Source organism: Portunus trituberculatus, chromosome 37, assembly GCF_017591435.1.
Source record: "Portunus trituberculatus isolate SZX2019 chromosome 37, ASM1759143v1, whole genome shotgun sequence".
NCBI lineage: Eukaryota > Metazoa > Arthropoda > Malacostraca > Decapoda > Portunidae > Portunus > Portunus trituberculatus.
Genome location: NC_059291.1, coordinates 21618211 through 21740106, shown reverse-complemented (window position 1 = coordinate 21740106; position 121896 = coordinate 21618211). Strand labels below are relative to the sequence as shown.

The window sequence follows — 121896 nt, the reverse complement described above, 5'->3', positions numbered from 1 at the left end:
GATACGTGCAAAGTGAAAACTAGTGCTACTGCCCCTATGGCAACAAAACTCCAACTGATCACTAATGCTACTTTGTACAAAGTCCTTAATGCTACTCTTAACATAACCCAGAGTGTGCTCAGTGCCAGGGTCCACTGTGTCATCTTGTAGGGCACACTGAGCAAGGTGGTCTGCTTTTTCATTTAACAGGATACCCGCATGAGAGGGTATCCAGATGAAATGGACCGTGGCACCGGCACCTTCTAGGGCGTGGATGAGATCAAGACACTTATTAACTAGATCACAGTCCATGGGGGAGGTGGATTGAAGGGCGTACAATGCAGCTTGACTGTCAATAAAGAAATATACATTCTTATGGAAAGACGCCACAATGTGGAGCGCCTCCAGTACAGCATACAGTTCTGCTCTAGTGGAAGACATGGGTGCAGGGAGCCGCCTGGAAACCTCAGTGTCAGTGCAGTGTAGAGACTGGCAGAGATGTAGTCACGGATGAGCAGCCCACATCCGGACCTGCTGCCATTGACTGACCCATCACAATAAACTTGAATAGCCTGAACGTGTGGGTACTTGGACAATTTAGTCATGAACATGTCTTGCAGCACATGAGGGACCCAGTCCCTCTTGGGCTGATGCAGTGAGTGAATATCAACACTGATACGGTGAGGGTTCCAGGCGGGTTGCAGCAGTGACATAACAATGTTAATACAAGCCTCGGCTACACCTACACTTGTCAGTACTCCCAAGATCTTCCTGAGGTATGGTGTTGTAGGAGTGCGAGGATCATGATACAGGGGGGTCAGTGATTCCTTTAGAGAGTCAGAGCCCATGCATAGCATCCGACTAATTGTCCAACAAGTAATTTCCTGTACCCTACACATAATACTCGGCAGATGCAGTTCAGCTCTGAGGACTTCAATCTGTGCAGTCCTGGAGCATCCCAAGATTATCCGCATGGCTTCATTCTGAACAAGCTCCAGGGGACGGAGTTGGGTGGCACTAAACTGTATTAAAACAGGGGCAGCATAATCAATAAGAGACCGTATGACAGATATATAGAACATTCTTAGGACTGGAATAATGCCCGCCCCCCGGCCCCTGTTGGCTAGCAGCCGAAGTGGTGCTAGCCGTGGCAGACAGAGGTCTCGACCATAGTGGACGGCTTGAAGAGACTTCCTAAAGCTCATCTGAACACCCAGGTACTTGTGTATGTGAGCTCTAGGGATGGGAATGTTATTTACAGTGGGCAGCCGAGAGACCTTCCCTTTAGCTTGAAATTTTGTTTTACATTCATTAATCCCTAGTTCCATTTGGACACACAACGCTGCCAGTTGTGACAAAGCAATCTGGAGAATCCTGGGTGTGGGGCATTGGAGGAGTATGTCATCAGCATAGATGAGGACCTGGGTGCCCTGCGGAAAGGAACAGCACGCAATTTTGTCCATTAAAACATTGAAAAGCATTGGACTAAGGACTCCACCCTGTGGTGTTCCAAGCTCAAAAACTTCCTCAGAGGAGACTGCACCTTGAAACCAAACCTGTGCTGTTCTATTGTACAAATAGTCCCTGATCCATCCTAATAATCTACCTTTGACACCTTTGAGGATGAGTTCCTCCATAATAACATCTTTGTTGTACCTGTCAAAGGCACCCTTGAGATCAATGAAAGCTCTGCAGGTAGCATCCTTATTTATAAGACACTCAATAAAACAATGACTTGTAGAGTGACCTTTTAGGAAGCCATGTACATTGCCAGAGAGTACATGGCCCACCTTGTATATAAGTCTGTTCAATATTACCCGTTCCATCATCTTACACAGACAGCTGGTGAGAGAAATAGGGTGAAAGGTGCCATCACCTTTGGGTATTGGGATGACGATGGCTGTTTTCCAAGAGCAGGGAAGCTTGCCTGCAGTGAAAGACATGTTAAATAAATCCAAGATAGGGTTGTCTACCTTTACCTCCAGGAGAGCATTGAGGATATCATAGGTGATGCCATCCTTGCCAGGAGCTGTTGACTTCCCCAACTTGACTGCCGAGAGGAGTTCGTCATGCGTGATAGGCACACAGGTGTCGTCCAGCAGAGGAACACTGTGGCAAAGCAACTCCATCCATCGTGGGCTTTGCTGATCAAGCGCCTCCTGGTGTTCCACAGGAAGGCCAGAGAAGGGTGAGGTTTCCTTCCACTGCAAGACGAGTTCTCGTGCCCTACCTGCAGGATCAGGGTCACACACCTGCCGTCTGGACTTGCCCCGGACGCTGTTGATATGGTGCCATACCTCCCGGAGGGACCGGGTCCTGCGCACCTTGTCCAGGAAGAACAATCAGTACTTCTTCCTTTCCTGCTGCCGCTGATCCGTGAGGTGTCGAGCCACGGTAATCATGGCATCCCGTGACTCTGTGTCTGCTGGGTTGAGCTGCCAACGTCTCTGGTAGGCACCGAGCGTCTGTTGGCAGTTCAGAATGAAAAGGATCGGTAGCGTAAGTCCAGCGGCGTGGAGCATGGGCCCTTGCTGGAACCCTTGGAGTCGCGATGAATCCCTCGATGGTGTGCAGGAGTCCGTCGTACAGTGCCTCTGCATCAGCAAAGGAGCCCTTCACGGCAGCGTACCACGCCACCACATGGACGACGAGGTCCGTCATCCTGGATGGTGTCACCGTCAAGCGCTTCCTGGGCACTGCCGGGGCGGACTGCACCGGGAGGGTCGTCTCCAGGGCGAAGTGGTGGCTCAGCAATGACATGACAAGATAAGTTTGGGCAGTATATATCGGCATATTGATGGTGTGTGAGAAGTATGAGAGACAGACATGAGATGATGCAAGTGATCTTGAGTGAATTAGGGCATAATAGGAATGAAGGAGTGGAGAAGACAGGAAGGGAATGGATGGTGTTACTGCTGGGACTGTGTAGACTGTAGAGAGACGAGTGAAAGGATGATGGAGGCTGTGAATGAGTAGCTGGAAAGAATGTGGCGAGCGAGGTGTAGGGACCATTAACGAAGAGAATGCTACTTTTTTTCTTGTTTTTGTGTGTTTTTTGTCCTCTCCTCTACAGGAGCAGCCGATCCAAAGGCCTGGCTCTGGAGCGATCCCGAACCAGGGTTGCCATTTGGTATTTTTCAATACCAAATTAGGGTAAATTTGGTATTGAAAAATCCATTTGGTATTAAAGCACCGTGACTGGTATTGGACATAGATTTGGTATTGAAAAGAAAGAAATTTGGTATTGAGCTAAAAAAAAAAAAACACACACACACACACACACAGTTCAACCTCCCCAGTAAACAGCTAGTAATTAATAGTTTAATCAATGTCTTTCATATCTAAGTTCAGGGTGAATTTTTACCTGTGCATCATCATTTTGTTTTCGTCACCCTGCAGACCCGAGACGCCAGGATTAGCATCATAAGTAGCGACCCACGACTATTTTTCACATCCTCCCAGGCCGTCCCTCCCTCTCATAACGTCCGGTTCTCACGCTTCTGTCTCGAGACGTGTACGTGTCTCTGTGTACTTGTAAGTGTATTTTTAAGTACTGATGACGAGGTCGCTGTGCGACTGATACAGGATAACCTAGATGGGCCCTGGTGGCCTTTTGTTATCCTATTATTTATGTTATGTTATGTTATGTTACAAGTCCAGCAGCGACAGACGCGTCTCCCCTGTCCCCTCCGGTCAGCGCCCTCAGCGGCCATTGCCAGTTGGTTCTTGGCTGTTAACTGGGTAGGTGTCAGCATGTCGAAGTGGAAAGGTTCTTATGAATCTGGTCGCACTTACCACGCCGAGTGGGAAAAAAGAATTTCCATGGGTAACAAAAGCAAAAGATGGCACTCAGCAGGCATGTATATAGCTGCCGAGGAGACAGACGGTGGCTTGGATGCTCTTCTTGACTAACCAAGTAAGTATATACTTTATTTCAACTAAAAGATTACGAAAACATGTTTTATCATTAGTTTGGTATTGAAAAAGTGAATCTGGTATTAAAAATGGAAGTATTTGGTATTAAGTCCCTGAGTAAATCTGGCAACCCTGTCCCGAACCACTTGTAGCATCAAGAGCAAGATCATGTAATTGCAGAACACTGGCGAAGAAGTGACACAAATTAAGTACTTGCTGCTCACGCAGTAAACTTCTACCTACGTCTGATCTAACTACCTTTGATGTGCTCACCTTATTGGAGGCAGTAAGCTCCAGCCATTAAAACATTGCCTCATTTGCAGCTCACTTTTAAAGACCCAGGAGGTTTTTCATCACTGGGATTTATCAAACCTCATAAGTTTGGATCTAGCGGCAGCCCAGGAAGTAGTTCTATCAGCTTAGTATTATAACGGTATGTGTGCACAATTTAACAGTTTCATAGTATCCCATTTGTAGTCATTACCTAACAATTGGAACAGCCTACCAGAGGCAGTAAAATATATGGTAAACCTACAGAGTTTCACCACCTTGCCTTCTCTGGACGAAACTATTTTTTTATGGTAGATTTCGGCTTGCTTTAATTAAAATACCACTTGTTTTTGGCGCAAATCAACCAATTTTTTTTTCAGCCCCGAAACATAATTTACATAAAAGAAACTTGTAAATTAATTAAAAACAAGCTGAAATCTACCAGAAAAAATTTGTTTCGTCCAGAAAAGAACCTAACCTAACGTAACCTAACTTAACCAAACCTAACCTAACCTAACCTAACCTAACCTAACCTAACTAAACCTAACCTCACTAAACCTAATCTAACCTAACCTAACCTAACCTAACTAAACCTAACCTCAGGGGCCGTCGTGATTGGTGGAAATAATTGTTTTTTTTTTTTTCATTGGCTGCCGCTTCAGTTTCAAAGAACAGAACCAATCAGCGTAAACAGTTAAGTGCATGCTCAGACAATGGTATGTCACGAAGCCCGCTGAGCTTGTGACCGCATGACACCATCAGTGTGCGGCAGGGTTTGATGTGGGAGGCTATTGTCACGGCTGATCACCAAAACACGCTTAAAATTTTAAAAATCTGTGTCGCCATTCAAAAAGATTGCACCTAGTATATATGGGGTTCAAATTACTCGTAATCAAGAGCTCTATCTCTTGAGGTGGGTAAAAAACATGTAGCTGATTGTGGTGAAACTCTGCAGTAATACCAAATTTATGACCATCAGTCTAGAGTTTGAAAGCAGTTACAGAAACCTGGAAGTCAGTATTATTGTACATTCTTACCCATGGAAAAGTGACAGTTCATATATGCCTTGGAAATTTATTGTAGTGCAGTTAGCAATTTTTAGTTTTATTCATCTTGAAGCAACACATTAAATCATCAGGTTAGGTTATGCTAAGTGAGGTTATGGTAACTTTAGATTGTAGAGTAAACTCTGCATTAGTCAGACCAATTGACAGGAAGGCTAAATTGAGTTACACTGAGGCATTTTTTTCACATTTTAAATGCTTGTTATCATGAACAGTTAAAATGGTCTATTTAGTACATTATGTACATAGGTATATGCTACATTCATGGCATGCCCACACACACACACACACACACACACACACACACACACACACACACACACAGTGGAAATTTATAAGATGGGAGATGGAGTAGAACTAGAAAAAGTAAAAAACGAAAAGGACTTGGGAGTGACGATGGAAGAAAACAATCAACCGGTAAGCCATATTGATAGAATTTTCAGAGAGACATATAATTTGCTAAGGAATATTGGATTAGCCTTTCACTACATGGGCAAAGAAATGATGAATAAATTGATAAGTACTATAATAAGACCCAGATTGGAATATGCAGGAATTGTGTGGACCCCCCATAAAAAGAAACACATAAGGAAGTTGGAGAGACTGCAAAAAATGGCTACAAGAATGGTTCCAGAATTTGAAGGGATGACATATGGGGAGAGACTTAAGGCTATGGATCTACCAACCCTAGAATAGAGAAGGGAGCGAGGGTATCTGATACAAGTTTATAAATTGATTAGCAGAATGGGTCAAGTGGATAATAAGAAACTGATCCTGAGAGAAGAATATGATATTCGAAGCACAAGATCGCATAGTAAAAAACTGAGGAAGGGATGATGTCTGAGAGATGTTTAGAAATATAGTTTCCTGCAAAAATGTGTTGAGACTTGGAACAGTTTGAGTGAGGAAGTGGTGTCAGCAAAGAGTGTGCATAGCTTTAAAGAAAAATTGGATAAGTGTAGATATGGAGACGGGGCCACACGAGCATAAAGCCCAGGCCCTGTAAAACTACAACTAGGTAAATACACACACACGGCACACCCACACACACACACACACACACACACACACACACGGTAGAGCCAGAGGACCGGGGTTCGATTCCCTGGCCGGGTGGAGATGTTTGGGTGTCTCCCCTTTCACGTGTAGCCCCTGTTCACCTAGCAGTGAGTAGGTACGGGATGTAAATCGAGGAGTTGTGACCTTGTTGTCCCGGTGTGTGGTGTGTGCCTGGTCTCAGGCCTATCCGAAGATCGGAAATAATGAGCTCTGAGCTCGTTCCGTAGGGTAACGTCTGGCTGTCTCGTCAGAGACTGTAGCAGATCAAACAGTAAACACACACACACACACACACACACACACACACACACACGGTACGGTATGGTACACAGAAGACGCGGTCGCTGAGCTCCGGAGAAATCATCCTTACTACTACTGTTGCCGTTGCCTAAGAGTAACTAAGGTGGGTAAGGAGCATGTAATGTTTGTCCCGTCTCCATATGTTAACTGTTGAGAAGCAAGTAATGTCCAGGGAAGGTGAATTTTAACTGTAATCTGCGTGGGAACCATCAGCTGGGAGTGTTTACATCTGCGCAACATGGCGGCCGCATATTCGGAAGAGAAATTAGACTTCACAGGCTTCCAAGGTACAATGGAAAAGAGCGTATATGTCAAGAAAATTCTGGAATTAGAAGGAAAAATTGAAAAACTATTTGAAAAGTATGGCGAACTGGAAAAGAGTCATAACAATGTGCTGAAAGAGTGCGCTGAAATGAAGACAGAAAATGCAGTACTGAAAGAGGAAGTTAAGTTAATTAAAGTGAATTGCAACAAATGTGGAGAATCTTTAGGAAAAGTGATGGAGAAGCAGGCTGAATGGAAAAAAAGTCAGGAAGTGGAAAGAAAGGAGGTAAATTACAAAGTTGCAAGTCTGGAAAAGGAAATCAAAGAGTCTGGGAGAAAACTTTGGGCCTTGCTGAAATTATAGATCAACAGATCATAGAAGAGAAGATTGCTGAGAAAGTTGTGAAGGTTATTAAGTCAAATGAGACATTGGTGAGGGAAACTGTAGACAAAAAGAGATGTGTGGTGATATTTGGTGTGGAGGAGGATAAGACACCGAGTAAAATGGAGAGAGAGAAAACATAAAAAGGTGATAAATAATATCATTAATGTGGTGCAGGAGGAGGAAAAGACCTAGTACAAGAAATAGAGGACTTCCATAGAATTGGAAAGTTCACAGGAGAAGGTATGAGGCCAATAAGAATCAAACTTAAGTCACAAAAGGATGTAGATGAATTGGTGGAGAAGTCATGGAGGCTAGCCCAGCAGGAAACAACAAGGAAGATTTGGTTGAGAAGAGATCTCGGTGAAAAGGAAAGAGAAATGTTAAATGAGTTGAGAAAGGAGGCTTTGAAAAAAATGAAGAGAGGACAGAAGAGGAGAAGAAAGAGTTTTTCTGGAGAATCTTGGATATGAGACTGAGGAAGTGGTTCATAACCCAGAAAAGTACAGTAAGAAAGGACTAAAGAAACTTACGTATGAGCGGAATGTAATGTATTCCAACATAAATGGAGTGATATCGGGATTTTAGAACTCAACGATTACTTGAGGGACAAGAACCCAGATATTGTGGGTCTTACTGAAACAAAACTGAGAGAGGAGAAGACCTGATGATGGTTGGAGAAGGAAATATAATGTTTGGAAAAGAAATAGAGTAGGTAAGATGGGAGGAGGAGTGATGTTGCTGGTTAAAAAGATATAAAGGTGGATCAAGTGAAAGAAGGTATGGGAAAGGCAGAAGTGCTAAAGATCAGAGCAGAAACTAATGAAGGAAAAAGAGGCACTACATAGTGGTGTACGTACCACCTAAGACAAATGCATGGTCAGTACAGGAATATGAAGAAATGATAAGTGATACAGGAACATGTCTGGAAGAAATGTTGGGTGGCTGTGAACGAACTATAATGATGGGAGATTTTAATTGTAAAGAGGTGTGTTGGGAGGACTGGTCAATGGAAGGATCAGAGACAACATGGGGAAATACACTATTGACACTGGCAATGGAAAATGTGTTAACTCAGTGGGTCAAAGAAGATACTAGGTTTGGAGGAGAGGGAGCATCGTCAAGACTGGACTTGGTCTTTAGTACAGAGCCAATGGTCATTGAGGAGATGAGGGTGGAGTGCCCTTTAGCAAAGAGTGATCATGCAGTTTTGGAGTTCAAGGTGATAGATGAAGAGAAATCTAGAAGAAATGAAGAATATAAAGTGGGAAGATGGAATTATGCCAAGACAGATTTTGGAAACCTAAAGAAATTCTTTCAAGAGACAAATTGGATGAAATTCAAGAGTGCTAAGGAGCAAATGAAAAGTGGAAGGAATTTATAAAAATATACAAAGAAGGTGAGAAAAATTTGTACCAATAAGACAACATAGAGAAGTTGGAAAGCAGGACTGGTTTAACGATAGATGTGAAAAGGCTAGAACAAGAAAAGAGGATGCATGGAAGAGGTGGAGAAGGAAAAGACGGATTAAGCAGTGGGAAAGTTACAAAAGAGCAAGAAATGAATATGTGTTGATTAGAAGAGAAGAAAGAAAGAAACAAGAAAAGGATATAATTGATAAATGTAAAGACCAACCAAGGCTTTTTACAGACATGTGAACAACAACATCAAAAATAGAGAAAGTATTGAAAGTTTAGAAGTAAATGGAGTATGCAGTGAGGATCCCAGGAAATGGCAGAGGCTATGAATGGATGCTTTCGGAAGGTATTCACAAAGGAGACTGCTTTTGACAAACCACTGGTAATGGAACAGAAAGGGATTATGAAGGAGTTTCAAGTAACTGTGGAGGAGATCAAGAATATGATGGGGAGTTTAGAAGTGAGAAAAGCTGTGGGACCTGATGGGGTATCAGGATGGATTTTAAGAGAATGCAGGAGCAACTGGCAGAAAAGTTTGTGAAGTAATTGATGCCTCATTAAGGGAAGGTGTAGTGCCCCAAGACTGGAAAAGAGCTAACATTGTCCCAATTTATAAATCAGGTAACAAGAGAGACCCATTGAACTATAGACCAGTGTCACTTACAAGTGTGGTAGCTAAGATGTGTGAGAGGGTGGTGAAGAATAGATGGACAGACTTCTTGGAGAAAATGACATACTTTGTGAGTGTCAATTTGGTTTTAGAAAGGGCGTTCATGCACGACAAACCTGATATGTTACTATTCGAGGGTGATAGATGTAATACAGGAAAGAGATGGTTGGGCTGATGGAATATATCTGGATTTAAAAAAGGCCTTTGATAAGGTACCACACCGGAGACTGATCTGGAAACTTGAAATGGTAGGAGGAGTGCATGGCAGTTTACTAAAATGGATGGAAGACTTTTGGTAGGAAGAGAAATGAGAACAATAATTAAGGACAGACCATCAGAATGGGGCTTGGTGGAGAGTGGAGTTCCACAGGGATCAGTGTTGGCACCAGTAATGTTTGCGGTCTACATAAATGACATGGTGGATGGGGTGTCCAGTTATGTGAGCCTATTTGCAGACGATGCAAAATTGTTAAGAAAAGTGAGATGTGACAAAGATTGCGAACTACTCCAGGAAGACTTGGACAGAATATGGAAATGGAGCTGTACATGGCAAATGGAGTTCAACACGACAAAATGCAAGAAATTAGAGTTTGGCAAGAGTGAAAGAAGAATCAGGAGTATGTACAAGATAGGAAATGAAGACATAAAACCAGTCATGAAGAAAAAGACCTTGGGGTGACAATTACCAATGACCTATCGCCAGAGAGACATATAAACAAAATAATTGGAGAAGTATTGAACTTATTGAGGAACATAAGAGTGGCGTCAGATATTTAGATGAAGAAATGATGAAGAAAATAATTACTGCAATGATAAGACCAAGGCTTGAATATGCAACAATACAGTGGGCTCCGAACTTAAAGAAACACATAAGGAAACTAGAGAAAGTACAGAGGGCTGCAACAAAAATGGTGCCTGACTTAAGAGATTTGACTTATGAAGACAGACTGAACAGAATGCAACTTCCGACCCTGGAAAACAGAAGAGAAAGGGGAGACCTGATAGCAATATACAGAGTGATGATTGGCATGGAAAAATGGATAGGGAAGATCTGTGTATGTGGAATGAAAGAATGTCGAGAGGGCATGGGAAAAAACTAAAATGGCCACTTATAGGAGAGATGTGAAAAATATAGCTTCCTCATAGAAGGGTGGAAGCATGGAATAGTTTAGACGTGGAAGTGGTCAACGCAAGGAATATTCATGATTTTAAGAAAAGCTGGACATTAGTAGATATGGAGACGGGACAGTACGAGCATAGCTCTTTTCCGTATGTTACAATTAGGTAAATACAATTAGGTAAATACACACACACACACACACACACACACACACACCGGGTGGAGATATTTGGGTGTGTCCTTTCACGTAGTGTTCACCTAGCAGTGAGTAGGTACGGGATGTAAATCGAGAAGTTGTGACCTTGTTGTCCCGGTGTGTGGTGTGTGCCTGGTCTCAGGCCTATCTGAAGATCGGAAATAATTAGCTCTGAGCTCTTTCCGTAGGGTATCGTCTGGCTGTCTCATCAGAGACTGCAGCAGATCAAACAGTGAATCAAACAGTGAATCACACACACCGCGTAGTGTAGTGGTTAGTACACTCAACTCACAATCAAGAGGGTCCGGGTTCGAGTCCTTGAGGCGGCGAGGGAAATGGGCAAGCCTCTTAATGTGTAGCCCCTGATCACCTAGCAGTAAGTAGGTATGGGATGTAATTTGAGAGGTTGTGGCCTCGCTTTCCCGGTGTGTGGAGTGTGTTGTGGTCTCAGTCCAACCCGAAGATCGGTCTATGAGCTCTGAGCTTGTTCCGTAATGGGGAAGACTGGCAGGGTGACCAGCAGGAAACCATGGTGAATTACACACACACACACACACACACACACACACACACACACACACACACACACACACACAGTCTATACATGACTTTAAGAGAAAATTAGACACTGAGATACAGAGACGGGACAACATGAGCATAGGCTTGTAAAATACAAGTAGGTAAATACACACACACACATGCACACACACACACACACACACACACACACACACACACACACACACACACACACACACACACACACACACACACACACACACACACACACACACACACACACACACACACACACACACACACACACACACACACACACACACACACACACTATAGACCTGTGTCTCTAACAAGTGTGGTTGGTAAGATTTGTGAGAGGGTGATAAAGAAATATTGGATACGGTTCCTGGAGGATCATAAGTTATTATCGAATCATCAATTTGGCTTTAGGAAAGGGAGGTCATGTGTAACAAATCTACTGAGCTTTTATTCAAGAGTGGTTGACAAAATACAAGAGAGAGAGGGATGGATGGACTGTGTATATTTGGATTTAAAGAAAGCTTTTGACAAGGTACCGCACATGAGACTGCTATGGAAATTAGAGATTTATGGAGGACTGAAGGGAAAAGTGTTAAAGTGGATGGAAAACTACTTGAGATGGAGGGAGATGAGAACGGTAATAAGGGATGCAAAGTCGGACTGGTTGGTGGTGGAGAGTGGAGTCCCACAAGGCTCAGTGCTGGCACCAATACTTTTCCTTGTATATATTAATGACATGCCAGAGGAGTAAACAGTTATATTAATTTGTTTATGGATGATGCGAAGTTGTGTAGGTGTGTGAAGAGTGAAGAAGATTGTGAAATTTTACAGGCAGATCTGGATAAGATTTGGGAGTGGAGCAAGAGGTGGAAAATGGAATTTAATCTGAGCAAAAGTCATGTGATTGAGATGGGGAAGAGTGGAAGATGGCCAAGAGGGTCATATAAGATGGGTGAAGAAGTAGTGTTGAAAAAGGTGGAAAAGGAAAAGGATTTGTGAGTGATAATACAAGACCATGGGCAGTTTGAGGCTCATATTGATAAGATGTTTGGAGAAATGTATAATTTGATAAGAAATATTGGATTAGCCTTCCATTATGTGGATAAAGATATGATGAAGAAATTAATTAGTACGGTAATTAGACCAAGATTGGAATATGCTGGAGTGGTTTGGTCCCCTTATAAAAAGAAGCATATAAGGAAGTTGGAGAGATTGCAGAGAATGGCAACAAAAATGGTTCCGGAATTGGCAGAAATGACCTATGAGGAGAGATTAAAAGAAATGAATTTGCTTACCTTGGAACAAAGAAGAGAAAGAGGAGATTTAATACAGGTTTATAAACTGTTGAACGGACTGGATGAAGTGGATAATGAGCAAATGATGTTGAGAGAGGAAAACTTAAATAGAACTACGAGATCGCATAGTAAAAAGATAGCCAAGGGAATATGCTTGAAGGATGTGAAGAAATATAGTTTCCCACAAAGATGTGTGGAGGTGTGGAATGGTTTGAGTGAGGAGGTGGTGTCAGCGAGGAGTGTGCATAGTTTTAAAGGAAAGTTGGATGTGTGTAGATATGGAGACGGGGCCACACGAGTATGATACCCAGGCCCTGTAAAATTACAACTAGGTGAATACAACTAGGTGAATACACACACACACACGCCATTGAAAAGATAGACAAGGAAGACCTGATGCAAGTGACAGAAGAGGACATGCAAAGAAGATAAGGAAGAGACAGTAGCTATGTAAAGGATAATGGAAAAAACAGTTTTCCACATAGAATGGTGGAAAAGTTGATTGCATTGAATGATGAAGTGGTTGCAGCACATAATGTACATAGCTTAAAAGAAAATTAGATACCTAAGTGGAGATATGGAGACAGGACACTATAAGCCCTGCTCGAACCCTGTACAGTACAACTAGGTAAATACACACACACACACGTGTCACACCCCTCTCATAGCCCTGTAATTTGTCTGCTTTTAATAACATTTTCAGCTTCCTTTACTGATGTGAAAGACGATACAGTCTTGCCCTGAGAAGCCATGGTATAATTACAAAGGCAACAGTAAGAGCTACAGAGCTGAGGAAGACTGCCACACACATCTTGGTCCCACCATGGTATTATCATGGTACATGTTCCCATCTCATGTCTTTAACAGCTCAGACAGCTCCTCAAATGACTCAGATGATATATTTTATCCAGTATATAAGCTGAATGGCTTAAGATTAATCAACAGGCAAATAAATGCCTAATGGTGTAGTTACTCAGGATAGAACACTGAAAAAAAAAGAAAGAAAAAAAAAGTGTTCAACCTATCTTATATCTAGTTTATTCAGGCCTGACTTAAGTCGTGTTTACTGTAGTTACGTTAGGGTGCTAGCTGCAAGATAATGGTCAAGATTTGGCTGAGTAGTGCAGCATCCTATTCTTTTTTGGTGGTAATAGTCAGAGTTTGGCTTTATAAAAAAAAAAAAAAAAAGGAAGTAGGGATGTGGGGGACTTTTTGATAAAAAAAGGTTAGCAGATTCATTCAAAACACACCAAAATCAAGAATAGATAGCTGAATAAGGAACTGGTAGATGTTTTCCCAAGGAGTTTAATATGGAAAGGCAAGGAGCAGAGAAGAGATGTTTTCTCCAGGGAGTGAGATGAAGTAGGTGTGAGGTCTCATGTGGATAGGGGAGAGAGAGAGAGAGAGAGAGAGAGTGTGAGGTCCCATGTAGAGTGAAGGGAGGAAGAGTGATAATAGATCCACATGTAGAACATGTGATGACTGATATGCAGTGTTATATTGTGCATTTTAGAACTGTAAGAATAAAAGCCATACTTGATATGATGCATATGAAAATCAGCCTTTACTTGTCAAGGTAAAGAGATAAGAAAAAGAAAAATTAAGAATAATGATTAACCTATGTCTGACCATACAGATGTTTTGTGCAGCAGTGAGACAGACCCAGTATCTGGTAGCTGCAAGAGCTGTGGGAGTTCGACACAGATCTGGTAATAACCGAAAAAACAAGATAATATGGGCCACTGGAGAGAGGAGTATTCCAAGTGACCAACCAGCTGCATGGTCCACTGGGGAGGTTAAGCATCCCCAGCATCTTGACTGTCCTCTTGGCAATAAAGATCTTTACCCAAAACCGATGCCAGATGGGGGTCTTCAGTATTTTGGCTTCCAGTATTATCCCAGGTAAAGTTAAGGATTAGTATTTAAGATGCTAATCTTGAAGAATATATTTACTTGAGAAAGATATTTTCATTCTAGAGTTTTACAGGTTAGGTTTGAAACGATGTTATTTATTGGGTTCATATACATATATATTGGATTGGAGAAATAGGACATGATATAGAATCCATGAGATTGTGATTGGAGGAGCCCAACTGAGATGACAGGGTAGCAGCATAAGCTGAAGGATTACCTCTAATCCTTCAGCTTATGTTGTTACCTTATCGTCTCCGTTGGGCTCCTCTAATCACAGTCTCATACCTGTATCTTGTCCTATTTCTCCAATCCCTCCTCAGGATCCCCCAAAGCAGAGGTGCCTCTGGTGTTTTGCATCTGTCAGTTGAGGGGACCTGAGGAGGTATTATGTGGATTTTGCCTGGAATGATTACTGTTTCCATGTCAGAGAACCATCTCTGTGTGCTGAATGCATAACAGAGGTGATAGTGTCTGGTATGGAGTGTACATTCCTTATTCTTTTTCTCAACCTAAACCTTCTAAACCTTGGTTTAACATAGCCTGTTCTCGTGCTATACATGATAAAGAGGTTGCCCACAAAAGATACTTAAGCCTTCTATCTCCTGAATCTCACGCACTTTATATTTCTGTCTGGAATCATGCCAAGTCTGTTCTTTAACTTGCCAAACACTCCTTCATAAATAGAAAATTTCAAAATCTTTCCAACTCTAGCTCCTCTCATGACTCTGGTATCTGGCCAAAAACATCTCCAACAACTTTACTTCCTCATCTTTCCCTCCTTTATTTCATCCTGGTGGCACCACTGCCATCTCATCTGTCTTCAAAGCTGAATTCTTCCCTCAAACCTTTGATAACAACTCCACCTTGTATGATTCTGGGCTTCTCCCTCCTTATCCTCCTCCCTCTGACTATTTCATGTCTTCAATCAAAATCCTTCATAATGATATTTTCCATGCCCTCACTGGCCTAAACCCTCAGAAAGCTTATGGACCTGATGGGGTCCCTACTATTGTTCTCCCCTCCTATTGTTTTCAGAAACTGTACTTCTGTGCTTGTACGTTGCCTGGTCAAACTCTTTCAACTATATATATATATATATATATATATATATATATATATATATATATATATATATATATATATATATATATATGAAACTCAAGTTTGTTTTTGTTGTTGATTAGGGCCACGAACGCGAAGGACTGCAGGTTGCCGAGAGGGGTGGACGCCTGAGGCCGCCAGGAGGGTGGGCAGGTCGAATGTTGTGATGCCCAGGGCGGACAGCTGGGAGCGTAGTGCAGTGCGGTGGGAGTAGAAGCGTGGGCGGTGGGGCAGGAAATGCAATAGGAAAGGGCAATAGGGATCAGCAGACAAGCACAGACAGTGCAAGTCAGCTGCGAGTGTCGTGTGGCCCAGGCGAAGGCTCCGGATTTGTTATTGTTGTGATGGGTGTGCGAGCCCTCAAGGTCGTCAACCTCCCCGTTGTCATGGTAACAGGCTTCCCATTTTCTTCCCTCCCTCACACAGCTGCTGCCTCCCTTCTCATGTCTTTTAATTATGTCCTCTTTTTCTTGTAGCATAATGGTTTTCCTTTTCTTAGCATCACTGCTGTCACTAAGAAGTTTTCTCTTTGGTGCCATTGAGCAAGATACTAAGAACTTGAGTCAGTAAACGCAGAAGTAGGATAACACTCTTGCCAGGGGCGATGGTGTGGTGGAACTGAGGCTGGGTGTTATTGTATTCAAGCGTGAGGCGGGCGGTGTGGCGGGCAACCACCAACAATAACAATAAATCCCGCACTTTACGATTTATAAATTTTCAATTTTTTTAATCTTATATCGCCTTATAGTGGACTGACGTAACTACGAGTTTGACGTAACTCGAGACCGACGTAACCCGGGACTTTACTGTATATATATATATATATATATATATATATATATATATATATATATATATATATATATATATATATATATATATATATATATATATATATATATATATATATATATATATATATATATATATATATATATATATATATATATATATATATATATATATATATATATATATATATATATATATATATATATATATATATATATATATATATATATATATATATATATATATATATATATATATATATATATTTATATATACAGAGGATCCTCGCAATTCAACGCGGTTAGGGCGTTTATTCAAATGGTGAAGCAATTTTTCCCATAAGATACTTAAGAATTAGGGGGGATAGGGACAAACCCTAGATCCCAAAAATCATCACCATAACCTCTAAAACCACTAACTTAGACTAATTCACTACTATTAAAGGCTTCATTTATATCTAACTTTTTTTTTATTAAACACATTAGGGTGCTGTACAGTACATCTTTGGAAATAAAAACACTTGCAGCAGTTTTGCGTTACTTGTCCCTCTTCTTCCAAATTGATGATACTGTTGATCTAGGGACACTCATTTGCGCTGCAACCACACTGTGAGCTATACCTGCCTCACACTTTCTTATAAGCTCAAGTTTATCTTTGAAAGGCAGGAAATTGTGCTTCTTAGGGCTGGGGCTGGAGGTGGCTTTGCACGGAATGGTCTAAGCAGCGTGGAGGCAGGAGGTGGAATTGTGGAGCGTGGCCTACATGGACAACACCTGGGGTGAGAAATGGAGAGGAAGTGACACACAGGCAGTGTTGTCAGATTTTCCTAATGAAAAGTAGCAGAAGCACACTTGAAAAGTAGCGGATTTCACCACAATGTAGTCCAATACAAAAAAAACTACTACCTATTACTTTACTATATTTTGTACTTATTACTATCTGCTCACATGTCTTTCCATGGGGTTAGAGGGAGGGCAGTGGAGTCCTCTTTCACCATGTACCATTTTTTTCATAAGTTTTCTCTGGCTTTTTTTTTTTTTTATGGATTATTTCCATTCTTACCTAAATTTAACCAAAATTTTTTCTTCTTAACAAAACTTAATTATTCTTATTCCCTTTAAGATTTTTCCTTTCACTTCCTGTGCATCACTTTTTTTAATGATTTGCATTATCTAGTAAGTCATCTTCTTGACGTACGGGGAGGCGAGAGAAGCGTGATGTCATCAGTTGCCTACTCACTACAAAAAAAAGAAAAAGCACCATAACTACACCATTCTCAATGTCACGGTTAATATTACTATTATTATTATTATTATTCATACTTTTATTAATGTTGTTAATATCATCATTCTTATTGTTAACATTTAGAAAAATTACAAATGTAGCCCAATAATGTCATCAAGCAGCCCAAACATATGAATTAAGTAGCCAAAAAAATTGCAGCTAACGAATTATGAATTTAAGTAACACATACCCTACAAAAGTAGCCCAATCCGCTACTTTTCCCACAATCTGTGCAACACAGGATAGAGTCAGTTAACACTTCCTCCTGGCGGGCTGGGGACAAATTTGTGGTGGCTGCGGATTTGACCAGGTGGATGGCGCGCGAGATATGAATGTCGAATTGGCGAGTCATTCGGTCGAACCTTGAGGATTGGCTATTAATTAACTGAGTTCGAATTGGCGATAGTTCAAACTGCGAACAGTCGAATCATGAGGATCCCCTGTATTTATATATACAGAAACTCCCCTACTTATGAACATTCTACTTGCGAACATTCCATACATATGAACAAATTTTTGAAATACTTAAGTCCAAAAAATTGTTTGAAAGATGCTAGCAAACTTCAAATTTACCGTGCGTGAATATAGTTCATGAGTCTGCCACGCCGTGGCGCTGCCACGCTCACTCAGCTGTGCGCATCACTCACCTGCCCTCCCGCCATAAACACGAAAACATCTGTTCACTGTGTCCTCGTGTACCGCCAATTTTTTGTGCCATAATTCACTTTACCTGTGCATCATTCCATCAAAAATGTTGGGTGTGAAGCGAAAAATAAACGGTGAAGCTAGTGGAAGTGCCAAGAAACATCAGGCTATAACTTTAGAGGTGAAAATGGACATCATAAAACGGCTTGAGAAAGCTGAGAAAATGTCTGGCATGAAAATTTAATATGAATTGGTCAACTGTAGGCACAATTATTAAACAAAACTTTAAAACAATGGGAAAAAAGACAATAGAGACCTGACTTTGGATATACGAACAAATGGAGTTATGAACAGCCTCTCGGTCCCCATTATGTTCGTAAGTTGGGGAGTTTCTGTATATATATACAGTGGTACTTTGACATACGAATTTAATTCATTGCGTGACGATCGTTGTATATCAAAAAAATTGTATATTAAATCAATTTTTCCTATAGAAATTAATGGAAATAGAATTTATTTGTTCTAGTGATAAGAATTCACCCGCCCCAAAAAATTAACATGCCTTAACCCCTTCGCGCCGTATGTTAAAAAAGCCCGCCTGTATGATATACGGTAGTGCCCAGCCAGCTGGAAACTCGTACAAGCTTGTCATACTTGTCGTCTTTGTGTATTATGCTGCTATTTTTTAGTCACTATATCACCTTCGAAGAGGAAAGTGGACGCTTCTCTCTTCGGAGAAAAAGAGAGAGAGAGAGAGAGTGACATTTGCTAACATTTTAGACACAAGTGGGACACATGTAGCTTATCTTCGAGAGGAAGAGGGGAGGAGGGAAGGAGAGGAAACGAAGGGAGGAGAGAGAGAGAGAGAGAGAGAGTGAGCTTGGGCGGTGATATGGGCCCTAATATGGGTACCACTATAAATAAAATTGCCTGCGCCACTAATGGGCGGAAGCTGAACAGCGCTTCCAATACACTCTTCAAGTGTGCCTACAGGTGCTATAGGCCTTACCTAAAAAAAAAATAATAAAAATAAAAATTCCTGCCTCCCCATTAGTTGCTGAGCGGCCTGGGTGGAGATACCTTGGTGTAAAATTCACTGTACAGTCTCTTTAATGTGATGTCGATACAGTCAATTCATGTGTTCACTACTAGCGGAATTTCACCCTTATTGCCGTAATACTTCTGACAGCACAGATGCGAGCCAAACACACTAGGAAGAAGATAGTGCTATACCACAGCTTGTTGAGACATGCCAGGGTGAAAATGCAGGCCTCCCATTGCCTGCCTGAGTAAATACGTCATTATTGAGTGAGCGCGAGAGGGTTTTTTTTGTCTATGGCCGCACGGCCGTGCGTACCCCTCCAAAGAATGGGAATTTTGATCATGTTGCGGATCAAATTTTGACTTGGACGTTGCAGATTCGGAAAGCTGAAGGCGAGACGAAGAAAATGGTATACAAACCTCAAAATCGGCCAGGGTGGTGCTTACGTCACTACTATTCTGAACGCCTCATATAATGTATATTTTATTTAGTTAGTATTTATTTATTGTTCATTTTCAACTTTTATTTCCACACCACTTACATGAGGTAAAAATCAGGATTGTAGTTTCCATTTTTTTAGTAGCCAGAGAGAAAGTTAGACATTGGCTGTGACACTTGACCTGATTCAACCAGGTTTGGAAACACGCTGACCACCACCACCACATCATGGCAACATTTGAATAAAAACTTCTGCCATATGTCACAGAATTTTTATAAATCATTGTTATAATCCTAAACATTGACACTCACTGTATTATATGGCTTTCTTTACTATATTCAGCACACTTAAAATACAGGCAACCCCCGCTTAACGAATGGGTTACGTTCTTAAAAAGCCATTCATTGTGCAAATTTTTGGTAAGCAAACCAATTATAACAAGTTTGACCGCTGACTTGAACATCCATTGAGAGTAAACAAAGCGAGATTGCATCATAGTACAGTGAAAGGTTTAATGTAAGTAAAAATTATGAAGTTAAACATTTAAGCAGTTTAACTTAAGACTAAGTCACTATAATGTACACTAATGTATGTATGTAAGTAACTTTATAATAATGATGATTTTAAATTTATGAAGGGAGGGAGAGTGGAGTGGAAAAGATGCTAGCTGTCAACCTGTGGTATGTAAACAAAGGACGCATCATTGTACCGCATACAAAACTTATGTACCACATTTCCACAAGGCTTTCCATTTTATCCATTGCAGAGTCACTAGTTCAGGTGGTTCTTTTAGCTTGCAAGGAAGATACGGTCTCATCAGCCTTCTTAATAGAGTCTGCTGACTTGAAAACAGTAGAGACACTAGATGGAGTCACGCCATGGTGGTGAGCAATGCTATTAGTTTTCTCGCCTCTCGTGTCTGTGAATAATATCCAGCTTCACTTCGAGAGTAAGAGACTTCCTTTTCTTCTTAGCAACGCTAGGTGACATTGCAGGGCTGGTTGCAGGGAGTTTTGGTGGCATTTTGAGTGTGAGATGACAAGCTGGTGCTGGACCCTGTTTTTGTTTTGACCTAAGAATGGGGAAGGGTATGGGGAGTGAGTGGTGTGCGTTTTGTCCATGAGAGCTGTATGTGTATTCAAAAGCCTGTCGGCTTGCATGATATGGCAGGGCTTTCAAACTTGGAAAAAATTACCTTGATAAAATTTCATTAAAGCGAGTTTGGCGTTCATTATATGAGCAGATTGTAGTAAAAGGAAACGTTCATTGTAGCGAAATTTTGTTGTGTGAATATTCGTTAAGCGGGGGTTGCCTGTATAACTTACAAAGAGCACATGAAGAGAAAATAAGAGAGAGAGACACATGTAAGAAGATTGATATGGCAGTATGGCTAGAGGTAAACGACGTGACCTACCCCACCCTGAACGGACCTCATAGATGGAACAGACTATAGGTAAATACACACTCTGCATAGAGTAGTGGTTAGCACATTCATCTTTCAACTGAGAAGGCCCAGGTTCAAGTCCCATGTTTGGCGAAGCAAGTGGGCCATCCATTTAATGTGTAGCCCTTGTTCGCTTAGCAGCAAGTAGATGTGGGATGTAACTCAAGGGATTGTGGCCTTGCTTTCCCAGTGTGTGGAGTGTGTTGTGGTCTCAGTCCAACCCGAAGTCTATGAGTTCTGAGCTTGCTCTATTATGGGAAGGCTAGCTGGGTGACCGGCAGGTGACTGTTTTGAATTACATTTCCCAAAAAATGTCTGAGAGAAATATCCATATCTGGGAAATGAAGGACCCATTTATATTATGCAGACTTTTTCATTATCTGAACTTGTATCTACATCATTTAGACCAGTAAAGGATATATATATATATATATATATATATATATATATATATATATATATATATATATATATATATATATATATATATACATATATATACGCCGCCACATGGCTGCAGTTAACTGCTACAGCTCACTAGAGTGTTATTCTAGCAAAATCGCCAACTTTGTTACGGTCAGTACAGTGGGGATTATAAAAACACTCCACAGAGTCCCCACTACTATAACTCACAGCCGCCGTAACCCTCAGGTTCTTTCAAGATTGCCAACAGTGCATAATTTCCCCCACTGAAGGGAATCTCCTCAGCAACTCCTTCTCCTCCTCCTGTACCCAACCAAGTAGAATTTATAAATGGTAGATGTTATGTGTAACAGGGCGAGGCCTTAATACCCCCTAGAGAAACCGCCCACAAGGACAATTCCACCCACTTCTCTATGAAGCATTAATGCCTCTCCACCCGCCTTGTCCACAGACTGTGATAACTCACAGACCGGAACAACACGCGCTGTGTATTATATTACTATACTATCCTACTACAACAGGTGCTTCCTAACACCTGTCAGACTGACATCCCTAGCCTACTACTACTGCGATATATGATGTGTACAGCACATCCGGTGGTGTACACACAAGCCCAAACACCACCTACGGGTGACACCAGCTATACATGGAGTCCAAATACTCGTCACAGACAAGTCTGGCGGACGACAACTACGCACCACTGGCCGACATGAAGCCTCTCAGCATTCAAAAGTGTGCGTGGCTACTACCACTACAATACAGTATACTACTGAAACTATACAAAAGATGGTGGGGGCACACAGCCGCCCACCAAACCCCACTGGTGACTACAACCACCAACAGCAAAAACAGGACGAAACAATAACACATCCCTCCGCGTCGCTCCACCCGAGTGGATGAACGCACGAGAAATGCAGCCAAACTTACTACACCTCTCCCAGAGCAACAAGCCCGTTGCTCTAACAGTCACGGTCTACCCAGTAGCAAGCCAGCTACTCAACAGGAGGGCACAACTCCCAGACCGATGACTAGCGAGTACTGGTAACGCACAGTCCAGCCACACGTGTCTCTTACTGTGCCGAGAACGTACGTGTTAATTCTGCTGAAGACTGGCTGGTACTATAAACAGTATACTACTGATACTACACCAACAATGGAGGGGGCACACAGCCGCCCACCAAACCACACTGGTGACCACGGCCACCAACAAAACGACAATCAGGACAAGACAGTAACGTGTCTCTTCGCGTCGCCACTCACAAGAGGGGATGAACGCAAAAACACAGGAAATGCAGCCAACCCTGCTTCACTTCCCTTGGAACAACAAGCCCGTTGCTCCACACCATCACGGCCTAACCAGCAGCAAACCAGCTACTCAAAAAGGAGGGCACAACTCCCAGACTGAGACTGGTGAGCACCCAGAACAGCCCAGCAACACGTGTCTCCACCCTGTGCCAGAAACCAAGAGCGCATGTGTCTACCTCCGCTGAAGACTGGCTGGTTACTGATGTGAAGCTCACAGGCACACAAAATGGTGGAGAGAGGGAAGCGGGTTGTCTGCTCAGCAGAACAGCCCGAGGGGCCCTCGCTGGGTAGCCATAGGCTACACAAATAATGAAATAATAAATTAAAGGGGATTAAGACGGTGCCCATCACAACATATATATATATATATATATATATATATATATATATATATATATATATATATATATATATATATACAGGTAACGCTCAATTTACACGATAGATGCGTTCCGAGAGGCATCGCGTATATTAAAATTTGCGGTAAACAAACATGTAATTCTCATAAGAAACAATAGATAATAGGGGGATGTGGGATGTGGTCCAAAAAAATTCATACATACTACTCTATTTATATGGCTAAATTAACATGTTTTCATTATTTACCATTCTAAATACTAGAAGTGTATTTAAAGTAAAGGGAAAACTAGAAATGATAAGAGAAAACAACAAAACAAAGAGTACGTAAACACAACACTCACTGCGTCACTGCCTTCATCACTCACACCACAGTCAGTCACCATCTTCCTCTGAGCTTTACCACTTTATCAAAAATCCACTTTTCAAAAATAACCCCAAAAATCCACTTTTCAAAAATAACCCCACATGCAGAAGATGAAGGATGTTTTGGGGCTATCTTGGTGAATTATTGGCAGGTTGAAGAGATTCTGTCAGTACTCAGTGCTGGGAGACTGCAAATGAAGCACGAGAAGAGCGGAGCTCCCACCTATCAGCCAGCTGCATAACTCTCTGGCGTGCAGATTGAAATTACATCTGGCGCTCAGATTGAAAATGCAGTTGGGCCAAATTGCGTATAAGTAAACCGATTGCACAAATTAAATTAATTATAATATTTTTTCGGTCGCATTATAACAAAAAGGCGTAAATCAAATGCGTAAATTGAGTTACCTATATATATATATATATATACAGGCAACCCCCGCTTAACGAAGGGGTTACATTCCTAAAAAACACTTCGTTAAGCGAAACTTCGTTAAGCGAACCGATTATAACAAGTTTAGCCCCTGATTTGAATTTTCATTAAGAGTAAGCAAAGCGAGAGTGCATCATAGTACAGTAAAAGGTTTAATGAAAGTAAGAATTATGAAGTTAAACATTTAGGTAGCTTAATTTAAGTCATTATAATGTACTCTAATGTATGTATGTACATAACTTTATAATGTTGATGATCTTAACTTTATGAAGGGAGGGAGAGTGAAACGAGAAAGACACTAACCGGCTACCTGTGGAATGTAAACAAAGTGCGCATCATGGTACCGCATATAAAACTTATCTACCACATTTCCACAAGGCTTTCCATTTTATCCATTGTAGAGTTACGAGTTCAGGTGGTTCTTTTAGCTTTCAAGGAAGATGTGGTCTCACCAGCCTTTTTAATAGAGTATGCTGACTTGAAAATAGTAGACAGTAGATGGAGTCAAGATGGTGGCAAGCAATGTTATTAATTTTCTGGCCTCTCTCGTGCCTGTGAATAATACCCAGCTTCACTTCGAGAATAAGACACTTCCTAGTCTTCTTAGGAACGTTAGGCCACATTGCAGGGCGTTTTGGTGGTAAGTTGAACTAGGGAAGATGAGCTACTGGTGACGCTGTTATATTTTGACTGGGGAGTGTGTGATCTTGATCTTGATCTTGATGCTACAGATGACGCAGAATTTCTTCTGAGTCAGGCCCTTGTATCGGCAGTGCCTGCGTTGTCCATGAGAGGCTTGATCTTGATCTTTATTCTACAGGTGTCTCAGGACTTCTCCTGAGGCAGGCCTTAGTACCAGCAGCTCCTGGTGTATTAAAAAGCCTGTCAGCTTGCATGATACAGTGGGGCTTTCAAATTTGGAAAAAATTACCTGGATAAAACTTCATTAAAGCGAGTTTGGTGTTCGTTAAACAAGCAGATTGTAGTAAAATGAAACCTTTGTTGTAGCGAAATTTTGTTGTGTGAACCTACATTAAATGGTGGTTGCCTGTACAGTGGAGACTCAATACTCGAATGTCTAAATAGTCAAACTTTTCAATAGTCGAATGCAAAAGTTTGACTTAATACTCGGAAAAATACCTATTAGTTGAACTTCCTTCCACGTGGCTGTAAACAAAGGGTCTCTCCCTTCCCACCGCCACATGCACCCCACCGGGCCACCGCAGCCAGTTTATCCTTCGCTGTCATAAAAATAACATTGTCTCTGCATTTTTTTTTTTTTTTTTTTTTTTTCCATTTAGAAGCTTACAATGGCACATAAGAGGCTTGTTAGTGGTGAGAATAAGCCTACAAGAAAGAATGTAGTGATAACCATTGAAAGGAAAAAGGAGATTATTGATAAATACGAGAAAGGAGGAAGAATAACTGATCTTGCAGCTGAGTACTGTATGGCTAAATCTACAGTAGCCACAATACTGAAGAAGACAACTCATTAAAAGAGCTGATGTGGCTATTGGTATGAAAAGGCAATTTAAGCGACCTGCGGCATTGGAAGAAATGGAAAAATTATTGATTGGATAAACCAAAGGCAGATGGCTGGTGATTCTTTGTTAGAGGCCATAATTTTTGCAAAGGCTAGGCTGCTGGATTGTGATCTTATTTCTGATACTACAGCTGACTCCAATGATGATTTTAAAGCAAGTAAAGGGTGGTTTGTGAATTTCAAGAAAAGAACTGGAATTCATTCTGTTTTGAGGCACGGTGAGCCCCCAAGTCAGGAGTAAACATATGCTATATGTCACTGTGTCACCAACTCCCACGATGGATGGTGGGAGCGACAGTGATTTCATGGTGTCCAATTCTGCCACCTCTCCCGCGCGCCTTACTTCTACACCTCGGGTCTCTCGCTATGTTGCGGTGAGACAACTTTTGAATGAGAGTGGTATCAGAAGGGCTTTGGAATTGACAGTTTCTACAATAATAGAGAGCGAAGATAGTAATGTTCTGGGCTCTGATACGGATATAGGAGGATTAACCACTGAGGGGAGGGCATTCCACCACCACTACTAGCAACTCCTATTGTATGTATTTTATATGTTTTTGCAAAAAATATACAAATTAGGTCACTTTTCAAACATTTTGATTGAGAGAGAGAGAGAGAGGGAGAGGATACAAGGGGTCCATTTTCTATCGCTCTAGCCAAGACCGCTGGACCCAATCGGACGCAAGGCCATGTACACTGATGATACCACCTCATTCAACCTGTGATATTTTGGTAACCATAGCATCTAGAGCAGTGGTTCCCAAACTGGGGCAAATTTTCCCCTGGGGGAAATTTGAAGCTACCAGGGGGGAAATAATTACACTACCTACTAACTAAAAAAATCTCAAAGTCAAATCAAAAGTCCTTTTATTTGTTAATAACCGCTCTCTCTATGGCTATGCTTAGTTATTACTAACTGCTCTCTCTCCACTTTACTCTGTAACTATAAGTTTATCAGTATATTTGTACATTTGAAAAATAAATTAGTAAATAGTCTCAGTGTGTTTTAACTGCTCTTTCTCTCATACACATGAAGGGGGAAATCTGGATGGTTGAACTGGGTGCAGGGGGAAATGACAGAAAAATGTTTCGGAACCACTGATCTAGAGACTTTTGGTTTTTTGCATTGCAAAGAGGAAGAGTTGCTAGTGAGCAGAACACCATTTGTTCTCACTCATTTATTGAATTTCCAAGTGTAATCAGTATGTGAATAAAGGCTATTTTGTATTTCTCGCCAAACCTTCTGAGGTAGCGTAAGCTAAAAATTCCAACATCCCAAGTTTTAAGGGTTAATTGTGATGAAACTGTCATGTTTTGGAAAAAAAAAAAAAAAATACCAAACATGATCTATATAACAAAGGAAGAGAAGTGTTTGCCAGGACACAAGCCCATGAAAGACAGGCTAGCCCTGCTTCTGTGCGCCAATGCTAGCAGCTAATGCAAAATTAAACTGCTGCCTTTTTCTAAACTTGGGTTTGGCAATGGCTGTAACGAATTACGTGATTTATAGGTATCAATAGTCAAACTTTTTAATACTCGAACGGCCATTTGGAACAAATTAAGTTCGAGTATTGAGTCTCCACTGTGTATATTCATATATATATATATATATATATATATATATATATATATATATATATATATATATATATATATACACATATATTATATACAGTGGCACCTCGACATACAAATTTAATTAGTTCCATGACGATCGTTGTATATAAAAAAAATTGTATATCAAATAAATTTTTCCCATAGAAATTAATGGAAATAGAATTAATTCATTCTTGTGATACGAATTTACCTCCCACAAAAAATTAACATGCTTTAAATACCAACCAAATATAGATTTAATATAAGATAAATGCACTGTTTATTGTATGCATAATATAAATGTCCTATATTGCCCAAAATAACAACTTAATCTGCAAAACTTGGGACACGTCGATAGACATTCATAATGTAAGACTCGGGGCACATCGATAGACGTTTAGGCTTTTTATGGCTATAATTTGGCTATTTTCTTCCCGTTTTCTTTGCTTGTGAGCTGGCAACACTCATCAGGAGTAAATATATGCACTACATCACTGTGTCACCAACGATGGATGGTGGGAGTGACAGTGATTTCACGGTGTCTGATTTCGCCACCTCTCCTGGGCGCCTTACTTCTATACCTTGGATCCCTCGCTGTGTTGCTGGGAGACAACTTTTGAATGAGAGTGGTATCAGAACAGGCAGCAGGAGAGAGAGAGAGAGAGAGAGAGAGAGAGATACAAGGGACCCATTTTCTATCACTAGCCAAGGCTGCAGAACTCGAATGGACACAAGGCCACGTAAACTGATGATACCGCCTTATTCAACCTTTGATATTTTGGTAACCATGACATCTAGAGACTTGTTTTTTTTTTTTGCCTAGCTAAGAGGAAGAGTTGCTTGTGGGCAGAACACCATTTGTACTCACTCATTTATTGAATTTCTGGGTGTAATCAGTATGTGAATACAGGCTATTTTGTATGTTTTTCGCCAAACTTTTACTTTTGGGATCCATGATCACGAGTTCTTGAGTTCACAAAACTTAAGAAAAAATACACACTGCCGAGGAGCATAGACACATACGTATATGCACAAAGGATGAACAACAATACACAACGCTGACTGAATGTTCGGGTGGATGTGGGTAGCCGAGCGATCGCTGCGCCACCTACCGATGGCTATTCGTATCTTAAAAATATCTTCATATTTCAAGGCATAAGTTGTATGAAATTTTTCATCATATATCAAAAAAATTGTATTTTGGGACGTTCATATCTCGAGGTATTACTGTACAGGGGATCCTCGCAATTAGGGTGGTTTTTCATCGGTCGAGTCAGTATTAATTCGAATCGTGAAGCAATTTTTCCTATAGGATACTTAAGAATTAGGGGGAATAGGGACCAACCTCCAGCCTAGACCCTCCAAAACATCACTATAACCTTTAAAAAACACTAACCTAGACTAAATCAGTACTTTATTTATATCTAACTTCTTTTTATTAAACACATTAGGGTGCTGTACAGTACATTTTTGTCAATAAAAACACTTGCATGATGCAGTGGTCTCGCAGTACTTGTCCCTGTTCTTCCATATTATTGATACTGTTGATATAGGGACACCCGTTTGCAGTGCAACGACGCTGTGAACTATACCTGCCTCACACTTTCTTATAAGCTCAAGCTTATTTTTGAAAGGCAGGAAATTGTGCTCTTAGGGCTGGGGAACGCTGGCTGGGGCGAGAGTGACACAGATTAAGCGACGCACAAGCCGCAAGGCTACCACTCTAAATTTTCATTTCTCCCTACCACTCACGCGCACTTCCTCCTACTTTCACTTACCACTCGTGCATATTTTCCCATATTTTTCACGTACGCCAATCCCAAAATTTCTTTTTGTACATGCATATATTATTGTGTGTAAATAAACTTATTTATACTTTCTGCAGTTTTATTCTTTTACTACAAAAGAAATAAATAAAACATTCTAGTATTGAAAAATTTACTTTTCTTCGGTATATTATGGTGTCAGACTGGACGATGTACGCGGGAATAAGCGATCGACTCTCCTCCTAATGGAGCGCCTCGCCACATTGCACCATACTCCCACATGTTGCATTATATATATATATATATATATATATATATATATATATATATATATATATATATATATATATATATATATATACGGTATATATATATATATATATATATATATATATATATATATATATATATATATATATATATATATATATACAGTAAGGTCCCGAGTTACGTCAGAGTTACGTTCCTGAAACATGACATTAGTCGATTTTGTACGTAACTCGAGTTTTTGTACTTTCAAAGCATATTATCGAGTTTTCAACCAATAATTTTTTATGGTTATTCAGGTAAGTAAAAGGTTATATTGTTATATTGGTATACTATTTACAACTATGTAGGAATATATTGATTAGGGCCGCGAACGCGAAGGACTGCAGGTTGCCGTTAGGGGCGGCCTGAGGCCGCCAGGAGGGTGGGCAGGTCGAATGTTGTGACGCCCAGGGCGGACAGCTGGGAGCTTTGTGGAGTGCGGTAGGAGTAGAAGCGTTATATAAAAGGTTATATTGTTATATTATTTACAAGTATGTAGGAATATGAAACAAGCTTGTTTTTGTTGTTGATTAGGGCCGCGAACGCGAAGGAATGCATGTTGCCAGAGGGGTGGACGCCTGAGGCTGCCAGGAGGGTGGGCAGGTCGAATGTTGTGACGCCCAGGGCGGACAGCTGGGAACGTAGTGCAGTGCGGTGGGAGTAGAAGCGTGGGCAGCGGGGCAGGAAATGCAATAGGAAAGGGCAATAGGGATCAGCAGACAAGCGCAGACGGTGCAAGTCAGCTGCGAGTGTCGTGTGGCCCAGGCGAAGGCTCCGGAGGAGTTATTGTTGTGATAGGTGCGTGAGCCCTCAAGGTCGTCAACCTCCCCGTTGTCATGGTAACGGGCTTCCCATTTTCTTCTTCACTCCCTTACACACAGCTGCTGCCGCCATTCTCATGTCTTTTAATTATGTCCACTTTTTCTTGTAGCGTAATGGTTTTCCTTTTCTTAGCATCACTGCCATCACTCAGGAGTTTTCTTTTTGGTGCCATTGAGCAAGATACTAAGATAGTCAGCAAACGCAGATGTAGGAACACTCTTGCCAGGGGCGACGGTGTGGTGGAACTGAGGCACGAGAGTGTTATTGTATTCAAGCATGAGGTGGGCGGTGTGGTGGATAACCACTAGTGACGCCTGGCCAACAATAACAATAAACCCGGCTTTACGATTTATAAATTTTCAATTTTTAAATCTTAAATTGCCTTATAGTGGACTGACGTAAGTGCGAGTTTGACGTAACTCGAGACCGACGTAACCGGGACCTTACTGTATATATATATATATATATATATATATATATATATATATATATATATATATATATATATATATATACACACACATATATATATATATATATATATATATATATATATATATATATATATATATATATATATATATTCCATATTTCATAAACTGTAATGGGTATCCAGACAAATATTTAGTGTTTGAAAAAAAAAATCCTCTACATATTGTGAATAAACTCTAGTTTCCCTTGCAAATTGCTATTTTCCACATAGGCATCCCCTACCCTCTATATTAGGCTAAAATCACCTACTGTAGGGGATTTTCCCTATGAGTGGCAGCCTTGGCAGCGAATTTGGGCTGGCAGCGGGTTTGATCGGGTGGGTGGCGCATGAGATATGAATGTCGAATTAGCGAGTCGGTCGGTCAAACCTTAAGGATTGGGTATTAATTAACTGAGTTCTAATTGGCGATGATTCAATCTGCAAACAGTCAAATCACGAGGACATATACCTTTTGTAATGAAAGCTTGTCTTCACTTTTGGTAGTGGTGAGGCAGAGGAGTTAGGATGTGAACGGAGGCAAGGTGGTGCTGACAGTATAAGTTGTCACCTGTGTCTTTTTCTCCTTCATCCTCAGTATTGTGCCATGCTCATTTTTGAGTTGAATATCTATATCTATAAACATGGCTGCCAGCTTGTGATAGTGTCATTATTACCATAATGTCACTTGCACTGTGTTCTAGAATAATTTTGCTTTAAGCTGTTCACTAATTTAGAAATATGAAAATGAAGTTGGATTTTTTTTAGATTCTCCAAGATTAACATCCCCTTAACAATAGTAGCTATCTTCTACTATATTTTATTATATCATGTTCTAATGTATTGTCTTTATTGCACAAGACAGATGGTCATTTATATAGTTATCTGATTTTAACTTTTTTTTATTTTTTTAAATTTATTAATTAATTTATTTTTTGTGGTTCAGGGTTCCTGGTGAAGAGGATGCCCCATGTGAACCCACTCCCCTGCACCTGGTGACTCGTGTGAAATGCCTCAAGAAAAAACCTTGGTGGGACAAGGAAATCATGCAGAAAATTGGGCTTCATAAGAAGGTATTCTCTCTCTCTCTCTCTCTCTCTCTCTCTCTCTCTCTCTCTCTCTCTCTCTCTCTCTCTCTCTCTCTCTCTCTCTCTCTCACATTGCTTAAGGGCATGCTGTGGTCGAGATTTAGTGAATTATGACAAAAAAAATTTTTTTTAATTCCTGCATATTATTGTAGGAAAAACATTCAGAATTAATATGGTATATGAATCATGGCCACATACGTACGGCAACACTCATTCTGAAGCGTTTAAAGAGACATGAGTGGCGTACGCCACGAGGTAGGCGTGATGTAATAAACACTCTCTAAGCATTGTAGTATATTGCCTGTTTTTCCTTGTCATTTTACCACTAATATTGGTCTTTGTGGTGAGGCTCCACCCCTCAAATTGCTTGCCTCCTTCCTGCCTTGCCATACACCACCGTGCTAGTGCAGCAAACAAAGACGAAGAGAGAGCTAGGCTATGTCACGCTCCTGCTTGCAGGCTTTTACTCTTTAAAAAATTTTTTTTTATTATTATTCCTTGCTGATCTTCTTACTGCAACATGGGGAATAAACAAAATAGGCTATAGCAGCTAAAGAAGATGTGAGGGATGAAGGAAAAGAAAAGAGAATAGGAGATAAATGAAAAGAAGAGGGAAGAGATGATGACTCAGTGGCAGGTGAAGCTGAGGCTCTTGGCACGGCCAGGAAGGAGATTTTGGAGGAAAGGGACAGGAAGAGGATCTCAATTTTGATACCATAAGCAAAGAATATGAAATAACATTCTTAGGACACGCACCAGTGAGCTAAATCTATTGGCAAAGGCACAAAGAACACATCATATAATACATTTACTAATTTTGGTAAATATATAGCATGAATGATAAACTTTTAAAACTTTAAAGAGCTGTATCTCAAAACATGATTTTTTGAGATATAAAAAACTGTATAAAATCAACCGTTATACATGCTGCCTTGAAACTTGGTGTACTTATTGACAGGGATTGGGGTAACATTTTGTCAGACTGGTTTTTCATGCTGTTTTGATGATGTCATGAAATGTGGTAAATTTAAAAAATGATATCTCATGACTTATGGAGAAATTGAAAAAAAGTGTTCTCTATGTTTCTTTAGGCATCTTTCAAGTACATCCATGCTGAAGCACATTTTAAAAGAACTGAATTAAAGCCTGTATGACAATTTGAATGCAACTCTATGCATGGCATCATGGTCATGCAACTCTATGCATGGCATCATGAAGTCATAACGTCATTACTCTATCATATTCATATTTGTACACATCAAAGACAACCAGTAGCTAATAATATTCTGAAAATTTCAAGTCATAAGTCCTGTAACTTTTTTTTTATTAATTTTTCAAATCTCTATTGCAGCATGCCCTTAAGAATAATTAGGAAGTTACAAGTTACATGGTTAGAGACTTTTCTAGAGATGTTTAAATTTGTTAGATTTACTTTCATGATAATTATGATAATGTGCCCTTTGCGCAGAGACTGGGGAATAATTATTAAGAGTAATACAGTAAAGCCTGCTTATGTCGGACCAATTAAGGGAATAGGAATCTGAGTTATCTGAAAATCGGAGTTACACAAGGTTTTTTTTGTTTATATATTGTATATCTGTTAACACTAACAGTTGAAATGGTCTGTTTAATGCATTATGTAAATATATACGGTGGAGACTCAATACTTGAACTTAATTTGTTCCAAATGGCTGTACAAGTATAAAACGTTTGATTATTGATACCTATAAATCAGGTAATTCGTTCTACTCTTAGCAAAACCTCAAGTATATATAAATTTCAATGTAATTTTTTTTTTTTTTTTTTTTTTTTTTGCAATTTTGATTTTTACATACTGTAAGTGAAGGCTGGTGATGGATAACTTAGAATAGGAGGAGAAGGGTGGGGAGGAGGAGGAGGGAGGTAACTGGAGGATGAATCAGCATCCATGAAAATGTCTGTAATTTTTCTGCTGGTGTGCTTTCCTGTGAATTCACTAACACTTGCATTCTCACCTGAATCCTTATTTTCATCACTAATAAGCCTCTTTGGTAACATCATAAAAGTTTCTAAATGAAAAATTACCAACAGAATGCAGAAAAATGTTATATTTCTCAAGACTGCAGCAGGACTAGGGATGTACACCAGCATCTGGTATATCAGTATTACGGTAATGCTGTAGTACTGGTATTACCAGTAATGTGGTATTAGAATGGTACAGTGGCGGCTGCAAGAAGGGAGATGACAGAGCTTTGTATAATACCAAATCTGCGACCGTTTGATTCCCAGATGTTTTCACCACTAATAATCCTTCGGTGTTAATGTAAGTTTATAAATGAAAAACTACAGATAGAATGCAGGAGAATGTTATTCTGATTACCGCGGCAGCACAAGTCACAACTAGCAGAGGGAGAAGGCGGAGCCTTTGTTTACAACCACATGTGTAGATGTTCGACTATCAGGTATTTTTTCGAGTATAAAATTAAACTTTTGTGTTCAAGTATTGAAAAGTTTGAGTACAGGCAAACCCCGCTAAACGAAGGTTCACACAACAAAATTTCGCTACAATGAAGGTTTAATTTTACTACCATCTGCTCGTTTAACGAACACCAAACTTGCTTTAACGAAGTTTTATCCAGGTAATTTTTTCCAAGTTTGAAAGCCCCGTCGTATCACACAAGCCGACAGGCTTTTGAATACACCAGCGCCTCTCGTGGACAACACATGCTCCACTCACTCCCCCTGTTCAAAACAATAACAGCATCAGCAGCAGCTCGTCTTCCCTCGCTCAACTTACCACCAAAATGCCCTGCAATGTCGCCTAGCATTGCTAAGAAGACCAGGAAGTCTCTTACTCTTGAAGTGAAGCTGGATATTATTCACAGACATGAGAGAGGCGAGAAAACTAATAGCATTGCTCACCACCATCTTGACTCCATCTACTGTCTCTACTATTTTCAAGTCAGCAGACTCTATTAAGAAGGCTGATGAGACCGTATCTTCCTTGCAAGCTAAAAGAACCACCTGAACTTGTGACTCTACAATGGATAAAATGGAAAGCCTTGTGGAAATGTGGTATATGAGTTTTGTATGTGATACAATGATGCGTCCTTTGTTTACATTCCACAGGTTGCCGTTTAGTGTCTTTCCCGTTTCACTCTCCCTTCCTTCATAAATTTAAGATCATCAACATTATAAAGCTACGTACATACATACATTAGTGTACATTATAATGACTTAAATTAAACTGCCTAAATGTTTAACTTTTTAATTTTTACTTTCATTAAACCTTTCACTGTACTATGATGCACTGTCGCTTTGTTTACTCTCAATGGAAGTTCAAGTCAGGGGTTAAACTTCTTATAATCGATTCGCTTAACAGGTTTTGCTTAACGAAGGGTTTTTTAGGAACGTAATCCCTTCGTTAAGCGGTTGTTGCCTGTATTTAGACGTTCGATTATTGAGTCTCCACTGTATTACATAAATGGTGCACACACACACACACACACACACACACACACCACATAGTGTAGTGGTTAGCATGCTCAGCTCACAACTGAGAGGATCTGGGTTCAAGTCCTGGGAAGCGGTGAGGAAAATTTGCAAGCCTCTTAAAGTGTGGCCCCTGTTCACCTAGCAGTAAATAGGTATGGGATGTAACTCAAGGGGTTGTGGCCTCACTTTCCCGGTGTATGGAGTGTGTTGTGGTCTCAGTCCTACCCGAAGATCGGTCTATGAGCTCTGAGCTCGCTCCGTAATGGGGAAGGCTGGCTGGATGACCAGCAGGCGACCGAGGTTAATTATACACACACACACACAGACACACACTGCTGCTAACTGTTATTATTTTGAACTAGGGGAGTGAGTGGTGCGCGTTTTCTCCACGAGAGGCGCTGGTGTATTCAAAAGCCTGTCGGCTTGCGTGTTACGGTGGGGCTTTCAAACTTGGAAAAAATTACCTGGATAAAATTTCTTTAAAGCAAGTTTGGTGTTCATTAAACGAGCAGATGGTAGTAAAACGAAACCTTCGTTGCAGTGAAATATCGTTGTGTGAACCTTCGTTAAGCAGGGGTTGCCTGTATAAACTTGGAGAAGAGAAGATTAAAAAGATGGAAAGCAAAAAGGACCTGGAAGTTCTCATAACAAAGGAAATGTCCCACAATAAACATATAAATAAAATTGTTGGTGAGACCTACAACTTACTGAGAAATATTAGAATTGCATTCTCATATATTGATGAAGATATAGTGAAAAAGTTATTGGTATCCTTGATCAGACCACGACTGGAGTATGCAGCAGTACTGTGGTCACCTAACACGAGGAAGAATATCAGGAAAATTGAAAGGCCACCAAATGGCCCCAACCTTGTTGGCTCTTTTTATATTTATTTATTTTTTATACTATGTAGGCTTTTCACAGGAATTTATGGGCTAAAGGGGATACTTTTTGGGTACCCCCTATCTCAAAGCCCACCCGCTAGGAAACCGTTGCCCCGAGTGAGGAAGCCCAACCTACACTTGGACCGTGGACAGGATTCGAACCCGTGCGCTTGGAGACCCCTCAGACCCCAAAGCACGCATGGTTCCACTGTACCACGGTGGCTTCTTACGTAGGAAAAGAAACTGGAGAGACTGGAATTACCAACACTGGAGCAGAGAAGAGCAAGAAGCGATCTGTTGACCATCTACAAAATAATTAATAATATGGAGCTTCCTGATAGGATCGACCTGCTGAAGAGGGACAGAAGGGACACAAGCGGACATGGATTAAAACTCAGAAAAGACAACTACAGAAGAGACTTAAAAAAAAACAGCTTCCCCCATGGAGTAATAAATATATGGAATGGACTGGACAGAAAGGTGATGTGTGCAAAGTCTATACATGCCTTTAAGAGAAAATTAGACACTGTGAGATACAGAGACAGGATAGCACGAGCATAGGCTCCGCTCTCATAAAATACAACTAGGTAAATACAACTAGATAAATACACAACACTCCCAGGACACCGTGCATATCTGAGCAGCTTGGAGAGAAAAGCTACAACAAGAGCTGGAGACTGGCCTAGACGTATGTACAGTGTGGGAGGGGGCCATAGGTTCTCCGGTCTCCATATCAAATAAGTTTTGGATCATATACGTATATGGAAAGAAGGACGAGAGAGAGATGGAACAGAGAAGTGTTGCCAGACATATGATGTAATAAAAACATACACTATCATGTGAAAACCAATGGTACATTGACACTCCTGTTCAACTAAGGAAACTAACTGAGGATATTATGGACAAGGATTTTTCTGGATTCAGGGATGAAAGAGGTATGAGGAGGTTGGCCAACATAGAAAGAGAGTTCAGGTACATGAAGGAAATGATGTCAAGTCTAATGGACAGACAGGACAGACTGACAATGGAAAACACAAAACTGAAATTGAAATTGGTAGAATGTGAGAAGGTCAGTGCAATCAGTCAGGGATTAAAAGAAGAGATACAAGAAATAAAGAAACAAAATGACGTAGTAAAAGACACATGTGAAGACTATGAAAACTCCTTAAGGAGCTTACAGGTTAAAGTGCAGGATGGGATTATGGACAGGGTAGAAGGTGGATTGGGTGAAAACAAGCTGAAGCAACTACGAAATGAATGAAAGCAGGAACAGGGAGAGGAAAAAGTTAAATGTTTGGAGGTTGTAAAGAAACAAATTCAGGAAAACCTGAAAGTTGCTGTAATTGAAGTAATTAAAGAGAAAGAAGACCTGTTGTGAAATACAGTGAATAAGACTAAAAAAGCTTCATGATATTTAGGATGAAGGAAAAGAAAAATCCAGATAAATTCACAAGAGAACATGGAGAGAGAATTGGCCAAATCTGTTATCAAACAAGTTCAAGACAGCACACATGAACTAGACCAGGAGGTAGAGGAAGTGATCAGGCTAGGAAGATACAGTGAAGGGGGTAGGAGACCAATAAAAGTGAGAATGAGATCCCAAGTGGTGGTAGAGGAAATTATGGTTAGGAAAGGGAAGCTGGCCGATGAAACTGAACACAAGGATATATGGATAAAAATAGATATGAACCTAGAGGAGAGGGAAAAGGAGAAAGTGCTAAGAAGTGAAGCTAAGGAAATAAAAACAAAAAAAGGACAGAGATTGAGAAGAAGAATTTTTACTGGAGGGTTTTGGATATGAGACTAAAGAAGTGGTACCTAAGGAAGAAAGAGGAGGTCGTTGAGGAGGCAAGAAATTGAGAGTGACTTTTTACTAATAAAGATGGATTGTTATCAAGCATGTTGAAGGTTGGGATTATTTGAAAGAGAAAAAGCTGGATGTAATGTGCATCTTTGAAACAAAACTAAGAGAGGAGATTCTTGTTAATTTTAAAGAGGAGGGATATGATAGTTGGAGGAGAGACAGGAAGGATAAAGGGGGAGGAGGAGTACTAATAATGGTTCATGATAATATATGTGTGGAGGATGTGCAATATGGAGAGGACAAAGTGGAAGTAATGGAAGTAACAATCAAAATAGAGGAATTGAAGAAGAGAAAAATTATAGTTACATATATGCCACCTAAGAATGATATATGGGGAACTGAAGAATATAAAGATATGCAAAGAGAGGTAATTAAGTGCCTAGATAACATGATGAGAAGAGATATAGAAGTACTTTTAGTTGGAGACTTTAACTGCAAAGAAGTGAACTGGAGAGAGATGGAAATAATGGCTAATGCTGGGCAGTGGAGCGAGGAAGTGTTACAGTTGACTATGGTTAATACAATGGACCAGTGGGTGGAGGAGTCAACAAGGTACAGGGGGGAAGAAGAACCATCGTTGCTTGACCTTGTTTTCACAAAGAAACCAGAACCCCCTCCAATCATACAATACCTTAGTCCAGTGGGAAGTAGTAGTCATGTGACATTAGAAATGCAAATTCAGGAGGAAGATGGGATAAGTTACAGAGATTGCTATAAAGGGGAGAGATTAAATTATGCAAGATTTGATTTAAATAAATTAAGGATCTATTTTGCTGATATTGTGTGGAGAAACATTATGCACAGAAAAACAGTACAAGGGAAATATGACATTCTTACAGAAATATAATGAAGCAGTTAAAAAATTTGTATCTGTTTATGGAGTTGAGAAAAAGTACATGCTTGGTACAATGCTAGATGCATACAAGGTAAAAAGGCAAAAGATAAAGTGTGGAAGAAACTCATAAAACAGAGAAATGACTACAACAGATGTCAGTACAAGGATGCCAGAAATGAATATATTAGAGTAAAGACAGAGGAAGAAAAAAACTTTGAGAAAGATGTGGTGAATAAAAGGAAAGACAAAGCCAAACTTTTCTACAAGTTTATAAATGGCAAAACAAAGAACAAGAAAACAATTGAAAAAATAACTAAAGAATGAAAGACATACCAAACAGAGAAGGAAATGTATGAAATAATGAATGAGAGCTTCAAAACGGTGTTCACTGCTGAAGAAGTTTTCACAGTACCTAATAGGACATTGCATTGCTAAGGATTACTGGAGATTGCAATGCACAAAGAGGATATTAGATGATTATTGGATAAGTTGGACATCAGAAAAGCAATGGGGCCAGATGGTGTATCAGGCTGGGTGTTAAAAGAGCAACTACTGGATCCAATTTAGGAAATAATTACAAGTTCAATAAATGAAGGGAAAGTTCCACTAGAATAGAAGAGAGCCAATGGAATTCTGATATTTTAAGGAGGAAAGGCAACTTAACCACCAAACTACAGACCAGTGTCACTTACAATTGTTATGGGAAAGTTGTGTGAAATAATTATCAAAGAAAAATGGGTTAAATTTCTGGAAGAGGAGCAAGTCATATCGAACAGATAATTTGGGTTCAGAACAGGGAGATCATGTATATCAAACTTATTAAGCTTCTACTCGAGAGTTATTGCAGGACTGGAAAACAGTAGTGACAGGATACCTGGATATTAAAAAGGCTTTTGAAAGTCCCTCATAGAAGACTACTTTGAAAAATAAGAGAACATAGGAGGACTGCGAGGAACTTTGCTAGAATGTACAAGAGATTATTTGAAGGATAGGGAAATAAGAACTGTGATCAGAGATACAAGTAACTAGCGGAGTGCCACAAGGGTCAGTGTTAGCCCCCATTAAGTTTCAGATTTATGTAAATGACATTCCCATTGGGGTGAACAGTAATATAAATTTATTTGCTGATGATGCAAGGCTACTAGAGTTATCAAAACCAGAGAGGACTGTCTTCTGTTGTAAGAAGATATAAACAAGATCTATGAATGGAGGAGGAAGTGGAAATTGGAGTTTAATGCCAAGAAAAGCCACATAATGGAACTAGGAAAGAGTAAAAGAAGACTGGTATGGAACTATTTGATGGGAAAGGAACAAATAATGAAGACTAAAGAGGAAAAAGATCTGGGAGTGATCATACAGGAAAATCTGAGCCCCGAAAAACACATAAGGAAGATATTTGGATTATTTTATAAAATGCTGACTGATATAAGAGTGGCATTTCAATACATGGACAAAGATATGATGAAAAAAAATCATCGCAAGCATGATACATCCAAGGCTGGAATATGCAGCAGTGGTATGATCTCCGAGTTTAAAAAGGACCACGATCGTTGCTTTGAGGGAAATGCCTCCTGTCCACGATTGTGGTCCCATATTTGACGAGTCACAGAATTAAACCACGCGCCTCCTGGCTGCTGCTAGTTGCCAGATGACATTCTCCCATCCTCCCTTGACTCATGGGATGTGCCATCAGTTGCGTGGTAAGAAAAATATAGTCACAATGGCAGTAGAGTATCAGATGCCCCTTTTTTTCACAATTATTATTATTTTACGATGTCGCTAGTGGCTATTTGTGCATTTATTTACAGAAATAACAAGAGTAATAATCAGATCTTGTTAGAGAGCATATATGCCAGATATTATTTGTTTATTGGTAGTATATTGCGTATTTCGTATATTACCATATATGGGCATGCGTATCCTCGCTCATGATAGTATGTACATCAAGAAAACACTCTGAAAACTTATTCTATATTATTTGTGCGGGCATAATGTATGCACAGGTGTGAAAAACAATTACCCTAGCACATTCTGGAGCAGTTCTGAGCAACTGCAGTTCAAATCAGGCAGAAAATTCTGTGTAATTTTGTGAAAACACCTGCACAAGTTGCGGCGGAAAATAACCACCTGCTATGATAGCAATACTCAACAGCGCACAACATACCACCAGAAAGCCAACTTCCTATCATTATTGCACCACTTTCCAGAGTGAGTAAAGACCTAAATATTTTACAGTAGATGCGTAACACTCTATTATGCATGAGAATATTGATTCTTTTCAATTTTGCAAACCTCGAGTTTTCGGTCGAATTTGCGTCACACAGACATGACCCAAAAACCTATTTGCGCCCTGAAAGCGTTGAAGGACCTAACATATGAAGAATGACTGAAGAAAAGGGGACTGCCAACCTTACAAGATAGAAGAGAATATGGGGACCTAATAACAATGTACAAGATAGTTAAGGGCATTGAAAAGATAGACAAAGAAGACCTGGTGCTGTTAGCAGAAGATGGAAGGACAAGAGGACATGAAGAAAAGATCAGGATGAGGCAGTGTGTGAAGGATAGTGGAAAATGCAGTTTTCCACACAGAACGGTGGAAAAGTGGAATGCATTGGATGAGGAAGTTGTTACAGCACATAAGTGCATAACTTTAAGGAAAAATTAGATAAATGGAGACATGGAGACAGGACATTATGAGCCCCACTCAATCCCTGTACAATACAACTATGTAAATATACACACACACATACATGTACAGGCAAACCCCGCTTAATGAAGGGGTTACGTTCCTAAAAAAACCTTCGTTAAGTGAATCTTCGTTAAGCGAACCAATTATAGCAAGTTTAACTCCTGACTTGAGCTTCCATTGAGAGTAAACAAAGCAAGAGTGCATCATAGTACAGTGAAAGGTTTAATGAAAGTAAAAATTATGAAGTTAAACATTTAAACAGTTTAGTTTAAGGAGTATGGCTCTCATGTCTGGGGGGGATCCACACACACAGCTTTACTAAACAAGGTGGAATCTAAAGCTTTTCGTCTTATCAACTCTTCTCCTCTAACTGACTGTCTTGATTCTTTAAGTCACCGCCGCAATGTTGCATCTTTATCTGTCTTCTACCGCTGTTTTCATGCTGTCTGCTCTTCTGAACTTGCTAACTGCATGCCTTCCCCCTCCTGCGGCCTCGCTGCACAAGACTCTCTACTTCTTCTCATCCCTATTCTGTCCATCTTCCTAATGCAAGAGTTAACCAGTATCTTCACTCCTTCATTCCCTACACTGGTAAACTCTGGAACTCTCTACCTGTGTCTGTATTTCCACCTGCCTATGACTTAAACTCTTTCAAAAGAGGAGTGTCAAGACACCTCTTACGTTAACTGGACCCTCCTTTTAGATTTTTTTTGTTTTTTCTCTTTCTACTTTCTTCTTAACAGGGCCTGGCAACCAGCGGGATTTTTTTTTTCCAACACTTTGTTTGCCCTTGGCCAGTGCCCTTGTAATGTAAAAAAAAAAAAAAAAAAAAAAGTTTAAGACTAAGTCATAATGTACACTAATGTATGTATGTAACTTTATAATCTTGATGATCTTAAATTTATGAAGGGAAGGAGAGTGGAGTGGGAAATACACTAGCTGGCAACCTGTGGAATGTAAACAAAGGGCACATCATTGTACCACATACAAAACTTATGTACCACATTTCCACAAGGCTTTCCATTTTATCCATTGCAGAGTTACGAGTTCAGGTGGTTCTTTTAGCTTGCAAGGAAGATATGATCTCACCAGCCTTCTTAATAGAGTCTGCTGACTTGAAAATGGTAGACAGTAGATGGAGTCAAGCCATGCTAGGAAGCAATGCTATTAATTTTCTCGCCTCTCTCATGTCTGTGAATAATATCCAGCTTCACTTCGAGAGTAAGAGACTTCCTGGTCTACTTAGCAATGCTAGGCGACATTGCAGGGCGTTTTGGTGGTATGTAGAGCGAGGCTGTTATTGTTTTGAATTAGGTGCACATTTTGTCCACGAGAGGCGCTGGTGTATTCAAAAGCCTGTCAACTTGCATGATATGGCGGTGCTTTCAAACTTGGAAAAAATTACTTGGATAAAATTTTGGTAAAGCAAGTTTGGTGTTCGTTAAATGAGCAGATGGTAGTAAAAGGAAATGTTCGTTGAAGCGAAATTTCGTTGTGAACCTTCGTTAAGCAGGGGTTGCCTGTACATACACAAACATGCAACATGGACACAACCTTGTCTCGAGAAGTCTGGATAGAATTACAAAGGCAATAATAAGGGTTATAGAGCAAATGAAATCTGAGGAAGATGCTGCCACATACTTCCTAAATTAATGTGTAAACAATGATCGTGTCACTGGCACTGTCACAGCACATGCACCCTTTCTATGTTTTGAATGGCTGGGGCATCTCTTCAAAAGACTTGGATGATGTAAAAGATATAAGTGATGTTTTAGCTAGAGACCTGTTCCAAAACAGGGTCACCTCCTTTTTTCACCCTCCTGCTGTCTGGGACTTGCCATATTTGATGACTCATAAGACACATGGGCTCCTAAGATGCACCCAGTTTTGGGAGACATTGAAATGATTTGAGATCTTATGTAGTTTGCCAAAGTGAGGTTTCTTCTATGGTATTTGATCACTTCCTCCTTCATAAAATGTACATATGTACATCTCACACTCATTTGCCCTATGCTAGTAAAATTGCAAATTTGGGTAATTGTATGGCCTCCTTTCTGTAGACCAATCATCTGAGCAATTGTCTCACTCATTAAATCCTTAGATGTAAATCCAGAGCCCTGTCATAGAACAGGACAGTGCAGAAAACCTCACTATACTACTGCTAGAGGCTGACTGAGAGTTGACTTTGTGTTTAGCCTTGAGTGGGATGGATTCGACGTCATCATAGAATGGTTGCAGATTTTTGTCCAATTTTACTTCACCTTCATAAACACCATTCTTTTTTGCCATAAATATGCTACCATATACCCACGTGGTTGCATATTTTTGTCCAGTACTGTATGTAAGGGAAGACAATAGATTATCTACAGTACTAATTCACTTTTATTAAAACAATAAGATGGTGATGAAATTATAAGTAATAAAGGGAAAGTATACATCACATTCATCAATTGTATTGAAGACCAAATGCAGAGTTTACTGTATATAACTATAGACTGCAGATAATCTACAGTACTAGTTCATTTTTATTGAAGTGATAAAAGCTGATGAAATTGTAAGTAATAAGGAGAAAGTATACATCAAATTTATCAGTTGTATTCAAGGTCGAATGCAGTAACCTATAGCCTTAAAAAATTGTGCTACAGTCGTCTGGCCATCTTGTTTAGCAATGTATTTATTAAAGAGCTGTTCTTGATGTTGTGTGGATTGTTTGACTAATATTTTGGGTGGTTGACCACATTCTTGTTTAAGGAGGACAAGGGATACTAAAGCATAGTCTTTCCTCAATGCTTCAATCAGAATCCACTATTTGTGGCCAACTAAGTTTGAGAAGGCGTGATTCCAGCTCTCACATGTTTGTGTGGTCCCCTCCTGTTACGGTTATGTTGTGCACATTCCAAGTTTATGGAGGAAAAAGAGGTGGACAGTGATAGGGTCACATTGATAGAACATTATTTTGTGATGGTTGTACATGACTAATACTTCCAGATATGTACCAATGCCAGCACTTGACTTCTCGCCAAACCTGGCTATATGATTTTTCAGTAGCAACAATTGGCAGATCCATACCAGATGAAGGCTTCAGGTTTCCTTTGATTGGCTAAACCCCATAAAAAACTAAACCTTTAGGCTCCACTCACTTGACCCTCCCCACCTAGTTATTGCCCTGTCCCTCCTTGTGACCTCAGAGCTTCATCACCTCATCTCTCTAACCACCACTGTCATGTGTGTGTGTGTATTTACCTAGTTGTAGTTTTACAGGGCCTGGGCTTTATACTCGTGTGGCCCCGTCTCCATATCTACACTTATCCAATCTTACTTTAAAAGTATGCACACTCGTTGCAGACACTACTTCTTCATTTTAACTGTTTCACGTCTCAATACATCTCTGCGGGAAACTATTTTTTTTAATATCTCTCAGACATTTTCCTTTTCTCAGCTTTTTACTATGCGATCTTGTGCTTCGGATGTCATATTCTTCTCTCAGGATCAGTTTCTCATTATCCACTTGGTCCATTCCGTTGATCAATTTATAAACTTGTATCAGGTCTCCTCTCTCCCTTCTTTGTTCCAGGGTTGGTAGATCCATAGCCTTTAGTCTCTCCTCATATGTCATCCCTTCAAATTCTGGAACCATTCTTGTAGCTATTTTTTGTAGCCTCCAATTTCCTTATGCATTTCTTTTTATGAGGGGTCCACACTACTCCTGCATATTCCAATCTGGGTCTTATTATAGTACTTATCAATTTCTTCATCATTTCTTTGTCCATGTAGTGAAATGCTACTCCAATATTCCTTAGCAAATTATATGTTTCTCTAAAAATTCTATCAATATGGCTTACTGGTTGATTGTTTTCTTCCATCGTCACTCCTAAGTCCTTTTCCTTTTTAACTTTCTCCAGTTCTACTCCATCTCCCATCTTATAGATTCCCACAGGTTGTCTTTCACTCTTTCCCATTTCCATGACATGGCTTTTGTTCACATTGAATTCCATTTCCCACTTTGTACTCCATTCCCAGATCTTATTTAGGTCTTCTTGCAGTATTTCACAATCCTGTTTTTGCTTTATAACTCTGCACAGTTTCGTATCATCTGCAAACAGATTTATGTAGCTGTTCACTCCTTCTGGCATGTTGTTAATATAAATGAGGAAAAGTATTGGTGCCAATACTGACCCCTGTGGCACTCCACTTTCTACTGCTCTCCATTTGGACTTCATATCTTTAACTACTGCCCTTATTTCTCTCCCCCTCAGATAATTTTCTATCCATCTCAATGTGCTTCCTTTTAAGCCACCCTTCTCCTCTAACTTCCTTAGTAATCTTGCATGTGACACTTTGTCAAACGCCTTTTTAAATCCAAATAAATACAGTCAACCCATCCTCTCTCTCTTGTACTCTATCAACTATTCTAGAATAGAAACTCAATAAATTAGTTACACACGACCGTCTTTTTCTAAAACCAAATTGGCTATTTGATATTAATTTGTTGTCTTCAAGGAATTTAATCCATTGTTTCTTTATTATTCTTTCACACATCTTGCATATTACACTAGTTAGTGATACCGGTCTGTAATTTAAAGGTTCTTCCTTCCTTCCGCTCTTATATATGGGAACCACCTCAGCTCTTTTCCATTCTACTGGTACTGTTCCATTTTCTATTGAGCATTTTATGATGTTGTATATAGGACTTGCTAGTTCTTCCCTACATTCTTTCAGTATTCTGCCTGAAACTTCATCTGGTCCCATTGCCTTCTCTTCATCCAGTTCCTTCATTAACTCTTTTATTTCAAGCTTGGTTACTTTAATCTCTTTCATATAGATTGTCTCTCTATTACTCTGTGGCTTTTCAAATTTGGATTCCTTAGGTAAGACCTCCTGGAATTTTTTATTTAATAGTTCTGCCATGCTTTTTGGGTCTTCCACCATCCCGTTCTCTCCTTTTAACCTTTCTATTGTTTCTTTTTGCCTAATTTTTCCATTTATGAATCTATAGAACAATTTTGGTTGCTCTTTACATTTTTCGACAATGTCTTTTTCGAAGTTCTTTTCCTCTTCCTTCCTCACCTTAACATATTCATTTCTGGCTGCCTTGAAGTTTTCCTTATTTGCTGGATTTCTATTTCTCCTCCACCTTTTCCATGCTCCATCTCTTTTCTCCTTTGCCCTAGAACACCTTGCATTAAACCAATCTTTCTTTCCTTCTTCTTTAGGTCTATATTTTGGGACATATTCCCTGACTCCTGTTTTGTATATTTCCAAATATAAGTTATACTTCTCTTGCATTGTCTCTGAGTTTTCCATCTCCTCCCAGTCTACGTTTTTAAAATAGTTCTTGAGATTCTCAATATCAGCCTTTCTGTAATTTAATCGGTATCCTTTGTATGAATCGTCTCTATCTTCCTTTCCCTCTTCTATATCCATTTCTAATATTACATGTCCACTCTTTCCCAATGGGCACTTATATCTTATATCATCATTCATTTGTATACCCCTTGTAAAAACTAGGTCCAATCTCGCCGGCTCGTCGTTTCCTCTGAATCTTGTGCATTCCTTTACTCTGTGTGTGTCTGTGTGTGTGTGTGTGTGTGTGTGTGTGTGTGTGTGTGTGTGTGTGTATTTACCTAATTGTATTTACCTAATTGTAACATACGGGAAAGGAGCTATGCTCGTACTGTCCCGTCTCCATATCTACTAATGTCCAGCTTTTTCTTAAAATCATGAATATTCCTTGCTGACCACTTCCACGTCTAAACTATTCCATGCTTCCACCCTTCTATGAGGGAAGCTATATTTTTTCACATCTCTCCTATAAGTGGCCATTTTTAGTTTTTTCCCATGCCCTCTCGACACTCTTTCATTCCACATACACAGATCTTCCCTATCCATTTTTCCATGCCAATCATCACTCTGTATATTGCTATCAGGTCTCCCTTTCTTCTGTTTTCCAGGGTCGGAAGTTGCATTCTGTTCAGTCTGTCTTCATAAGTCAAATCTCTTAAGTCAGGCACCATTTTTGTTGCAGCCCTCTGTACTTTCTCTAGTTTCCTTATGTGTTTCTTTAAGTTCGAGCCCACTGTATTGTTGCATATTCAAGCCTTGGTCTTATCATTGCAGTAATTATTTTCTTCATCATTTCTTCATCTAAATATACGAACGCCACTCTTATGTTCCTCAATAAGTTCAATACTTCTCCAATTATTTTGTTTATATGTCTCTCTGGCGATAGATCATTGGTAATTGTCACCCCAAGGTCTTTTTCTTCATGACTGGTTTTTATGTCTTCATTTCCTATCTTGTACATACTCCTGATTCTTCTTTCACTCTTGCCAAACTCTAATTTCTTGCATTTTGTCGTGTTGAACTCCATTTGCCATGTACAGCTCCATTTCCATATTCTGTCCAAGTCTTCCTGGAGTAGTTCGCAATCTTTGTCACATCTCACTTTTCTTAATAATTTTGCATTGTCTGCAAATAGGCTCACATAACTGGACACCCCATCCACCATGTCATTTATGTAGACCGCAAACATTACTGGTGCCAACACTGATCCCTGTGGGACTCCACTCTCCACCGAGCCCCATTCTGATGGTCTGTCCTTAATTATTGTTCTCATTTCTCTTCCTACCAAAAAGTCTTCCATCCATTTTAGTAAACTGCCATGCACTCCTCCTACCATTTCAACTTTCCAGATCAGTCTCCGGTGTGGTACCTTATCAAAGGCCTTTTTTAAATCCGTGTATGTATGTGTGTGTGTGTGTGTGTGTGTGTGTGTGTGTGTGTGTGTGTGTGTGTGTGTGTTTTACCTAGTTGTAGTTTTACAGGGCCTGGGCTTTATGCTCGTGTGGTCCCGTCTCCATATCTACACTTATCCAATTTTTCTTAAAAGTATGTACACTCTTTGCTGACACCACTTCCTCACTCAAACTGTTCCAAGTCTCAACACATCTTTACAGGAAACTAAATTTTTTAACATCTCTCAGAAATCGTCCCTTCCTTAGTTTCTTACTATGCGATCTTGTGCTTCTAAAGTCATATTCTTCTCTCAGGATCAGTTTCTCATTATCCACTTCATCCATTCCATTAATCAATTTATAAACTTGTATCAGATCCCCTCTCTTCTCTGCTCCAAGGTTGGTAGATCCATAGCCTTTAGTCTCTCCTCATATGTACTTATCAATTTCTTCATCATTTCTTTGTCCATGTAGTGAAATGCTACTCCAATATTCCTTAGCAAATTATATGTTTCTCTAAAAATTCTATCAATATGGCTTACTGGTGTGTGTGTGTGTGTGTGTGTGTGTGTGTGTGTGTGTATTTACCTAGTTGTAGTTTTACAGGGCCTGGGCTTTATGCTCGTATAGCTCCATCTCCATATCTACACTTATCCAATCTTACTTTAAAAGAATGCACACTCGTTGCAGACATATATGCGGGAAACTATATTTTTTTAACATCTCTCAGACATCTTCCCTTTCGCAGCTTTTTACTATGCGATCTTGTGCTTCAAATGTCTTATTCTTCTCTCAGGATCAGTTTCTCATTATCCACTTGGTCCATTCCATTGATTAATTTGTAAACTTGTATCAGATCCCCTCTCTCCCTTCTTTGTTCCAGGGTTGGTAGATCCATAGCCTTTAGTCTATCCTCATATGTCATCCCTTCAAATTGTGGAACCATTCTTGTAGCCATTTTTTGTAGTCTCCAACTTCCTTATGGGTTTCTTTTTATGAGGGGTCCACACTACTCCTGTATATTCCAATCTTGGTCTTATTATAGTACTTATCAATTTCTTCATCATTTCTTTGTCCATGTAGTGAAATGCTACTCAATATTCCTTAACAAATTATGTCTCTCTAAAAATTCTATCAATATGGCTCACCGGTTGATTGTTTTCTTCCATCGTCACTCCTAAATCCTTTTCCTTTTTTACTTTCTCCAGTTCTACTCCATCTCCCATCTTATAGATTCCCACGGGTCATCTTTCACTCTTTCCCATTTCCTTGACATGGCTTTTGTCCACATTGAATTCCATTTTCCACTTTTTACTCTATTCCTAGATCTTATTTAGGTCTTCTTGCAGTATTTCACAATCCTCCTTTTGCTTTATAACTCTGCACAGTTTTGTATCATCTGCAAACAGATTTATGTAGCTGTTCACTCCTTCTGGCATGTCGTTAATATAAATGAGGAAAAGTATTGGTGCCAATACTGATCCCTGCGGAACTCCGCTTTCCACTGCTCTCCACTTGGACTTCATATCTTTAACTACCGTCCTTATTTCTCTCCCCCTCAAATAATTTTCTATCCATCTCAATGTGCTTCTTTTTAAGCCACTCTTCTTCTCTAACTTCCATAGTAATCTTGCACGTGGCACTCTGTCAAATGCCTTTTTAAAATCCAAATAAATACAGTCTCTCTTGTACTCTATCAACTATTCTAGAATAGAAACTCAATAAATTAGCTACACACGACCGTCTTTTTCTAAAATCAAATTGGCTATTTGATATTAATTTGTTGTCTTCAAGGAACTCGATCCATTGTTTCTTTATTATTCTTTCACACATCTTATATATTACACTAGTTAGTGATACCAGTCTGTAATTTAAAGGTTCTTCCTTCCTTCTGCTCTTTTATATGGGAACCACCTCAGCTCTTTTCCATTCTACGAGTACTAGTACTGTTCCATTTTCTATTGAACATTTTATGATATTGTATATAGGACTTGCTAGTTCTTCCCTACATTCTTTCAGTATTCTGCCCGAGACTTCATCCGGTCCCATTGCCTTCTCTTCATCCAGTTCCTTCATTAACTCTTTTATTTCAATCTTGGTTACTTTAACGTCTTTCATATAAACTGTCTCTCTATTACCCTGTGGCCTTTCAAATTTGGATTCCTTAGTAAAGACCTGGAATTTATTATTTAATAGTTCTGCCATACTTTTTGGGTCTCCCACCATCCCGTTCTCTCCTTTTAACCTTTCTATTGTTTCTTTTTGCCTAATTTTTCCATTTGTGAATCTGTACAACAATTTCGGTTGCTCCTTACATTTTTCGACAATATCCTTTTCATAGTTCTTTTCCTCTTCCTTCCTCACCTTAATAAATTCATTTCTCACTGCCTTGAAGTTTTCTTTATTTACTGGATTTCTATTTTTCCTCCACCTTTTCCATGCTCCATCTCTTTTCTCCTTTACCCTAGCACACCTTGCATTAAACCAATCTTTCTCTCCTTCTTCTTTAGGTCTATATGTGTGTGTGTGTGTGTGTGTGTATTTACCTAGTTTTATTTACCTAGTTGTAGTATTACAGGGCCTGGGCTTTATGCTCGTGTGGTCCCGTCTCCATATCTACACTTATTCAATTTTTCTTTAATACTATGTACCCTCTTTGCTGACACCACTTCCTCACTCAAACTGTTCCAAGTTTCAACACATCTTTGCGGGAAACTGAATTTTTTAACATCTCTCAGACATTGTCCCTTCCTTAGTTTCTTACTATGCGATCTTGTGCTTCTAAAGTCATATTCTTCTCTCAGGATCAGTTTCTCATTATCCACTTCATCCATTCCGTTAATCAATTTATAAACTTGTATCAGATCCCCTCTCTCTCTTCTCTGCTTCAAGGTTGGTAGATCCATAGCCTTTAGTCTCTCCTCATATGTCATCCCTTTAAATTCTGGAACCATTCTTGTAGCCATTTTTTGTAGTCTCTCTAATTTTCTTTTGTGTTTTTTTTTATTGGGAGTCCACACAACTCCTGCATATTCCAATGTAGGTCTTATTTTAGTACTTATCAATTTCTTCATAATTTCTTTGTCCATATAGTGAAATGCTACTCCAATATTCCTTAGCAAATTATACGTCTCTCTGAAAATTCTATCAATATGGCTTACCGGTTGATTATTTTCTTCCATTGTCACTCCCAAGTCCTTTTCCTTTTTTACTTTTTCTAGTTCTACTCCATCTCCAATCTTATAGATTCCCACTGGTCGTCGTTCACTTTTTCTCATTTCCATGACATGGCTTTTGTCCACATTGAATTCCATCTCCCATTTTTTGCTCCATTTCGAGATCTTGTTTAAGTCTTCCTGTAGTATTTCACAATCCTCTTTTTGTTTAATGACTTTGCACAGTTTTGTATCGTCCGCAAACAGATTTATGTAGCTGTTCATTTCCTCTGGCATGTCATTTATATATACGAGAAAAAGTATTGGCGCCTGTGGCACTCCGCTGTCTACTGTTCTCCACTTGAACTTCATATCTTTAACTATCGTCCTTATTTCTCTCCCCCTTAAGTAATTCTTCATCCATCTCAATGTGCTTTCTTTTGAGCCACCCTTCTCCTCTAACTTCCATAGTAATGTTTCATGTGGCACTTTATCAAACGCCTTTTTTAGAGTGTGTGTGTGTGTGTGTGTTTTGCTATCTTTTGTTTTTGTTTTTGTTCTTTGTATTCTATTTTTCTTCATTCACATAGCAAATGTAGCACAGGAGTCTCTCTAATCTTCAACCTCCTCCTCCTCCTCCTCCTCCTCTTCCTCTTCCTCTTCCTCTTCCTCTTCCTCTTCCTCTTCCTCTTCCTCCTCCTCCTCCTCCTCCTCCTTTCCTCCTCCTCCTCCACATTATATATACAGTGGAGACTCAATACTTGTACATCTTAATAGTTGAACTTTTCATTACCCGAACGCAAAAGTTTGATTTAATACAGTGGAGACTCAATACTTGAATGTCTAAATACTCAAACTTTTCAATGAATACTTGAATGCAAAAGTTCAATTTAATACTTGAAGAAATATGTTAGTTGAACGTCCACATCCCCCTTCCCCCTTCGCCAGTTGTGACATGCTGCCGCGATCATCAGAATAACATTCTCCTGCATTCTGTCTGTAGTTTTTTTTATTTATAAACTTACATTAACACCAAAGGCTTATTAGTGGTGAAAATATCTGGTAATCAAACGGCCACAAATTTGGTAGCATACAAAACTATGTCATCTCCCTTCTCGCAGCCACCACTGTACCGTTTTGATGCTGTATTACTGGTAATACCGGTATTACTATGATAGTGGTATACTGGTATTACCGTAATACCAGTATACCGGATGGTGGTGCGCATCACTAGTCCTACCACAGTCTTGAGATAAACAACATTCTTCTGCGTTCTGTTGATAGTTTTTCATTTAGAAACTTACGATGACACCAGAGAGGCTTTTTAGTGATGAAAATAAGGAATCTAGTGAGAGTGCAAGTGTTTGTGAGCTACAGCACTCCATTAGTGGATTCGCAGGAATCACATCAGGAGAAAAATTACAAAAGACATTTTCATGCATGGTGACTCGTCCTCCAGTGACCTCCCTCCTCCTCCCCACCCATTCTTCCGTCCTCTTCTACGTTATCCATCACCAGCCTGCACTTACAGTATGTACAAATCAAAATTGTAAAAAAAAAATACATTGAAATTTTTATAAACTTGAGGTTTTGATAAGATTGGAACGAATGACCTGATTTATAGGTATCAACAGTCGAACTTTTTAATACTCGAACAGCCATTTGGAACGAATTAAGTTTGAGTATTGAGTCTCCACTGTACTTGAAAAAATACATGGTAGTCGAAAGTCCACACACATGGTTGTAAACAAAGGGTCCCTGACCTTTCCTTCGCCCCCCTCTACCAGTTGTGCTGTCCTGGTCGTCAGAATAACATTCTTATGCATTTTGTCTGTAGTTTTTCACTTATAAGCTTTTGTAAATACCAAAGGCTTCGTAGTGGAGAAAATATCTGGTAATCGAAAGATTGCACTCATGGTTGTAAACAAAGCTCTGTCCTCTCCCTAGCTGCAGTTGCCATTGTCCTGTTCTGATGCTGGTTTTACCGGCAATACCGGTGAAACAGTATACCATATACTGGTGCGCATCCAATTTTTTTTTTTATGCACATTATGTGCTGTAACAACTTCATTATTCAATGTATTTTTTTATCTTTTCCTTACCTCTAATCCTTCTGCTTATGCTGTTCTTCTTTTGTTGGTTCATGCATCATTGTGATGCCTATTTTGTCTGGGAGTAGGGACTCATTAACTTGTCTGATTGGTTATTGAGATATTGGAAGATACATGAAGTCAGGTCCCCTTTGCCACATGGAATTCCTTTATATTTTATTAGCATTGCAGGGCCTTGTTGTCTTATCAGCAGGATTCTGATTAGTTTTAATCCACTACCATTTAGAATTATGTGACTTTGGATTTCAGACAGTCTTATAGCAATGAAAGTGTTGAACCCATATATTTCTTTCTTAATTTGAGATTGTACGTTTGTAGAGTCAACATTGTGGAACACTGAGTTGAACTCCCAATCAATTTCCCTTTCAATAGTCTCTCACAATCTTACTGCTAGAACTGCACTGCATAATTCCAAACGAGGTATAGTGACTTAATGATTCTTTGTGGCGACTAAGCTGACAGCATTTCTATTTCCTTCCAATTCCCATCTAATATAAGTGCAGGTACCATATGCCAAAGAACTGCCATCAGAAAAAACAACAAGAGTGGGTCTTCCCACTGCATCATCAGGCTTCATGCATTGCTGAATTCTCAAATACTCAACATCAAATAGATCACAGAAAAACAATTTCCATTGCTTGACAATTTCTGGGGGAAGAGGATCATCCCACCCAATTGACTTCCTACCCTTACAATTATCTAGCATTGCTTTTCCACTTATCATTGATCTCATCATTATTTTTCTCCCAAGGGTACTGGCAATATGAAACCAATTGGGTCGTAAATAGAAGAAATCTGGCTCAGTACTATTCTGCGAGTTAATGTTGAGGGAAAGTTGATTTGAAACTCTTATCTCTTCATATCAGGCTAACTTCTTATTTTCCTTATTCTCGTAGAAAAATTTATTTAGATTTTGTAGGAAAATTAATCTCGCTGAGGGTCCCGCTTGAGTCAAGTACCTTTTCTTCATTCTGTTTTATAATATTTACATCCTTATGATCAATGTTACCACTAACAATTCAGTGCTTGATGTTGAATCCGTCTTGTTTTAGAACTTTCTCGGTTTTATTCATATCTTTTGTAGCCTCATCTTCATTGTTACTTGATAGGAGTATGTCATCAACACAGGAATTCCTGGATATTATTTCATTAACTCTAGGAAATTTGGTCTTGTGCATCTCTGCATTCTTCCTCATAGCTATGGTGGTGATGGCTCCTTTGCATCTATCACCATATATAACCAATGTGAGGACATAGTGATCTGGCTTCCTAATAGTATCCATGCCAAGCCACATGAATCTATGTTTGTGTTGTTTGAGCTCTTCTATCTTAGCCGCATGCTACATATGCTACACCCTCCTGTCTGAATCTGAATAATACTCCACATAGGTTATTGACCACATCTGGTCCTTTCGCCCACCAATCAGTGATGCACTGCCCCAGGTACAGGCAACCCCGCTTAATGAACGGGTTACATTCCTAAAAAAACGTTCGTTAAGCGAATTTTCGTTAAGCAAACCAATTATAACAAGTTTAACCCCTGACTTGAACTTCCATTGAGAGTAAACAATGCAAGAGTGCATCACAGTACAGTGAAAGGTTTAATGAAAGTAAAAATCATGAAGTTAAACATTTAGGCAGTTTAATTTAAGTCATTATAATGTACACTAATGTATGTATATAACTTTATAATGTTGATGATCTTAAATTTATGAAGGGAGGGAGAGTGGAGCAGAAAAAACACTAACCGGCAACTTGTGAAATGTAAACAAAGGGTGTATCATTGTACCGCATACAAAACTTATGTACCACATTTCCACAAGACTTTCCATTTTATCCATTGCAGAGTCACAAGTTCAGGTGGTTCTTTTAGCTTGCAAGGAAGATACGGTCTCACCAGCCTTCTTAATAGAGTCTGCTAACTTGAAAATAGTAGAGACAGTAGATGGAGTCAAGCCATGGTGGCAAGCAATGCTATTAGTTTTCTCACCTCTCTCATGTCTGTGAATAATATCCAGCCTGTCGGCTTGCGTGATATAGCGGGGCTTTCCAACTTTCCAACTTTCCAAAAAATTACCTGGATAAAATTTTGTTAAAGCGAGTTTGGTGTTTGTTAAACGAGCAGATGGTAGTAAAAGGAAACATTTGTTGTAGCGAAATTTTGTTGTGTGAACCTTCGTTAAGCGGGGGTTGCATGTATTTGGCTGATGAGTTAAATACTATTTGCAGCATTGTAGATGATGAACTTGGCTTAAGTACTTCATGATAAGGTATATAATGAATCAGATCATCATTCAATTGCATTTCCCCTACACTGATCTTCCTGGCAACATTTCTTTTCTTCATGTTGTCTATTTCATCCTGGTACTTTTGTGCATACTTAGTGCCCAATTTCTTAAGTCTGACTTCAAGGGATTTCATTCTGGCAATTGGTACTTTTACATTGTTTCTTAAATTTTGAGAGTTATTTATCCAAGGATAACTAGATACTCATTCCTTCTCTTTTGCATTATATCTTAATCCTTTCTCAATTACTACTAATTCTTTCTCCTCTTTCATAATGGGAAATCACATATCCATGACTGGCAAGAAGTCAAATGCTGGCATCTGTACAATGCATCAAAGTAATGAATTAGTTTGTGTAAACCTTAGAGTAAAATTTTTCAGTAGTTCCATTACCTCTTCAGTGTAAGCTAAGGGTAAAAATGCTACTCGTAGATCATCCTACATGCCAATGAAGTGTTTAATTTCTTTGTCATTTCTGTATAGTTGGACTAAACCAAGATCTTACATTTTCCTCCATGTGCTTTGGGTTAGATGATAGAAGCAACCCTATGCTCTGACATGGTGACCGAGGATTACTTTAACAGCATTCATAGCAGATGTCTTGAAGTCCGTGACAACAACAGTTGGATCAGGAGTGAATCCCAGTTCCTCACATCTGTTTACTGTTGCCTTAATAACTGTTTCATAACTTCGCTGTTTGTTTAGTAACAGGCCATAAATGGCTGAAACTGCCTTATTACCTAATGGCACACAAATAACATACAGCTGCATGAATATGTTGGGAGCTAAGGAAAAATTTCCATCCATGTTCCACCTATCCGATGAAGCCAAGTGTTGCAGAATATTATCAGTTGCAAATACAAGTACTTTTTTTTTTATTTTTTTATTTTTATTTTTTTTTTTTTCCCCTCATGTTGTGGCCTATAGCGCCTGTAGGTTTACTTGAAGAGCATGGGAAGCGCTGTTCAGCTTCCACTCATTAGTGGCGCAAGCAATTTTATTTACAGTGGTACCTATATAAGGGCCCATATCACCACCCAAGTGCATCTTTGATGTAGCCACTTAGAACCTGGGTGTCATGGTGACATAGGTAACTTTAAACCACTCAACAAATGGCAAAGTATCAAAGTGGTACGTGGTAGAATTCAAATCTGCGCGTGGATGTCTGCCCAATCCCACACTCACCACCTTATCCACTAGGCAACCATCTCCCACCATCATGTATCAGAAAGGGTTGTGGATGCTCACCAACTGTTGTTTACCATTTATCAGAAACGTGGAATTCTCTGAGGGATACCGGATCCTTTGGAAGTGAACCCTGCCTTTGATGCCAGATATTTCATTTCACTGGTTTTTTATTTCATAGATGTACTCTCACAGGCTCAGAAGCTTCTTGAATGACTGTGGCAAGTATACAAGCAGTGCTCTATCTTGATGCTTTTGGTTTTTCACTGATACGGCATTGCAGCTTTTCTGCTTCAGTAGTAGAAAGATCACCATCATGACTATGGGCCATAGTTACACTCACATCTTCCAAAGTCAAACTTGTTGTAATTGCACCCTTGCATGGTCTGTTTCTTCTCTGTGTATATTCCCATTGAATGCATGTCTTGTCATATCTTTCTTAGTGTACGTGTAGCCTTCATAGTAAATCTTGGCTCCTCCTCTACTCATTTTTGGTACTTCCATGTCATGTGGGAGCAGTGCTGCAGCTGTAAGAAATAGCCTGTAATGCAGTATCAAGAACTCAGGGTGGTGACAGTGAGATGTGAAACAAGATACTCTAAACTTAGTCATGAAACTAACAAACTAGTTTCAGTTCTGGAGCAGCAGCTCAACCATCTGAGGCATTAGTTTTTAACCTGGATTTTACCTAACTGCAGGGGTTTGGTGAGTCAGTCTCATGGGTTCGGCAAAGGGAAAGAGAAAAGGAATGTTTACAGGAGAAAATGTCCTGAGGGCAATATGTCCAGGTAGGAATTTATCCAGGGAGGGTATGTTTTCTGGGAGAATGTGTCCAGGGAGGGGATTATATGAGTGGGAAATTGTCCAGCGGGCAGGGGGAGGGGGGAATCTAGCTGGCACCCGAAGATGCTCACTGGTGCATTTACAATATAACGTGAAAAAAAAAAAAAAAAAAAAATCCTGAAAGTCTCCCACTTACCTAATATCAGGCATTTGGGTCTGAATTAAGCAGGTTATACTGTACTGTGGTATTATGTAATAATCCACATGACTTCAGCATTAACAATTGGACAAATTTATAGTCTCACTTACCTAATATCAGGCATTTGGGTCTGAATTAAGCAGGTTATACTGTACTGTGGTATTATGTAATAATCCACATGACTTCAGCATTAACAATTGGACAAATTTATAGTCTCACTGTTGCCACATTGGGTTTTAAGATTTAGTATTATTTACATATAATAAAAGCTGTATTTTCCTCACAATATACAGCTGTTGTGGGTATACATTCTTGACAAAATCAAGTATTGTCAGTGACAATAAGAATATTCTGGAATCTAACATGTTAGTTATGCAGACAAGATACTTTATTATGTCTTTTGTGGTATTCAAGGATGTATAGTGGGACTATATAGTTGTCCCATCATTAATGCAGAATTCATGTGGCATAATCACACAATTATACTTTGTGGTTCTTTTTTTTTTCTTCTTTTTTCTTGTCTAATGAAATCATATAATTGTTTCTATTTCTTTGTTTTTTTGCTTAAATTCAGATTCCTTGAAAGTAATAGACATCCCATAAAAGAAAAAATCCTGCCAAGATATATCAAAAAGCAGTGTTCTTGCCTAAAAAATTATGATTAGTAGTACAAACCGTTATCTAATCAGGTAATATAAGGATGATTTTATCTAAAGTCTTAATGCACTTCTCACCCACAGCGTAGTGATATTGCCATCCTGAAAAACACCCCAGAGGTCAATGCCATGCTTTGGAAAGTAAAGCACTTAGTGAAAGTGACTCCCATCAGGTTATCAGTGAACCAGCTGATAGATGTTGATCCTCATTGCTGCTTCCTGAAGGTGAGTTTTCCACTTCATGTTTATAGGGGCTCACTCTGCTTAGAGAGGTTTTTTAGAATTGTTCTGTGTAGCATTATTTGTGATACTGTTACTCTGGCACATCTCACAATTTTTTACATGTTCCCTGTGATTGGTAGCGCGGTGAGCTCTCCTGCACTGTGATACAAATAAATTGTTGTCACATCAGTGCTGGTCAAGCCAGCAAAGTGTGAAGAGCAGTGTTGTCTGGGAGAACAACTAATGAACTTTCAACCTCAAAATGTTTGCCCACCAGTGGGTCACATTGCATACCGTGAAAAAATTTATGGCTTCTCTGCAATGCGACCTGCTGGTGGGCATACTTTATTTGTTGATATTTAGTGCTTCTCTATATTGTACTATAAAATAAGATAATAAAGATAATATCAGGAAAATCATGGAATTATGAAAAGATCAATAAAGAAAATTATTGAAGCTTATCAAGGAAAGTCCACTTATGATATTTCAGTTTGAATTATTTATTATAGAAAAGTTTTTTGGTCTTCTGAAGGAAAAATGCAAGATAATATAGTTTTCTTATGTATTTGTATTAGAAAAAAGAAAAATAATTTTCAGTTAATTTTTGTAGGTTTTTTTTTTATTTATTGTTTTGTTTCTTTCCTTATATTTACCTATATATGCAATTCAAAACAGTCACCAATGGCAGCTTTTTTTTTCACAATTTCTCCAAATAATACCAGGAGAAATATAAAAAAATCAATAAAAAAAATTGAAGCTTGTCAAAGAAAGTCCAATTGTGATACCTGTTCCAGTGATTTACTATAGAAGGGTTTTATGTTCTTCTGAAGGAAAAAAATGCAAGATGATATATTTTTTAAGTGTATTAACCCTTAAAGTACAGGGAGTTGATTTACTTTCCACCTGTTACAGCGGCCAAAAATCACACGTCAAAAATGCTAAAAGGTTTTTTTTCCTTATAAAAGCATATTTCTTTGTGTTATTCTGAGTACAACAATGTAGTTTTCAACATGTTATGACCTCTGAGAGCAAAGTTATTGCATATCAAAAAATTCTCCCTGAACCTGTGTCAGAACCCGCTGCTAAGAAATACTCCCCCAAGCTCCGATAACACAGCACGCGTGCTCTCTCTCTCTCTCTCTCTCTCTCTCTCTCTCTCTCTCTCTCTCTCTCTCTCTCTCTCTCTCTCTCTCTCTCTCTCTCTCTCTCTCTCTCTCTCTCTCTCTCTCTCTCTCGGGCATTTGAATTTGATGTAAAAGTAGGAACTTTTGCACTTTCATGTCATGAAAATGCAAACTCAGATATATGAAATGATGTGCAAAACAGAAAAAGAAAAAGAAACCACATATTACAAGTATTGTGGATTTCTATAATAATTGGAATCTGGCAACTCTTATTAGCAATGGGATTCACATGACTTGGCCAACAAGCACAATCCTGTAGCGGCAACCATGGGTGACACACACCAGTGCATTGCTTGAGGGGAGTACGTGAGGAGGTTTATGAACGTCGCTGTGAGGGTTGGTCTCTGTCTCCCAGATCACTATCAGAATCACTACTGGAGTCTTCACTTTCTTCTGTCTCAATAAAAAAATCAGTCTTCATTTTCATCACTCTCCTCAATGTCACTACTGAGTAACACTGACATAACATCATTGCCAGATGTTGCCTCGAAATGGGAAAAGATGACCTATTGTGTGGGAACATGTCTCGAGGCACGAGGAGGCAAGTGAGAAAAGATGCCAGATACTTCCAGTTGCCCCAGGACCAGTAGTGAGGGGGAGAGATTCAAACGTTTAGTGCGGAAAAATCATGATTCCCAGAATGATCCCCTCCTTTCCGCACGCGATGCTACAATCGTCCTGAAACGATCACCATATGTTAAGGGTTAAAAAGAAAATATGGAAACAAGAACACTATTTTTTATATAATTTTTATAACACTAAAAATTAAATAAGCTTCATATTATTTATCAATCAGTGTTTATTATGCCCTCCTACACATTCTGTTTATTGCAATTTTACTCTATAATCCAATTTCTATTAATAGTAAGATTAAAATGTGCTATATGTGAAAACTGTTGTATGACCCACTGGTGGGTCACATTGCAACAGTGGGTAGTAACTGATGACCTACCGCTGGGTTGTATCGCAGGTAAAGTGTTAAATTCCTTGATAATAAATAGTCACTCACTGAACTCCAACTTAGTAAAATTTATGTATTTTGTAAAAACATCCATGCTCAATATATTTCATTCGTTTTTTTTCTGAAAACAAACGCACATGAACACACACACACACACACACACACACACACACACACACACACACACACACACACACACACACACACACACACACACACACACACACACACACACACACACACTCCGCGCTCCATGGGGAGCGGACGTACCTCCTGCTCAGAGTGGCATCTAATTAACACTCCACGCGCTAAGCAATGTGCTTGGAGTGAGAACTGTCATTGGTACTAAAGGGCGACCAGAGCGAGTGAACGAGTGTAAAGAGTGAACGTAGCCTGGTGGCGTGTACATAAGAGTGATCGGAGGTGTGGGAACCTCCGCACTCCAAACGACAGAGCGGGAACCACACCAAGGCCAGCCATAACAGCCGCCAACACATCCCACCACACACACGTATCTACCAGGCCTGGCCCCCAGCGCACACCACCACACACCCACATGCTCCCAGGAAGAGTGAAATAAAATGGATAGACCGGTAAGAAATAAGTTACCAAATTCAAAATATGCCGATGAGGCCCAGGGAGCAAAACCGAAAGTGGCCAGTCAAAACATGAGTCCATCTTCAACAGGAGCAACAATGCAAGGTAGATTGGTAATGTTGGAGAAGAGATTTGAGGAGTTGGTGAAGGAATTAAAAGTTCAGAGGAGTGAGGAGGAGCAGGATAGAGAATTCCGCAAGGCTTTGAAGGAAAGAGTTAAGAGACTGGAGGAAAATGAAAAACGATTGGTGGATGAGAATGCACACTTGAGAGTGGAGGTTGAAAAATACAAGAGACGGTTGGAGGAGAAAATGGAGAGAGTAGTAAAGGAGAAAGATGACTTTAAGGAAGTGATCAGTGAGCAGAATGAAAGGTTTGAAAGGAAGTGGGAACTGAAGAAAACACAATGGAATGAGTTGAGGGAAGCAGAGATGGTTGGATTACAAGAAATAATTAACCCGCTAAGACCGATGGCTGCAAAATTCACATCCTCCCATTACCGCAATTATCATAAAAAAATCAACTCTTATAAATTACTCTGGAAAAAAATTTGCTGTTAGTAGACATGACAATGCATCATCCTACAAGTTTTTATTGCTCTACTCACTATGGTTGTCTCAGAATAATAACCGATAGTTGGAGAAGATTGGTAGTGGCAACTCTCTGGCACGGGTCCAGCGTGGTGTTGATGAAGGCGGTATGATGTGGGGAAGCGTGGCTGGCTCGGGGAAGGTGCTTTTATGTGTATTCTTACATAATGTAAGGCACTGCTCATGTTTTTATGTGTTTTCACATGTTTTTCGTGTTTTCACTCATATTGGCTGATTATAGTTACGTATGTTTTTATCAGGCGTGGGTGACGATGTTGTCACAATAGCGGGTTCAGGATCTACCTCCAACCTGTGCACTTTGCGTCTTGTCCCGCCTTGTCTATCACTTTTATCACTAAACTTTAGCTTCCTCTTAGCACCAGGAGCCATAGTTGTAAATAATAGTTCCGTAAATAAGTAAATACGTAAATACGTAAATAATTATCACCGCGACACGACGCGCACGCACCTCACAGAAGTTTGCGGGAGACTAGCTGGGTAGAGCGGTGTGCTTCCTGGGAGCCGACAGTACTACCATAGGACTACGTCATGACCAAATATAGCAGCGCTACCAATGCTAGCGCGGTTTTTATTAGCGCTCAAAGTAGCTGCCCCATTTAAGGACTGTCGGAAGTGTGCAATGCAGCCCTATTTAAGGCCTGTCGGAGTTTTCGAGTTAAAGATCAGTTGAAGGAAGACAAAAAAGAAAGGTCCAAGGAACTGTTTAATGTTATGAAGAATAAGGAAACACTGATAAGAGAAATAGCAGAAAAGAAGATGAAAGAACAAAATATAACATATAAGCCTAAGAGAGTTATGGAAGAATTAAAAATGGTAAGAGATCTGTTCAAAAATCTAAATGATAAGGAAAAAAAAAGACCTAAAAGAAGTGGAAGAGATCCATAGACTGGGTCCGTATAAGGAGGGAGTAAGGAGACCGATTAAAGTAGTACTGAAGTCACAACAATCTGCGGAGAACATTTTATATAGAACATCAGAATTAAGAGAAGTAGAAGGTTGTAAAGAAGTGTACGTAAGAAAAAATAGAAATGAGGAAGAGAGGAGAAGATATAAGGAATTGTTGGAAGAGGCGAGAAGGAAAAATGATGAATGGTCTGAAGAGGAAAAAGAAAAGTTTTTTTGGAGAGTTATAGGAGAGAGAGTCAGAAAGTGGTATGTGGAGAGAAGGAATGCGGAGGAACCCCTAGAGGGAGCAGTGGGTGGACCGTAATGTATACTAATATAGATGGGATACTGTCAAGTAGATTGGAATTGCAAGACTATATGATGGAGAAGCCTGATATAGTGTATTTGACTGAGACAAAATTACATGAAAAAACAAAGGTAAATTTGGATAATAAATATAATATATGGAGAAAGGATAGAGAGGGTAAAGGTAGAGGAGTTATGATTATGATGAAGGAGATAAATGTGGATAAGGCTTGGTATGGGAAGAACAATGCAGAAGTGATAAGCATAAGGTTAAAAAGTGATGGAAAAGAATTAATAATCATGGTGACCTACTTACCTCCTAAAACAAATTCTTGGACATTAACCCCTTCAGTACCGGATGTATGTTTTGTGACACGTGCGTGTCACGGCTGAGTTCACGCGCCAGGAACCGAGCGTGCTCCCCGTGACACGCACATGCCACGGTTATAAGCTCTGTGTATTGAGGGCTCTCAAGGCCTAGGTTTCTGGGTTATTTCTACTCACGTGGTGGCAAGTGTCTGTGTTTTCAAACATAAGGCTGCAGCCATTCGTGGGACGGTTTGAAACGTCATAAACTTTGATCAATGAGTTATTGTCAGTGCTGTGACGTAATTTGTGAAGACCAATCATCATTTTATATTTTTTTATACATCATATTTTCTGACCTACGTATGGCAATACATGCTTGTCGAGTGCTGCAATGCGACATTCTCTATCTTCTGTTCAGTGCTGCCTGAAGTTTTGTTTGTGGTAGTCATGGATTTACTTCGCAATTATGGATATCTGTACAACTGACAGTGAAGATGAATATGATGGTGGGACAATAAGTGAATTTGAGGGGTCTGATGACTCAATGGAAGGTGATACTTTGTTTGATCCTGAAGCTATCAGTGATGTAGAGAGTGATGCTAGCAGCGGCGACGAAAGTATTGAGACGTTGTCCGCAAGCAGTGACCTGTCATGCAGCCCTCCTGCCTCACCCCCCACAGCTGCTGGTAGACAAACAGGTTTCACACTTCTTTCAGACCCATTCTCTGACACCAGACCTAACCCTCTACCTATATGTAACACTGATTTTCCTGATGTACATCCTAGTATTATTCTACATCATGAAGCCAGTGCTATGAGTGCTCTAGACTGTTTTCAGTTATTCATGGGGAAAGATGTGATTGCTGCTCTGTGTCTCTGGACCAACACACGTGCTGCATATTTTTTTAGAGGCAATCCCCACATCAGTCCTAAGAAATTTATGGGTAAAAAGTGGTCTAATGTCAGTGAGGAAGAGATGTATGTGTACATCTCATTGCAGCTACTCATGGGACTAACACATTTACCCAAGATATCTGACTATTGGAGTACATCAACACTGTGTCAGGGCCCACCTGTTTTCAGAGCTGTTATGAGTCGTAATAGATTCTCTCAGATTATTAGATTTTTGAGGTTTTCATACCCTGATGATGCTGTCCTCAGGATGCCTATGACAAGAATTCGTACTTATTTTGAGTTGTTACGTGCTAAGTGCATGGAATATTTTTCTGCAGGTGAAAATTTTGCAGTGGATGAGTCACTGATTTTGTTCAAAAGCAGACTGCACTTCAGACAGTTCATAAAAACAAAGCGTAAGCGCTTTGGTATGAAACGCTTTGCATTGTGTCCTAGTGCTAGTAATGCAAGAAGCTACACCAGGAATTTTTTATTATATACACCTGCAATGTATGAAGAGATGAGACAAGACCCACAGCTTGCTATCCTCAGCAAGTCTGAGCGTGTTCCTGTGCATCTAATGCACTCACTTCTGAATCAGGGAAGGCACGTTGTTTTAGACAACTGGTACTCTTCCCTTCATCTGACTGAATATTTGTTGACCAAGAAGACTCTGACTAGTGGGACCATTCAGACAAACAGAGGTGTGCCTGATATTATCTCACACCAGAATCTTCAGAAAAAGCAGTCTGTATTTGGACGAAAAGAGGATGTGCTGATCGTCAAATTTTGTGACAGAAGATTGGTCCACGTTATCACAACCAAGTATACAGCAGGGTACAAAGAACAATCATATCATGTCAAAGGTGGGGGGAGGGAGATGCTGCAGAAGCCCCTGCCTATTCATCATTACAATGACCAGATGGGTGCAGTTGATAATGTTGATCAGCTGTTGGAACCATATGATCCAACCAGAAAATCTTACACATGGTTCAAGAAGATTGGTGTACACATGATGTCTAGAATGGTACTCAAAGCTAGAGTAATATATCAAAACTTGCATAAGTGTAACACTGGGTGCAGTGAATTCATAAAGCTTGTTGTTCATGAGATGTTGCAAGAGTACAGTCTAGGGTATGCCAGCTTGTGTGTGGTACAGAAAGAACAACAGCGCCCCAAGAAAAAACCCAGAAGAACGGGAGTCCCAATGCTAGCAGCAGGTGCACAACCCCCACCACCAACAGCAGATGCACAACCCAGCACGTCAGGAGCTGCAGCCACACCAGTGGTTCATGGACTAATGACTATACCAAGCACAGCAAACACACAAAGGCCACGTAGACGGTGCAGGATTTGTACTACTGAAGGCAAGAACAAATGGGCAAGAAAATACTGCCCTGCCTGCAAAGATTTACCTGGATTATGTTCGTCTGAACATTACCAGATGTATCACAGCCAGCAGTAAACATAATCCCATTCCCCATTTTTTTCTTTTATTTTTACAAATTTTCTTTACCATCTCTTTTCTTACAAGTCTTTCTTCATTTATTTTTGTTCTTATATGTTTACGCAATACATACACTTCACACAATGCACACACATAGCACTGCACTTACACATAAAACTGTGACACTGGCGCTATACTTTGTGTGAGCATGTGTCGTGTCTGGCCTGACCTTACCTGGGTGCGTGCTACAAGTTGTCCACGCCTTCGGCCACAAAGGACCATCCAATTTTTGCTAGATGTCATCGTCACTTGCAAGGTAAATAAATACATAATTTTTCTGGGTATTCTGTGATTTTCAGGCTAATATATTTTATAGTTATCCAAGTATGAACATATGTACAACATACAACATATGTAAAATCAAGAGAAAAAGTATTTTACTTATTTTTTTTTTACCCAAATGACATGTTGTGGGGTTTCTCTGATAGAAAACATAAATATAAATAATATAGTGTGAACTGGGTGTTTGTGAGAAGAAGCTGAAGACTACCGCACGGATGATGCGGAGGAGCGTGGGCAGTCGGTTCGGTATCGAAACGTCTTGTTTACATATGGTTGACGGGTTGGTAACGAAGGGGTTAAGGGAATATGACAATATGATCAAGCATACTTTACAGAGTTTGGAAAGTGTATTAACTGGAAAAAGAAAGGTGATACTAGTAGGAGATTTTAATTGTAAGGAGGTGGATTGGGAAAATCTAGTAAGTGGTGTTGGAGAGGAAGCATGGGGAGAGAGATTCCTTAATCTAATGATAGAAAATATGATGGAACAGAGGGTGAAAGAAAATACCAGATATAGAGGAGATGATGAACCGGCAAGACTGGATTTGGTGTTAACACGAGAAGTGTACCTATGTGGGGATATACAATACAAATGTCCATTGGGGAAGAGTGATCATGTGGTTATGGAAATGTAGCTGGCAATAATGCAGCGAAGGAAAGATGAGACATACAGGAGTGGTAGATTGAATTATAGAAAGATGGACACAGAAAGTTTGAAAAATTATTTCAGAACATTAGATTGGGAGGACATAATACAAATCAAAGAAGTGCAAAAAAAATATGAGATTTTTATGAAATATTATAAAGGAGTTATGAAATTTGTACCAAAGTATAAACCGAGAGAGGAAGGAAGAAAGGATTGGTTTAATGCAACTTGTGTTAAGGCTAAAGAAAAGAGAGATGTGACTTGGAAAAGATGGAAAAAGAGCAGGAATATATTAAATAAGGAGAATTATAGAGTGGCGAGAAATGAGTATGTGAGGGTAAGGAGGAGGAAGAAAGAAAATTTGAAAAGATATTGTAGACAAGAGTAAGGAACATCCAAAATTGTTTTACAGGTTCATAAATGGTAAACTTTAAAAGAGAGAGTCCATTGAAAGGTTAAAAGGAGAGCAAGGGATAGTAGATGACCCTAAGAATATAGCGGAATTGCTAAATAATAGGTTTCAACAAGTATTTACTAAAGAAACAATGTTTGTAAAGCCTCAGAATGTAGAAGGAAATGTGCACATGGATGACATTAAGATACCTAGAAAGGAGTTATATAAAATGTTGGAGGAACTTAAAGATGATAAAGCGATGGGACCAGATGAAGTTTCAGGCAAATTATTGAAGGAATGTAGAGAAGAATTGATAGATCCATTATATGATATTATAAGGTGCTCATTAGAAACTGGGGAAGTACCGGTAGAATGGAAAAGAGCTGAAGTGGTGCCCATTTATAAGGGAGGCAGTAAGGAAGAGCCTCTTAACTATAGACCTGTGTCTTTAACAAGTGTGGTCGGTAAGATTTGTGAGAGGGTGATAAAGAAATATTGGATACGGTTCCTGGAGGATCATAAGTTGTTATCGGATCATCAATTTGGCTTTAGGAAAGGGAGGTCATGTGTAACAAATCTACTGAGCTTTTATTCAAGAGTGGTTGACAAAACACAAGAGAGAGATGGATGGATGGACTGTGTATATTTGGATTTAAAAAAGGCTTTTGACAAGGTACCGCACATGAGACTGCTATGGAAATTAAAGATTTATGGAGGACTGAAAAGAAAAGTGTTAAAGTGAATGAAAAACTACTTGAGATGGAGGGAGATGAGAACGGTAATAAGGGATGCAAAGTCGGACTGGTTGGTGGTGGAGAGTGGAGTCCCACAAGGTTCAGTGCTGGCACCAATACTTTTCCTTGACTATATTAATGATATGCCAGAGGGAGTAAACAGTTATATTAATTTTTTTGCGGATGATGCGAAGTTGTGTAGGTGTGTGAAAAGTGAAGAAGATTGTGAAATTTTACAGGCAGATCTGGATAGGATTTGGGAGTGGAGCAAGAGATGGGAGATGGAATTTAATCTTTGATGGAGATGGGGAAGAGTGGAAGACGGCCAAGAGGGTCATATAAGATGGGTGAAGGAGTAGTGTTTAAAAAGGTGAAAAAGGAAAAGGATTTGGGAGTGATGATACAAGACCATGGGCAGTTTGAGGCTCATATTGACAAGGTGTTTGGAGAAACATATAATTTGATAAGAAATATTGGATTAGCCTTTCATTATATGGATAAAGATATGATGAAAAAATTAATTAGTATGGTAATTAGACCAAAATTGGAATATGCTGGGATGGTTTGGTCTCCTTATAAAAAGAAGCATATAAGGAAGTTGGAGAGATTGCAGAGAATGGCAACAAAAATGGTTCCGGAATTGACAGAAATGACCTATGAGGAGAGATTAAAAGAAATGAATTTGCTTACCTTGGAACAAAGAAAAGAAAGAGGAGATTTAATACAGGTTTATAAACTGTTGAACGGTCTGGATGAAGTGGATAATGAGCAAATGATGTTGAGAGAGGAAAATTTAAATAGAACTACGAGATCGCATAGTAAAAAGATAGCCAAGGGAATATGCTTGAAGGATGTGAAGAAATATAGTTTCCCACAAAGATGTGTGGAAGTGTGGAATAGTTTGAGTGAGGAGGTGGTGTCAGCGAGGAGTGTGCATAGTTTTAAAGGAAAGGTGGATGTGTGTAGATATGGAGACAGGGCCACACGAGTATGATACCGTGGCCCTGTAAAATTACAACTAGGTGAATACAACTAGGTGAATACACACACACACACACGCACACACACACACACACACACACACACACACACACACACACACACACACACACACACACACACACACACACACACACACACACACACACACACACACACACACACACACACACAGTTAAAGGAAAGAGATGAAAATATGACAAGCAAAATGATAGGAGTCCTCAAGAAAAAAGAAAATTTAGTAAGAGAAATTATGAAAAAAGAAGAGTGTAATTATTTTTGGACTGAAAGAAAAAAATGTTAAATATAGACCAAGAAGGGAAAAAGACAAAATGAAATCAGTAAAAGACCCACTAAAACGTCTGAATGACGAGGATAGACAGAACTTAGAAGAGGAAGTAGAAGAAATCCATAGAATGGGACCATATCAAGAAGGAACAGTGAGACCAATTAAGATATTACTAATATCACAAGCAGCAGCAGAAGAAGTACTATATAGAAAAACGAAACTCAGAGAAACAGAAGGTTGCAAAGATATATATATATATAAAGAAAAATAGAAACGAGGAGGAAAGGAAGAGACACAATGAACTGGTGGCAGAAGCAAGAGAAAAAATAATGAAAGGTCAGAGGAGGAGAAGAAGGCATTTTTGGAGAATTATAGGAGACAGGATAAGGAAATGGTATATAAAAGAGAAAGAAGAGAAAGAATGGAGCAAGTTTAACTAAAATGATAAGAACAAAGATTAAAATGATGTATACAAACATAGATGGGATTTTATCTAGTAAATTAGAATTAAGAGATTACATAAAGAAAGAAGAACCAAATATTGTATGCCTGGTGGAAACAAAGTTAAATGAGGCAATAAAAATAGACATAGATAAAAGGTATAATATATGGAGGAGAGACAGAGTGGGTAAAGGAGGAGGAGGAGTCATGATGATGTTAAGGAAGGAGATAGTGGTAAATCAAGTGGAGTTTGGGGAAAGAAAATCATAAATACTGTATCTTAAGATGCATATTAACAAAAAGGAGTTAACAATCATTGGAACATATGTGCCACCAAAAACAAACTCATGGACCAACCAAGAATATAGAGACATGATAGATGACACAATAAGGAGTCTTACAAGAATCATTAAGGAAAGGAGAAAAGTGATATTGGTAGGAGATTTCAACTGTAAGGAGGTAGACTGGGAAAATTATGAAAGTGGTATGGGGGAAGATGCCTGGGGAGATAGATTCCTGAACCTAATGATAGATAATTTGATGGTCCAAAGAGTAAAGGAAAACACGAGATTCGGAGGAAACGATGAGCCGGCAAGATTAGACCTAGTTTTTACAAGGGATATACCAATTAACGATGATATAAGATACAAGTGCCCATTGGGAAAGAGTGACCATATAATATTAGAAATGGATATAGAAGAAGGAAAGGAAGATAGAGATGAATCATACTAAGGAGACCAATTAATTTGCTAAGGAATATTGGAGTAGCATTTCACTATATGGACAAGGAAATGATGAAGAAATTAATAAGTACTTAAATAAGACCTAGATTGGAATATGCAGGAGTTGTGTGGACTCCCTATAAAAAGAAACACATAAGAAAATTAGAGAGACTACAAAAAATGGCTACAAGAATGGTTCCAGAATTTAAAGGGATGGCATATGAGGAGAGACTAAAGGCAATGGATCTACCAACCTTGGAGCAGAGAAGAGAGAGAAGGGATCTGATACAAGTTTATAAATTGATTAACGGAATGGATGAAGTGGATAATGAGAAATTGATCCTGAGAGAAGAATATGACTTTAGAAGCACAAGATCGCATAGTAAGAAACTAAGGAAGGACGATGTCTGAGAGATGTTAAAAATTTAGTTTCCAAAAGATGTGTTGAGACTTGGAACAGTTTGAGTGAGGAAGTGGTGTCAGCAAAGAGTGTGCATAGTTTTAAAGAAAAATTGGGTAAGTGTAGATATGGAGACGGGACCACACGAGCATAAAGCCCAGGCCCTGTAAAACTACAACTAGGTAAATACACACACACACACACACGAGACGCAGCAGAGGAAGGACGCGATACCGTCGCTCCTGACAATCAGCTGATCTTCACTACCTTTGTTTGGGTTTACAGTGGCCTGGGTGATAAGTGTGGACTCATTTTTCCTTTCATGAATACAGTGTTAAATAATAATGAGTGAGAAAGAGATTCCATCTAAATGCAGGTATGTGACAAGGGAAAGAATGAAAGCTGATGATGACAATGTTGGTGAGGGAGGAGGAGAATTTGAAGGCTTTGACACGGCGCAAACTTCACTATTTGATAGAGTCTTAACTATCGAACGTAAATTAGATAAATTGATAAAGGAGAGTATGGGAATGAAAGAGAATGAAGAACAGGATAAAGAGCTCCAGAAATTGAAAGAAAGGATAAAAGAGTGGAAGAAAACGAAACTAGGCTAAGAACCGAAAATGAAGAATTAAAAGTCCAAATAGCGAACTATAAGAAATTGATGGAAGAAGGACTCAGTAAAGCCGAGAAAGAAAAAGAAAAGCTAAAAGATCTAGTTAACAAAGAAGAAGAAAGAGTACAAGACGTGATTAAAAAGAAGTACAAGCATGGAGAATCCAAGATAAGAAAGACAAGGAATCATTTCAAGAAGTATTTCAAGAACAGTTAAAAGAAAGAGATGAAAATATGACAAGCAAAATGATAGGAGTCCTCAAGAAAAAGAAAATTTAGTAAGAGAAATTGGAAAAAAGAAGAGTGTAATTATTTTTGGACTGAAAGAAAAAATGTTAAATATAGACCAAGAAGGGAAAAAGACGAAATGAAATCAGTAAAAGACCTACTAAAACATCTGAATGACGAGGATAGACAGAACTTAGAAGAGGAAGTAGAAGAAATCCATAGAATGGGACCATATCAAGAAGGAACAGTGAGACCAATTAAGATATTACTAAAATCACAAGCAGCAGCAGAAGAAGTACTATATAGAAAAACGAAACTCAGAGAAACAGAAGGTTGCAAAGATATATATATAAAGAAAAATAGAAACGAGGAGGAAAGGAAGAGACACAATGAACTGGTGGCAGAAGCAAGAGAAAAAATAATGAAAGGTCAGAGGAGGAGAAGAAGGCATTTTTGGAGAATTATAGGAGACAGGATAAGGAAATGGTATATAAAAGAGAAAGAAGAGAAAAGAATGGAGCAAGTTTAACTAAAATGATAAGAACAAGAGATTAAAAATGATGTATACAAACATAGATGGGATTTTATCTAGTAAATTAGAATTAAGAGATTACATAAAGAAAGAAGAACCAGATATTGTATGCCTGGTGGAAACAAAGTTAAATGAGGCAATAAAAATAGACATAGATAAAAGGTATAATATATGGAGGAGAGAGAGAGGGTAAAGGAGGAGGAGGAGTCATGATGATGTTAAGGAAGGAGATAGTGGTAAATCAAGTGGAGTTTGGGAAGGAAAATCAGAAATACTGTATGTTAAGATGCATATTAACAAAAGGAGTTAACAATCATTGGAACATATGTGCCACCAAAACAAACTCATGGACTAACCAAGAATATAGAGACATGATAGATGACACAATAAGGAGTCTTACAAGAATCATTAAGGAAAGGAGAAAAGTGATATTGATAGGAGATTTCAACTGTAAGGAGGTAGACTGGGAAAATTATGAAAGTGGTATGGGGAAGATGCCTGGGAGATAGATTCCTGAACCTAATGATAGATAATTTGATGGTCCAAAGAGTAAAGGAAAACACAAGATTCAGAGGAAACGATGAGCCGGCAAGATTAGACCTAGTTTTACAAGGGATATACCAATTAACGATGATATAAGATACAAGTGCCCATTGGGAAAGAGTGACCATGTAATATTAGAGATGGATATAGAAGAAGGAAAGGAAGATAGAGATGAATCATACAAAGGAGACCGATTAAATTACAGAAAGGCTGATATTGAGAATCTCAAGAACTATTTTAAAACGTAAACTGGGAGGAGATGGAAAACTCATTAACGGTTCAAGAGAAATATAACTTATTTTTGGAAATATACAAAACTGGGGTCAGGGAATATGTTCCAAATATAGACCTAAAGAAGAAGGAAAGAAAGATTGGTTTAATGCAAGATGTGCTAGGGCAAAGGAGAAACGAGATGGAGCATGGAAAAGGTGGAGAAGAAACAGAAATCCAGAAAATAAGGAAAACTTCAAAACAGCAAGAAATGAATATGCTAAGGTGAGAAAGGAAGAAGAAAAGAACTATGAAAAGGACATTGTCGAAAAATGTAAGGAACAACCAAAATTGTTCTACAGATTCATAAATGGAAAAATAAGACAAAAAGAAACAATAGAAAGGTTAAAAGGAGAGAACGGAATGGTGGAAGACCCAAAAGTATGGCAGAACTGTTAAATAGTAAATTTCATGAGGTCTTTACTAAGGAATCCAAATTTGAAAGACCACAGGGTAATAGAGAGACTGTCTATATGAAAGAGATTAAAGTAACCAAGCTTGAAATAAAAAGTTGATGACGGAATTGGATGAGGAAAAGGCAATGGGACCGGATGAAGTCTCAGGCAGAATACTGAAAGAATGTAGGGAAGAACTAGCAAGTCCAATATACAACATCATAAAATGCTCAATAGAAAATGGAACAGTGCCAGTGGAGTGGAAAAGAGCTGAGGTGGTTCCCATATATAAGAGTGGAAGGAAGGAAGAACCTTTAAATTACAGACCGGTATCACTAACTAGTGTAATATGCAAGATGTGTGAAAAGTAATAAAGAAGCAATGGATCGAGTTTCTTGAAGACAACAAAATATTATCAAATAGCCAATTTGGTTTTAGAAAAGGTCGGTCATGTGTGACAAATTTATTGAGTTTCTACTCTAGAATAGTTGATAAAGTACAAGAGAGAGAGGATGGATTGACTGTATTTATTTAGATCTAAAAAAGGCTTTTGATAAAGTGCCACATGAAAGATTACTATGGAAGTTAGAGGAGAAGGGTGGCTTAAAAGGAAGCACATTGAGATGGATGAAGAATTACTTAAGGGGGAGAGAAATAAGGACGATAGTTAAAGATATGAAGTCCAAGTGGAGAACAGTAGACAGCGGAGTGCCACAGGGGTCAGTATTGGCACCAATACTTTTTCTCGATATATAAATGACATGCCAGAGGGAGTGAACAGCTACATAAATCTGTTTGCGGATGATGCGAAACTGTGCAGAGTCATTAAACAAAAAGAGGATTGTGAAATACTACAGGAAGACTTAAACAAGATCTGGAAATGGAGCAAAAAATGGGAGATGGAATTCAATGTGGACAAAAGCCATGTCATGGAAATGGGAAAAGTGAAAGACGACCAGTGGGAATCTATAAGATGGGAGATGGAGTAGAACTAGAAAAAGTAAAAAAGGAAAAGGACTTGGGAGTGACAATGGAAGAAAATAATCAACCGGTTAGCCATATTGATAGAATTTTCAGAGAGACGATAATTTGCTAAGGAATATTGGAGTAGCATTTCACTATATGGACAAGGAAATGATGAAGAAATTGATAAGTACTAAAATAAGACCTAGATTGGAATATGCAGGAGTTGTGTGGACTCCCATAAAAGAAACACATAAGAAAATTAGAGAGACTACAAAAATGGCTACAAGAATGGTTCCAGAATTTAAAGGGATGGCATATGAGGAGAGACTAAAGGCAATGGATCTACCAACCTTGGAGCAGAGAAGAGAGAGGGATCTGATACAAGTTTATAAATTGATTAACGGAATGGATGAAGTGGATAATGAGAAACTGATCCTGAGAGAAGAATATGACTTTAGAAGCACAAGATCGCATAGTAAGAAACTAAGGAAGGGACGATGTCTGAGAGATGTTAAAAATTTAGTTTCCGCAAAGATGTGTTGAGACTTGGAACAGTTTGAGTGAGGAAGTGGTATCAGCAAAGAGTGTACATAGTTTTAAAGAAAAATTGGATAAGTGTAGATATGGAGACGGGACCACACGAGCATAAAGCCCAGGCCCTGTAAAACTACAACTAGGTAAATACAACTAGGTAAATACACACACACACACACACACACACACACACACACACACACACACACACACACACACACACACACACACACACACAAAAAGACCTTGGGGTGACAATTACCAATGACCTATCGCCAGAGAGACATATAAACAAAATAATTGGAGAAGTATTGAACTTATTGAGGAACATAAGAGTGGCGTTCAGATATTTAGATGAAGAAATGATGAAGAAAATAATTACTGCAATGATAAGACCAAGGCTTGAATATGCAACAATACAGTGGGCTCAACTTAAAGAAACACATAAGGAAACTAGAGAAAGTACAGAGGGCTGCAACAAAAATGGTGCCTGACTTAAGAGATTTGACTTATGAAGACAGACTGAACAGAATGCAACTTCCGACCCTGGAAAACAGAAGAGAAAGGGGAGACCTGATAGCAATATATAGAGTGATGATTGGCATGGAAAAAATGGATAAGGAAGATCTGTGTATGTGGAATGAAAGAATGTCGAGAGGGCATGGGAAAAAAACTAAAAATGGCCACTTATAGGAGAGATGTGAAAAAATATAGCTTCCCTCATAGAAGGGTGGAAGCATGGAATAGTTTAGACGTGGAAGTGGTCAACGCAAGGAATATTCATGATTTTAAGAAAAAGCTGGACATTAGTAGATATGGAGACGGGACAGCATGAGCATAGCTCTTTTCCCGTATGTTACAATTAGGTAAATTAGGTAAATACACACATTCGAGAGACACGGTTGAGGGCGGACGCACTGGCGCAGTTCCGACGATCAGCTGATCTTCACTACACCTGTTGTATAGTATTTACAGTGGCCTGGGCAGGTAGTGTGGACTCATTTTTTTTTTCTCTTCATGAAATCAATTATTAAAGAATAATGAGTGAAAAAGATATTCCATCCAAATGCAGACATGAGAATAGAGAAGGGGCTGATGATGACTATGTCGGTGAGGGAGAACAGATTCGAGGGTTCGATACGACGACAACTTCACTACTTAAGAGAGTGTCAAATATTGAATGTAAACTAGATAAACTGATAAAGGAGAAGATGGAAATGAAAGAGAATAAAGAACAGGAAATGGAGTTTATAAGACTGAGAGAAAGGATAAAAAAGTGGAAGAAAATGAAGCTAGGCTAAGAGCGGAAAACGAAGAACTAAAAAGGAAGTAGCTAACTACAAGAAGCAGATGGAAGAAGGACTCGGTAAGCCGAGAAAGAAAAGGAGAAGCTGAAAGATCTAGTAAACAAGGAAGAGGAAAGAGTACAGAACGTGATTAAAAAGAAGTACAAGCATGGAGAGTCCAAGATAAGAAAGATAAGGCCGATTTTCAGGAGGTGATTCAAGAACAACTTAAAGAAAAGAAGAAAATATGACAAACAAAATGATAGGAGTCCTCAAGACAAAAGAAAATATAGTTAGAGAAATTGCAGAAAAAAGAAGAGTGTAGTCGATTTGGAATAAAAGAAAAAATATAAAATATAGACCAAAAGAGAAAAAGAAGAAATGAAATCAGTCAAAGACCTACTGAAGAATCTTAATGACGAAGATAGGCAGCACTTGGAAGAGGAAGTAGAAGAAATAAACAGAATGGGACCATATCAAGAAGGAAAAACGAAACCAATTAAAATATTACTAAAATCACAAGCAGTAACAGAAGAAATATTATATAGAACAAAAAAAAATTAGAGAAACAGAAGGCTGCAAGGATATCTATATAAAGAAAAATAGAAATGAGGAAGAAAGGAAGAGATACAATGAACTGGCAGCAGCAGTAAGGGAAAAGAATAATGAAAGGTCAGAAGAGGAGAAGAAGGCATTTTTTTGGAGAATTCTAGGAGACAGGATAAGGAAATGGTATATAAACGAAAAGGAAGAGAAAAAAGTGGAACAAGTTTAACTAAAAATGATAAAGGCAAAAGACTAAAAATGATGTATACGAACATAGACGGGGTTTTATCAAGTAAATTAGAATTAAGAGATTACATAAGGAAAGAAAATCCAGATATTGTATGCTTGGCTGAAACAAAACTAAATGAGGAAATCAAAATAGTCTTGGATAATAGGTATAATGTATGGAGAAAAGACAGAGTGGGTAAAGGAGGAGGAGGAGTCATGATAATGTTAAGGAAAGAGATAGTGATCAATCAAGTGGAATGTGGGGAAGGAAAAGCAGAAGTATTGTATATTAAGATGCATATTAATAAAAAAGAGATAACAATCATTGTAACATATGTGCCACCAAAAACAAATTCATGGACCAATCAAGAATATAAAGACATGATAGATGACACAATAAGGAGTCTAATGAGAATCGTTAAAGAAAGGAGAAAAGTGATATTAGTAGGAGATTTCAACTGTAAAGAAGTGGACTGGGAAAATTATGAAAGTGGTATGGGGAAGAAGCCTGGGAGAAAGATTCTAAACCTAATGATAGACAATATGATGGACCAGAGAATAAAGGAATGCACAAGATTCAGAGGAAACGACGAGCGAGATTGGACCTAGTTTTTACAAGGGTATACAAGTGAATGACGATATAAGATATAAGTGCCCATTGGGAAAGAGTGACCATGCAATATTAGAAATAGATATAGAAGAAGGAAAGGAAGATAGAGACGATTCATACAAAGGAGACCGATTAAATTACAGAAAGGCTGATATTGAGAATCTCAAGAACTATTTTAAAACGTAGACTGGGAGGAGATGGAAAACTCAGAGACAATGCAAGACAAATATAACTTATTTTTGGAAATATACAAAACAGGAGTCAGGAATATGTCCCAAAATATAGACCAAAAGGAGAAGGAAAGAAAGATTGGTTTAATGCAAGGTGTGCTAGGGCAAAGGAGAAAAGAGATGGAGCATGGAAAAGGTGGAGGAGAAATAGAATCCAACAAACAAGGAAAACTTCAAGGCAGCGAGAAATGAATATGTTAAGGTGAGGAAGGAAGAGGAAAAGAACTTGAAAAGATATTGTTGAAAAATGTAAGGAGCAACCAAAATTGTTCTATAGATTCATAAATGGAAAAATTAGGCAAAAGAAACAATAGAAAGGTTAAAAGGAGAGAATGGGATGGTGGAAGACCCAAAAGTATGGCAGAACTATTAAATAAAAAATTCCAGGAGGTCTTTACTAAAGAATCCAAATTTGAGAGGCCACAGGGTAATAGAGAGACAATCTATATGAAAGAGATTAAAGTAACCAAGCTTGAAATAAAAGAGTTAATGAAGGAACTGGATGAAGAGAAGGCAATGGGACCGGATGAAGTCTCAGGCAGAATACTGAAAGAATGTAGGAAGAACTAGCAAGTCCTATATACAACATCATAAAATGCTCAATAGAAAATGGAACAGTGCCAGTAGAATGGAAAAGAGCTGAGGTGGTTCCCATATATAAGAGTGGAAGGAAAGAAGAACCTTTAAATTACAGACCGGTATCACTAACTAGTGTAATATGCAAGATGTGTGAAAGAATAATAAAGAAACAATGGATCGAGTTCCTTGAAGACAACAAATTAATATCAAATAGCCAATTTGGTTTTAGAAAAGGACGGTCTTGTGTAACTAATTTATTGAGTTTCTATTCTAGAATAGTTGATAGAGTACAAGAGAGAGAGGATGGGTTGACTGCATCTATTTGGATTTAAAAAAGGCGTTTGACAAAGTGCCACACGCAAGATTACTGTGGAAGTTAGAGGAGAAGGGTGGCTTAAAAGGAAGCACATTGAGATGGATAGAAAATTATTTGAGGGGAGAGAAATAAGGACGGTAGTTAAAGATATGAAGTCCAAGTGGAGAGCAGTAGAAAGCGGAGTGCCACAGGGGTCAGTATTGGCACCAATACTTTTCCTCATTTATATTAACGACATGCCAGAAGGAGTGAACAGCTACATAAATTTGTTTATGGATGATACGAAACTGTGCAGAGTTATAAAGCAAAAGGAGGATTGTGAAATACTGCAAGAAGACCTAAATAAGATCTGGGAATGGAGTAAGAAGTGAGAAATGGAATTCAATGTGAACAAAAGCCATGTCATGGAAATGGGAAAGAGTGAAAGATGACCTATGGGAATCTATAAGATGGGAGATGGTGTAGAACTGGAGAAAGTCAAAAAGGAAAAGGACTTAGGAGTGACGATGGAAGAAAACAATCAACCAGTAAGCCATATTGATAGAATTTTTAGAGAAACATATAATTTGCTGAGGAATATTGGAGTAGCATTTCACTACATGGACAAAGAAATGATGAAGAAATTGATAAATACTATAATAAGACCTAGATTGGAATATGCAGGAGTAGTGTGGACCCCTCATAAAAAGAAACACATAAGAAAATTGGAGAGGCTACAAAAATGGCTACAAGAATGGTCCCAGAACTTGAAGGGATGACATATGAGGAGAGACTAAAGGCTATGGATCTACCAACCTTGGAACAAAGAAGGAGAGAGGAGACCTGATGCAAGTCTATAAATTGATCAATGGAATGGACCAAGTGGATAATGAGAAACTGATCATGAGAGAAGAATATGACATCCGAAGCACAAGATCGCATAGTAAGAAGCTGAGAAAGGGAAGATGTCTGAGAGATATTAAAAAATATAGTTTCCCGCAGAGATGTATTGAGACGTGGAACAGTTTAGATGAAGAAGTAGTGTCTGCAACGAGTGTGCACACTTTTAAAGTAAGATTGGATAAGTGTAGATATGGAGACGGGGCCACACGAGCATAAAGCCCAGGCCGTGTAAAACTACAACTAGGTAAATACACACACACACACACACACTGAAGGGGGTAAGAGACCAATGAAGGTGAAAATGAGATCTCAAGTGGCTGTAGAAGATATAATGGCTAGAAAAGGGAAGTTAGCCGATGATGTTGATCACAAGGAAATATGGATAAAAAAAAGATATGAACTTAGAGGAAAGGGAAAAGGAGAAAGTGCTAAGAAGTGAGGCTATGGAAAAAAATGAGAAAAGGACAGAGATAGAGAAGAAGAGTTTTTACTGGAGGGTTCTGGATATGAGGCTAAAAAAGTGGTACTTAAGGAAAAAAGAGGAGGTCGTGGAGGAGGCAGTAAATTAAGAGTGACTTATACTAACATAGATGGTTTGTTATCTAGTATATTGGAAGTTGGGGACTATTTGAAAGAGAAAAAGCCAGATATAATGTGTATCGTTGAAACAAAACTGAAGAATAAGATACGTGTCAACTTTAAAGAGGAAGGATATAATACCTGAAGGAGGGACAGGAAGGATAAAGGGGGGAGGAAGAGTGGTAATAATGGTTCGTGATAACATTTGTGTGGAGGATGTGCAATATGGAGAGGACAAAGTGGAAACATTGGGAGTAACAATCAGAACAGAAGATTTGAAGAAGAGAAAAATTATAGTTACATATGTTCCACGAAAGACTAATACATGGGGATCAGAAGAGCATAAAGATATGCAAAGAGAGATGATAAAGTATCTAGATAACATGTTAAGAAGAGATAGAAGAATACTCTTAGTTGGAGACTTCAACTGTAAAAAACGTAAACTGGGAGAGATGGAAGTAATGGACAATGCTGGTCAGTGGAGTGAGAAAGTGTTACATATGACTATGGTTAATACAATGGACCAGTGGGTAGAAGAGTCAACAAGATACAAGGGGGAAGAGGAACCTGGACAGGCTGATAGCATGGGCAGACAGGTGGTAGATGGAGTTTAATTCTAAAAAGTGTCAGGTTATGCATTTAGGTAAAGACAACACAAACTTCAGCTATGAGATGGAGGGATGTTGGCTAGAGGCAGTAGAGGAGGGAAAGGATTTAGGAGTAGTGATAGACAGGACTATGAAATTTTCAAAGCAATGTTTAGAAGCAAGAAATAGGGCAAATAGGATCCTGGGTTTTATAAATAGAAATGTTAGTTATAAAAGAAAGGAAGTGGTGCGTAGCTTATATAATTCCTATGTTAGGCCCCATTTAGAGTATTGCATACAGGCCTGGTCACCCCATTATAGGCAGGATATCAACATGTTAGAAACAGTTCAGAGAAGAGCAACTAGGATGATACCAGCATTAAAGCGCCTGGAGTATAGAGATAGATTAAAGGAATTAAACATGTTTTCATTTGAGAGGAGATGTATAAGAGGGGATATGATAGAGTTATTTAAAATGTTCTCAGATACAAACTACATAGATGTGAGATCTTTCTTTGCCTTAGAGGAGGGAAATAGGACTAGAAATCATGGCAGGAAGATTAGAAAGCAAGGCTGCAGGTTAGATATAAGAAAATATTTCTTTAGTCATAGGTTGGTAGACTTCTGGAATGCATTGCCAGAGAGGGTTGTAAATATCATTATTTTGACAATGTTTAAAAACAGATTAGATAAGCACTTAAATTTATTATATTTGTAATTATATATAGCTCTGCATGATAGTTTTTATAAGAAATTTGCATGATAGTTTTTATAAGAAATTTAGTATAGTTAAACAAGACATGATCCCCATGTATGGGGATCACAGATTGTAGAGGATTTCGCTGCAGGACTTAGCCCTGTTAATGGGCCAAATATTTAGAATTAGTATATAATGTATTGTGTACTTGTAAGTGTATCTTTAAGTACTGATGACGAGGTCGCTGTGCGACTGATACAGGATAACCTAGATGGGCCCTGGTGGCCCTTTGTTATCCTATTATTTATGTTATGTTATGTTATGTTATGTTATGTTATGTTACTTGACCTAGTCTTCACAAAAAAAAGCGGTATCCCCTCCAATCATACAATACCTTAGTCCAATGGGGAAAAGTGATCATGTGACATTAGAGATGCAAATGCAGGAGGAAGATGAGATAAGATACAGAGAGGACTATAAAGGAGAGAGATTAAATTATGCAAGAGCAGATTTTGAAAAACTAAGGAGTTATTTTGCTGATATTGAGTGGAGTAATATTATGAACAGGAAGACTGTACCAGAAAAATATGACATTCTTACAGGAATACAATGAAGGAGTTTAAAAGTTTGTTCCTGTTTATAGAGTTCAGAAAAAAATACATACATGGTACAATGCTAGATGCTTACAAGCAAAAAAGGCAAAAGATAAAGCATGGAAGAAACTTTTAAAGCAGGGAAATGACTACAATAGTCGGCAGTACAAAGATACTAGAAATGAATATATTAGAGTAAGGAGAGAGGAAGAAAGAAAGTTTGAGAAAGATGTAGTGGATAAAAACAAGGATGAACTCAAACTTTTCTACAAGTATATAAATGACAAAACAAAGAATAAGGAAACAATTGAAAAAATAGTTAAAGAAGGAAAGACATACCAAACAGAGAAAGAAATGTGTAAAATAATGAATGAGAGCTACAAAACGGTTTTCACCGAAGAAGATGATTTCACAGAACCTAATAGGACATTGAATTGCCTAGGATTACAGGAAATTGCAGTTCATAAAGAGGATATTGGAAGATTATTGGACAAGTTGGAAGTCAGGAAAGCAATGGGGCCAGATGGTGTATCAGGCTGGGTGTTAAAAGAATGTAAAGAGCAATTACTGGAACCAATTTGAGAAATAATTAAAAGTTCAATAAATGAAGGGAAAGTTCCACTAGAGTGGAAGAGAGCCAATGTAATACTGATATTTAAAGGAGGAAAGGCAACTGAACCACTAAATTACAGACCAGTGTCACTTAAAAGTGTCGTAGGGAAGTTATGTGAAATAATTATCAAAGAAAAATGGGTTAAATTTCTAGAAGAGGAGCAAGTCATATTGAACTGACAATTTGGGTTCAGGACAGGGCGGTCATGTGTATCAAACTTATTAAGCTTCTACTCCAGGGTTATTGCAGGACTTGAAAGCAGAGATGGATGGGTAGACTTTGATAAAGTCCCTCATGGAAGACTTCTTTGGAAACTAGAGAACATAGGAGGACTGAGTGGAACCTTGCTTGAATGGACAAGAGATTATTTGAAGGATAGAGAAATGAGAACTGTGATCAGAGATACATACTGGTCTTGGAGTAAAGTAACCAGCGGAGTACCACAAGGATCAGTGTTAGCCCCCATTATGTTTCAAGTTTATGTAAACGATATTCACATTGGAGTAAACAGCTATATGAATTTATTCATTGATGATGCAAAGTTGCTAAAAGTTATCAAAACCAGAGAGGACTGTATACTGCTACAGGAAGATTTAGATAAGATCTATGAATGGAGCAAGAAGTGGAAATTGGAGTTTAATGCCAAGAAATGTCACATAATGGAACTAGGAAAGAGTAAGAGAAGACCAGTATGGAACTACTTATTTGATGGAAGAGGAGCAAATAATGAAGACTAATGAGGAAAAAGATCTTGGAGTGATCATACAAGAAAATCTGAGCCCTGATAAACACATAAATAAGATATTTGGACTATCATATAGGATGTTGACTAATATAAGATTGGCATTTCATTATATGGATAAAGATATGATGAAAAAAATCATCACAAGCATGATACGCCCAAGGCTGAAATATGCAGCAGTGGTATGGTTTCCAAGTTCTAAAAAAGATATAAGAAAACTGGAAAGAATACAGAAGATTGCTACAAAGATGGTGCCGGAATTTAACGACCTCACATATGAAGAACGACTGAAGGAAATGGGATTGCCAATGTTACAAGATAGAAGAGAACAAGGGGACCTAATAACAATGTATAAAATAGTAAATGATATTGAAAAGATAGACAAAAAAAGATAGACAAAGAAGACCTGTTGCTGTTGGCAGAAGAGGATGGAAGGACAAGAGGACATGAAAAGAAGATTAGGATGAGGCAGTGTGTGAAGGATGTTGGAAAATACAGTTTTCCACACAGAACGGTGGAAAAATGGAATGCATTAGATAATGGAATTGTTGCAGCACATAGTGTGCACAACTTTAAAGAAAATTTAGATAAATGGTAGATATGGAGACAGAACACTATGAGCCCTGCTCGAACCCTGTACAATACAACTAGGTAAATACACACACACACACACACACACACACAAACGGCCCGGTAGCTCAGTGGTTAGAGCGCTGGCTTCACAAGCCAGATGACCGGGGTTCGATTCCCCGGCTGGGTGGAGATATTTGGGTGTGTCTCCTTTCACGTTTAGCCCCTGTTCACCTAGCAGTGAGTAGGTACGGGATGTAAATCGAGGAGTTGTGACCTTGTTGTCCCGGTGTGTGGTGTGTGCCTGGTCTCAGACCTATCCCAAGATCGGAAATAATGAGCTCTGAGCTCGTTCCGTAGGGTAACGTCTGGCTGTCTCGTCAGAGACTGCTGCAGATCAAACAGTGAACACACACACACCGGTAGTGGTGAAGAGTGGTTGTATTGTCAGGAGCTCCCAGAGGAACACACTCCAACAACAGGTATTGTGAAGTAGACCTAGATTGTATGTACAGGGGGAGAATGGGACCATAAAGTTGTCCTGTCTCCAAAAATAAGCAAGATTTGGATGTCGTTTCGAGTGAAAAATGGAGTGAGAGGCAGAGGTAGGTGGTGCTGCCTGACGTATGTTTTAAAAAAATTCGCGGTCTAGAAAACCCAAAATTTATTGAAACACCAATAGATCTGAGGAGATTGGGAGAAGAAAACACTGACAAGGAATTTTCAGGATTTCATGAGGACAAAGGTAATGTGAGAAAGCTAGGAAATATGGAGAGGGAGATGAGATATATGAAGGAAGTGCTCTCAAGTATCCTGGAAAAAAAAGACAATAAAAGAAAACACTGAACTAAAAGAGAGAATAGAAGAATGTCAGAAGTTAAGGGAAGTAAACCAGATGATGGAAGAGGAGATGGAGGAATTAAAGAAACAAAATGGTATATTAATGGCAAGATGTAGCAAATATGAAGAGTCATTAAAAAGCATACAAGAGAAAATTCAGGATGGGGCAAGCAAAGTTAAAAGTGGAATGGGTGAGATCAAACTGGAGAAATTAATAAATGTCTGGAAAAGAGAACAAGAAGAGGAAAAATTTAAATTCTCAAAGATAGTAAAGGAGCAGATAAAAGAACAGACAAAGGACAAAGTAACACAAGTAATTAAGGAGAAGGGAGACTTGGTGAGGGACATAGTGGACAATAGGAAATGTATCCTAAGTTTTGGGGTGAAGAAAAAAAAAAACCTAACAAGATGTGAGAGAGAAAGTTGGCAAAGGGTGTTATTAAAGTTTGGCTAATGTGATGGGCACCGTCTTAATCCCCTTTAATTTATTATTTCATTATATGCGTAGCCTATGGACACCCATTGCGGGCCCCTCGGGCTGTTCTGTTGAGCAGACAACCCGCCTCCCTCTCCCTGCTTCTCGTTGCGAGCGGGACTCGGTCTCAAGGTAGCCTTCAGCGGAGATAGACACGCACTCTCGTGGTCTGGCACAGGGTAGGGAGATTCGTGTTGCTGGGCTTCTCTTGTTGCTCACTAGTCATTGGTCTGGGAGTTGTGCCCTCCCTTGAGTAGCTGGCTTGTTACTCGGTAGACCGTGGCTGTGTAGGACAGCGGGCTTGTTGTCCTAAGGACAGTGTGGCCAGTTGGGGCTGCATTTCCTGTTTGCGTCGTCCACCGGTGTGGCGACGCGGAGGGACGCGTTATTGTTTCGTCCCGTTGTTGCTGTTGGTGGCTGTGGTCACCAGTGTGTTTTGGTGGGCGGCTGTGTGCCCCCATCATCTGTTGTGTAGTATCAGTAGTATACTGTGTATAGTACCGGCCAGTCTTCAGCGGAGTTAACACGTACGTTCTTGGCACAGGAAGAGACACGTGTGGCTGGACTGTGCTTTACATGTACTGAGAGGCTTCATGTCGGCCAGTGGTGTGTAGTTGTCCGCCAGACTTGTCTGCGACGAGTATTTGGACTCGTGTATAGCTGGTGTCACCCGTAGGTGGTGTCTGGGCTTGTGTGTACATCACTGGATGTGCTTTACACATCATATATTGCAGTAGTAGTAGTAGGCCAGGGATGTCAGTCTGACAGGTGTTAGGAAGCACCTGTTGTAGTAGGATAGTATAGTAATATATATACTGCACGTTTTGTCCCAGTCTGTGAACCCTCACAGCCTGGGTGCAAGGCGTGTGGAGAGGCATTAATACTTTATAGAGAAGTGGGTGGAATTGTCCTTGTGGGCGGTTTCTCTAGGGGGTATTAAGGCCTCACCCTGTTACACATAACATCTACCATTTATAAATTCTACTTGGTTGGGTACAGGAGGAGAAGGAGTTGCTGAAGAGATTCCCTTACAGTGGGGGAAATTATACACTGTTGGCGACCTTGAAAGAACCTGAGGGTTACGGCGGATGTGAGTTATAGTAGTGGGGACTGTGGAGTGTTTTATAATCCCCACTGTACTGATCGTAACAAAGTTGGCGATTTTGCCAGAATAACACTCGAGTGAGCTGTAGCAGTTAACCGCAGCCGGGTGACGTACTTAAACCGTAACACTAAGAAGATCCATAGAAAGAGAGTGGGAGACAGGACAGAACCCTGAGGAACACCACTGTTAATAGATTTAGGAGAAGAACAGTGGCTAGCTACCACAGCTGCAATAGAACAGTCAGAAAGGAAACTTGAGATAAAGTTGCAGAGAGTATGATAGAAACTGTAGGAGGGCAGTTTTGAGATCAAGGCTTTATGCCAGACTCTATCAAAAGTTTTTGATATTTCAGGAAAAGTTTCACCAAAATCTCTAAAAGAGGATGACTAAAACTCGGTAAAGAATGCCAGAAGATCACCAGTTGAGTGATCTTGATAGAAGCCATACTGGTGATCGGATGGAAGAATGTGAAGTGACAGTTGTTTAAGAATCTTCCTGTTGAGGATAGATTAAAAAGCTTTAGACAAGCAAGTGATTAAAGCTATAGGACGGTACTTTAGGAACAGGCTGAATGAACTAATTGACTTTAGAAACATAGAAATATATGTTATGGTTCAAATGGCCGACTTTACAAAAAATGTGATTGGAACCAAACCCAGGGGTAGAATCCACGAAACCTGTCAGTAGTGTGTCGATAATAACAAAGCCTTAGCGAACAAACAGGTCTGAGGAACAACACCGCTGCCACCAACTTTTTCCATCTGCCAAGTTTTCTATTAGAATTCTACTTAGCTTATGATCAATTGTATGTATTTATAACTTGATACTTACCCATTTAGCTGGTGGATTGTCCTCTTCCCATAACTTGCACAGTTGAAGGAGGTGGAGATTCTCTCCCGTGTTAAAGCCACTCTGCAGCCATCCCTGCTTTTATTTAGGAGTGCTGTTCCTGGCTCACCAAGTCTAATAATAAACCACACTCTGCACCTGTAATAGGGCTGGCTCTCTTCGTGAAATTTTCCATGTTGCCTGTGATGGAATGGGAGAGGCATCGTGGTCTCAGGTACTTGGCTCAATCAGCTGATGTGATGGTAAACAAATAATGCTATGAACTACTACCAAATTATACTCGTGGTTTATTTCGTCAAACACACTAATAGTAAATGTATGAATATAGGACTATTCCTGGCATATAAACTCATACAACAAATCAGGTTGAATTAGTGATTTTTTAATTTCCTGGACAAGAAAGATGCACAAGTGTTAACGTATGTTTTTATTGTTTCCATGACCTAGTGGTATATTAATAGTATATTTAACGTTTCAGTAACAAAATTCCCAAAATAGGCAGACTTCCTCAGTGGCTAGGAACATAACCATCCCTATTACCATTTTTTCTATAGGAAAATTATGTTTGAATAATATGATTTTGAATAACTTGATGTCTCCAGGAACATAATGCTCGCATCAATTGAGAGTTGACTGTTTATATATATACACTTAACCCTCAGCTATCGCGCCCAATTGGGGCCGAAATAGCCGCGCCATAGCTGAAAACGCGATAGCCGAATTGATCTTGGCAGAAAGGCGGTTTTGGCTAATGAGTGCTCAGATATTCCATGACGTCATGGCTGGGCGCGCGATAGCAGGCATCTGAGATCACGATAATGAAATTTTAGCAGCTTTTCATGGGTGCGCGATAGCAATAAAACGCGATAGCCGAAGTCGCGATAGCCGAGGGTTGACTGTATATATATATATATATATATATATATATATATATATATATATATATATATATATATAAACAGTCAACTCTCAATTGATGCGAGGGTTATGTTCCTGGAGACGTCAAGTTATTCAAAATCGCATTATTCAAACATAATTTTCCTATAGAAAGCAATGGTAATGGATGGTTTTATATATATATATATATATATATATATATATATATATATATATATATATATATATATATATATACAAGTAATTCTTGATTTGCGCATGTTTAATTTACGCGTTTTTGTTAATATGTGACCGAAAAAAGCATTATAATTAATTAAATTTGTGCGATCGGTTTGCTTACATGCAATTTGGCTCAACCGCATTTTCAAACTGAGTGCCAGACGCAATTTCAAACTGCATGCCAGAGAGTGGACAGTGATGATGAGTGCTTGTGAGGGGTGAAGACATTGGCATCCTGCGTTTATTTTTTTACTAGTGTTTATTTTTATACTGTGGGGTTATTTTTGATAAAGTAGAAATGCTCAGAGGAAGATGGTGACTGACTGTGGTGTGAGTGGTGAAGGCAGTGTGTTGTGTTTACGTATTCTTTGTTTTGTTGTTTTCTCTTATTATTTTTTGCTTTCTCTTATTATTTCTTGTCTTTCCCTTTATTTTAAGTACACTTTTAGTATATAGAATGGTAAATAATAAAAAATGTTAATTTAGCTAAATAAATGGAGTATTTTGTACGAATTTTTTTGGACCATATCCCGCATCCCCCTTATTATCTATTCTTATGAGAATTACAAGTTTGTTTTATGCAAATTTTGATATACATGATGCCTCTTGGAACACATCTATCGCGTAAATTGAGGGTTACCTATAAATACATATATATATATATATATATATATATATATATATATATATATATATATATATATATATATTTACAGTAAGGTCCCGGGTTACGTCGGTCTTGAGTTACGTCAAACTCGTAGTTACGTCAGTCCACTATAAGGCAATTTAAGAATAAAAAAATTGAAAATTTATAAATCCTAAAGCGCGGGATTTATTGTTATTGTTGGCTGCCAGGCGTCACTAGTGGTTACCCGCCACACCGCCCGCCTCACGCTTGAATACAATAACGTTAACCCTGCCTCAGTTCCACCACACTGTCACCCTTGGCAAGAGTGTTATCCTACTTCTGTGTTTACTGACTCAAGTTCTTAGTATCTTGCTCAATGGCACCAGAGAAAAATCCTTAGTGACAGCAGTGATGCTAAGAAAAGGAAAACCATTACACTACAAGAAAAAGAGGACATAATTAAAAGACATGAGAAGGGAGTCAGCAGCTGTGTGTGAGGGAGGGAAGAAGAAAATGGGAAGCCCGTTACCATGACAACGGGGGAGGTTGATGACCTTGAGGGCTCGCGCACCCACCATCACAACAATAACAACTCCGGAGCCTTTGCCTGGGCCACACGACACTCGCAGCTCACTTGCACTATCTGCGCCTGTCTGCTGATCCCTATTGCCTTTTCCTATTGCATATCCTGCTCCGCTGCCCACGCTTCTACTCCCACCGCACTGCACTACGCTCCCAGCTGTCCACCCTGGGCGTCACAACATTTGACCTGCCCACCTCCTGGCGGCCTCAGGCGTCCACCACTCTCGGCAACCTGCAGTCCTTCGCACTCGCGGCCCTAATCAACAACAAGAACAACCTTGTGTTTCATATTCCTACATAGTTGTAAATAATATAACAATATAACCTTTTACGTACCTGAATGACCACAAACAATGATTGGTTGAAAACCCGATAATATGCTTTGAAATGTACGGAAACTCGAGTTACGTACAAAATCAACTTACGTCATATTTCAGGAAAGTAACAGACGTAAACCGAGACCTTACTGTATATATATATATATATATATATATATATATATATATATATATATATATATATATATATATATATATATATATATACACACATACATATATGCCTTCTTTTCATTCATAGTATCCCTGAAAATATTAACCACAGAGACATCACACATCCTTGCCTCAATTTCTACTCCTGTTTTGTTACTTCATTACTTTTATATATTGCTTTAATATACTAGTTTCTGTCATCTATTTCTAAGATCTTGTCAGCCTAGAAAGTAGTCTTTTAGTTCAGTAAGAATATTTAAAAACTTTATTATTTGTTTTGCAAAAGGTGATATGCAAACCTAGTATTCATTCATGAACATCAAATTAAGCATTGTATCTTCAAACTTACCTTATGATGTCCTTATAGGTGTAGGTATTTTCTGATTACGCTTTTATTGAAGTTGAAATTCCTGCAGATTTGGGACATGGCTAGTTCAATAAAATATTGTTTTATACAAAACAGTGAGTAGCTTACTAATTATGTAAATGTGACCAGCACATTTTTTCTTTTACAGGAGAATGGAGAATTTTCCAGTACTCCCACAGTGAAGGTAGAGGATGGTTGCCTCAAGGAAGATGACAAGCTTGTTGCACGCAAGTGGAATGGAGATTTTGTTGACCGACACACACGTAAGAACTGGGAATACCCTTGGCAAATAAAGCTGTGCTAGACTGAGCACTGCTTATCAAAGATACAGGTTCATATTTGTGTAGATAAATATTGATGATTGCTAGGGCATTGAAAGTTTTGTTACAAGTAGTTGTCAGAATTAAAGTTTCATAAGAATTCAGACTTGGAAATATGGAGAACCAACACACTAGGGTAGTATACCTTGTGACGTTTTTCTAGTGAATTATTTTCATATTGTTTATTATATAGTGAATGAATGCTTGTAATGACATGTCATGCTAATAGTTCAAAAGGTTAAAAATACTGGTGCACTTCAACCATAAAACTTAATGAACTGAGTTCTTGTAAATAAAGTATATGTATATATGAATGGCTTTATTGTAAGAGACCCACCATATGTTTTCAGACCTGGTAATTTTGATGTCTGACTAAATATAATTGTGGGTTATTGAACAACATAAAAAGAATTAATCTATTTATAGAATATTCTTTTTATTATTATTTTGCAGTTTTGTGGCATATTACAAGAGTATTAAGAAGGTTTTGAAGATTTAAAAAAATTGTGGTATGGTTTATAAGGAATATAATGCATGATCTAGTACAGTAGTCTTTCTCTCACATTTTTTTATGTAGTGTATAGTGCCTTGCATTACATATTGTTTGCAGCTAAGATAACATGACATGGAGTGATCTATTCAAGCAGCATACAGTTAATGAGACTGTGTGCTTGACCCCTTGTACTTATCTGCCTTTGATTGCTCTTGCTGCTCTAGGAAGGGATAGACATTGCACACCTGATGGTCTCTAAAGCTACATCCAGGCAATAAAGCATTGCCCACAATCATGAGCAGGTAGTTTGCTTACCACTTGTCCCTGCTAAAACACAGGTAAAGTGGTGGTGTTGGTAGTTGTGGTAAATTGTCAGACACTGCTTGTGCTCGGACAACCACTCACTCTGGCTGTTGCCCAGGTTTAACTGTGTCAGATTGAAATTATGTGGGCAACACTGCAGTTGTGTTTGTGGACTTGACCATTTATGGGCAGTGCTTGTTGAGCTGTGCTCAGTAATATGGACAAGCCTTGAGACATATCAGTGATAGTAGAGAGACTTATTCTCAAAGGTGTTGGCTTTATCAAGTATTTTTAAGATTCAAGCCTTATTTCAAAGATTCTGTATCATCAGTAAAAAAAACTCATAAAAACTTGATTAGTCATCTAGCTCAAAGCAATTAAGAATAGTACACTTTTTTTATGTAGGAAAGATGGCCAGCCAAGGGCAACACAGTTTAAAAAAAAGAAAAAAAAAAAAAAAAGGCCACTAGATGCTGGTTCTCTAAAGGATGAGAAGGGTTATCCAAAATTAGGGAGCAAATGTCTTGACACCTCTCTCTTAAAAGAAGACAAGTCATAGGAAGGCAGAAGCAAGTAGGGAGTTCCAGAGGTTACCAGTGAAAGGTATGAATGATTGTGAGTACTGGTTAACTCTTGTATTAGAGAGTTGGACAGAATAGAGATGAGAGGAAGAAAAAAGCCTTATGCAGCAAGGCCACAGGAGGAAAGGAGGTATGCAGTTAGCAAGATCAGTAGAACAGTTACATGAAAATAGTGATAAAAGATAGAAAGTGATACATTATTTTGGCAGTGAGAAAGAGGCTGAAGACAGTTAGTCAGGGGTTGATGAGACGAAAAGCTTTGGATTCCACCCTATCTAATAAAAGCTGTGTGAGTGGAACCCCGCCAAACATGCGAAGAGTACTCCATAAAGAAGTGGACAAGGCCCTTGTACAGATTTAGCAGTTGGAGGGACAAAAAAGAACTGGTGGAGATGCCTCAGAATGCCTAACTTCATAGAAGCTGTCTTAACAAGAGATGAGATGTGGAGTTTCCAGTTAACCCCTTCAATACGGTGACACCTATGTAGGCATCATGAAGCCCCAGTAGCAAATATGGTGACGCCTACGTAGGCGTCATATTTCTTTTTTGAGCTTTCTTCAGTTCAGTTGTCCCGTATAGTGTGTTGGATACCAACTACACACGCCATATGCTGTCCTTGAAATCCTAGTGCTTCTCCCACCATCCTTGTCTCCACCAATCACTAAAGATAAGCTACATGTGTCCCGCCTTGTGTCTAAAATTACCCAATGGCATAGACTGTTCCCATCTCTCTCTCTCTCTCTCTCTCTCTCTCTCTCTCTCTCTCTCTCTCTCTCTCTCTCTCTCTCTCTCTCTCTCTCTCTCTCTCTCTCTCTCTCTCTTCCTCCTCCCCATCTCCTTTCCTCCCTCCCCATCTCCTTCCTCCCTCCCCTCTCCCTCTCGAAAGATAAGTTACATTGTAACATTCGTGAAAACACACACACACACACACACACACACACACACACACACACACACACACACACACACACACACACAAAACAAATCTCTCTCTCTCTCTCTCTCTCTCTCTCTCTCTCTCTCTCTCTCTCTCTCTCTCTCTCTCTCTCTCTCTCTCTCTCTCTCTCTCTCTCTCCTTCGTTTCCTCTCCTTCCCTCCCTCCCCTCTTCCTCTCGAAGATAAGCTACATGCGTCCCGCTTGTGTCTAAAATATTAGCAAATGTCTCTCTCTCTCTCTCTCTCTCTCTCTCTCTCTCTCTCTCTCTCTCTCTCTCTCTCTCTCTCTCTCTCTCTCTCTCTCTCTCTCTCCGAGAGAAGCGTCCACTTTCCTCTTCGAAGGTGATATAGTGACTAAAAAATAGCAGCATAATACACAAAGACGACAAGTATTACAAGCTTGCACGAGTTTCCGCGCGGCGTGCACTACCACCCATATATCATACAGGCGGGCTTTTTTAACATCCGGCGCGAAGGGGTTAAGATTATGAGTAAAGGACAGACCAAGGATAGTCAGTGTAGAAGAGGGAGACAGTTGAGTGTCACTGAAGAAGAGGGGATAGTTGTCTGGAAGGTTGTGTTGAGTTGATAAATGGAGGAAATGTGTTTTTGAGGCATTAAAAACTACTAAATTTTCTCTGCCCAATCAGAAATCATAGAAAGATCAGAAGTCAGGCATTCTGTGGCATCCCTGAGTGATCTGTTGATGTCCTGAAGGGTTGGACATCTCTGAAAGGACATGGAAAGATGTAGGGTGATAACATCAGCGTAAGAGTGGATAGGCCAAGAAGTTTGGTTAAGAAGATCATTAATGAAAAATAGAAAAAGAGTGGGTTACAGGACAGAACCATGAGGAACACCACTATTAATAGATTTAAGAGAAGAACAGTAGCCGTCTACCACAGCACTAATAGAACGGTCGGAAAGGAAACTTAGATAAAGTTGCAGAGAGAAGGATAGAAACTGTAGGAGGGCAGATTGGAAGTCAAAGCTTTATGTCAGACTCTATGAAAAGCTTTTGATATGTCTAATGCGACAACAAAACTTTCACCAAAATCTCTAAAAGAGGATGACCAAGACTCAGTAAGGAAAGCCAGAAGATCACCAGTAGCGCGACCTTGAGAGAAGCCATACTGGGGATCAGATAGAAGATTTTGAAGTGACAGATGTTTAACCCTTAACGTATGGTGATCGTTTCAGGATGATTGCAGCGTCACGTGCAGAGAGGTGGGGATCGTTCCGGGAATAATGATTTTTCCGTGCTAAATGTTTGAATCTCTCCCCCTCACTATTGGTCCTGGCATCTTTTCTCGCTCACCTCCTTGAGCCTTGAGACATATGTTCCCACACAATAGGTCATCTTTTCCCATTTCGAGACGACATCTGGCAATCCCCGTGAGGTAGGAAACAGTACTCCAATTGATGTTATGTCAGTGTTACTCGGTAGTGACATTGAGGACAGTGACGAAAATGAAGACTGATTTTTTTATTGAGATAGAAGAAAGTGAAGACTACAGTAGTTATTCTGATAGTGATCTGGGAGACTGACCAACCCTCTCAGCGACATTCATAAACCTCCTCATGTACTTCCCTCAAGCAATGAGCAAATGAAAGGCTATCATACCTTATTATTATAATGTACAAACATAAATAATTAGTTATTGTTGGTTAACTGGGATCATTAACAAAAATTATTATCAAAAACAAACATTTCCTGAGCATTAATTTGCAAATGAAAGGCTACCCTAGTGAGATGGTTGATGTTGCATTTGGGACACCAACTCATCAATATCAGGCTGTATAGATGATGTGGCTACATGCAGGGTACTTTCCAAATGTTCATCAGTAAGTGAAGCGAGCGATCACATTACAAGCAGACAAGCACAGCAATGGAGCAGCAGCACTCATACACACGCACATACATACACAATGAACTGGATTTCACTTCTCCGCAAATCTGCGCACATACTCTGCAGTACATGATACACTCGCACTCACACTCACTTGTACTAACACACATCAAACCACACAAAAGTTTTGCTTGCAAATTTTCTAAAGTCAATCACAAAACTTTAACATTAACAACACAGGACGTACTGGTAATCACAAATCAACCACAACAAATGAAGTCACAACGGAGACTGGTGTGGAAGCGGTACTGACAGGTGGGAACACACATACCATACTACAGTACGTGAACCATACGTGTCAGACTCATAGACAGACAGCCAATGATCACTCAATCTAATAATTAGAAATGTCAAATAATATATTATTTTCTGTTCTAATATAATTAAAATCTGTACCTTAGTGAACGAAATAGAAAAAATATGATGATACTGGTACACGAGAATATGAATTTTGTCAAACTTTTGGTGGGCTCTACTTGGTAACTCTCTCTCTCTCTCTCTCTCTCTCTCTCTCTCTCTCTCTCTCTCTCTGAGGGCCGCACTATAGTTTATTTATTTTTAGGAGAAAGGGCCGCAATGAAAGCCTTTGAGCAGTCCTTGGGCCGCAGGTTGCACAGGGCTGCACTAGTGTGTGTCACCCATGGTTGCCTCTATACAGGACTGTGCTTGTCAGCCAAGTCATGTGAATTCCATTGCTAATAAGAGTTGCCAGATTCCAATTATTATAGAAATCCACAATACTTGTAATATGTGGTTTCTTTTTCTTTTCCTGTTTTGCACATCATTTCATATATCTGAGCTCACATTTTCATGACATAAAAGTGCAGAAGTTCCTACTTTTACATCAAATTGAAATGCCAGAAAGAAGAGAGAGAGAGAGAGAGAGAGCACTCGCGTGGTGTTATTGGAGCTTGGGGGGTATTTCTTAGCGGCGGGTTCTGCCAGGGGTTCAGGGAGAAATTTTATATATGAAATAACTTTGCTCTCAGAGGTCATAACATGTTAAAAACTACATCGTTGTACTCAGAATAACAAAGAGAAATATGCTTCTATAAGGAAAATATCTTTTAGCATTTTTGACAGGTGTGATTTTTCCCTGTTGTAACAGATGGAAAGTAAATCAACTCCCCGTACTTTAAGGGTTAAGAATCTTCCTATTGAGGATAGATTCAAAGACTTTAAACAAGTAAGAGATTAAAGCTATAGGACAGTAGTTTGAGGGATTAGAACGGGTACCCTTTTTAGGTACAGGCTGAATGTAGACAAGCTTCCAACAAGAAGGAAAGGTAGAAGTTGACAGACAAAGATGAAAGAATTTGGCCAGGCAAAGTGCAAGCACAGAAGCACAGTTTTTGAGAACAATAGGAGGGACCCCATCAGGTCTATGAGCCTTCTGAGGGTTTAGCCCAGCAAGGACATGGAAAACATCATTACGAAAAATTTCGATTGAAGACATGAAATAATCAGAGGGAGGAGGAGAGGGAGGGACAAGCCCAGAATCATCCAAGGTGGAGTTGTGAGCAAAGGTTTGAGAGAAGAGTTCAGCTTTAGAAACAGAGGAGATGGCAGTGGTGCCATCAGGATGAAATAAAGGAGGGAAAGATGAAGTAAAGTTATTGGAGATATTTTTAGTAAGATGCCAGAAGTCTTGAGGGGAGTGCGAGTTTAAAAGATTTTGACATTTTCTATTTATGAATGAGTGTTTGGCAAGTTGTAGAACAGACTTGGCATGATTCCGGGCAGAAATGTAAAGTGCGTGAGATTCAGGAGATGAAAAACTCAAGTACCTTTCATGTATAGCAAGAGAACAGGCTGTGTTAAACCAAAATTTAGAAGGTTTAGGTTGAGAGAAAGAGTTAGGAATGGACGTCTCCATGCCAGACACTATCACCTTTGTTATGCGTTCAGCACAAAAAGATGGGTCTCTGACACGGAAACAGTAATCATTCCAGGGAGAGTCAGCATAATACCTCCTCAGGTTTCCCCAACTGGCAGAGGCTAAACAGCAGAGGCACTCTGCTTAGGGGGATCCTGGGGAGGGATCAGAGAAATAGGAAAAGATACAAAAATGAGATTGTGATCGGAGGAGCCTAATGGAGATGATAGGATAACAGCATAAGCAGAAGGATTAGAGGTAAGGAAGAGATCAAGAATGTTGGGGGTGTCTCCAAGACAGTCAGGGTATTGCACCAGATGCTCTAGGTCATGGAGGATAGCAAAGTTGAATGCTACTTTACCAGGATGATCAGTAAAGGGAGAGGAATGCCAAAGCTGGTGGTGAACATTGAAATCTCCAAGGATGGAGATGTCCGGAAAAGAATAGAGGGACAGAATGTGCTCCACTTTGGAAGTTAAATATTAAAAAAATTTACTATAGTCAGAGGAGTTAGGGGAGAGATAGACAGCACAGATAAATTTAGTTAGAGAGTGACTGTTGAGTCTGAGCCAGATGGTGCAAAACTCAGAAGATTCAAGAGCATGGACATGAGAGCAAGTTAAGTCGTTGCGCACATAGACACAACTTCCAGCTTTAGAATGAAAATGAGAATAGAGAAAGTAGGAGGGAACAAAGAAGGGGCTACTGTCAGTTGCCTTAGAGAACTGTGTTTCAGTGAGGAAAAGATGAGGTTTAGTAGAGGAGAGGTGGTGTTCCACAGATTGAAAATTATATCTAAGACCGCAAATATTGCAGAAGTTAATGTAGAAGAAGTTGAGGGAGGTGTCAAGTTATTTTGGGTCATCAAGAGAGCAGTCAGAGGCCTCTGAGGCTGGGTATGGAGTCGCCATTTTTTTAATATTGAATTTTAAGTGAATTGTGTGTGTGTGTGTGTGTGTGTGTGTGTGTGTGTGTGTGTGTGTGTGTGTGTAAGTGCATGTAGTTTTGAGTGAAGTAGGAGAGTTGTCTTTAGAGGGCAGGCTGTGACTGCTCCTTTGAATTGTGAGACACAAAGGGAAACGTTCATCGAGATCACAACTAGCTTTAATGGAAGGTTCACAGTGCCCCCTGAACTAGTGCTATTAGACCTCGCTGTGAGTAAATTATTGTTTCGGTTGGTGTCTACTACCTTCTCCTATCTGTGGCATTATACATTACATAGGTTTCTTCATATGATTTGTTTGAAAGAAGAGAATGACAGGATATTGTGGCTTTTAAGACCTGTCCACACAAATGAGCACAGCTCAACAGGCACTGCCCACAACTGGACTAACTCCATGGGCACAGACTGCATTGATCTGGAGCAGTCAAACCTGGACAGTACTCAGAGGGAGTGATTGTTTGTGCATCGTCAGTGTCTGGCGATTTCACACAACTCCCAAAACAGGGACTTTGTCTATGTTTTAGCAGGGACAAGCAGTAAGCCAATTAATAGGTAAACTGCCTGCTTTTGTTCGCTTTGCCTGTGCTTGCTTGTGTTTGGCTTTAGTCAACAGCGGAATGTTCACTGAGAACATATCTTTCTGGCACTGGAAAACTGATATTAAACTTTTTATGGACACTTGTCTACACAAGTAAGATATACTTACATATTTTGATTTATCATGTTTGTCACAAATTTTCATTAGTTTATTATTTTTTCAGACAATAACACTATCTCAAACTTTATTGTTAGTGTTACTAATGTATGGCATTGTTGTTGTTGTCCAAAGTTTGTTATTGACAATAACAATTGTGATAAGGCTGACAAAATATAAAAGAATAATTGTTGGCTGCAAATCTTCACCATTAACCAAGAAGTTCAAAACAATTTTTCCACTTATGAGTGACACATCTTTATAATTTCCATATTACCTTTTACTACCTTTCCCATTGTGGATAGGGATAAGGATAGTCTTTGTTGAATGTGGTACCCTCTCTTCTTTCAGTGCATCAGTTCAGCTTATTTTAGGATTTTGGTTGGGGTTCTATTAATACTTTACTAGTATTTTGATTTTCCAATCACTTTCCTTCTTTTTTAATTTTCTCTTAATAATGCATCTTCCTATTACCACCTGTTATATACAGTCTGCACAAAAAGTCATCACATCTAGGGAGCAGTACAGTGACTTTACAAGTTGACTCTGTATTTCTTTTCCTGCAACAAAGCCAAGAGGGGTGAGAGAGAGAGATATCATATGTTTGGCAGCAAGGTACACTCCTCTCCATCCTCACGCTGCTGAGAGACACTGCTCAGACCACTCTCAATTGTCAAAGGGAGTGGACGTTTGGTACTGTCTTGTTTGCTTTTTCTTGCTTTCCACACTAATGTTGCTCTTCTTTTCTTATGCATCACAGCTTGATAGACATGAGTGGAAAGCACACTGATGAGAAAACTATTCAAGCTATCATTGATGTCCATAAAGCAGGTATTAGCAACAAAGAAATTGCATTCAACGTACTGTGCAGGAGCTCATACAAAAATTCAAAGCTCTCAGGAGCAAAATTTTACCACTCGCACAAAAATCACCTGGTAGGCCATGTAAGGTACCTGAGAGGACACAAACACTTCTCAGGAGGCAGCTAGAAGTCAATCCCAGCCTTACAGGATGCCAAATTAAGGATAGGAATCCTGACTTGCTAGTTGGTGTCTCTCTCTGTACTGTAATACTCCACTTAACGAACGTTCGTCTAACGAATTTCTGGTTTAACGTACTATATGAAGTTAGACCAAAAAGTCCGCATAATGTACAACCACATCCGTTTTAGCGAATTTTCTGGGTTTGAATTTGCCTGGTGAGGGACTGAACGTGGCAGCTTTGCTGTGATTGGCTGGCTCCCTGCCTCTGTCTCTAGCGTTTAGCCACTAAACTCTTGTACCACCCGTGGCCCAATTCACCATATATTATATTATACAGTGCAATATATTATTCATCTTAGCGTTTTACACCACTTGATATTGTGCGCAAATTGTTAATGAGAATTATTCCATTAGTTGTGAATAAATGTGTCGTACTTGACAAATAGTGGTGTTCCATGTCAAAACGTTTATCTGACATTGGCTCAAAGCTGTAAATCCCTCATTCACTGTAACTTGGTTGAATTTATACCGGAAATACGGTGTGCTCTATGTTTGCGCTTTTAACCCTTAAAGTAAGGGGGGTTGATTTACTTTGTCTGTTACAGCGGGGAAAAATCATCTGTCAAAAATGCTAAAAATATTTTTTCCTTATAAAGGCATATTTGTTTGTGTCATTCTGAGTACAACGATGTAGTTTTCAACATGTTATGACCTCTGAGAGCAAAGTTATTGCATATAAAAAAATTCTCCCCTAACCCATGGCAGAACCCGCCGCTAAAAAATACCCTCCAAGCTTCAATAACTGCTCTCTCTCTCTCTCTCTCTCTCTCTCTCTCTCTCTCTCTCTCTCTCTCTCTCTCTCTCTCTCTCTCTCTCTCTCTCTCTCTCCCTCTCTCCTTTTGGGCATTTGAATTTGATGTAAAAGTAGAAACTTTTGCACTTTCATGTCAAGAAAAATGCAAACTCAGATATATGGAATTATGTGCAAAACAGAAAAAGAAAAAGAAACCACATATTACAAGTACAGTGGTACTTCGACATACGATCGCCTTAACATACAATTTTTTTTGATATACGACAAAATTTTTATAATTTATGCCTTGAAATACGACGATATTTTTAAGTTATGATTAGCCATTGGTAGGTGGCGCAGCGATCGCTCGGCTGAATCCTTGCCCTGGAGGGCGAGGATTCAGGGGCGTCCTCTCACCACTACCGCTACCACCACCGCCACCACCACTAGACTTTGAAGGATGTGTTCAAAATAAAATAATCTTTCACTGTATGTATACATTTTGCATTAAACACATTTCTGTTATGCTTATTAATGCTTTTATTAATAAACTTACAGAGACATAAAAATTACTATGAAAAAGAGGAATGCTTAAACACAAAATTATTCTTCTAGTTTGCTACTTCCTTCTCTGATGTGCCACCATTGTCGTCCTCTGTCTCCGATTCTGTTATTTGACTTGGTGTGTGCGGTCTGAAGAAGCTTGTTATCGATTGCTGTTTTTTTCTTTTGTTGTTTTTCTTTGAGAAGAACCTCATACCACGTCATTTTTTCCATGACCCCTCTGATGATGGCGGTGGTTTTTTCAATATTTGGGTAATTTTCTTAGAGAATTTTTATTGACTGCGCCAACAAGTCCATATACTCAGACAAGTTGGCTGCTGTGAGGGCTTGCTCCAGTGTATATGTCTTCCTTGCTCTCTTGGGCGTATCACCGCCAGCTGGAGATGCAGAAGGGCGCTTGTGAACCATGGTAAACACTGGGGAGATGTTGCCACAACCACGTGTAGGTAAACAATGAGGCTGCTTGGGGCGCAATTCTTAACTAAATCGCTGCGTGCATTTTGTCATTTTTATGTCTTTGTAAGTTTATTAATAAAAGCATTAATAAGCATAATATAAATGTGTTTAATGCAAAATGTATACGTACAATGAAAAATTATTTCATTTTGAACACATTCTTCAAAGTCTAGTGGTGGAAGCGGTGGTGGTGATGATGGTGTAGTGGTAGTGATGCAAAGATGCCCCTGAAGCCTTGCCCTGGAGGGCGAGGCTGTTTAACCAAGGGACAAAGTGGATGTGCTGGGAGTCATGCTCATGAGGATCGTGTGGCTGCTTGATGGAAAGGGGCTGGAGGTACTGTATAAAGCTCAGGTCCGCTCCTTTATACTAAAAAAAAGTCTTAGGGAGTTGGGTATTCATTCCTTACTTTATACAATTTTTACTTTATATGGTCCCTTCTGGAACGCATCTAGCGTACCACTGTATTGTGGATTTCTATAATAATTGGAATCTGGCAACCATGGGTGACACACACCAGCTCATTGCTCGAGGGGAATAGGCTACGTGAGGAGGTTTATGATCGTCGCTGTTAGGGTTGGTCTCTGTCTCTCAGATCACTATCAGAATCACTATTGGAGTCTTCACTTTCTTCTGTCTCAATAAAAAATCACTGCCTTCATTATCACTGTCCTCAATGTCATTACCTAGTAACACTGACATAATATCACTTGGAGTATTGTTTCCTCCCTTGGGGTCACGAGGGTTGCCAGATGTTGCCTCGAAATGGGAAAAGATGACCTATTGTGAGGGAACATATGTCTCAAGGCTCAAGGAGGCAAGCAAGAAAAGATGCCAGATACCTCCACTTGTTCCAGGACCAATAGTGAGGGGGAAATATTCAAAGTTTTAGTGCGGAAAAATAATGATTCAGGGAACGATCCTTGCCTCTCCGCATGCAACGCTACAATCGTCCCGAGATGATCACCATACTTTAAGTGTTAAGGGTGCAAATCCTTATTTGAAGTAGAACTGCGAATGTTTGGACAAGTGTATTATTCCAATCTGCAGTTCAACTGGGGTAGATAAGTCAGTGTGGCTGCGATAGTGTCAGCTGGAGCCGCAGTGTCCATTGTCCAGTGTCCCAGTGTGTGCTGTTGAGTGATTACTTAGTGTTGTTTACAGTAGATGTCATATATTAGAAGACCCAGACACTAGGTAGGGACTTTACATGAATTCTCATGTTTCCATTGTATTGTAATTTTCTTCACTAAAAACTTGGGGATACTTGGTTATTAATGGTACAGGTACGTATATATAATTTTTTTTTAACCCATGTGGTATGTTGGGGACCAACCCAGAATGCATCCCCCCTATTTCCATTGTTTCCTATGTGAAAATTACAAATTTTCGCTCTATGAACAGCTTTGACACCCCCTATCCTGTTTGTTAAGCAGAGTATTGCTGTACTGTCCATGACACTTTGTGTCGTGACCTTGGATACTGCAGTTACTGGTCAAAGAAAAACCCACTTATAAATGACTCACAGAGAAAGAAAAGGATCCAGTTTGCAAAAAAGTACAGGCAACCCCCATTTAACAAAGGTTCACACAACGAAATTTTGCTACAATGAAGGTTTTGTTTTACTACCATCTGCTCGTTTAACGACCCCCAAACTTGCTTTAACGAAGTTTTATCCAGGTAATTTTTTCCAAGTTTGAAAGCCCCGTCGTATGATGCAAGCCGACAGGCTTTTGAATACACCAGGAGCTGCTGATACTAAGGCCTGCCTCAGGAGAAATCCTGGGACACCTGTAGAATCGAGATCAAGATCAAGATCAAGCCTCTTGTGGACAACACACGCATCACGCACTCCCCTTTTCAAAACATAATAGCGTCATCTTTCCTCACTCAACTTACCACCAAAACGCCCTGCAATGTGGCCTAGCGTTCCTAAGAAGACCAGGAAGTCTCTTTCTCTCGAAGTGAAGCTGGATATTATTGACAGACATGAGAGAGGTGAGAAAACTATAGCATTGCTTGCCACCATCTTGACTCCATCTACTGTCTACTATTTTCAAGTCAGCAAACTCTATTAAGAAGGCTGGTGAGATTGTATCTTCCTTAGAAGCAAAAAGAACCACCTGAACTCGTGACTCTACAAAGGATAAAATGGAAAGCCTTGTGGAAATGTGGTACATAAGTTTTGTGTGATACAATGATGCGCCCTTTGTTTACATTCCACAGGTTGCCGGTTAGTGTCTTTCCTGTTTCACTCTCCCTCCCTTCATAAATTTAAGATCATCAACATTATAAAGTTACGTACATACATACATTAGTGTACATTATAATGACTTGAATTAAACTGCCTAAATGTTTAACTTCATAATTTTTACTTTCATTAAACCTTTCACTGTACTATGATGCACTCTCGCTTTGTTTACTCTCAATGGAAGTTTAAGTCAGGGGTTAAACTTGTTATAATCGGTTTGCTTAACGAAGTTTTGCTTAACGAAGTGTTTTTTAGGAACGTAACCCCTTCGTTAAGCGGGGGTTGCTTGTATCAAGATTGGACCTTAGATAAGTGGTGTACAGTAGTGTGGTCTGATGAGATCACTTTCTGTGTGTGGTACAACATCTACCAGAGTGTACAGGCACCCAGGCTCTGCTCCCTATAATTCTCGCTACACTCAAAAAAACACCAAACATCCCTTAGAGTTTATTGGTTAAGGGATATTTTACTTTCAGTGGTCTTGATGATCTTGTGTTCTCTAAAAACACTACTATCACTAAAGAAGTGTATTTGAAATTCTTTATGGATAATCTTGAATCATCACTTGAGAATACCAAAAGTGAGATTTTACTACAGCAAATCACTTTTCTGTTGAAGTACGCTTTCACATGAGGTACACCATGTCACCCCACACTGCCTGTTGCTTTGGTAATCCCATGCTGTCCAGATGCATGCCCAGTTTCTTGCTGTGACTGGTTTGGGATTCATGGATATTTTTCCAGTTTAGCAGGTTACAAGTGTTATTTTACTCATTATCCAATCAAGGAGCTAGTAAGTGCCCCTGAAATTTGACTTTGTTATTACACATACACATAATTATTAATTATTGCTTAAACCCCATTCCCACAGCAAACTTATATCATGTCTAACAGCTCGAGGAAAGAAACAAAAGAAATTCTTGAGGTGCTCTTACTCGTTTTCTTTGTAAAGACACCCCGTACGTTTTCTATTTCCAGGTATCAGCCATCAGGCCGATTCCTTCATTCGCCTCTTTGCTGTCGCAGGGCTTACACGTAGTCTTCAGCTTATCCCTTTCACCAGCTTGTTGTTTTTTTCTTTTCAGCAGCGATTGGTTTGTCTTTTGTTGCTCATTAGTTTGTTTTTCTTCTACCGGGAGTTGTAAGTGTGTTATGCCACGTAAGTGTGTGAAGTGTTTTCGTTCCCTCCCTTCTCTTACAGTGGACCCTCATGAGGAGTGTCTATCTTGTAGGGAGGTGTTTTGTAGCCTTGCTTCCCATAGTGATTGCTGCAAGGCCTTGTCACACGACCAGTTTTTACGTTTTTTGGATAGTATTAAAGATCGTACTGAGAAGAGGAAGGCTTCGTCTTCTGGTAAGCGTAAGTCTTCCCCTTCATCTCAGCAGCTGCATAAACGCATGTGTAAGATGGAGGAGACGTTGGGTCGGCTTTCCCTCTTTCTCTCCTCTTCACAGGGTTCCCCCTTCTCTGGTTTCCAGTCTCTGGCTTCACAGGTAGACGATTCCCACCCGGGTACAAGCAGGCTGTGCATAGGCCAGGACAAGCGGGACCAGCTGGTGCCGCCGGTCGCGAGGTTGAGATGGTACCAGCGTCCGCCGCAGACGCAAACACAACAGGTGGTTCCTGGTGCAGGTAAGGCAGTGCATGGTGCCCTGGGTTCTTTTCGCACTGTTTACGGGGGTGAGGTTGGTGACAGCCATCGGTCGGTCTACCTTGTCCGGCGGCTGCCCCACTACCCAGGAAATGGAGGTCAGCGTCTGCCATACAGCTCCCATGCCTGGCAGCCAGACTCCTTTCCAGGATGTGAGGTTGGCGTTTGCCATACGACTCCCATGCCTGGTGGCCAGCCCATCATCCCCTCACGTGGATTAGACATAAGTGAGACTATTCCACGTACTTTGGGGTTGGAGTTTGGTACTATTATGTCTGATGAACTTCTGCCTTCCCAGAGTGTGAGTGTTGGTGTCAGCTCCCATGCTGGGCAACCAGACTCATGTGCCTTATGTAAGGGTTGGTGTGTGCCCCTCGGCTCCCGTGCCTGGCGGCCATCCCCTTCCTCACAGTGGTGTGAATCATATGGACCCTGGTAAGTCTGTGCCATCCAGTTTTCCACTTTTTCAGGAGGGTTCTGTTGAGGCTGGCTGACCAACTGCTGTGCCTGGTGGTAGTGGGATGGGCCAATGTCTTTTGGCTCCCATGCCAGTTGGTCATCCTCTTTCCACAGACGAGTCTTATGAGGATGAAGAGGAGAATGTGGCATCCAATCAAGTAGGTGTTTCCCCTTTTTTACAGCTCATAGGCCAGGTGAGAGACTATCTTCATCTTCCTGCTCCTGAGGCTCCTTCCTTGTCTCACCTTACGGGGTTAGAAAAGGTGCAGGGCTCAGTTTTGGCTCCCCAGTCTTCTTTTTCTCTCCCACGGTCACTTATGGCTCAAGCTGTCCGTGAGGAAGCCCAATGCTGGTCCTTGAAGGAGCTTAAGGCTTGCTCTGCAAATTTTCAGTTGTCTAGGGACTGGTATGGATGAGCCAGGTCTTATTATCTACCTGAAGGGGCCTCTTTGGCTCCTCCTCAGGTTAATGAGGAGGTGGGGGGTTTACGGCTGGTGGGCAACCCAGTGGTCTCTGTATCCTCCCGCCTGTTGGTGCAAATGGAGAAAGTGTGTGGCTCCATGGCTCACATTGCCTCTTGGACAGACCCGGTGTTGGCTACTTGGGCTGGTGCTGCTTCTAGCATGGAACAGGATGTTTTGGAATTTTTGTTGGCACTGCCCAAGGCAAATAAGGACATTCTTCATCCTGCTGAGGAGCTACATTGTAGACTCTTTATGTTACAGAAGTAGGCGATAGTGGATTCGTTGCCTCGTACCTTTTCTGACAGGGAGAAGCGCCAGCTCCTTTCTTCTCCCTTTTCTAACGTGCTTTTTGACCCTGTGGTGGCGGCCAGGGTACAGGAAGACGAGCACTTAGCTACTAAAAAAACGTGTACTGTCTTCTGTGGTGCAGGCAGTGTGTTAGGACTGTGTGCTCACTTGGGTATTCAGATCAATCTGCCCAAATCAGACCTGGTACCCAGCGAAAGGAAGCAGTACCTGGGCATGGTGCTGGATTCAGTAAGGGCTCTGGTTTTTCTGTCGCCAGAAAGGATCAGCTTGTTTCTCTCAGTGGCGCAGAATTTTCTAGAGGACAGAGCCCCTACGGTGTCTCTATGGAGGTCATTGCTGGGTCATCTGGTTTCCCTGGAGAGGCTGGTCCCAGGCAGCCAGGTACGCTTTCAGTCCCTTCAGTGTAGCCTGAAAAATCATTGGAAGGCAGCGTTGGACCCTCCCTGGTGGCGGGTTCCTCCTTCACAGCGGTGTCTGGCTAACCTCTCCTGGTGGTACTTCATCCAATCACCTCTGCTTGTGGGTAAGGTACCTCCAGAACAGTGAGATACCAACGTGTCCCTTCACATTTGGGGTGCTCAGTTGTTTACACTCGGGGTGTGCCATGTCAGGCGGAGGTTTCAGGGAGGTGCTGTCTCCTGTTCCAGTGTTTGCTTTTCAGCGAGGCCACGTCATCTGTCAAAGCAGGTACAGTGCCTACTATCCGTAATCCCAGTAGGGAGCAGTTAGTGACGTCCATGGGAATATTACGTGGTTATATTTATTTGCGACATGGTAAGGTTTGTCTTGGTGTTACAGCTGTTCCCATGGCGTCCTCCGACTCGGCAGACGAGCGGCCCATCTTGCCATCCAGCCCCTTGTTGGCGCCCAGCATGGCTAGGGGGGGTGTCCCAGGACCCTGGTGGCAGCTCTGGTGTGGCTGCCTATCTTACGGCAAGCGGGAGAGTGTCAAAGCACTCGTCTTGTTCTGGCTCCTGGCTTAGGGGGATGCCTGGTGCCGCCTCATGCCCCCGGCCAGCTGTTACGCAGGATTCAGCCCCTACTGCCCAGTGGGACGTTGTTTTGGAGGCTTTGACTGAGCTGAGAAGGGAGGTTAACCAGCTCAAAGCGGACAGAGGTGCTGCTTCTCCCCTGCGGGCGCTGGTAATGACCGGGGTGGCGCCTTCTCCCCGCTCACCTGTTGTCAATGATGGTGCGGGCCCATCTTCTGGACTTCCGTGTGGAGCCTCTCCTGGAAACTTCTCTGGGTTTGTGGCGGGGGCCAGCGATGAGGAGGGGGTTCCTGCTCCGTTATCCACGGACTTGGGGCCATTGCATCAATGTGCAAAGGTTTTTGGGCCGCCTGAAGTTGTCTCTGGGGTGATTGACAGTACAGTGGCTGACATGGTGAACTTTGTGTTTGAGAATGGACTGCATGAGGAGGATCACAAAGCTATCTGTGAGGATGAGTCTGTGATGAGGCCGTCCAATTGCCCTGCACTGGCGCCTGTTGAGTGCAACCCAGAAATTTTGGATGCTTTACGGCTTGATGCCAGGAGGACTGACTTCCGCTTGAAGGAAGTTAATAAGGACATTCTGCGAGCAGCTTCAGTTATTACTAAGTCACTGTTGACTTTGGATAAAGTGGCTCAAGAGGAGAAGCACTCAGTGGTGGCACAAGAGGTTGGGGTTCTTAATGGTGCTCTGGCCTTGTTGGGTAATGCCAACTTCAGGAACAACCTAGCACGACAGTATGTGATGAAGCGTGAATTGAACCAGAAGTTTAGTCATCTCTGCACGGAGAAGGTACCAATGACTAGGTTCCTTTTTGGGGATGACATCTCAAAGAGTGTAAAGAAAATTGAAGAGTCAGCTAAGCTCAAGTCCACAATTACGGCCAAGAAGACATCATTTCCGTGGTGTCTTCCTGGCAACAGGACAAGGGGCTCAGGACCAGGTGCTGCATACCGAGGCTTCTCTTCCAGCTTCCAACCTTATGGGTTTCGGAACCGTGGTGTTAGGGATGGTCCACGGGTTTCTCCTGGTTTCCGTGACATGGCACCAAAAAACGCCAAGAGCCAGGGCGGTTCCAGGCCCCAACAGTAATCCAGGCAAGTGAGAGTTTTGAAGGTGGCAGGCTTCATAAGTTTGTTGGTGCATGGCGTCAGATCACCAGTGACCCGATAATTTAAGATTATGTTCAGCATTGTCACCTTAACATTGAGGTGGATTTAATTGGACATCTTTTTTTAGGTAATTTGGAGTACTGTTTCAATGAAATGGAACAAGCTATTATTAATGCTGAGATTTAAAAATTGCTAGCACTTAAGGTCATCACAGTCACAACTAAGGCATGAGGAGCAAGTGATTTCTCCCATTTTTCTCAGGGCAAAGAAGAATGGGGAGTACAGGATGGTTCTGAACATGGAGGACCTTAATTTACATATCCCATATCAACATTTCAAAATGGAGGATTTTGAGCAGGCCATTAGGCTTATTAGTGCAGGGGACTATTTAGCTTCTGTGGACTTAAGACATGCATATTACTCCATTAAGATTGCTGACGAGCAGCAGCAGTTTCTTTGTTTCACCTGGCAGGGGACAGTTTATAAATTTACATGTCTCCCTAATGGGATTTCTGAAGGCCCCAGAATTTTCACTAAGCTCATGAAGCCAGTTTACTCCACTTTGAGGAATAAGGGTTACACCATTACTAGCTTCATTGATGACTCCCTTATTTGTAATAGTTCTTGGGAAGGTTGTATGGCATGTGTGCAGGACAATTTAGCTCTTTTACAACAACTGGGTTTCTGTATCAATGTGGACAAATCTGTTTTGGTCCCAACTCAACAGATTGAGTATTTGGAGAATATTATTGACACTGTAACCATGAAAATTTCCTTTCCTGAGCGCAGAGTGGTGAAATTAGTGCAGGCTTGTGGGGCACTCATGGGTAAGGATGTCGCACGAATCAGACAAGTGGCTCGGGTCATTGGCCTTCTGGTGGCAGCCACCTCAGCGGTTCCGTTAGGGAAGTTGCATTATAGACACCTTGAGACAGCAAAGATTAATGCATTAAACACTGCCCAAGGGAACTTTGATGCTATGATGATTATCTCGGAGAATATGAAATCTGAATTAGCTTGGTGGTGCAGCAATGCAGCAGTGCAGGATAGAGCCATTTTCAGATCAGGCCTGACATTGTAATATTCAAAGACGCCTCAACAGTAGGGTGGGGCGGCAGTCTGCACCATCAATCTACAGGCGGTCAGTGGTCCTTGGAGGAAATGGCTATGCATATTAACGCCTTGGAACTTAAAGCGATTCTCTTTACTTTACGGACGTTTGAGCGAGAATTGACGGATAAGCATGTTAAGGTTTTTTGTGATAATACCACGGCGGTCACTTATGTCAATGAAATGGGAGGCACAAAATCTCAAGCTTGCAATGACGTCGCTGTCATGATTTGGGAGTGGTGTATCAAACATAACGCATGGGTGACCTGCTCTCACATCCCAGGGGAAGACAACCTTGCGGATGCAGCTTCCCGAAAATTTAATAGCTGGCATGAATGGAAATTGGATGTGCCTACATTTAGGTTGTTCTGTGCTTTATTTGGGACCCCTTCCATCAACCTTTTTGCATCCTGCCTTAACAAACAGGTCACTCCATTTTGCTCGTGGAAGCCGGACCCAGAGGCTGCCTTTTTTCGATGCCTTCTCACTTAATTGGGACAAGTTTACACTTCCTTATCTTTTTCTTCCTTTTTTGTTAATTTCTAGCTGCCTCCAGGAAATTCGGGCGGAGAGAGTCAAGGGGTGGATCGTGGTTCCTTTAATGGACGTCACGGCCTTGGATGGGCATGCTTCTACGCATGCTCATCGATCATCCCCAGCTCATACGGAAATCGAGGTACATTCTGACACATCCGTCATCAGCCGAATGCCATCCCATCCTGAGTCACATGCAGTTGATGGCATGCCTTCTCTCAGGGGATCCCTCCGACAACAGGGCATACAGGCAGAGGGTGTGTGTATCATCATGGCATCATGGAGACTTGGCACACAGAAACAGTACCTTACACACATCAGGAGGTGGACACACTTTTGTCATGGAGGGGACATCAATCCCCTTAATCCCACTGTGATGAACATCATCAATTTTCTGACAGCCTCATTTCTCAGAGGTGTGGGGTACAATTCAGTAAACACAACAAGAGGTGCATTATCATCTTTGGGTATCATAGTCGATGGTTTTCCATCAGGCAGACATCCGTTAGTAAATAGGTTTTTGAAAGGGGTATTCAACTTACGTCCTCCAAGGCCACGATATGACAGGACATGGGATGTTCAGCCAGTACTTATGCAATATAGGTCTATGCATCCTCTGACAAATCTCACATTAAAGGAGATTACCCTGAAACTTGTGATGTTAATGACACTAACTCAGGCTGTGAGAACCCAAACACTTCACTTACTCTTGCTCAATGGTATGGGAATGTCAGATTCTTCTATCACTGTCGCATTGGGAGACAATGTCAAACAGTGTCAGCATTCTTTTAACATACAAAGTGTGACCTTTACAGCTTATAGGAGAGATGCACGCCTCTGTGTCTGTAACACTCTGTGGCACTACATTAATGTCACCGCGAAGCTCAGGCCTAACCATCTGACTTCTGATAAGTTACTTATTAGTTTTACAAAGCCTCACCATTCTGTTACTAAAGACACCATAGCAAGATGGATAAGAACTCTGTTGGCAATGGCAGGTATTGACACCAAGCTTTTCACTGCAGGTAGTGTGAGGCCAGCAGCGGCTTCGAGAGCGAAGGCTTTGGCGGTGCCTGTCAGTGCTATTTTGGCAAGAGCAGGTTGGGCTCATGAGTCCACATTCGCTAGACATTATGACAAGGAAATTGTTAACACTTCTGATACATTTCAAGAGGTGGTTTTGCATCTTGACCAATAATATGTGCGTGAATGTTCATGTACTTGTCTGTGTTTATAAATTTTCTTTTTTGGGTATATTCTTGGGCGGTGATGGTTGCACTTGGGGTAATGCAGGCATTGTGATCTCTGTAAACTCTTACGTGGAATAAATTTTGTGTCACGTAATCTGGCTATGGTTTCTTAATTTCGAGGCATGGTTCTTGGTATTACGATTATTTTGACACCCATGTGGCTTTAAAACCTCATGTGTTCGCCTTACCCCACAAGCAGAGGTGATTGGATGAAGTAAAATTTATAAGTATACGAGACTTACCAAAGGTCAGTTGATGTATGCTTGGAATTTTACGAATATCACCTCTGCTGTGGGGGGGGCATTCACATGCCCTCCTCTCCCCCGTGGTGAAGTCTGGTTACTATGTTTCTTGCACTACACTGCCCTTCACGTGGGTGATCGTCTCTTTAAAGTCTGACGCGCGGCAAGGTGTGACGGTATCTCATGTGAATGCCCCCCCCACAGCAGAGGTGATATTCGTAAAATTCCAAGCATACATCAACTGACCTCCGGTAAGTCTCATGTACTTATAAATTTCTGTACAGTGGTACCTTGAGATATGATTTTAATTCATTCTATAACCATCGTTGTATGTCAAAAAAATTGTATGTCAAATCAATATTTCCCATATAAATACATGTAATATGAATTAATGCGTTCTAGCGCTATGAAACCACTCCAAAACACAGTTAAATTATATATAATATACACAATTTGTATATAAATAAACGAGTAATAACACACATAATGATAAAAAAAAACACATTAATATGATAAATGTTAATAAAATCAATAAAAAAAGAAAGGAATTTTACTTACCACAGTGACGGTGAGCTGCGGCCTGCATGGGGAGGAGGAGGAGGGGGGAGGAGGATTTATACGTGTAATGTAATGTAAACACAAAAACATTGCTAAACTTATTTCTAATGCTAAACTTATTCTTAATGTTTTTTTTGGGGGGTGGCTTTTTAATTTTATTTTTTTTTTTTTTTTTTTTTTTTTTTTCTTACGTAATCATCACCTAATCATCACTTTCATGTCTGGCCTTTTTGCCCTCACTTTCATCAGTTTCAGCACTCTCACGTCTGGCCCTTTTTGGTTTTACCTTGACTTTCACTAACTGAGGCCTTCTCAAACGATTAAGAGGTTTGTTTCTGCCTCCTTTTTAGAATGTTACGAAAGAATGTGAGACACGTATCATTATGTAAGACACTCACTCTGCCTGTAAACAATTTATCAGGGTGTCTTATTTCCACGAAATCTGACACTTTCTGCCAATTGCCTAGGATATCACGAATTTCACATGAAGTTAGTTCCTCCTCCTGCTCAACATCCTCCTCACTGCTGAGTTCTTGCATTACCTCCTCGTTGGAAATCTTGTGTAACTCCTTCAGCTCCTCCGTCGTGAGTTCTTCAGCGTGCTCCTCAACGAGTTCAGCAACATCTGCCTCGTCTACCTCTAAGCCCATAGAGCGACCAATAGATACAATCTCCTCCTCAACAGGATCGAATCCTCAAAGTCTCGCTCTAAAACAACATCTGGCCATAATTTTCTCCAAGCTGAGTTCAATGTTCTTTTGGTAACACCTTGCCAGGCAATATCTATAAGCTTAACACAGATCACAATGTTGTAATGTTGCTTCCAAAACTCCCTCAATGTTAGGTTCGTATTTTCAGTAACTTCAAAGCAACGCTTGAAAAGATGCTTCGTGAAAAGTTTCTTAAAGTTGGATATCACCTGTTGATCCATGGGCTGGAGGATAGATGTTGTGTTGGCTGGCAGATAGACAACTTTAATGAATTTAAATTCATCTAAAAGGTCATCTGCAAGGCCAGGGGGGTGACCGGGGGCATTATCCAAGAGGACACACTTAAGTGGCAGACCATTATCGGTCAAGTATTTCTGACTGAAGGACCAAAAACTACGTTCATCCATTCAATAAAAAACTTGATGTGTCACCCATGCTTTACTATTTGCATGCCACAGACTTTGTAATCTTTCTTTAATCACTTTATGAGCTTTGAATGCCTTTGGATTTTCTGAGTGATAAACTAGTAACGGTTTCAATTTAAAATCGCCACTAGCGTTGGCACAAAGGGCAAGCGTTAGCCTATCTTCCATAGGCTTGTGACCGGGTAGACTTTTTTCTTCTGCCATGATAAACGTATGCCTAGGCATTTTCTTCCAAAACAATCGTGTTTCGTCACAATTGAATACTTGTTGCGGCAGGTTTCCTTCTTCACAAATGAGTTTTTCAAATTCCTTAACGAAATTTTCAGCCCCCTTAACATCAGCACTCGATGCCTCTCCATGACAAATGACAGAATGAATGCTACTTCGTTTCTTAAAATTGTCAAACCATCCACGACTGGCTTTGAACTCATCACTCCCTTGGCCACCCTGCGATGATTCTCCCTTCATCTCGGCTGCTTCACGCTTAACCTCTTCACTACGGTGACGCCTATGTGGGCGTCATGAAGCCTCAGTAGCAAATACGGTGATGCCTACGTAGACGTCATATTTCTTTTCTGAGCTTTCTTCAGTTCAGTTGTCCCGTATAGTCTGTTGGATACCAACTACACACGCCGTATGCTGTCCTTGAAATCCTAGTGCTCCTCCCACCATCCTTGTTTCCACCAATCACTAAAGATAAGCTACATGCGTCCCACCTTGTGTCTAAAATTACCCAATGGCATAGACGTCCCATCTCTCTCTCTCTCTCTCTCACACACACACACACACACACATAAAAAGAAACACATAAGGAAATTGGAGAGGTTACAAAAAATGGCTACAAGAATGGTCCCAGAACTTGAAGGGATGACATATGAGGAGAGACTAAAGGCTATGGATCTACTAACCTTGGAACAAAGAAGGGAGAGAGGAGACCTGATACAAGTCTATAAATTGATCAACGGAATGGACCAAGTGGATAATGAGAAACTGATCTTGAGAGAAGATTATGACACCCGAAGCACAAGATCGCATAGTAAAAAGGTGAGAAAGGGAAGATGTCTGAGAGATATTAAAAAAATATAGTTTCCCGCAGAGATGTATTGAGACGTGGAACAGTTTAGATGAAGAAGTAGTGTCTGCAACGAGTGTGCACACTTTTAAAGTAAGATTGGATAAGTGTAGATATGGAGACGGGGCCACATGAGCATAAAGCCCAGGCCGTGTAAAACTACAACTAGGTAAATACAACTAGGTAAATACACACACACACACACATACGCACACACATACAAAAACAACAAATTTTCTAATCTCTCTCTCTCTCTCTCTCTCTCTCTCTCTCTCTCTCTCTCTCTCTCTCTCTCTCTCTCTCTCTCTCTCTCTCTCTCTCTCTCCTCTCCCTCTCCTTCCCTCCTCCCCTCTTCCTCTCAAAAGATAAGCTACATGTGTCCTGCTTGTGTCTAAAATATTAGCAAATGTCACACTCTCTCTCTCTCTCTCTTTCTCCAAAGAGAGAAGCGTCCACTTTCCTCTTCAAAGGCGATATAGTGACTAAAAAATAGCAGCATAATACACAAAGACGACAAGTATGACAAGCTTGCACGAGTTTCCCACGCTCGGTAGCACTACCACCCGTATATCATACAGGCGGGCTTTTTTAACATCCGGCGCGAAGGGGTTAAGGTCTTGGAAAATGGTGCTAGCCTTTGCACAGATGATCGCTTCAGAAACAGAGTCACCAGCCAATTGCTTCTCCTTAATCCATATTAAAAATAGCCGTTCCATCTCATCATGTTTATCAGTACGTAGCTTGGAAATAATGGTGACACCTTTTGAAGGTTGCAGCTTCTTGATCTCTTCCTTCTGCTTGATGATTGTGGATATTGTAGAAGGATTGTGGCCATGCTCCTTTGCCAAGTCGATGATACGAATGCCACGCTCATACTTTGTGATAATTTCATGTTTTGCTTCCATCGTGATAATTTTCTTACGTTTTTTCTTTTCACTAGCTTTGTCTTTAGCTTTGGGACCCATGGTTAATAACAAAATAAAGTATATATATCCAAAATAAGACGAAAAATAAGCACAAACACAACGAATAACACAGCGTGTTTGAACAATGGGGCGTCAACAAACAAACTGAGCGGGCGGCAGCCAACTGCAGATTTTGCTACGTAGCGTTCGCTTCTACAATAATTATTATCGTTCATTGTATCTCAAATTTTTCATTGTATGTTGGGGCATAAATTTTTTAATATTTCATGTCGTATCTCAAAATAATCGTAAGTTAGGACGACAGTATCTCAAGGTATCACTGTATGTGTCTCCCCTGCCCGACCCAAGAGCTTGGAAAGAGGACGCTTTTGCCTTTCCATGGGAGGGTTTGGGTCTGTATGCCTTACCTCCCTTCTCTCTGATTCAGTAGGTGCTAGTTTGAGTCAGAGATTCCGCTTGTGTTCGCGTGACTCTGATCAGGCAAAGTGGTCCATCTTCTGTGGTTGGTGTGAGTTGAGAAGTTGTCATTCTGTCTCGACCTCTGTGATGGACATAGCAGACTTTTTATTTTTCTTTGGACACCAAACATTTGTCCTTGCCATTAGGGGCTATCGTTCTACTTTTGCCCCCGTTTTTCAGCAGGCTGGCTTGGATATCTCACAAGATAAGGATCTGTCAGATCTGTTTCAGGGGTTTGCCAAGTTGGCTCCCTCTCGTTCACCATGCATTTTTGCGTGGGATTTATCCTTAGTTTTACACTCATTAATGAAGTCTCCTGATGAGCCTCTGCGTTTGGCTTCTTTGAGGGACGTTGCACTAAAGTCCTCCTTTCTCTTGGCTTTAGCATCTGCTCGCTGAGTTAGTGAGCTGGACAGGCTGTCAGCAGAAGTTCGTCACTCAAAGGCTTCTATGACTTTCTCTTTAGCCCTGGATTTTCTAGCAAAGACTCAACTCCCAAGTGATGTATCACAGTACGACTTCACCATTCCTACTCTTACGGAGTACGTGGGCAACTCGGAAGGGGACAGGCTTTTGTGCCCAGTCAGAGCTGTCAGGGAGTACAGGCAACCCCCGCTTAACAAAGGGGTTACGTTCCTAAAAAAACCCTTCGTTAAGCGAAACTTCGTTAAGCGAACCGATTATAACAAGTTTAACCCCTGACTTGAACTTCCATTGAGAGTAAACAAAGCGAGAGTGCATCATAGTACAGTGAAAGGTTTAATGAAAGTAAAAATTATGAAGTTAAACATTTAGGCAGTTTAATTTAAGTCATTATAACGTACACTAATGTATATGTATGTACATAACTTTATAATGTTGATCTTAAATTTATGAAGGGAGGGAGAGTGAAACGGGAAAGACACTAACCGGCAACCTGTGGAATGTAAACAAAGGGCGCATCATTGTATTACATACAAAACCACATTTCCACAAGGCTTTTCATTTTATCCTTTGTAGAGTCACGAGTTCAGGTGGTTCTATTAGCTTGCAAGGAACATACGGTCTCACCAGCTTTCATAATAGAGTCTGCTGACTTGAAAATAGTAGAGACAGTGTCAAGATGGTGGCAAGCAATGCTATCAGTTTTCTGGCCTCTCGTGTCTGTGAATAATATCCAGCTTCATTTCGAGATTAAGAGACTTCCTGGTCTTCTTAGCAACGCTAGGCAACATTGCAGGGCGTTTTGGTGGTAAGTTGAGCGAGGGAAGACGAGCTGCTGCTGACGCTGTTATTGTTTTGAACTAGGAGAGTGAGTGATGCGTGTGTTGTCCACGAGAGGCGCTGGCGTATTCAAAAGCCTGTCGGCTTGCGTGATACAGTGGTGCTTTCAAACTTGGAAAAAATTACCTGGATAAAACTTTGTTAAAGCGAGTTTGGTGTTCGTTACACTAGCAGATGGTAGTAAAATGAAACCTTCGTTGTAGCGAAATTTCGTTGTGTGAACCTTCGTTAAGTGGGGGTTGCCTGTACCTTTGTAGAACCAGGGACTGTCGTCCTAGATGCTCCTGCCTTTTTGTGACGGTTTCTGAGCCTCAGCATGTAGTGCATCTTCATACTATTTCTCACTGGATATGTCAGGTTATCCAGTGTGCGAATGTAGATGTGTCTGAGGAGGAAATTACGCTTGGTTCAGGTGAAGGCACATGTAGTTAGAGCAGTGGCAACGAGTGCCTTGTTCAGGAAAATTTGGCCCTGTTGTTTCGGCTCAGGGTAATTCATTAAGTTTTCTTTTGGGTTCCTTATACATACGGTTTTATGTATTGTTCACTGTGGGGGTTTGAAGTCCTTGGACCGTTCTCGGGGCGAGAATTGTTATGCTCCTCTCACTTCTCTGGTTTTGTCCCTCTGTCATGGGATATAAGTGCTGCACTCACCTCAGGACATGGCCTACGCCTTGTAAGTTTTGGGTTTGTACGCGTGTGTGTCTTGGGGAGAGAAAGTTGTTCTTAGGGGTGAGGTCATCCTCCCTCTTATACTTGGGACTCAGTTCTTAAGCAATAATTAATAATTCTGGGTAGTAGTATGTGTAATAACAAATAGGATTTTTAATGTAAAATCCATTTTTATCTACATACTTACCGATAATTATTAAGTATAATTGAGTTTCCCTTCCTCCCTCTCCTCTATGACCTTCTAGGCTAGAGGCGAATGAGGGAATCGGCCTGATGGTTAATACCTGGGAATAGAAAACGAGTAAAGGCATTTCAAGTATATCTTTTGTTTCTTTCCTTGAGCTGTTAGACATGATGTAAGTTTACTGTGGGAGTGGGGGTTTAAGCAGTAATTAGTAATTATTTATAAGTATGTAGATAAAAATGGATTTTACATTAAAAAATCCTATTAAACTCTCAGGGGAATTAGGGAAAAGATAAATTATTTAGCAATTAGTTGTGGCCATCTGCAGTGGTGATGAAGCAGTATTGAAAATTTCATGGGTGTGGTTCCTTTTGCTTGAAAAGTACCTTTATGGACCAAAGGTACCATCTACATATTCTTGCTTATGTAAAAGTGAATACTATACATATATACTAAATATTACAAAATTAAAGATTTTTAGAACCAAGGGAGTAAAAATCTGATATTATCTATCTGGTTTCTTGTGGCAGAGTAAAAAAGATGATGATGTGTCAGTTGTACTATATTAAATTCGTAATACCTCTCCTTTAGAGCAGCAATAAATTTATGATCTGGTATTCTATAATAAACAATATAAGTGAGTAAATATTAGTTTTAGAATCCTGTATTTAGTAGATCACAATTCACTTGTAAGGTGAATTTCCATAAATTTCTGACAAATATATATTCCCTGTTCTCTGTCATATTAACTTTTCTGGTATTGCACTTCATGCTCTTCATACTTTACTCTGTTATTTTCCAGTCATTATTGACTTCTTGTTTATCACCTTCCTAGTATATTCTCAGTTGATCAGTTATGTTTCTTTTCAATATTTTCTGGGATGCGTATCTAATTTGTCACATCTACCTGTCTCATATAGATAGGACTAGGGTCCATCTACTTATTTCCAAGGTTGAAATACCAGAATTTAAAGTCCATGGTAGAGGGTGCAGCATGCATGGTAGCTGCACAACCACCCCCTACCCAAAGTCCTTCTCCACCATCCCCACCACACCATTTTCAACTTTCATAGGGTTAACACCAATGCTCCAAGGTTGTGTGTTGCTACCACTGATGTTTGGATGGCGTCTCCTCCTGCTCTTTGGGCATGTCTGGTGATTCTACTCATGTTAGCTTCAAGGAAATAGTGGAAGAAATAGTAATAAATAAGCTTGCTGACCATACTTCTGTTCCAGCTCCTCCCCCCTCCTTGTCATCTGGGGTCAAGTCCCTCGCCTCCTCCGCCTTCCATTGGCACTCAGCTGTTCACTCAGGCGAGCCTAGTCGGATCAGAAGGGGAGGGACAGCTGGCAGATGGTGTTACTGTGGATCCCCCAATAGGGTTTTTGCTGTTAGTCTGGGGATTAGTTTTGGTACTGCTAGTTCCTCCCTTCCCAGGAAGGTGACCCAGCTTGAAAGAGCCACATGTTTGCCTGGGAGGAGTGATGCAGTCACAGGATGGCATAATGGGCCTTGGGAGAGTGACTCATATGTCCTGCCATCTTCCCACCTGTGAGAGTGTGGCAGCACCTGCCCTATGAGCCAATGGTTTGCTGCTAACACCACCGACCGCCTCTAACCTGATCATGGGGACGTGGTGTGCACTGACTAGGTGATGGGGACACAGCACACTGGAAATGTTGCTAATCCTCTGTGGTCACTGTGGATACATATAGTAATTGACAGTGTGTCCTATGTATGTACCAATACTTGTGAAGTATGTTATCCTGGTACCAGTGGCACCAACGACATATGCAGGTGTGATGGAAAGAAACACCAGGGGGAAGCTTCCCTGTGTTTATTGTAGGAATACAAAATACTTGGTAGCGAGCGCGTGGAGGCTTGATGAGTAGCCGGCGGCCAGAGACTTGTAGTCTGGGTGCCTTGAATGAAGCTTGTAGCTTGCGTGATGATGCAGAATTACAGTCTACACACTGGAGTGTGACTGTAGACAGTAGACTGTAGAGGTAGACTGGCTGTGCTTGACAGGAGGACCAGTCAAAGAAAGGCAGGCAAGTAGATTGCCAGGCGAGTGTGAGTGTACTCCAAGCTGCGTTGAGTACAACTGAATGTGTGGCGTGGTGTGGGGTAGTAGAACAATACCTACGGCCGCAGTACATCTTTACGGTACACATTACATTAAGTAGTGTCCATCTAATGTACTCGTTAGGTAGGAACACAGTAAATGTGCCCTCATGTGAGACGGTACACTGTATAGTTACCAATTCTCACACCAGGCGCCACCACCATGAGTAGCAGGCATCCCCACGGCCCATGGCTTACCCACCTTGGTCGCCTCTGTACTTCTTGGCCCCAGAATACACCAACCAGCCTCTTTTGGTGTTTCTCGGTGAACCTACATATCTCTTTGATGACGAAGACTCATCCCCACGTCTTCTCGCCCACACCACATGTCTTCCTTCCTTAGAGCCACAATTACTGCTGTTTCCAGTCTTCTCCCTGAGTGCTTCTCACTGCCACTCCTGACACCATGGATGGGTCACCGTTTCACAAACACTCAGAAGTGCAACACACCCATGATGAGACAACAGCAGATGTACAGGAGCCGCTGATGGGTGCATTTGAGGTGCAGGCTGGTGCTTCGCCCCCTCACCTCCCCTTCGCTCCACCTACCATCGTCCTCCATGCTGCTCCACCAAACCTCACACCTCATCGTGGATTCTCTCACAGTTAATCTTCTGCTGAACTACTTTACCTGATACGGTACTTGGAGGAGTCACGACAACATGAGGAGCAGAGACGTTATCAGGAACGCCAGGAGGCGGAACAACGCAGGCAGGAGGACAGAGAACAGTTCCTGGCCATGATGTAGTGCTTGACAGTAGCAAAGTCTGTAGCCACAGCCACTACCAGCCCTTCCACCCCACCCACCACGCTTCCTGCCCACGTCACCACCCCTCCTGTCAGCTCCAGCACTCCTACATGCTCAAGTGGTACTCTACCATCGGTTACATGTACCTCCACGACCCCATCGAGTCCTGGACCGTCTACATGTATCCGGTGATGTTTTACACCACTACAACGACGACAACAATGCCGCTCTCATTTCCTCCCATCACTTCACCCCATGCCTACATCTACCACCCTCACAGCAGATGGTTCTCCGATGTCACCCACACTGGGGTCGTTTACCGCTACCCTCCACCTGGGTAAGAAGTCTTGCCTCGCCCAGATCCAGGTACATGAAGGTGTTCAGATCCCACTGTTTTCATATGGCCATTGTCTGGAGTTGGCCATTATCTCTTCCAACTTCCCAAAACCTATTTTGGAAATGACACATGCTCTCAGATGTGAGAAGCCTGCCCTTTCATCCAGCATGTCCCCTGCAGCAGCCATAGACTACTTCCTCCGGGAATTTCAGGACGTGCTCTCCTCTAAGGAAGACCTCAAGACGGCCCCACTTAGGCGCATGGCAGGCCAGCCCATGAGGATTCATTCGCAATCCACACCCCTTGGCAAATTCCTTTCACTTTCCAGAGTCAAGTTAAGGAGGAACTTGACTACATGGTACAGCAAGGAATCATCAAACCTGCTGGCGATGAACCATCAGAGTGGTGCCACCCTCTCGTCGTTGTTGCCAAATCTCAAGGTGTCTGGATCACCGTCGACCTCACCAAACTTAATAGTCAGGTCTCCTCGTCCAACCCACCCTTCACCGACGCCCTTTGCCACTATCCGCAGTGTCAGCCCGTCTGCCCGCTACTTTAGCACTGCAGACACCCTCTGTGGTTATTGGCAGATGGAGCTCACTGAAGAAGACCGGCACCTGACTACCTTCATCACCCCATACGGATGTTTCTACCATTGCCGAGGCCCCATGGGATTCACTGCCACCGGCGACGCCTTCTGCCTCCGTGGTGACCAGATGCTCCAGGGTAT

The 121896-nt window shown here is 40.2% G+C and overlaps 2 protein-coding genes across 8 annotated transcripts; both read left to right on the top strand.

Annotated features, from left to right (window-relative positions):
- Nucleotides 1-4032: 4032 nt before the first annotated feature.
- Nucleotides 4033-91090, top strand: LOC123514392. 7 transcript variants are annotated; one of them, XM_045272291.1, is made up of 6 exons: nt 4048-4327; nt 13194-13327; nt 14127-14392; nt 31484-31610; nt 58568-58708; nt 90609-91090. In XM_045272291.1, exons 2-6 carry the CDS (start codon nt 13325-13327, stop codon nt 90762-90764), a joined length of 693 nt encoding a protein of 230 aa, XP_045128226.1. In that variant the 5' UTR covers nt 4048-4327; nt 13194-13324; the 3' UTR covers nt 90765-91090. The 7 variants fall into 7 exon arrangements, with proteins under 7 accessions (XP_045128232.1, XP_045128231.1, XP_045128226.1 ...); XM_045272295.1 differs by lacking the exon at nt 13194-13327 and adding an exon at nt 10826-11013; XM_045272292.1 differs by having other exon boundaries at nt 4076-4180.
- A 12758-nt stretch (nt 91091-103848) lies between these two features.
- LOC123514390 lies at nt 103849-106935 on the top strand. The gene is made up of 2 exons (XM_045272289.1): nt 103849-105196; nt 105686-106935. The coding sequence occupies exons 1-2, from the start codon at nt 104716-104718 to the stop codon at nt 105697-105699; spliced, it is 495 nt and encodes a 164-aa protein (XP_045128224.1). The 5' UTR covers nt 103849-104715; the 3' UTR covers nt 105700-106935.
- The last annotated feature ends 14961 nt before the right edge of the window (nt 106936-121896 follow it).

Bases quoted from the DNA above. Each gene is read 5' to 3' on its own strand.
- LOC123514392 (XM_045272290.1), top strand. From the start codon at position 5,493: ATGGCATGCCCACACACACACACACACACACACACACACACACACACA. The intron at 14,393-31,483 runs GTAAAGTTAAGG...TTTGTGGTTCAG, and splicing joins GGCTTCCAGTATTATCCCAG to GGTTCCTGGTGAAGAGGATG. The intron at 31,611-58,567 runs GTATTCTCTCTC...TCTCACCCACAG, and splicing joins AAATTGGGCTTCATAAGAAG to CGTAGTGATATTGCCATCCT.
- LOC123514390 (XM_045272289.1), top strand. From the start codon at position 104,716: ATGCCACGTAAGTGTGTGAAGTGTTTTCGTTCCCTCCCTTCTCTTACA.